At 41.8% G+C, this 144179-nt stretch overlaps 2 protein-coding genes across 2 annotated transcripts in view; both read left to right on the plus strand.

The window, feature by feature from the left end:
* The first annotated feature begins 29156 nt into the window (after window positions 1-29156).
* Window positions 29157-97015, plus strand: hmga2 (high mobility group AT-hook 2). The gene is made up of 5 exons (XM_083935157.1): window positions 29157-29286; window positions 32045-32131; window positions 46687-46737; window positions 82003-82035; window positions 96687-97015. The coding sequence occupies exons 1-5, from the start codon at window positions 29176-29178 to the stop codon at window positions 96738-96740; spliced, it is 336 nt and encodes a 111-aa protein (XP_083791283.1). The 5' UTR covers window positions 29157-29175; the 3' UTR covers window positions 96741-97015.
* A 38490-nt stretch (window positions 97016-135505) lies between these two features.
* The window catches only part of dera (deoxyribose-phosphate aldolase (putative)), a 14354-nt gene continuing 5680 nt past the window's right edge, over window positions 135506-144179 (plus strand). Inside the window, exons 1-6 of the mRNA XM_083935476.1 lie at window positions 135506-135625; window positions 137725-137822; window positions 138117-138264; window positions 141374-141469; window positions 141626-141760; window positions 143091-143219. Coding sequence (XP_083791602.1) covers window positions 135592-135625; window positions 137725-137822; window positions 138117-138264; window positions 141374-141469; window positions 141626-141760; window positions 143091-143219 — 640 coding nt within the window. The 5' untranslated portion in view covers window positions 135506-135591. The remainder of the gene's footprint in view (window positions 135626-137724; window positions 137823-138116; window positions 138265-141373; window positions 141470-141625; window positions 141761-143090; window positions 143220-144179) is intronic.

The raw sequence follows: 144179 nt of genomic DNA on the forward strand, positions 1-144179 counted from the left end.
CCAGAATGCCTTGACACAATTTCAATACCACAAAAGCCCAGGGGCCTCATGTATCAATGTTGCGTACGCACAAAAACGTGGCGTACGCCATTTTCCACGCCAACGTTCGGATGTATCAAAAGTGAAATGACCGTGGAAATGTGCGGTGCGCCACGCAAACTTCATGGCTGGCGTACGCACGTTTCTACAGCTATTGTTTCGTTGGCGACACTTAGAGGTGATGCTGGGAAACTGTTAGTTATGTGAAAACAATTCAACCTCAGTGTAATGTGCGCATCAGAGACACATTAATGGACAATTAACACACACGTGTTTGCAATCGTAAGGATATAAAATAAGGAGAAGGATATAAAAGCATGCGCAATTTAATAAAAAATGGAATTAACAATGGCAGCCTTGGCCTTGTTAGAAGACATCGCAAATTGTTATATCAGATGTGAGAGGGTGTTTAGAGAGCGGGGAGATCTGTTTGCAAATGACGACAACTGGCTCATGAGTCGTTTCGGGTTGCCGAGGCCAGTGTTACTGGAGCTGTGCGCGGAGCTGCGGCCAGACTTAGAACGACACACGCCCAGGAGCCAGGGGTTGTCCATTCCCACACAGGTGCTGACCACTCTGGGATTTCTGGCAACGCATGACTCGTTCAATCTAAACAATAGCATGGTAGGTAACAGGTTGGAGGCTGGCACGGTGCGCGATGGGTGGCTTCTCGGTGAGTAAATCATTTATCCGTTTAATGCGCCCCGAATTTAAACCAGCACAATGCCCGTTTGGACACGCGCATTCAAATATGTGTATTTGTTTTTTTCCCTGGTGAAAAAAGAATGTCTCCTTGTGTTCATTATTCGTCTCAATAAACGCGTGCGTAAAGTTGGAACCTCTGCAGTCATTAATATGTGTGATCAGTCTTGTCAATCCTTGTAATGCAGTTATTTTGTCCTGTTTGTTTTCCCGCGAACAGTAGTGTGATTTATATATATATATATATATATATATATATATATATATAGTTACCCCCTGAGAACGTGGCTGTTGACCCCTCTCACTAACCCCGGCACCGACCAAGAGAGGAGATACAACGACCGCCATTCCCGAACTCGGGCAGTGGTGGAGAGGGCAATTGACCTATTGAAGGGGCGCTGGCGCTGTCTAGACAGGTCGGGCGGGGTGCTGCTGTACACACCTGAGAAGGTGTGCCGCATCGTGCTGGCCTATGGTGTCCTGCACAACTTGGCACACCGCCATGGCATACCACTGCCAGAGCACCCCCCACCGGAGGAACCGGATGCCGGACCCGTCAACCTCGACCCACCCCGCAAAGCGATACGGGCCCGTCAGCGTCTGATTTCAATGATGTAAAGAGGCAAGGACACGATTTACTTTATACGTGCATTTATTGCATGATAAATATCTCCCAGTGCATTGACAATTTGATCTAGAAGATCACTGACGCCACGGATGGCTCTCAATATTTCCTCCTGTGATTCCAGCACAGCTTGTGAAAGGACACGGCCAGTCGGGCGGACGTCAGCTGGCGTGGAGTCGCCGGGGCGCGTGGTGCTGGAGGTGCCGGTGGAGACGCCAGGGCGCACGGTGCAGAGGGAGGAGCCCTCTCCTGTCTCATCGTCTATTGAGAAATAATAATAAAAAAATGAAGTAATTAAACATGAGTCAATGTGTTTATATCCTGGCAACTTAACGCACGAGCATGTGTAATGTGAGCAGCCTAGTATAATGACATTTCTGAGTTTAACACATTTACCTTGAGGATGATCTGTGTCGCCTTCATGGCCCCCCACAACTCCGCTTAGAGCTGTTCCCTCCACAATAGCCGCCACTCTCTGGTCAAAGGGGGTCAGTTCCTCCCCTCCTGTCACCCCGCCCGTTGCGGTGATACTTCGGCGGTGGGCCGAAATCCTCCGCTTCACGTCGGACCATTTTTTTTTTTATTTCAGTGGTTGTGCGCTGCTCCGACCCAACAGCGTTCACTGCCTCACACACACACTCCCCAGAAATGTCTTTTTCTTTGTGTTTATCCCTGAAAAGAGGCTACCAAATAAAACCGCTCTTCGGTCTCCACTTCATTTAATAAAATTTCGAGCTTAGACTCGTTGAAGTTGCGCTTCTTACCTTTACTCATCGTTTAAATCTGATAGTGCAGAGAGGGAATCCCCGGTGCAGGCCCTATTTACATTGATTTGCATATTTAAATGGGGGCGTGGACAGGGAGGAGTTCAGCACTTCTGCAAGTGCGCTCAATTCCACGTTGATTGGGATGTACAAAGGAAAAGTGCTTGGATCCATGCGTACGCACACATTGATACATCTGAATTTTTTTGTGCTTACGCCAGTTTCTGGATTCTAGCGTACGCCATGTTTTAGTAAGAAAGCCACGCAATTCTTAGTACATGAGGCCCCAGGGAGGCCACTTCATGTTTCCACTCATTCAAATGGGCCGCTACTGGATACTCACTGTCACTTACTTATAAACTTCTTTGATCAAAGAGCCAAAGGTGAACTTTTACACCTGATGAAGGTCGGAAACACCAAAACATATACAGACCCCAATAACAGCCTGACCTCAAAACTTATAACCAAACTGTTTTACACATTTAGTTTTTATTATTCTATTCAATTCAATTCAATTCAATTTTATTTATAGTGTCAAATCATAACAAAAGTTATCTCAGGACACTTTACAGAGTAGGTAAAGACCACACTCAATGACTTATTTATGATTTACATAGACCCAACAATTCCTCTGTAGAGTACAGTGGCAACGAAAACCTTCCCTATAACAGGCAGGAACGTCAGACAGACCCAGCTCTGTGGAGGACGGCCATCTGTCTTGACCGGTTGGGGAGGAAGAAAAGGAGAGAGAAAGAGAGAAAAGACACACAGATGGACAGAGAGAGACAGACAGACACACTTCCAGAGATGCAAGCAAAGCCTAACAGTAACTATAATATTTATAGTAATGTGAATATAACGTATATGTTAAGGCAGTTAATACAACAGAATAGTAGAAACAAGCACAGCTAAGGTGACAGAATATGAAAATGATAATAATTATGGTGGCAAACATGATCAATGATGAGTAGTGGCAATAGCAGCTACGATACAGCTACAAATTTTATAGTTTATTAAACTAGTGATAGTATATATGAGTAACAGTGACAATAGCAGCAGGAAGCGTCATGTAGGACCATGGCAGCAAGCACCACCACGATCAGCAGAGACCTGCGAGACGACAAAGCACAAACAGCTCCGGGGAAGAAGCTGAATCAGTAACATGCATTGATGGGACATGAATGATTCAGACAGAGAGGAGAGAAGCTCAGAGTATCAGGAAAAGTATTATCCCCCGGCAGACTAGGCCTATAGCAGCATAATTAAGCAGAATAAAGTCTCATCGTAAGCCCTAGCTGTAAGCTTTATCAAAAAGGAAAGTTTTAAGTTTACTCTTAAATATGGGGACAGTGTCTGCCTCCCGAATAACATTTGGGAGTTTGTTCCACAGGAGAGGAGCTTGGTAGCTGAAGGCTCTGCCTCCCATTCTACTTTTGGAGACTCTAGGAACGACGAGTAGCCCTGCATTCTCAGAGCGCAGAGATCTAGTTGGGTGATACGGTACTATGAGCTCTTTAAGATACGACGGAGCCTGACCAATAAGAGCTTTGTACGTAAGGAGAAGGATTTTAAATTCTATTCTAGATTTTACAGGTAGCCAGTGCAGAGAAGCTAATACAGGAGAAATATGTTCTCTTCTATTTGTTTTAGTTAGTACACGAGCTGCAGCATTTTGGACCAACTGGAGACTCTTAACAGACTTATTGGAGCAGCCTGATAATAAGGAATTGCAATAGTCCAGCCTAGAAGTAACAAATGCATGAACAAGTTTCTCTGCATCTTTCTGAGACACAATGTTCCTAATTTTTGTAATATTAAGCAGGTGAAAATATGCAGTCCTTGTTGTTAGTTTTATGTGAGAATCGAAGGACATATCCTGATCAAAAATAACACCCAGATTCCTTACTGTGGTGCTGGAGGACAACACAACATCATCCAGAGTAACAATGTCTTTAGCTATTGAATTTCGGAGGCCTTTGGGACCAAGTACAGTAGTTCTAATAAAATATCAATAAGTTAAAATGTAAATAAAAACAGAATATAATGATTTACAAATTCTTTTAAACCTTTATTCAATTGTATACACTACAAAGACAAGATATTTAATGTTCAAACTTATGAACTTTACTGTTTTTTTTTTTTTCAAATAATCACTAACTTTGAATTTGATGTCTGCAACACGTTCCAAAAAAGCTGGGACAGGAGCATGTTCACCACTGTGTTACATCTCCTTTCCTTTTAACAATACTCAATAAGAGTTTGGGAACTGAGGACACTAATTGCTAAATGGGAGACAGGTGTGGACTGCAGTAGTCCAGTCTACTTCCTGCACTCTTTTACTACGAAGCCACGCTGTTGGAACACGTGCAGAATGTTTCCTGTCATTGTCTTGCTGAAAAAAGCAGGGACGTCCCTGAAAAAGACATTGCTTGGATTGGCACATATGTTGCTCCCAAACCTGTATGAACCTTTCAGCATTAATGGTACCGTCACAGATGTGTAACCATGATGCCATGGGCACTAACACACCCCCATACCATCACAGATGCTGGCTTTGAACTTTGCGTTGATAACAATCTGGATGTTTGGACATGAAGTCCATGATTTCGAAAAAAAGGATTTGAAATATTGACTGTACCCTGGTAACATCCTTGACAGAGTGATTTTCAGTTTTTTATACAGTGCCCTCTGAGGGGTCAAAGGTCACAGTCATTCAGTGTTTTCAGCCTTATCACTTACAGAGATTTCTCCAGATTCTCTGAATCTTTTAATGATATTATGGACTGGAGATGATGAAATCCATCAATTCCTTGAGATTGTACGTTGAGAAACCTTGTTCTTAAACTGACTATTTGCTGACTATTTGCTCACACAGTTGTTCACAAAGTGGTGAACCTCGCCCCATCCTTTCTTTGCAAACCACTGAACTTTTGGGAGAAGCCACTTTTATACCCAATCATGACTCTCACCTGTTTTTAACCTGTGGAATGTTCCAAACAGGTGTTTTATGAGTTTCATTCCTCAACTTTCCCGGTCTTTTGTTGCCCCTGTTCCAGCTACTTTGGAACATGGTGCAGACATCAAATCCAAAATGAGGGAATTTTTGCAAAAAAACAAAACAAAAAACAAAGTTTATTAGTTTGAACATTAAATATTTTGTCTTTGTACTGTATTCAGTTGAATATAGGTTTAAAAGGATTTGCAAATCATTGTATTCTGTTTTTATTTACGTTTTACACAACATCCAAACTCTATGTGAATTGGGGTTTTCATTATTATTCAAGAGTGTTGTTATTGTTTTTGAGGCTTAAATAGACAAATCAATTTCTAAAAGTATTAATTTACTTCTAATAAACAATATTATAAACATTACACAATGTAATATATTCTGTGTAATTCTTCGGTTCATCAGTGAAGTGTTTGGATCTACTTCAGACCAGATTAATAGTGTGAAGCAGGCTTTCATTTGAATGGGTTAACTCATGTGTCACCCGCGTCCCATGTGTGTCTTGTGTCTTAAAGGTGTAAAGTCAGTGGATCTGACTTCACAGCATGGCTTAGTCTAATTTCAGCCACACAGAAACATATGCTGTTAAATGGGGCTGGAGCACTTTTCAACACTCAAAGAAGCATGGCCATTTAAAGCACCAGGTTGCAAGGTGGTGTTGGATGGTGTTACTGCGTTTTGTAGACAGTCCAGAGGCTGGCCAACACCCACAGCTCTGGGTCCTCCTCTCTAGAAGCAGAAACAGGAGACACAAAGGAGAGGTTTGTCTGTCAGAGGAAATGGTGCTACTGATGACAATTGGGGATGGGGCACAGAGTGGAAACAGATTTGGGGAAGGAGAAGTGAGAGGCGAGTTATCCTTAAAGCCAAGGATGTTTGGAATATGTTACCTACTCATGTTACTCTTGATTAATTAAGAGGCTTGGAGGGGCGGAAATGGGGGTTGGGGTGGGAATTGTGGGGCACTTAGCGGAAGAAGCAGCTCTGGGATCAATTATGAACCTGGGGGCTCTGGAGCCTCCTCTTTGTACCCACTGTTGACTTCTGAGAATCTGGGACTGAATGACAGTTAGTCTTTAGAAAGACATGGCAACGCTCTAACACTGACCAGGGCTACTGGGGCATCTGTACTCAAATCCAAACTCCCATCTGGAGTTAGAGACTAGATCAAGGCTGTGAGCCAGCCATCAGGAAGAAAGGAGATATGAGGCCACCCAAGAGTTATTTATAGAAATGGCAGTACAGCAGTCAGTCCTCAGACCACTGGGTTCTGCTCTCAGTCCTGAGGACTGTGGGAAACTAATGAAGTGTTGTAAATCAAAGGGTAGAGAGAGGACATGTTGTACAATATTTGGAAGTAACTTCACAGGTCCACAATGTGCACATCTCTGCTCATTAACAAAGATGTACATTAGCATTATTTTTGAAAAGTATAAACTCAGTAAAGGCTAATTTCTGCTCCCATTTCGTGCATAAACGTATCAACATTCTAATCGTCTCTGCCCTCACGCTTTCATGCGTCCTTTACGTTGGAATGGACGCTGAGCAAAACATCCTCTAGAGGGCGTCATTCAGATTAAAAAGTTACTCCGATAAAGTTTGAAAAAATAATTATGACAAAATGGCGGGCAGCGTTGTAAGCGGTGGTGGTCTGTGAGACACTAACGATATCCCAGAGAGTGGACAGAGAATTCATCACATTGGTTTGACAGATGAGAGAAACTCGATGAATGTCACTTTAGTATTTCAGAGTGTCTGTTGGGAGATTATTTTTGTCACCATGATGGCAATGCCCCTAACCGTCATCGGTTGGAAGAAAAGGAGAGAGAAAGAGACAAAAGATGAACAGATAGACAGAGAGAGACAAAGACAGACACAAAGACCGACAGATGGACAGACAGACACAAAGACAGACAGAGAGACAGAGAGAGACAAAGACAGACACAAAGACAGACAGGTGGACAGACAGACACAAAGACACACACAAAGACAGACAGATGGACAGAGAGAGACAAAGACAGACACAAAGACAGACAGATGGACAGACAGACACAAAGACAGACACAAAGACAGACAGATGGACAGACATACACAAAGACAGACACAAAGACAGACAGATGGACAGACAGACACAAAGACAGATGGACAGAGAGAGAGACAAAGACAGACACAAAGACAGATAGACAGATGAACAGGGAGAGACAAAGACAAAGAGAGACACACTTCTAGAGATGCAAGCAACCACAAAAGTAACAGTAACTATATTAATATCTATAGTAATGTGAACATGACTTATATGTTATGGCAGTTAATACAGCAGAACAGTAGAAACAAGCACAGCTAAGGTGACAGAATATGACAATGATAATAATTATGGTGGCAAACATGATCAATGATGAGTTGTGGAAATAACAGCTGTGATACAGTGAGACATGATGTTTATAGATTCAGTTTATGGAACTCATTTCAAATAGGACTTTACAAAGCACCTCACTATAAAGGGATAAAGACATATAAAATACTTGCTTGGAATTATAATTTGTGTTTAAATGATCTTGTTAAACATGACATCTGCTCCTTCTTCATCATAGAAAGGTCCAGTCTGGAAACTGGACCACAACTGCCTCTAAACTTGTGATGTCACAAAATATTGTTTGTACGTACATTCCCTAAAGAGGACCTATCATGCTTTTCTGACCTATAAATGTAGTTCTAATGTTTTATAGTCATGTTAAATAAAACCAAAGCGTCAATTAATGAAGTCCTTACATGTAGAGGTGAGCCCTGTCGCCGTCTGGGTTGACGAGAAGCAAAGACAGAGCCTGCCACACACAGGTGCTGCATGGGTGCTGCAGCAATGGACAATATGAGAAACAGAATGTGTTTTTTAAAGATCAAAGCATGTAAACCTATTGTAGCTGATCTGAAAAATACAAATATGACCCTAGAAACTGGCATAATAGGGCCTCTTTAAACTCAAATTTATTGAAGAGCACCTAAAAGTTCTCCCTTCAACAGACGAATGTGAAAACAGCCTCAAACATGTGTCTGCTGGTCTGAGGCGCATTCCACACATTCTTCTTTTGTAAATACCAGTTTACAGTACGTGTGGGAAAGGGTGTATGAAGGCTTTGGTTTTACACAGCCTCTCTACAGTAGGCCTCTGTCCCCAGGTTGAGTACTTCTTCACTTTGTGCAGACTTTACATGTGTCTGGCATTGTGAACATTCTCTTTCACAAGATTATTTCACACTCAACTACTATATTAGTCAGAAATAATCTTTATGTCAAGAAGACGTGGTTCTGCCCAACACAACAGTTGTCATCGATAGCTCAATACGCTGCTCTTTGTATTGCTCCTGTGTGTAACTGCAGCTTCCTCTTCTCCCCCTCTTTCCTACCACCCCTAAAAGAAGAAAAAACACCCTGATAACAGGCTGCTCTCCCTCGGACTCTGAGCAGCGTATTGATAATGTCAGATTGGTGAGTGTTGCTGCTGTTTGGGTAGTGACCTTGTTGACTCTGAGAAGTCTGCTCTCACATTCCTCAAATTCCCCACAGCCATCCTCACCCCCCTCATCCAGAGCCCCAGAAACCAGTCTACCCACTGCACAACCTTTCACCAAGTAAGAGGCTCAAGATTGGCTTCTACAAACAGTTCTCAGAGTTGGAGCCGCTCTGGACACACACACGGTCTTATCGGCTCAGTGGGTGGTGCTCTGCTTCATATTATGGAGCCTAGCTCACTACAAACTGTAAAAATGTAGTCTCTGCTTGCTACTTTGTTGAATGTTAAATAAAATAAAATATTTGGCTAAAAACTATTGTTTGACAATAATGTAAACGTAGTGGTGACCTTCAGGAGTTTAGCCGGCCCGTTCTTATTCCCAAATGTGGCCTTTTTGGTCACAGTCCTCTTAGTAGAGTTTGGTAGATGTCTGGTCTGATTTCATTAAAACTGGCTGAATCGGCATTTCTCATTTTGTACGTAAAGTGTCCTGAGATAACTTTTGTTATGATTTTGCACCATAAATAAAATTTAACTGAATTGTATCATTCTCGACACAACTGTTTCTGTCACCTTTCATGTGAACAATATGTTCAACGCTATAAATGCTGAAAATGAAAATCTGAGCACCATTATCCCCATATTTAAATGCTATGAGGAGTTGCTTTTCACTCTGACCTGCAGTGTGACCATTTGAAAAAAGAATTTGGATGTCCAACAATACGTCATACTTCTTTTCTAGTATATCCTGGCCTCTAACCGAGGAGTCCCCCCCCTAAACATACTCATACATACATTCAATATACCTTCGTAATGAGCCATTTTTTCTTGCAGCGCTCAACTGATTGTGGGCACGAGTGACTTAGGCGTCCTCTGGACTGCCTCTGACTTCTCTGGGACCTTGAAGCACTGAAACGCTTTGTGAAGGACTCTCCGACCCAAAGCTAGGATTGACAGGGGTCCTATGTTCCCTTTTTCCCCAAAAGGGTCCGATGGTCGCATAAGCCTCTGCCTTCGCGAATTTAATTTGGTGTTGTGTTAGGGTTAGGGTTTACGGTTAGGGTTAGGGTCAGGGTTAGGGGGCAGTGTTAGGGTCTATATAGGCCTATTCGCCGGGGAATTCAGCACTGATTGAGGAAAAAATAACAGACCGGGAAACATAGGACCCTTTCTGTGACTTAAAAAGACTCCTATGTTCCCCGGTCACATACAGAGCGGGGAACATAGGACCAGGGGAACATAGGTACGCTCCTGACTGACACACTGAGTTTATCCTAAGTCAGTTACTGAGGTGATACTAGCCTTAAGATGTTTGGTGGGCGCCTGGTCTTTCGAAGCTATGTTTTGGTTAGTGTGCCTAAAGAATAAATGTTTTCTAAAACTCTGAAAGATGCTGTCATTGTGTAAAGTAATCAGTGTAACAGGGTGAACAATGTAAGCAACACATTCAACAAACCGACACAAGAAAAATAGGAAATTTGTCATTTTGCCTTGGACAAATAAACTGTTTTTTTCCAGGAGGGTGTGCTTGAGTGGAGGTGTATTTTTCTCTGTCAGACTTAATTGAAGAACAGAGTAGTCTTCTCTGCAGGATAAACCAAGCCTCTATCTGACACAGAGAATGTTGCTCCGTGACCAACTGTGAGAGCTTGTGTGCGACACAGAGAGAGAGAACACTTGTCTGCAAGTATGAGCGGAACATCTCAGCCTTTCTGCAAATATTTCTTCTTGGAAAAACACTCACCTTCGAGGAAAAACTCACAAGCCTGTGGTTTATTGCCTGCTGCTGCTGTGGACCTTGCCAAAATAAGAGGGGTTCTCTACATTGCATACCTCAATTCCTTCACTGCCTTTACGTGTTATACAGGAATTAAATGGATTTGATACTGCTATCGAAATGATTGATTGGAGAAGTTCCACACAACAACTGTGAGAAAAGAAATTGTGTTCCTTTTGCTAATTTAGGTGTTTCTTGAAAACGAGACCTATTGGGAATCCAACAGCTGCTGTCTGAGCCCCTTGAGTTATCCCTATACATGTTATCCCTATAAAGCAAAGACCACAGAGGAAAAACCGGGAAATGTACTTCCAAAAAATGGAATTCTGCTGGCAGGGGGTTCTCAGTTCTTCCTGAAGACCTGGGACATTATTTTGGGCAGTCCTTATTTCTCCAAAAGACTATTTAAGAAATAATTTATAGAAATATTTATGAGTCAAGAGCAAATACACTGGATCCTACATTTTGCAAAATGCTATTTGAAAGAGTCGCCGGGTGCCAGTATGCTTTAAGTGAGGTCTTTCATGAATTATGGTGATTTGCCAGGTGTGTGAAGGTGTGAAAGTTGATGGAGTTGGAACTTTTGTTACTTTTTATGTAAACAGACTGTCCTCACCAAAAAAAAGAAAAACAGAAGTATAAGCGGCTGAAAGGTTCATACAGGTTTTGGAGCAACATATGCTGCCATCCAAGCAACGTCTTTTTCAGGGACGTCTCTGCTTATTTCAGCAGAAGACAATGCCAAGACACATTCTGCACGTGTTCCAACAGCGTGGCTTGGTGATAAAAGAGTGCAGGTAGTAGACCGGCCTGCTGCATTCCTGGGGCCATGTTCACAAAACATCTTAAGGCTAGGAGTAGGTCCTAGCGTGCTTTTAGAGGAGTTACTCTTAAAACTAAGGGACGTTTCACTCCTAATTTTAGGACTCCTAACTTTTTATCATAAGTGTAATTCACAAAGCATTTTAAATCTATAAAAACGGGGGAGTCCTCTCGTGGACTCCTAAGTCAATAAGGAAGGAGCTAACATGGCTGCTGCAATCAACATTTTGGAGAGATGAAATGATAGTGAGCTTTTAAAAAGGTATGACCTTAATGGAGATGGCATTATGAATATGGTAGAGTTGGTCAGGGATGAGATCACCACCCCAAAAAAACCCACCCAATATCACCGCAGATTAAAGTTGTTTGAGGAGGATTCTGCTCCAGATGATAAACGTCCTATCAAGACCACACAGAGTGCTGCAGTTCATTCACTTCCCCATTGAAGTGTTTCTATCATAAATTCACTCCTAGGGACTCATTCCCTCTCAGCCAATCACTGTGGACATAGAAGGGATGAACATGATGTCATCTATAACAACGAGGTCAACCCCGCCCTCTTGTCTAATCTTAGTCCCTCCCACTCCGTAGGAAAAGTTGTTCTCAGAGGCTTTGGGAATAGGTTTGAAGAAATGACTCTGAACTAAGAACTTTTAGTGCTCCTTAGGAGAACTCATAGTGCTGAGATCAAATGTTGCGTTTTGCCCCTGACCTGTCTCCTGTTGAAAATGTGTGGCGCATAATGAAGCACAACAGCAGAGACCCCAGACTGTTGAGCAACAGAAGTCGAACATCAAGAAACAATGTTAAAGAATTCTAGCTACAAAGCTTCAACAATTAGTGTCCTCAGTTCCCAAACACTTAGAGTGTTGTTAAAAGGAAAGGTGATGTAACACAGTGGTAAACCTGCCCCTGTCCCAGCTTTCTGAAATGTGTTGCAAGCATCAAATACAAAATCAGTGAAAACTTGCAAAAAACAATAAAGTCTATCAGTTTGAACATTAAATATATTGTCTGAACTGGGGTTGTACTTTTCTACTTACATAATAAAATACTTACATACATTTGTAACATTTCCGGGTTGAAACTGTGTGTCTTTCAAGCACTTTTTCAGAATTTATAATAATAATAACAACTAAATCCTCTGTGTTAAACAGTTTGGTTTTTAAGGCTCGAGGTTAGGCTTCTAGAGTTGATGGTCTGATGGATAGCATTATGGTTAGAGAAATTAATGTTGGTAGTGACTGTTCTCACGAGTATAGCTATACGTTTGTGTGTGTGTGTGTGTGTGTGTGTGTGTGTGTGTGTGTGTGTGTGTGTGTGTGTGTGTGTGTGTGTGTGTGTGTGTGTGTGTGTGTGTGTGCAGGAATGGAGGAGAAGTTGTTCCAAAGTGATACCATTGACCTGAACACTCTTAATGTGGATTAGTGAAAACTTAAACATCCGCTGGTTGAGACACGCCTGGAGCATGTGAAAAGAAAGACACCTAGCCTGTTGACTTTGAAGTGAATTTTGTTCAACCAACTCCACCAGCAGCTGCTGCTGTCACTTGTGCGTGTCTGCCCCATAGTATAAGCAACATTTCCTGCTTTAGCTATCCTCCCCCCTTTAAAAGTTTCCTTGAGAGCTTTCTGATTGTAAACATTTAAGAAAACAAATAATCACAGGACAAACATTAAGAGGAGATATACAGTATATATATATATATACACACACACAGGAACAAAATTAGAGAACAAAGTATTCATTCTTTATTATTTTTTAGTGTTCAGAATTTCATAGAATATGCGCTATAACACTGCTGTACTAACATGTTTAAAAAACTTCAGAATGAATCAAGCACTTCCTTCTGAAGTTATTTAAAGAACATGGACTGAGAGAAAGGAGAGAAACGCCATTCAAACGCACGCCCAAATGGCTACGGTTCTCCTTGAACGCTAACATCACTTTTATCTTTACTTAGCTGGAACGGCTAATGCTAACGCTAACGCTAACTAAATTCCTCTAATCCTTGTTTTTATGGTGTGATTTGCTGGAGGGGACGGGTTCAAACAGGCTTAAACAGACTCTGTTCTCCTTTAGCTACTGGGCCGGGTCTGACCAATCTGGCAACCCCTGACTAATGGAGTTATTTTTTGTTGTTGTGACTACGATCTTGAGACACTAGATGGTGGTGTTCTGCTTCTTCTCCATATTCAACCTATATATACGTATATACTGTATATATGTATATATATATAGTTGGTGAATATTATAGTGCAGTTGTTGTCATTATTTATAATTATTGTTTTGCTGTGTGTGGTCTAACTGGGAGCAGTGCTGGTTGTGCAGTCTGACAGCTGCAGGAAGGAAAGACCTGCGATACCGCTCTGTCACACACTATGGGTGACGCAGCCTGTCACTGAAGGAGCTATCCAGTGTTGTCAAAGTTTCCTGCAGGGGGTGGGGGTCAGTCACAACCATGGATGACAGCTTTGTCATCATCCTCCTCTCTCCCACCACCTCCACAGAGTCGAGGGGGCATCCCAGGACAGAGCTGGCCTTTCTGATCAGTCTGGTCACAGCATTTATTGAAATTTCGTATTTTGTAAGATATCATATGAATCTGTTTCATGGCATTTAATAGAAGTAAATATTTCATAAAATATCGTACACATTATTGTGTATAACTTTTTATGTTGTGTGAACTGGGGCGGCACAGTGGTGTGGTGGTTAGCACTCACAGCAGCCTCAAAGAAAGAGGGTTCCTGGTTCTGATCCCGGCTGGAGCCCTTCTGTGTTGAGTTTGCATGTTGTCCCCGTGTCTGTGTGGGTTCTCTCTGGGTTCTCCAGCATCCAAAGACATGCAGGTGTCAGGTTAATTGATGACTCTAAATTGCCCGTAGGTGTGAATGGTTGTCTGTCTCTGTTTGTCTCTATGTGCCCTGTGATAGACTGGCGTCCTGTCCAGGGTGGACCCCGCCTCAAACCCGATGTCAGCTGGGATCGACTACAGCCCCCCACGACCCCGAGCGGTTGAAGATGGATGGATGTTGTGTGAACTGGTCATGGTCCTGAACTGACCTGCATGTGCAGAAAAATGAGCCAGTGACTTAAAATTCATATGAATTATGATGTGACTATTCAGCCTGAGGTCTCATTGCAAACTCTGCATCTGATTTAGGACCACAAATCAGAATTGAAAAGATCAGATTACAAAAAAACAAAAACATTTGTTTAATGTGAATGTAGCCTGAGCTCTTTCCTTAAGTCCAAACTACTAACCAATGCAGTGTGAAATGTCCCAGTTTGATTTACACTGTACTCTTTAGTTTTTAGAAAGGCAAGGCAATTAGTTATATCACATATTTAATTACAAGTCATCAGTGTACTTTACATTAAAATGCACACATACCCAGTAACATGTACAGAGAAATATAAATAAAATAGACCTAGACTAATAAACAATATTGGTCGGCTGATATTTGCCTTTCACAGATGTATTCATTTTCAGCCTATATGTTTTCTGATAAACGCTGATATGAAAACCTTTTTTTACAGAATAAATAAAGCAGAAAATGATACTTGGGGTGATTTAGAAATGGCGTCATATAGATATTTTTTTTTAGATCAATTCTTTATTCAAGTTGTGATTTGTCACAGTTGAAGCAGACCCCAGCACAGGAGACAACAGGCTGAAGCCAAGAACTCGAAGAATTACTAATTCAACTTCTTCTCCGCAGGTGTTTGTGTTTTGTCGTCTCTCAGGTCTCTGCTGATCATGGTGGTGCCTGCTGCCGTGGTCCTGTGTGCAGGTCTCTGCTGATCATGGTGGTGCCTGCTGCCATGGTCCTGCATGATGCTTCCTGCTGCTATTATCACTATTACTCATATATACTATCATTAGTCTTATAAATTATAACATTTGTAGCCATAAAAACATCATCAGTAATATTTCCCATTGTATCACAGCTGTTATTACGTCTACTCATCATTGATCATATTTACCACCATAATTATTATCATTGTCATATTCTATTACCTTAGCTGTGCTTGTTTCTACTATTCTGCTGTATTAACTGCCATAACATATAAGTCATATTCACATTACTATAGATATTATTATACTTACTGTTACTTTAGTGGTTGTTTGCATCTCTGGGACTGTCTCTCTGTCTGTCTCTGTGTCTGTCTGTCTCTCTGTCCATCTGTCTGTCTTTTCTCTCTTTCTCTCTCCTTTTCTTCCTCCCCAACCGGTGCAGACAGACGTCCGTCCTCCATAGAGCTGGGTCTGTTCCACATTCCTGCCTGTTAAAGGGAAGGTTTTGTTGCCACCGTACTCAACGGGGGAATTGTTGGGTCTATGTCTGGTCTAATAGTAGGTGTGAATGTGAGTGTGAATGTTTGTCTGTCTCTGTTTGTCTCTATGTGCCCTGTGATAGACTGGCGTCCTGTCCAGGATGTACCCCACCTCACGCCCGATGTCAGCTGGGATCGGCTCCAGCCCCCCCGCGACCCCGCGACAAGCAGTTGAAGATAAATTAATGAATAATTAACAAAACAGACAGGAGGAACAAACCAGGCTTCAAACCAGGAAAACTGATGAAGAACTGACAAGGAACAACCAGGGTATAAAAAGACAAGGCTACTCACAGACAAGACACAGCTGGAGAGGGTAATCAACACAGGTGGGATTAATAAGGGCAGGGTAGACAATCACAGACAGGAAGTAAAACAAGACAGGGCACAAGAGGAGAGACCTGCCAAATAAACCAGGAAACAAACTAAGAACATAAACTAGGATCATGACAAACTCACTGATACCGAACATGATGTTTTTTTTAGCTATTTATTTTATTTATTCTTTATTTTCTCAGTGTTCATTTAGAATTGGTTGACAATGTAAGAATGTATAATATTCCTTAATAAAGTTATTAGTTTAGGAAAGCAGCCTTCTGAGAACCTTTGCAGAGTCTTATCAGAGTACGGTCCACATAGAAACGGTCTATTTTCATTCCAGCTCAGAAATTCACTATATCAGCAACATTATTGATAATTGATGAGATCAGTTGTAAAAATCCATATCAGTTGGGGTCTAATGAAAAAAAGAAAAGAAAATTCAACCAAAAATATATGCAGCATATTATGTTGCAGAGATGCATGGTTTGCAGAGAGTTTTGTCATGCACATGCTCATGGTGTGAAGCTTTGAGATGCTCTAGGGTCCTTGAGACCAGCAGGTGGAGCCTTCTCCCTACCAGCAGGGACACTGCTGCATAGACTGCATTATGAGAGATGGCTGACCTACTCGGTGTCTTTTTGAAATATTATGCAGATATCTCATCATGAAACAGGAGGTGATAATCATATTTGTACAGCACATCAGCATCACAGCAACATTATGTTACTAAATCTCACAGCAAATGTTTTAGAAAATGTCCGGTCAAAATATAAATACGATGAGATCTCTGCAAAAATGCATCTTTTAGCAGGAATCTTTAGGGTGCTGACAAGCAGCACCCTTGGGAGAGACTTCTATGTTGCAATGTGACCTCTGACTTCTGTGGGTGTGGTGGCTGGATTCCACTGCAAATCCAATGGAGTCAACTGTGCTGCTTTAAAGGTCACTGTTTTTTCTTTTCTTTTGCTATCAGCTTCCCCTCTATCCCCCACAGGAAGTAAACACACCACTTTGTGACAGAAAACACACTTTGTGTCCACACTGCTGTCTGAGCTTGGAAACCTTCTCATGTTGGTGTAGTCAGTTCCATCTTCCCCCACAAGACAGTTTAGTCAAACTGAGCATGCTGTTTCAGCTTCAATCAAAGCACTGACTTCATGCACTACCCAACCAAGGTCAGAATGTGAACAGTTCTGGTCAAAGGTCTTAGTGTAATTAAGAAGGGTCAGCTCTGTGCCACCAAACAGCAGCCTGGTTATATGAGGCCAAATTAGAATAATATGGAAGCAATGCAGGGACTTGAGTGCAAGACAGGCCAAGTAATGGATCCTAATTGGAGACAGCATGTAAATAGGACAAAAAGGCATCTTGAGTTTGAAGTTTGAAGGATCAGTGTGTCCATGGGATTGGGGGGTCACACCAGGTTATCCTTCTCCTGACAGACCTCCTTCAATTCTATTAAAATATATATCTTTAAAGTGGCTATAGATTACTTTTCTTTTTAACTTATCATTATAAAGTGAATGCTTATTGCACAATGTAATGGCTATAGAATAATAACACCAACAGCATTTTGATTGGTTCTCTGTAAGCCTCACTTTTCCCTATTTCACTTATTCTCCTGTCTGCCCCCAGGTACGAGCTCCTGTCTGCCCCCAGGTACAATCTCCTGTCTGCCCCCAGGTACGATCTTCTGTCTGCCCCCAGGTACGATCTCCTGTCTGCCATCAGGTACGATCTCCTGTCTGCCATCAGATACAATCTCCTGTCTGCCCCCAGGTACGATCTCCTGTCTGCCATCAGGTATGATCTCCTGTCTGCCCCCAGGTATGATCTCCTGTCTGCCATCAGGTACGATCTCCTGTCTGTCCCCAGGTACGGTCTCCTGTCTGCCACCGGGTGTGATTTCCTGTCTGCAACTAGGTACATTTCCCTGTCCGCCCCCAGGTATCATCTCTTGTCTGCCCCTAGGTACCATCTCCTGTCTGCCCCCAGGTATCTTCTCCTGTCTGCCCCCAGGTATCATCTCCTGTCTGCCCCCAGGTATCATCTCCTGTCTGCCCCCAGGTATCATCTCCTGTCTGCCCCCAGGTATCATCTTTTGTCTGCCACCGGGTACCATCACCCAGGAAAACGAAGGCTTGCTTTAGGACACAAAGGAAAAGGAACGCACTTGAGTTGCATCTGTAAATAAAGGTAATAGTTGAACCATACAGTCTATTAGTTGAATGAAGATGACAAATTCTTAATGCCTTCCACATTATCAACAGCGCAACTTCACAAGTTCATTCTTACCTAAGCCTGACACATACAGACTTTGGTGCCCAACACCGCATCGCTGCTTACCAGAGAGCATTTTTAATAAAGAGGCAACTCTACAAAATAACTAACAACTCAACAAAATAGCGACAGTGGCTTTTCCCAGGTAGTGTAAATGATGGATGGTAGAACAATTGGAGTAACTGTGAAAACTCTAAGCTAACCCGACAAAAAAAACAGTTCTGTGGCATGAGGAAAAAGGAGAGTGACCATTCTTCCTACTAAGCTCTAATCTCTCAAATCGGGTTTGTTTCCTGAGGAAAGTATACAGGAGAGGGCAGAGGAAAGAGCTTCCAAAAAACTTCAAAATGTGTGAAAACTGGCCTGAATTCACATTATAGACACTACCACTGATTATAAGTGTGATAATTTGGCCACAATTTAGCACACACACACTGATATCAGATCTGGTCTACCTGCTCCAGTCCTGGGCAGGACCACACAGTCTGATCATGGCCACTTTCTGCCGGGTGTTTGGGGACAAACAGAGGTCTGCATGGAGCCAGGCTGGTCAGGGCAGGTCAGCAGGATCCTGGGAATAAGACCTGCCTTCACTTGTCCCATGCTCCTCCTCTACATCAGAGTTGCTGCATTCTTGGTGGTATGAGAGGCACGGAGGAGGGGGTCTCGACCTGCATCTTATCTTTTCCTATTGCCCAAATTAAAACAATAGATATCAGATGCATCTGGGTCATGACTGTTGAACATCTCATATAACATGCAGTGGCACCTGGAAGACCCTACTGGTAGATTATTTCTGGATCTGAGGTAAAGGAAAGGTCATATGAGGATGTTAGGAGTACAGTCTCATCTCAGCAAGTCAGTTTACAGTGGGACTCACAGTGCGTTTACATACAGTTTAACCACCCAATTATATTCAGTATAAGGGAATACTCTCACTCCGTACCCCCTGTGAAATCTGAGTTTTCACACATACAGTGCATGCACATCAGTAACCCGAAAAGGGTTTTTCCCCGGTTAAGGGAATGATCGGATTATTTTTATATTATTATAAGTTCCCCACACATACATGAAAGGGGGTTGAATGTGAAAATGACGGAGTAACTCTTCCTCCAGTACAGTAGGTGGCGCTCCTCCACATACAACTGGTCTGAATTTAAAAAAAATCAGAAGCGGGGAGAAAATATCCGATTTTTGGACAGAATTATGACAGAAACGGTGCTGTCGGTTATAACTCCCCCTCCCCACTCCACTGCAGTGGCTTTGGATCTGGAAATAGAATAAACCACGGAGCAATGGTGCCAAAAACAACGTGAAAAAAAATAACAACAACACAAGCTTTACCTTTATACTGAGGGAGTACTTTGCCACGGTAGGTAACATCACTACCAAGAAGATCAGTTTCTGTCGTAATTCTGTGCAAAATTTGTGTCCCCGCTTGTGATTTTGACAAAGGTGAACCGAAAAAAAAGTCCAGCTGTATGTTGGAGAAGCTTCACCTACTGTACCTGAGGAAGAGTTACTCCGTCATTTTCCCATTCAACCCCCTTTCATGTATACATGGGGAACTTCAATAATCCGATCATTCCCTTAACCAGAGAAAGACCATTTTCGAGTTACTTGTGTGTGCATGTAAACACACTGAATGTATGACTGTAATATAAAATGTCAAAGACTATTAATAGACAATAGTACCCTCATACTCGCCCTTTGTATGTCTTTGTGCTTTAACTGTCCACTAGAGAGAAAGGAAGAAGACATCAGGCACGGATCATCATTTGTCTGGATAAGCACTGTCCATGCTTGTCACCTCTGACACACGCGTGCACACACACACACACACACACACACACACACACACACACACACACACACACACACACACACACACACACACACACACACACACACACACACACACACACACACACACACACACACACACACACACAAATACACACACACACACACACACACACACACACACTTTTGGTGTCAGCCAGCCTGACGTGGTGGCTTGTTCTATCTCCAGCTTCTATATTTAATTTGTTCATTTCCTCTCTGACAGTGGGGATGAGCACATGAGACAGCTCTCCTCTCACAGGACCTAAATGTCGTCCAGGAAAGAGTTAGCATCAGAACAATGAAACTGTGTCCGCTATATTTAATTGGTTTAAGGGTGCTGTTGTGGTGCGATTCCCAGAAAAATGTAATCTGAGAGAGTAGATAGAAATAGAAATCCTTAAAACAGTCTGAAGTGTTTGGCAGATTGCCTCTCAGCATTGAATGCATCACATAAATGCATCACATATGTGCTGCTGGTTTGACGGAGCCTGTGAGGAACATATCTGGAGAGGGAACAGTTAAAACTGACTTTGGGTGGCGAAGAGGCTGTGGTTAAACTAAGATATTTTAGTGTCCTGTTGACAATTCCTTTCCCTGCTTTGCCAAAAAAACAAAAACAAAACAAAACTGAGAAAAGGACAAAGAATATGTTCTTAAATGCAATTACCATTAGCTCTCAAAGGGGATTGTTACTGTATTTGAATTTATGTAAACATGATGTACAAGTCACCACAGTGTCCAAACTGTTGATCTTAAAGCAAAGCTGCATTAGACCATGTTAAAATGGGGCATTTGTGGGGACTTTTTCAGCGGTGGATTAATCCACATTCAGTGCTCTACTGAGTATTTGTGGCAGCAGGGTGGTGTCTGTGGGACTCGAAATACAGTCCACTGTGTGTGTTCATGGTAATGAAGCAATATGTCTGCCAGTTCAACAGTATGGCTCAATGATGTGTTTTATGGACGGATGATGATTTATCAGGCTGTGATTCACATACAATACTTTAGTAGATTGTTAATTTTAGTTTGAAATTTGAAAATAAAATACAACATTATTTATTATCAGACTTCAAACTCAAAGTCCAGCCTTAGCAGTAACTCCTGTTACTCTTAATCATAGACTGTATAAAAAATGTATGTAGCATACCCGTCGAGGTCCGTTCTGTCAACTTGATCCAGTCGTCCTCACCTACGGGAGTTGCCATCTTGTCAGACTTTGACTCCGCCTCATTTCCTCTTACCAAAAAGGGGCATGTATGTGACGTTGGGGGGAGGGGCATATGTCCATCTGGCTGACATTTACCTCCGAGGAGAAGTGAGGGCCAGCAGCTAGCTGGCACTCAAGAGGCCAAGCCCCTTATTATTCCTAAACTTTAACCCCTAATAAAATTAATACTAGCCTGGAACAAAAGAAATTCACCCCCCTCAGTGTTGTCATGGGGATATCACCTAAACATACAGACTAGAATGTTTTTTGTACAAGGCCTTAAATAGGTTTAATTATGCTGTGAAAACGGCCTGTTTAACATGGGGGTCAATGACAAACTGCTCTGTTATGAAACCTGAAGCAGTAGTGGACACTCAGAGAACTGCAGTTTTGGCACTTCCTGATTGGATCAACCAGGAAGTCGCTATGGTGGGGGCTTGGTCTTAATGAATAAATGACATGTTAAGATTCATATTTTTGCAGTATTAAAAGAGGAATGTGTGTCAGCATTTTAATAAGGTTGGTTATATACCCGGGGGTGCAAATTCTGGGGCAGGAAGCAGGGGATGCGTCCCCCTTCAATATTTAGGGGCTGTCCACACTGAGACACATTTTCCTGTAACTGCAACAGTTTTGTCATTTTGGCCGATCATCTAGACAGATGTGGCGTTATGCGAGCCTGAAAAGGTTGTTTTTGAAACTGGATCCCAGAGTGGAAAAATTTCAGAACGCCCCCTTTGTGTTGTCGTCTACAGCTAATCCACATACTTTGTGCCACACCCACTCAGTGTCTGTGCAGTGCTGCTGCTCAAGGGCCCATCCACACGAGACGTGTTTTCCTGTAACTGCACAACTTTTGCATGGTTTTGGCCGATCATCCACACACGCGAACCTGCATATACAAGCGATGCTGTCATCGCCCCACCTCGGACCTCTAACCCCCGCGCCGTCTTATAACAACAACAGTACTGCTGCGTGAGAGGAGAGAGACGGACCCATAGACTGTTTACTGAACTGGACTCTGAGCCACATGCATCGGAATGAATTAGGCGGACCACAGATTTCTCCCTTTTCCCTGATGCTCTGAATAAGTCGCTAACCTGCTCTCTAGTGTCTTTTTATGAATCAAGTTTCTAAGAAGGTGTGAAAAGTGAGAAAGTGGCGTCTGTGAGTGCTTTGGGACGGGTAAGGGGCTCCCAGCAGCACCCTCTGCTCGTTGAGGACAGTAACTGCAGAGTGATGGTGCATCAGAGTCCAAAACAGCACAAAAGTCTCCACTAACACCAGGAACAGCCGACAGATTTGTCCCTAGTCTCTTTTGAGAAAAATGTCACCAAGAAGATTTGGAAAGTCGCCAGATTTAGCAAGAAAGTCATCAAGTGGGACACACAGTTTGTAAACAGCGCGCAAGCTTTATGCGCTGTTCTTTCTCCTTTCTGTGGCAGAGTTACAGTGCCAAATATAGACCTGCCATGTGTACTACAACGTTTTGAACCGGTTTCACTAGTTTTGTGTGAACACAGATATTTCTTGAGTCGACGCTGTGTGGACGGAAAACTTTTTAAGAATGGGGGAAAAAAAGATTGTTTTGTACCCTTGGAGCATGTGGCCCTCCGTCTACATTGAACACACATTTTGACAGGGGCAAAAATACGTTTAGGAGATAAAATGTCTGGGAGCTGGTTGCTGTACATTTCAGTCTAAACGAGACAGCTGTTGGCCGGCTGCTGCTTTGAAAGCAGCTTTGCCAAGAAGCTCTTCCTGTCTCCCTCTGCTCTTTATGTCTGCCCTGCTGCCTTACACTCACTGTACAGATGGAAGAGCTGTCACTGTAAACAATGTGCAACACCCAGTGAATGTAGTAAAGTATGCAAGTTTAGGTAAACAGAGCCAATAATTAGCCTGTTACAGTGAGCTCCAAGATCTCTAGTGCAACATGGTGAAATCAGTAATAAACAGTTTGTGCAACAAAAATGTCCCTTAATTTTCATATACATTACATGGTAATACATAAACAATATGATCATACAGTTTCAGTCAAATATTCAAATAGTGTATACACAGGAAAGATTGGCAGCCAATATTTGGCCATTGGTTTCCATTTCCATTTGACATATGAATACTAAACAGCAAATATGCACCCCAAAATAAATTGCATTAATGATATTTAAATATTGCTGTTACAGCCAGATCCAAAGTGAATTTACTCGTGTCCACAGTTAGGCATCTGCTTTAGACACAATGGTAAAGAAATAAATCAGAGCAAAGGTGCAGAAAACTAAACTTTGAGAGAGTAATCAGTGACTTGCTGAATTCTGTTTTGAGGAATCTGTGAAAAACATGACATTTTTTTTTGTGGTATTTTGTGTAGAGGGAACTGAGGGTAAACTTGTTAACTGATAACACTTAAGATTCAAACTCTGTAAAGTATCAGATAATATCAAACAGATACATCAGTTGGCCGGTGGAGAAAGAGACAGACAGACAGACAGACAGACAGACAGACAGACAGACAGACACAAAGAGAGACAGTCCGAGGGATGCAAGCAACCACAAAATTAACATTAAGTATAATAATATCTATAGTAATGTGAATATGACTAAGAAGTTATGCCAGATAATATACCAGACTGATAAATAGTAGAAACAACCGCAGTTTAGGTGATGGAACATGATAATGATAATAATTAAGGTGGTAAATATGATCAATGACACAATTAGTAGAATAAACAGCTTTGGTACTAGAAGAAATAAAACTGATAATGTTTCAATGGCTGTGAATATTTAAATTTTTTAAAACTAGTGATAAAACTAGTGATAGATATATGAGTAATAGTGATAATAGCAGAAGGAAAAGTCATGCAGGACAACGGCAGCAGGCACCACCACGATCAGCAGAGACCTGAGAGACGACAAAACACAAACAACTCCGGAGAAGAAGTTGAATTAGTAACATGCATTAATGAGACATGAATGATACAGACGGAGAGGAGAGAAGCTCAGAGTATCAGGAACAGTATTATCCCCTGGCAGACTAGGCCTATAGCAGCATAATTAAGGGCTAGTCAGTCCTAACTAAAAACTTTATCAGAGAGGAAAGTTTTAAGTTTACTCTTAAATATGGGGACAGTGTCTGCCTCTCGAATAACACTTGGGAGTTGGTTCCACATTCATTCATTCACATTCTCCCATTCTACTTTTGCAGACTCTAGGAACGACAAGTAGCCCTGCATTCTCAGAGCGCAGAGATCTAGTCCGGTGATACGGTACTATGAGCTCTTTAAGATACAACGAAGCCTGACCAATAAGAGCTTTGTAGGTAAGGAGAAGGATTTTAAATTCTATTCTAGATTTTACAGGTAGCCAGTGCAAAGAAGATAATACAGGATAAATATGTTCTCTTCCAACTGAATTTTGAACCAACTGGAGACTCTTAACAGACTTATTGGAGCAGCCTGATAATAAGGAGTTGCAGTAGTCCAGCCTAGAAGTAACAAATGCATGGACTAGTTTTCCTGCATCTTTCTGAGACACAATGTTCCTAATTTTCGCAATATTACGCAGGTGAAAATATGCATTCCTTGTCGTAGGTTTTATGTGAGAATCTAAGGACATATCCTGATCAAAAATAACTCCCAGATTCCTTACTGTGGTGCTGGAGGACAACACAACATCATCCAGAGTAATAATATCTTTAGTTATTGAGTTTCGGAGGCCTTCGGGGCCAAGCACAATGACTTCAGTTTTATCTGAGTTTAACATCAGAAAATTGCAGGTCATCCAGCTTTTATTTCTTTAATACAAATTTGAAGTTTAGCTAACTGATCGTTTTCTTCTGGTTTGATCGATAAATGTAAATCTGTATCATCAGCATAACAATGAAAATTTATGGATTGCTTAATATTTCCTAAGGGAGGCATATATGAGGTGAATAGAATCGGTCCAAGGACAGAACCCTGTGGGACTCCGTGACTGAATTTAGTGTGTATGGAGGATTTGACGTTAACATGTACAAACTGAGATCTATCTGATAAATAAGACTTAAACCAGCTCAGTGCGGTTCCTTTAATGCTGATCAGATGCTCTAGTCTCTGTAGCAGGATGTGATGGTCAATAGTGTCGAATGCAGCACTAAGATCTGACAAACAAGCACAGAGACAAGTCCTTTGTCTGAAGCTATTAGAAGGTCGTTAGTAATTTTTACCAGTGCTGTCTCAGTGCTATGATTCATTCTAAATCCTGACTGGAAGTCCTCAAATATCTCATTATTATGTAAAAAGCTGATTGACGACTAATTTCTCGAGGATCTTAGAGAGAAAAGGAAGGTTAGATAAAGGTCTATAGTTGGCTAGTACCTCAGGATCAAGACTGGGCTTTTTAAGAAGAGGTTTAATTACAGCTACTTTAAAAGACTGTGGTACATAACCTGCTGATAATTGATTATCCATCAGTATAATATAGGTTTTCCATCATGAGAAGCTTTTTTACAGAACGTATAATGCATAAAAATGGGGTGATTTAGAAATGGTGACATATAACTATTTAATATACTTGTATTTAATCTTTATTTGAAATGGCAACAACTGGCTGATGTTGAACATGATGTTTATTTAGCTTCTTTTTAAAATCTTTTTTTCAGTGTTCATTTTTGGTTGAAATATCCAGGGTTTAAAGTTCTCAGCAGCATGTCTGATGTCAGGAATACAGAGCAGGCTCTCAAATCCTTTCTTGCTTTAACCCCTGAATGTGATACACTGTGTGTCTTATATTGTTAAATGTTCTTTAATAAAGTTATTTGTTTAGGAAAAAGACTTCTGAGTAACTTTACAGCCACGGCAAAATCTGTGAACAATCCACATAGAAAATATTTATTTGCATTCCAGCTCAATAATACACTATACCAGCCGCCCTATCGGTGTTCTGTGAATTTTTCTCTCTAAAATTGGTATCAGCCTCAAAAATCCCCTATCGGTCGGGTCTTAATACAACAAAGAAAGAAAAAGAGGCATCTCAGCCCCTTCCAACAATGAAGATGACAATATTACCACTTGTAGAAAAAGGGCTTAGTAAGAGTTCACACAAAAATAATAATAACAAAGATAAAAAAATACAAATAAAAAGGACAAAAGAAGGTGAAAGGTCAAATGGCTTAAACAGTATGACAGTCCTCTGTGTGCCAGCTGCTCAAATCAATACTCATTCTGCCAGACAGACATACACACACACACACACACACACACACACACACACACACACACACACACACACACACTCACACACACACTTAAAGCTTTCAGTTTTATTGCAATAACACATTTATTTCCTTGTTTCATTGTGCTCGAACAGAGCTGTGTGGCCAGCACAGGCGTGTGCATGAACCAGCCCTAGGTAATGGATCTGTGCAGCCATTGATTGTATTGGTTTGATGCTGACGCCGCTCTGTCTGAAGGGGAGGGGTCTGCAAAGAAACCCCTTCTTTGGGGGTCTAAGGGCTGTTTTCTTTTTTTTTTTTTTGAATTAAGTGAATTCCAGCTACGAATTAACCACACATTCTCTCAATGAAGCCCCTGCAGGAGGAAGTTATGCAGTTATGAAAATAAATGTTTTGTACAACAATGTGCATATTGATGATATTGCTGTTCAAAGCTCAGAATGTGGCTGATGTTCACTGAGCATGCGGTGGCCAGAGAGCATGGAGAGCAGGCTGCAGGACCGTGGGAAAGGTCCTCCACGTAAGGCACTTTATTCTTTGTGTCTGTTGTTCTTGTGTAATTGATCTCACTCCACGTCCACGGCGGAGGGCTTCAAAGCCGCACACTTTTTATGGCTGCACCATTCCATCAAGTGAAAGTGTTCTACACGTGCATACTGAGCATTGTTTTATACACATTTCCCAAACTTCAGCCGGACGTATCTGGTATCTTTGAAAACGTTGGGATCTCCACAAGAATGTAAAACACAGTTGTGTGGGTTTGAAAAATGCAAGATGAAGACAGAATAAGTCTCCATACTGTGCTGTGCAAGACATTTGAGGATGTTGTCTTGGGCTTTTAAACACTCATAAACTTTTTATGGACCAAACAAATGATGATTAATGGAGTAAATGATTGACAGATTCATTAACAATGAAAAGAATTGTTAGTTGCCCTAAAACTGATTTAAAATGGTTGTAGGAAAAGACAATTTCAACGATTTCTGTGTAACAAAAATGGACCTGAACATTTCAGCTACAGACTTTTTTTGGTTACTGTAATAAAGCTTTTATGCTTTTATGTAACATTTCCATTAATAAGCTGATTTATAACTGCATAGTATCTTACTTACTCAAAACATTAGGTGACTGAAAAACACACAATGAAAATGCACTTTTCACCTGGAGAGAAGTGTGAAAGACATGCAAAATGTCACATTTGCATTTTACTTGGTATTTGAAAATCGCTATATCCACATTTCAATCCTTCATTCAAGTGAAATCCGGCGCAAAATCATTCCATGTTCTTTTCCGACACTTACATACATCAAATAATCCATCAAGACAGTTTTTTTGTGTCACAACTATTAACGGAGAAATCTGGTAGAGTCGCTAACAGCTGGACGTGGCTAACACTGATTAGCTCGGGGCAGTATGGTGAAGGCATTAAAAGGTCTTTTTTTTAACCACTAATACTGCTCAAAATAACAGCAAACCTCTGCAGCAGCATGAGAAGAGTCCCAACAACGGAAAACAAAGCACCAACAACGTAGTTAGGGAACCCAGAGTTTATTTAAAGAGTGTTTTAAAGACTTACCAACTGGCCCCTGTACCAGCTCCTCTCATAGTAAAGTCCATTCAAGTGGATTACCAAAGTCAATCCCTAAGGAAGGAGCCCATTGGTGCTTTGTTTTCTGTGTAGGGACTCTTCTCATGCTGCCACAGAGGTTTGCTGTTATTTTCAGCAGTATTAGTGGTTAAAAAAGACATTTGAATGCCTTCATCGTACTGCCCCGAGCTAATCAGTGTTAGCCACGTCTGGCTGTTAGCGACTGTTAGCTAAATAGGTCATACATAAAAAAGAAATTATTTTACATCGGAATTACACTTAAAGGGATATGGGTTTTCAAATGTTTCTGTTAATCCAGATCCAAACGACAATGAAAAGTTCCTTGTTTTCACACCTACAACCATGGACTTTGACCGGGCTGTGCAAGTCAAAGTGCTGCAATGGTTAAATGTTAGAAAGTCCCTGCAGCTACAAGCCCCAGCTTGTGTCCCTTCTTATTGTAGCAGACAGCCTCTGCTGCTCCATATTCCACCGAGGTGAACTCTGAATGGCTGTTCAGTGTCCGGCAGCAGCGGATTCCATTGAAACGTGTGAAAATGTGAATTTAATTCATAAATGCGGCCTGCCACGGCTGGCCCGCAGCCAGGAGCCCGTCTCCGCTCTGTTTTCTCTGGCTCCCATCCAGACCCCCCTCCACTCCCCTCCCCCGCCCGTGTTATCCACCCACGGGAGAGGTGATTTCTTTCTCTTTTTTTCCTCTTCTTTTTTTTTTTTAACCCATCCTCACAGTGAATGGGGTTTCGGAGTGGGCTGTGGATGCGGTTTATTATGCCCACACTTCTTAGAGTAACCGTGCCGAGCTGTCACGCCTCGCTGCTGCGTGCTCCTGCCCGGTGCCGCGGTGTGTTGTAGCCGAGTTTGAGTCGGAGCCGCTCGGCGTCTCGGACTCCGCCGTCCCCCGGTTGTTGTGTTCTTCTCCTGCTCACTGAGCCAAACCTTCCAGCTGCTCACTGGCTTATTCTGAGCCACTCCACAGCCAGTCCTGCTGCCGGCGGGACACTTCACATTTGGACACCAGACCTGTTCAAGCGCCGTTTACTCTCCACATCGGCTATTTCTTTTTCTTCTCCTGTCTTTTCTGACCACCGGGAGAACGGCGGAGCCGCAGCACCGGGAAGCATGAGCGGACGCGGGGACGAGGCCGGGGAGAGCTCTGGCTCCCAGGAGCCCACGGGGGCCGCGGCGGAGCCCCAGAAGCGGAGGCCGGGGAGACCGAGGAAACCCAAAAAAGTAAGAGTTTGTGTGTCGGTGCCGTTGAGTGCGGACAGACAGGCGGATCTAATCCAGATAGTGTGTGCACAGTGTGACGGGGATGTGTGTGGTGCTTTCACACACTCTCCTCTGGTCGGAGAGTTGAGGTAAAACTTAGAGCCGCTCTGATTTAGCAGCCCATTAAAGTGCACACATGCATGTTGTGTTAAAGTGATGTGAATGTGTGATTGATTGTTCCATGTTGACGTTGCAGCAGGGTGTGCAATCCACCATAACTTCCTCCTTATGGCTGGTGTTCAGCAGCCTGTAATATTGTAGAGGGAAACACTGTTTTTTCCACATATACTGCTCTTCCTATAGCCTGCTGTGTGTGTGTGTGTGTGTGTGTGTGTGTGTGTGTTGCCTCCTGATGAGGAATGCGCCTGTTTCCAGTCTGGGCTCTGGCCGATGATCTTTATTGACAGCATGAGTAAAAAGAGAAGTAGGGGTCTGAGTGTAACTGTGCAGACGCCCGTGAGGTGCGCGGCAGAGCCAGTGAGGGCTGTGAGCGCGTTTCTGTGAGTGTGTTTACACTGTGGATGTGACTCACTGGTGAGTCACAGTCCCACCACACCAGAGTCGCGTCCAATGGACACCAGTGTTACTGTAGGTGAGAGAAACTGGACACTGGATACTGGACACACACACACACACACACACACACACACACACACACACACACACACACACACACACACACACACACACACACACACACACACACACACACATATACGGGGGACGAGGGGACTGGGGACCGGCCCCCCCACGATTTCTGAAAAACATGAATTGATGATTTACTAATATAACAGTTCAGTAAAATGATGATTTACTAATATAACAGTTCAGTAAAATGATGATTTACTAATATAACAGTTCAGTAAAATGATGATTTACTAATATAACAGTTCAGTAAATGATGATTTACTAATTTAACAGTTAAAATGATAATTTACTAATATAACAGTTCAGTAAATGATGATTTACTAATATAACAGTTCAGTTAAAATGTTGATTTACTAATATAACAGTTCAGTAAAATGATGATTTACTAATATAACAGTTAAATAAATGATGATTTACTAAAATAACAGTTAAAATGATGATTTACTAATATAACAGTTCAGTAAATGATGATTTACTAATATAACAGTTCAGTTAAAATGATGATTTACTAATATAACAGTTCAGTAAAATGATGATTTACTAATATAACAGCTAAATAAATGATGATTTACTAAAATAACAGTTAAAATGATGATTTACTAATATAACAGTTCAGTAAATGATGATTTACTAATATAACAGTTCAGTAAAATGATGATTTACTAATATAACAGTTAAAAAGATGATTTACTAATATAACAGTTCAGTAAAATTATGATTTACTAATATAACAGTTCAGTTAAAATGATGATTTACTAATATAACAGTTCTGTAAAATGATGATTTACTAATATAACATTTCAGTAAAATGATGATTTACTAATATAACAGTTAAAATGATGATTTACTAATATAACAGTTCAGTAAATGATGATTTACTAATATGACAGTTAAAATGATGATTTACTAATATAACAGTTAAAATGATGATTTACTAATATAAAAGTTCAGTTAATGATGATTTACTAATATAACAGTTCAGTAAATGATGATTTACTAATATAACAGTTTAAATGATGATTTACTAATATAACAGTTAAAATGATGATTTACTAATATAACAGTTCAGTAAATGATGATTTACTAATATAACAGTTCAGTAAATGATGATTTACTAATATAACAGTTAAAATGATGATTTACTAATATAACAGTTAAAATGATGATTTACTAATATAACAGTTCAGTAAATGATGATTTACTAATATAACAGTTAAAATGATGATTTACTAATATAACAGTTCAGTAAAATGATGATTTACTAATATAACAGTTAAAATGATGATTTACTAATATAACAGTTAAAATGATGATTTACTAATATAACAGTTCAGTAAAATGATGATTTACTAATATAACAGTTAAAATGATGATTTACTAATATAACAGTTCAGTAAACAGTGATACTCTGTTGACTGTTAAGGAGAAATAAACAAGAAAGGTAAGAACAGTAATGAGTACATGTGCAGTACTTTTTGAATGATATGGTGAGCCTCTATGAAGTTGTGATTTATGGTTGCATGGTATGAGTTGCACACCCCACCCCCCCTCCCCAATCCTGACTTTGGATCTGCACCCCTGCACACAGCAGCCTGCAGTATGTACACTAAAATACAATAGGCTACATCTTGATCCATTATGAAGTGCACTGCCTCCCCCACCCCCACCCCCCCCACACAACCACCACACACACACACACACACACACACACACACACACACACACACACACACACACACACACACACACACACACACACACACACACACAAACACACACACACACACACACACCCACACACACACAAACACACACACACAAACACACACACCCACACACACCCACACACACACACAAACACCCACCCACCCGCACACACCCACCCGCACACACACACACACACACACACACACACACACACACACACACACACACACACACACACACACAAAACCTTTGTCTCTCTTTTGGTCTTGACCCATAAAGCACTGACCAATTGGGTGGGGGTGGGGGGGTCAAAGCTTTGTTTCCTGTCCTGGACACCCATGTCATGTTCCCCCCTCCCTTTCAGGAGCCCTGTGGAGAGCCTCTCCCTAAGCGACCTAGGGGCCGCCCCAAAGGAAGTAAGAACAAGGGCCCCTCCAAGGCAGCGCAGAAGGTGAGCAGCCTCAGCACCCAATGACACACACGCTCGCTTTCACTTTTTCACTTTTTGGGACTATTACTGACACACGTGGCTTTTGTTTGTTTGTTTGGATCCCCTGTAGCCTCAGCGTAGCTAGAAGCTATTCTTCCAGGGGTCCTGCAGTTTTATGTTGATTTTGTGTCAATGATAACCACCAATAGTTCAGCCTCTTCTCCTTGTTCTACTTAAGTTTGATTTATACTAAGATCAAGTTTTGGTTTGGAACCAAACTAGTTGTTTTAGATACATTTAAAATAAGTTTGTTACTGCTGATCCTGCCTACGGACTGTAACTCTCTCTGTAATTTGGTATTTACATCACCAACATTTGTTTCTGCTAAATATATAGCGGAATCATCAGCGAACATTGAAATATTTGCTTTGTCTAGGACAGAGAGAAGATCCTTAGTAAAGATTGTGTAGAGGACAGGAACGTTTTGTAAAGCAGATCATTCAGGTTTCAATGTCTTATTATCCAGTGTTATATTATTATTATTGTTATTATTGTTATTGTCATCGGCATTATCATTATCAATACTTAAAAAAAAAGGTAAATAATGTTTGATGGTTCTTTCTAGAGTTGTTCCAATATAGATACCAGTATCAGAAATGGCCCTGATCCTAAAATTCTGGTATTAGCCCTTAAACAAACCTACTTTAAAGTAATTTAATTATGTTCTTTTTCATAATAAAATACATTTCTATGGCATTCATTCTCTGTATGTATAACCTGAGCCATGCCATTCAACAATGACAGCAATCATATCACACCCATACAGAGTTAGCAGTGTACAGCTGTTAATTAATTAGACTGAATATGCTTTTTGTTTTTTTAACACACTCATTTTGGATCAGTACTGTGTTTGTCTAATCATCACTCTGGTCATAATCTATTCTCTCTATCTTTGTCAGTGAGAGTAGTTTAAATTTGGAAAATGTCATCGCAGCATTTTGTTTATTTGAACAAAGGTGTTAGAATGACTTTGATGCTTTTTTTTGTATCGCACTGTGCTTGAGCTCGGGAGACTGATTCCCAATGAATGAAAGTTAGATTTGGATTCCTGACGAGCAGGTGGCACCGTGCGTGGCGGCCTCTGCCATCAGAGAATAAATGTGTGTGTGAATGGGTGACTGTGGAGCGCTTTGAGTGTTTGGAAGACTCTAAAGGCTCCATATAAATGCAAGTTTATTTACCAGTAACCAGATTGACGGTGACAACATACCGAGGTTATCGGGTGCTGATCAGGTGCGCGCCGAAAAACCTCACATCTTCAAATTTTAAAGTGATTCTCCAGTTTATTAGGATTGCTCAGAGTAACTCTTAACAGGAGTGACAGCTACTGAATCCCCTGGCATATTTCAGGATTTTATTGTAGTAAGCCAAAAATACTGAAAATGTTTAAAGCTAATGGAAAAGCAAATGTGTTCTCCTTCAAGATATGACAGGTTTTCAAAAGATTGGTAATAAAATGTGACACTATGGAAAACTGTCACGTACTAGAATGTGCCAGAATTGTAGTGATGTTTATGTATTCTTTGATTAGACTGAGACCTACTCCTGATCTTTAGACTGTTAAAGGGATAGTTCAGATTTTTTTCAAGTGGGGATGTATGAGTACTTATCCATAGTCAGTGTGTTACCAACAGTTAATGGCAGTTGGCATGCCCCAGTTTGGAGAAACAGGCACAGAAACTAAGCAATTTACTGTTGTGGATAGGGGCAAGAGTTTAAGAAACCTAAAAGATGCCAACCAAAACAATATATATATATCAGTTTAAGTGTATGTTACATTTAGAGTATTTGACAGCTTTTACTTGCCATCAAACCGCGTAAGTTCACGCAGCGGGGAACTGAAGCCGTTCTTTGCTCTTTTCAAAGCCCCCAAATCCACCGACAAAATCAGTAATTTTACCTTGCAGAAGACGGGAGTTGCTTGTCTACTGCTGCCTCGATTTCTTTCTTTTTTCTTTTTTTTTTGCTTAGGAACTAACAAAACTAAGAAACCAACCAACCAATCAAGGCAGCAGTAGACCAGCCACTGCCGTATTCTACGAGGTAAAATTACTATCTTTATCAATGGATTCTGGTGACTTTGATGAGAGCATAGATAACGGCTTCAGTTCCTTTAGTTTACTTTAGTTTATTTGTTTTCACAAAGGGACAAAGTGTATTGATGAACATTTAAAAAAAAAAAAGTAAATATACAGGATTATAGCCAAAGGCTGTTCAAGGTAGATGGTCCCTATAATTAATAAAAAAAAATAAAACATTATTATAAACATAATAGATAATAACATACTACAATAGATCAGCAGCGGACAAATGATCCCAACTAGTTAAAACAGGTTTGATTTTCCAGAAGCCATATTTTAAGATGATTGGAAAAAGAGGTAAAAGTTGATAGGTGGCTTATTGCACTAGGTATAGAGTTCCAGGTATTGGTTGATCTGTAGGAAACAATTGCTTGGACAAAAGCACTCCTGCTGCGTAAACTCAAACAGGACTGGTATATGGTAATCAAAAGCTGTGAAAATATTCTAAATATAGCATAAACCCGATCTGATACTGATATTTAAGGTGTATATGGCATAAAATACATTTGGCTGCTGCCCCCAACCACAACAATGCATTGGTTAGCTTCCGTGCCTGTCCTCCTGCTGGCTTCTCCAAACTGGGGGCAGGCTAAACGTCACCTACTGTGGGTCATACACTGACTACGGATAAGTACCTCATACAACCACACTTCAAACTATCAGAACTATCCCTTTAATGTTGCCTCACTGACTGATCAGTGTATAAATTGAATTATCCTCCTGCTCATGTTTGTGGATTCACGCAGAAAGGGCTGTTATGGGTAACAGACAAATATGTTCAGGTTCTGTACAAGTCCAAAAGAAACAGCCACATGGATATCTCCAGTTGACACGTGCACATTTGCTCAAGTGCAGCCCACAGAAGCGTGTTCCAGTCTTATAGAACAACATACCACAACAAGATCTTTCAGCAATACAAACCTATTTGCAACTGCAAACATGGACACATATAACTCCCCAGCACTCTCACACACTTTTGTACACAGAGAGGAGGCTGTGTGCATGAGAGAGAGAGGTGATGAATGAGAAAAGATTAAAGTTGCAAAGAAAGAATTTTATAGCAATATCTAAGCTAACTTTTGGGCTGTGATACTGTAGACCTGAGCGAGTCCAGGGCCAGTCCCCGTGTCTTCATTCATTAGTTAGATGAAGCTGTGTTAGGCTCACCATGACAGCAGCCTTAGTGCTCCCTTGCCACCATGAACCACTGTAAACATTCCCAGCACTTAGAAAAGTGAACCACTCTGCTCTCGCAATAATCCAGTCTCATCTCATCTGGTATTGTTATGATAAACACTAAAGATATCAATCTTTCCAGATGAAAGAGTCCTGGGTCAGCCCACACCTTTAACTTATACTCTTTAAAAGTTCACTTCCCCTCCCCACATCAATCACCTCTACAATCTCTGACAGATATCATGGCAGCTTGTAAGTAACAATTGTATTGCACACCTTGACTGGATTATCACTACAGAATATAGACCGTTCTGAAATTTTTTTACAAAAAACACCAGGTTTGGTGTTGAATGCAGGAAAGTGAGATCTTGTGATTTTTCTCCAAAATCTGAGACCATCCTCAGCAGAAAATCAACGCGACCAGTCGTTTGTTACTACAACAACCTTCTGACAAGGCTTTTTGAATAATGACAGTTTTGTCATTACTTCCATTAGGGTGTCGAGGTGGATGGATTGATGAGCAAAGTGTGTGAATGCTTAAGTATGCTTCAAACATGCAAGTGGTGTTGGCTCAAAGCCGGACCAAAAAGCCCGCGGTTATATAGCAGTTTCGACGTGATGAATTGTACAAATGGGAATAAGGGCTTACACTTTCAGACAGCCTCTCCTTGCAGGCATTCATGGTGTTGCACACAAGAAACGTTCACGTTAGCACGGAAATTGGAAATAAGAAGTTCAAACCCTGCCTACTTTCACACCTGCACACATGTGGCCACTCAGCCCCCAGAGTGTGCTGTCAGAAAGTGGGCTTTTTACCTTGTTAGAGGTAAAAATATACAGTGTTTTAATCAGACTGCAGCCTTGACTATAAAGGAGGTAGCGCGCCTGTGTAATCACTCTGACACCGACACATCCGGTCTGACGCAGTCTTTTCCCAATGCTTTTCCTAGGCGATTGCCACTGAGTGCAAGTAGAATTAATTTACACACTTCTTAGAATCTACAGTGAAATTACATTATGTACATTTCTTATTAGTATAGGAAAGTGAGTTTGGTAAGAGAAAGCAGTCAGAACTCGTTGGTGACACTCAGGTGTTGTAGAATTTGTCCAACTCCCCTTCCTGAATATCTATTTTTCTCTTCTTTTAAAAAGGACATAGCCTCTTTAATCCTTGTGTGTCTGAAGGAGCTATTGTGGATTTCCAGTATAGAAGGAGGTGGAGGTGGTGCCTAGCAATCAGGGAGGTAAAGTTATTCCTTCAAATTCTTTAGTAGAATATTGGGTATACTCTTTCGGAAGACCAAAAATGCCACTGTGTGGTGAAGTGTGAATAGTCCTTGAGAATACCTTAGATATGGTGTTGAAGGAAATTTGCCAAAGGTTGGTCAGAGCTGGAGAAAAACACACCTGGGGTCCGTTTCACAAAGCAGGTTCAAAAAACTCTGAGTCTAACCCTGAACTCGGAGTTGATCTACTCTGAGATAGGAAACTCTGAGTTTTCAGTTTCAGAACAGCATATTTGCAACTCAGAGTAGTTTGACCTGGAGTTAAGCACGCGCACCACAAGTAAAAAAAGACAGCATCAATGGAGCCCTGATTCGACGAGTTACCATGGCAACGGGGAAGCGAAGGGCTGCGCTACAACTGGAAATGGAAATATTAATGCTCATACGGTGAGTTTGAGCAGGTTTACACCGCTGCAGCAGCAAAAGAGAGGGAGACGGTGCGGGAGAACATTGCTGCTCGGGTCAGTGCATAAGTTTAAATGTAGTCCTGTTGCATCACAGTAATATCACAGGGGGAACTGCTTGAGTGGGAGCCTATTAGTTTATTTCATTTAAGTGCATTCCCACGGGGGAGAAGCGCACTTGGCAGCAGCTTAAGATGAAAAATAAAACATTGTTTAAACAGGTAAAACATCGACACAATATTATGGTGACGCCTCATTTTGAGCATGTTTTACATGGTAAAGTAAATATTACCGTAAGTGGCTGTTTTATATGTTGTATAAAAAACTCCCATTTGCAAAAAAACGCAGCGCAACACACAATATCTGCTGGGATATGAGAGCATGACTTTGGTTGTTAATGTAGGAAATGTAAGGACGGATGAGATGGACTGTGACGTGAAACGGTGTTGTGCGTATTCAGCACCCCTGCCGTGAAATGCACCCCTTCGCATTATAGGTGATATTCTGGATCAGAAGGCTGTTGTTTCCACCTATAGGAGTAGTTTATATACCGGTAAACCAATTAAAAGCACACACTTTTGAACCTATGAATTGCAAGAAAAGCTGGGATTATATTTAGGAAACGCTGAGTCAATTAAATTCAACTTGCTCAAAAGATCCATTTCATTCATTTTGTAATTATGGCTGCAGTATATTAAGGACGTCAATGCGCGGTCTGATAATCATCTCCCGACCAATATTTAATTCTCTGTGCAGTATTGCTGCACCTTCATCCACGGGATCGTTATCAAAAGGACATGCCATGGTAGTGAAATAGTTGTCACCTAATATAACTTCTAATGTCGCCTACTGACTGATGTTTGCAGTGATTTTCTGAAAAAACTGACGACAGAACTATACTATGCCAAAACTCGCCCGCTGACTGAATGAATGAGGAAATCAAACACTGTGTGTGGCTGAAAGAGGGCGGAGGCAGAGAGAAACTCAAGGTTTTCTGACCCGACCAGGTTAGTTTTCAGAGAGCTGTTGTTACCATGGTAACTGACCGAGAGGTTAAGTTACCTCTCTTTGTGAAACAGGCTAGAGTTACCCCTCTCTCTCTGGTTTGAGTTACCTCCCTTTGTGAAACGGAAAACTCAGAGTTTCCCTCATTTTGGGGTTAACAGACTCAGAGTTTTCACTAAACCTGCTTTGTGAAACAGGCCCCTGTATGTGTGAGATGGCAGGGTGAGCCTCCACACAGACATCTACCGTATTTGGGAAAATCTGCGCCAACCTTGTCTTCGAATAATGACACATCAAAAACCAATCAGAGTTCACGTTCTCTCTTGTGTTGAAGGTCAAATGATCACCATATGATTGAGTAGAACTGTACGACAAGAAGTGTTTACAGCGAGGAAATGGAATAGGGCCAAGGGTAGTGCAGGGTTATCATCGGCGCTAGCGTCCTTTTGCCGACCCTTGTAAACACAGAGCTAAAGTAAACGATTACAACCATATTTGGTTAGAAAGCTGAGAAGCTATTCTTTGGTTTTTCACCATTAGATTAACTGAAAATATTACACAAGCATTATTTGTAGGTAAACAGAGATTTCTTTAGCCAAAAACTGTTGGTGACACTATCACTATTCAGTAGATCTGAACAGTTGTGGATTAAGGTGGTCATGGGCCCCTAGGCTGCTGTTTGTTTTGGCCCCCCACATTATTATTAATGCTTTATCAGAAAAAAAACGCTTCCAATTTTACGCTTTTACGCAGCGCACACACACACACACACACACACACACACACACACACACACACACACACACACACACACACACACACACACACACACACACACACACACACACACACACACACACACACACACACACACACATAACACTCTGACAGAAAAAGTCCTTCACAGAACATCTGCTAATTGATAAGCGTTTTTAGATTTCTAAACCAAGCCAACATTGGAATATGCCTGCCACTGAGAAATAATTACAACGTGCTGACTGAAACACAAATCAGACCGCTGTGCAATATAATAACAACAAATAAAAATACAATAAACAGAGCAGCAGTAAAAGCACACAATCATATGTGTACCTTTTTTAGAAGTTTTATTTTTCATGCTTTGCGCAGAATGTCACGTTCAATGGACATCAGACACAGGTGATTCAGTCTGTTCTGGCCCATTGTGGATCTCAGTCTGTTTTTAACTAGTCCCAGTTTGGAAAAAGAATGCTCTCTGCTGATGTTGGTAACAGGCAAAGTCATGAATAGTTGAAGGGCAATATCAACATTTGGAAACACTGACTGTAGGTTCCTTCCCGATATGAACCATAGGTAGAGGGATTGGCGGCCTCTTGTGCACTCTCCGCAGCAACGGGCGGGGCTGTCACGGAGGAGACGGTGGGCGGGCTGGCTGGGGCATCATGGTTAATTCCTGGGGTGTTTGTGGGACAACACAACGGGTAGTTGAAGTCTCGGCCCCTCTGTCTCAGACTCCTTATCTGAGTGACATTGGGAGGCACTGTCGTGGTCAATTTGGCAGCTTTCTTTAACCTGGCCAAAGCTAGCTGTAGCTACAGCTTCAGTTGCGGTATCAACGGCGTCAACATTAACCTTAGCCTTTAGGCCGCTCTCATGAACAGAAGAAGAGTCTGAAACCTTGAAAAATCCTGTTTATTTATGAATTTTCTTCAGTAGATCTTGGTCCTGTTGTTCTTTCAGTCGTTGTGCTTTTCCTTTTTCATGCTCTGCTATCACATTTCCTTTCTGACATTTTGCCGCTGTACTGTCTAATAACAGTGAGTGACGTATCATTTGACAACAAAACTGACCTTATGAACCCCCCACATGATGGCAGCTGATTGGGTCAATGTGTCCCATATCTATCCAATCAGTGACTTCAGTTTTCTTTAATGTTTCTAAGGGCCCCAACAGGAGGCACGTTTTTTTTTCCTGTGTAGAAAATTTTAAAATATAAAAATAGTCTGGCCAATCCAGGGCCCCTGCACATATGGGCTGCAGCCTAGGTAAGCCTTTGTATTAATCCGCCTGTGGATCTGAAAACCCTCATATGACAAATACTGACTGTCATAGATCGGAAAATGCTCATGGGTCTTTTTGTTTGTTTGGAGGGCTCTCGGTCTCTCAGTCAGTGGTATTGTACAGATATTCATGGCCACTGTCACTGTTGAACCGCTGAATTCTCCGGCAAATATGCTTATGTAGGCCTTAACCCTGACCCTAACCCTAACCTCTAACTCTAACAAAATGCTGAATTAAATCAGCGAAGGCAGAGGCTTATGCGACCGGGGAACATAGGGATGACCCCAATATTCAGTACTTTGTTTAAGGACTGAATCATCTTATAACCAATAGCATCTCCCTCTTCCTCAGCTGTAGTTCCGGTTAACTGCAATTCAGCAAATGTTAGCATGCTAAAGAACAATTTTTTTCACATTCTGCTCAGAGCACAGCTTTGTAGCCTCAAAGATCATGGCTGTAGACTTTTGTTAGCATGTTTTCCTGTGCTGAGGAACTGAGCTGTACTGAAACAAAACTGTATTCTCCAAACATCCTTATTGCTGCATTGCCACTGCCATAGCTATGTCTCAGTCAAACCTTGGGACGCTTTCCTCCCCTGAATAACTGAGCATCCGTTGTTTGTTTACATGCAAACATATGACCTATGTTTGACTGACAAAGACCTTTGAATTCTAGCTTTGGTCTGTTTGGTGTTATTCATCCCAAAAACTTTGTAGAGAGGTGGTCAAGGTCAGCAACGTTTGGGTTCTTTAACCATGATCTTTCCCTTAAGTAGTCCACCACAACGACCAAAAGGGTTTTCTAACATTAACAAAGCATTTTTTTCAAACCCAACCACAATCCTCCCCTCACCGCGACCAAGACTCTGTTCTCACCTGGCAGTAACATGTAGTGTGAGTGATCCGATCCCAAGTGGACAGCTCTAACTACAGGTGAAAACACTCTTAGGACACGTTGAGATCAGATCTCAAAAACCACATTAGGAGGTGGTTCAGGGGTCCACATTCAGATGGTAGTGAGAACAGGTCTGTGACTCTCCACACTGAGAACCACCTACTCAACTGAGCCCTGTGTTTGACAGGAACTACGTCCTCATTCACAGACTGTGTCCACAACATCTGAGCCTGTAGCTCTGTGTGTTTTGGCTGTTTTTCTATTTTTGAACAATATTATTTTGAAAGTATTTCTCATGTCACAGAAACCAAAGAGAGTGACTTGTCTTATGTGGTCCATGGAATGGATTGCCATGACATCTATGGTGCTCACAGGTTGAACCAAAATGACAGATGTTATTATAAGACTGTTGGTGATGTGTCCGTTGTGAACTGGATAAACATATTTATTTCCTATAAATCCTTCACAATAAAAGCAGGTTAACATCATTAGTTATATGTTTATTAAATACACCCGGAATTCAGAACACAAACAAAAGTTTAGCAAAGACAAACTGTAGGAAATCGCTCTTTCATTAGTCCTCACGTTTCTGTAATAATGATAAATGTGAGAGTCACAACTGAAATTCATTCACAACACATTAACCAAAAGATTTTTCATTCAAATATAAAGGTTATCTATACCTAAACGGAAAGGATGTGTTTATTTACGCACAGAGAAGTGGAATCCGATCACACATGGTCACTGAAGGCACATGTGGAGACACATGCTACTGCTAGGTCTTAACACAGAGCTGAGAGCTGTCCACTTGTGATCGGATCACCCTGATCGGATGTCCCTACCAAATGGAAACTGGGCCGAAGTCATATTTGTGCCTGAACCCAGCCAAACATGACCCACAGCTGTGGCAGATCAGAAAGTGTCACATTAATCTTTTTGTAACAGTGATTTGTAATGGCTTTGGAAGGCTAACCTGCTGAAAGGGCCATCAGATCTCTGGGTATTTAGGGCTTGCTGCATCTCTCTGACCAGTCTTATAAAACACACTGATGATTAATTGAGCAGGGTGTTGTCTTTCAGACGATTAAGTCTCCACATAAAAAATGCAGCATCCCCAAACAGAGAACTGGGATTACAGTACACAGCTTGGTTAGCAGGCAATGTGATATGTCATGATAGACACCTCAGAGCATTAGAACATCTCATGAAAAAATATCATCATTGTGTGGTGATGATGATGGTGTATTAAATATATATAGAAATTATGCTTTCATATAACTGGTGAAATCAGTCAGAAACTGTACATTCAATTCAACACCAGCACTGTCTAATCGATTGATCCTCCACAATGAAAACAGAGTAACAGGAAAACACTTTTGTCCTCATAAAGTGTAATTCTGGCCTAAAATCATCCAATGTTCTTTTTCAACACCTGCACACATTAAATGAGCCATCAAGACAGTTTTTTTCCTGTATAAACTATACTTCAAATTGTAATCAAGCACTATTTAAGCGCTATTATCACAATGTCGGCTGTTTTGCTCATTTTCTGTAACAAATGCAGCATGAAAGTAGCTTGCTAACTCCGCCATGCCGCCACGCCACACTGGTCACAGAAAACGAGCCGGACAAAGTTGTCACTCATCTGGTTATAACTTGAGATGCATGATCCTGTTTTTTCCATTTTTTTACCAATTCAATCTGATACGATACCTTGGCTGAGCGTATCAGCCGATACCGATGAATGAACGCAGCGTATACCTTTCTATGTGAGTGAAGGCATCAGGCTTGAGAGAAACATTTAGCCTTGTTAAATAAGGTAACAAATTAACAGATATATAGATAAAGTAGCAAAGATAAATAGATAACACTTCCATGTAAAGTGCACTGCAAACAGATATCTTAAAATGTAATATAAAACCCTAACCGCTGTTGCAAAGAGAATTGAAGTGACTTGATCGCTGTAACTGTATTGCTGTGTATGATATTAATAATGAAGAAATGGCTGGATTGGAATGCTGGATCTGCCTCGTTCATCTGATATCTGATCCAGCTAATTGGTCAATATCTGAGCCGATATCCGATCCCGGTATCGGATCGGTGCATCTCTAGTTATAACAATTTGCCTTCCTGTAACTGTGGGCGGCTGTGGCTTGGTGGCAGGGTGGGTCGTCCTCTGATCGAGAGATTGGTGGTTCGATCCCCATCTCCCCCCGGTCCACATGTCGAAGTGTCCTTGAGCAAGACACTGAACCCCAAATTGCTCCCCGTGCTGCGCATGGGTGTGTGAATGTGGTCTGAATGGTTAGATCAGATTAGATGGTATGTAGATGTCCACTGCCATCAGCGTGAATGTCTGTGTGAATGGGTGAATGTGACAAACACTGTGAAGCGCCTTGAGTAGTCAGATGACTAGAAAGGCGCTATATAAGTACAAGTCCATTTACCATTTACCATTTGTAACTCCACTGCTTATTTGGCAGCTACAACACCTCACCTTGGTTCATTAGTTAGCAGCGGTACACATCAAAATTGCTGCTGCTCTGAACATTCTGCTGCGCGGATGTGAAGTGGGTTGTCCTTTTTATATCCATTTTATTTCAATGGCTGAAACAGTCCACCTGAAGCGTTGTGGTTTGTACTCTGGTGTTGTTTACTGAGCCAAGGAGCTCCAGAAAGCCACACACTTGCCACCAACACAGATACTTGCTTATCATTGTCTGCAATTAATCGCACTAAGATTTCAGCTGCTAACTAGCGCCAGGGAGCCTGGGTATATTCCATGAATTATTGACACAGGTCTGGTCTTGTTTATCGTGGGTAACTGCAGAGCTTGGCTTTTTTGGCTACTCGGGACAGTCTGCAGGGTTCAGTCGTCCCACAAACATCATGTCATTCTGCTCTCTTAGTAAGAAAGTCAAATCACTCCCCTGGAGCCAAACACACAGGGTCATTCCAGCCTAATGTGGATACATTAGAAAATATTTTTCCCTCAACTCACAAATATATTTTTTCATTTAAAAAAGGCTCAGTAACAGTAATCAGTTTTAACAAACATTACTGTAACAGGAGTAAATAGAGCATTTGTTATTTTCAGCAGTGTATTAATATACATTAAAGGTTGAATATGGAGAATGGCGCCATCTAGTGTCTCAAGATCGTAGTCGCAACAACATAAAATAATTCCAGCAGTTGGGTTGCCAGGTTTAGTGCCAAGTGTGTCACGATCAGCCTGCTCCAAGTATTGCAGAGGAGTTTGACTGACAGTTACTGTTAGCCGTTAGCATTAGCCGTTCCAGCTAGGTAAAGATGAAAGTGATGTTAGTGGTCAAGGAGAAACGTAGCCATCTGGGCGTGCGTTTGAATGGCGTTTCTCTCCTTTCTCTCAGTCCATGGAGTGAATGCTCGGCCTATATAGACTCTGGTTTTTGCCCGTCTCCGCTCACTCAGCTGCTGGGACAAATAACGCCCCCTTCACTGAGGCTCCGAAGCAGCTGCCGGATTGGAAAACTCCAACTTAGCCAAATTCTCAAGTGCGTCTTTACATACTTAGGTCGTACTCACACTGTCCGTCCGTACCGTGCCCCGGGCTTTGGGGTACTTGCCCCCCCCTCCCTCTCACCCCGCGGGCCAGGCCTGTTTGTACTCACACTGCCTGGGCCTCGCGCAAATGCGTCTTGCCTGTCCATACGTCATCACGCCGTAACACGTCACATGCATTGATGACGTCATCGCGATGCGTAGCTTTGTTTACCATAGACCTCAGACCTATGCGTCTTGTCCGGCTGTTTTTGAATATTTTCATCGACCAAATCCGTAGTAAACACTCCACCTCCGAGGCCTTAGGCCCCGCCGTAGGCCTCGTGCTCGTGCTTGTACACGTGTGCACGCTCGTGCTCATACATGTGTAAACGCACTTACAAAAGCCCACTTCTCCCAAATGCTCCGTGGCCGGCAAGCTAGCCACGGCTAGACACGATGCGGTTGCACTCACACTGGTCACGAACTAGGCTTTACCCATAAAACCTGTTTGGGCAGTGTGAGCGCGACTTTAAATGCTTATGCTTATTTCTATACCTGAAGGATCATTCTGGTTTATCCAAAGGTGGATCTTATTTGACGTAATTTCTATCAGCCATAAGAACATGTAGTCTACAAGTTAATACCTGAGATCTGGGAACACGTTGATATTATTAAAAAGAAGTCCGGCCAGTCAAGAAACACGAGCAGTCAGACGATCAGACCCATTTGCCCATTTTCAGTTTAACTCCAAATAAAGTGGTTTAGATGATCTGGATAAACTGTCGGCTTGTTTTAAACTTGTCTGATTGTCAGTTCTTGACCAGCTGGACTTGTAGTGATCTCACGGTGTTCCCATATTGAAGTCCGAACAGTCAAGAAACACCAGTCAAGAAACACGAGCGGTCAGATGATCACAAGTCCAGCCGCTCAAGAACTGACAATCAGACAAGTTTAAAACAAGCCATATAATGTTATCAAAACTGATAAAAACTGATTTTAACAGACAGGGTCACATCCCTCCAATTTTAGCCTCACTTCACTGGCTCCCTGTATGTTTTAGAATTGATTTTAAGATTTTACTGATCACTTTTAAGGCTCGTCTAGGTCAAGCCCCAGAATAGCTTTCAGACATGCTGACCCAATACAAGCCTGCTCGCAGCTATAGATCCGCAGGCGGGTCTCTCTTAACTGTTCCAAACCAGAGGGGACTGTGTGTGAATATCTCGGCGTTGGAAGGACCTGCCCGCAGAGAGAATGCTCAATCAGTGTCCTCTTTTCAATCACTTCTTGAAACTCATTTTATAGACTTTCCTTCCTGTGATGTCATCTTTTAGTTGTCTTTTATCGTCTTTTTTTATCTTTCTTTGCAAGCAGCTTAAGCTAATAATAATAATTTCCCTTGTCCACCAATGATGCCCCTTCTTTCTGTACAATGATGTGTAAATATGGTTATGTTGTTACCTAGTGGATATTGTTATTAATATTATCTGTTTTGTTTATACTGTATACATAAGTGTATTTTGATTAGCACTGTCAAAGCACTTTGTAAACTGCTGTTTTTAAAGGTGCTATAAAAATTAAGTTATTATTGTTATTATTATTATTATTATTATGATTATTTTTTTTTTTATTAATAACCAAATATGTAAAAAAATAAGACCAAAGTTGCAATAAACCAGAATTACCTGTCCACAGAAAACAGTGGCTATGTAGAAGGCATTGTAGGCTAAGACACAGTAGGACTTTTTGGCTTTTTTCATTGTTTTTGTAAATAATGTGTATACACATGGATTGGCTTTAGAATGATGAATACATTTTTCTGAGCGTCACAGACACCCTGAAGAGACTCTTTGTATAATCAGAATTCAATCCATTAGATCCAGTAAAGAATGAAAACATGGTCTAATCTAATCTAAAACGTAAAAAAAATAAAATAAAATAAACAGGCTATGCACTTTCACTAGAATGAATGGGGCATGTTTAACAGTGGAGTGGCCTCCTAATACCTTGAAATGTACTTTACAGAGTAAATGTCTTGGCTGATCAGGTGTTTTAAGTGATAGTAGGATAAGGACTGACTGTGTTGCTTCTAATCTATGTCTCTACAGAAAGCCGAGGCAACCGGGGAGAAAAGACCCAGGGGGCGACCCAGGAAATGGGTGAGTCACTTTCTTAAGGGCTGATCTTATGTCTGCTGCTGGCATACTGAATACACGACACTTAAGCAAGTTAATGAAATCTATTCGTGGCAGATAAATGTACATGGAAAGGTCTGTCGGAGAAGAGACACTTGTTTCTTTTAATTCAAAAGTGATCTCCCAGTGGGTGTATCGCCTTGTTTAATGCATATTTAAATGTGCAGTTTCACTATTTTGTGGTCATCTCTCTTTATTAACTTTCATTATGTTGACTGGATTCAGAGGTTCCTCTTTGGCCATTTTTGGTGCATATGTGTCCAGGGATAACTCCAAACTGTTTATATTATCAGTCAAAGAAAATGTTTACTCTCCACGCGGGCCGCAGGTATACTTAAATAATTCCACTGACAGCTTGAAGGCCTCAGTGTTTATCAGCTCCAAAGTAACAGGCCTGATTGATAGTGCAGAGGAAAATGGTCGGCAGTTCGAAGTGCCACCAGGAAGGGCGAGGAGAGATGCAGGGGACAGGAATTTTCTCCTGCATTTATCATGTCGGCATTTCTATGTGTCAAAGGGGAAAGAACAAGTAAAAACCTTCATTATAATGTTATAAAAAGTCACAAAGTGGGGATTTTTATATTTATTTTCCTTTCCCGGGAGGAACAATGTGTTTCAAGAATCAACTGTTTGCGTATTCTCCACTGAGTAACTTCTGCTGGCTGAGACTTATCAGCTCCACGCGGTGACTTCAAAAGCTACAGCAAGTAAATGAACTGCTCTGTTCACATGCATGTGCACTGAATCCTCAGCCTTTACGGCCTCCCTCAACAACAGGCCACAGCTGCCAGGGCGACATGTCAAGTCTAACGTCTTTGGACTAACTCACAGTTGCTCACAGTTGCACGCCATGAGCATGTTTGAGGCTTAAAGGACCAGGAAAACCAGGGGCCTGTTTCACAAAGCAGGTTCAAAAAACTCTGAGTCTAACCCGGAACTCTGAGTTGATCTACTCTGAGATAGGAAACTCTGAGTTTTCGGTTCCAGAACAGCAGATTTGCGTCAGGTTGATCAACTCAGAGTAGTTTGACCTGGAGTTAAGCGCGTGCACCACAAGTAAAAAAAGACAGCATCAATGGAGCCCTGATTCGACGAGTCACCATGGCAACGGGGAAGCGAAGGGCTACGCTACAACCGGAAATGGAAATATTAATGCGCTCATACGGTGAGTTTGAGCAGGTTTACACCGCTGCAGCAGCAAAAGAGAGGGAGACGGTGCGGGAGGACATTGCGGCTCGGGTCAGTGCATAAGTTTAAATGTAGTCCAGTTGCAATCACAGTAATATCACAGGGGAAACTGCATGAGTGGGAGCCTATTAATTTATTTCATTTAAAGTGCGACCCCGCGGGGTAGAAGCGCAGCTTAAGATGAAACATAAAAACATTTTTCAAACAGGTAAAACCTCAGCACAGTCTCATGGTGACGCCTAATTTTGAGCATGTTTTACATGGTAAAGTAAATATTACCGTAAGTGGCTGTTTTTTATACAACATATCAATGTTGTATAAAAAACTCCCATTTGCAAAAAAAAAGCAGCGCAACACACAATATCTGCTGTGATATGAAAGCATTACTGGTTGTTAATGTTGGAAATGTAAGGAGGGGTGAGATGGACTGTGACATGAAACGGTGTTGTGCCGTATTCAGCCCCCTCGCATTATAGGTGATATTCTGGATCAGAAGGCTATATAGGAGTAGTTAATATACCGGTAATAAACCTATGAATTGCAAGAAAAGCTGGAATTATATTTAGAAACGCTGAGTCAAATACATTCAACTTGCTCAAAAGATCCATTTCATTCATTTTGTAATTATGGCAGCAGAATATTAAGGACGTCTATGCGCGGTCTGATAATCATCTCCCGACCAATATTTAATTCTCTTTGCGAAATGCGTCACCTTCATTCACGGGATCGTTATCAAAATGACACGCCATGGTAGTGTAAATATTCACCACCTAATATAACTTCTAATGTAGGCCTACTGAATGACTTTTATACGTTGTATACAAAAACTCCCGTTTGCAAAAAAACGCAGCACAACACAGAATATCTGCTGTGACATGAAACGGTACCGCTCAAACAGAGAATTGCCTGGAAATGCAAGAACATCTATAATCAATAGTCTGATAATCATCTCCCGACGAATATATAATTATCTGCGCAGTAATGCTGCAGCTTCCTCCACGGGATTGTTATCAGAAGGACACGCCATGGTAGTGAAATAGTCGCCACCTAATATAACTTCTAATGACCAAAAACTCGCCCGCTAACTGAATGAATGAGGAAATGAAACACCGTGTGTGGCTGAAAGAGGGCGGAGACAGAGAGAAACTCAAGGTTTTCTGAGAAAAACCTGGTCCCGACCAGGTTAGTTTCAGAGAGCATGTTACCATGGTAACTGACCGAGAGGTTAAGTTACCTCCCTTTGTGAAACAGGCTAGAGTTACCCCTCTCTCTCTGGTTTGAGTTACCTCCCTTTGTGAAACGGAAAACTCAGAGTTTCCCTCATTTCAGGGTTAACAGACTCAGAGCTTTCACTAAACCTGCTTTGTGAAACAGGCCCCAGGTGAACCGCACTTCCAAAACAAATATGAATGATTTCATGTTTTGTGACTGGTGCACACAACAAACTCTTTAATTTAAACCGCCTTCCTCACTGTAGCCACACCAATCTAAGAGGAAAGAAATATGTATACTATGTTCAGATTGTTCTTATTCTCAGTAATCCACATATTTATTACTTTAGAAATAGCGTCCAGAGCAAAGAAGGGAATCAGGTCATGTCATAAGAGGAGGGTCAGGGTGGTGGATGGGTCCCAAAACACAGGACTATGACTCAGGAGACCAGAGTCCGTGACCCGCAAATACTAAGCCAAACTACAACCTTTTTTCCTAGTCCTTTTGTTGCCTAAACGTAACCTTTTGTTACCTAAACATAACTGTCACCTTTTGTTGTCTAAACTTAATCCCGACCTTTTGTTGTCTAAATTTACCATCACCTTCTGTTGTCTAAACTTAACCTTTTCTTGTCTAAACTTAATCGTGACCTTTTGTTGTCTAAACTTACCGTCACCTTCTGTTGTCTAAACTTAACCTTTGGATGTCTAAACTTAACCGTCACTTTTTCCTGCCTGAACTTAACCGTCACCCATTTTTAATCTAAACTTATCCTTTTGATGCCTAAATTTAACCGTCACCTTTTTTTTGTCTAAATTTATCCTTTTGATGCGTAAACTTAACCGTCACATTTTGTTGTCTAAACTTAATCGTGACCTTTTGTTGCCTAAATTTAACCGTCACATTTTGATGTTAAATCTTAAACGTCACCTTTTATTGTCTAATCTTAACCGTCACCTTTTGTTACCTAATCTTAACCGTCACCTTTTGTTGTCTAATCTTAATCTGACATACATTTAAAAAAAAAGAAAAGAAGCTAAATCACGATGTCAGCACAGGCACCAGAGTGGTGACAGTAGCCCATACATTCAAGTTCAACAACAAGTCACCATGTATGTAGATGCAAGGAAATACCAGTTACATCATTATAACATGCATTTCAGAAAGTTGGCTATTCATGGTGTCAATAATAATAATAATGTAAACGAAGATTTGTGATTGCAGTTATTTCCATGTCCCGTGTATGAAGCTAGAAAATTATTTCAGCAACAAATCCACTGCTTTCCAATTCAGTCATTATTCAAATATACAAGGTAAACAAGAAAATATATAGCAGCAATATAGCAGCTAAGTTTACAGCCGTGTCACTGCATTACCACCATCTCTCAGAGTTCCCTCGCTCCTACAGAGTGGTGTCCCATCTGTTAGGTAAAGATTTCAACCCATAGCTCTTGTGGCTCCCGTTATGAAGGGGAAGGGGAAAAAGTGAGGGGCACTCCAGAATGAGGTTTAGGGGTAAAAATGAAAAATGAGCATGGACCTTAGATTCCTGATGAGCAGGTAGCAGCATTCATCAGTGTGTGAATGTGGCATGTAGTGTAGAGCACTAGGAGTGGTCAGAGTATTACAAAGATGCTATATGACTAAGGGCTGAAACTTATGATTCATTTCATTTTCAACCATTTTTTCCATCAATTAGTTGTTCGATCTATTAAATGTCAGAAATCTGTGAAAAATGTGGAACAGTGTTTCCTAAAGCCCCAGGTGACGTCCTCAAATGTCTTGTTTTGTCCACAACTCAAGGATAATCAGTTTACTGTCACAGAGAAGGAAAGACAGCAGGAAATATTCACATTTAAGAAGCTGCAATCAGAGTGTTTGCAGATTTTTTTATTTAAATGACTCAAAACAACTAATCTAACAAAATATGGCAATTCATTTAATAGTTAACAATTAAGCAATGAATCCATTCATCAGTCGTTGCAGCTCCAGTGTCAATGCAAGACCATTTACAAAGGCTACGAACTAGAACAACATGTAACAAACAGATGTGTTAACTATGTCAACCCTACAGTGACTGCAGACTATAAACACACACTTAGAGCAAATACATTTTAAAACACACACCCACCATGTTGTTACTGTTTTGTTGATGTTCTCTTTTTCTCCTCTTTTAACATCAAGGTTAAAACATGGTAAGAACATGGTGATAATATGCAAAAACACTGCAGTTATCTTTTGTCTGGAATTTATCTTTGTGAATTTCAGTAATATTGAAAATGATTTCATCAACCAAGTAGTGTATTCTGTAGCAGCAACAGCAGCCGCTGAACCCTTGGACTGAACTGATAAAGCAGTTGAGGTTGACTGCAGCTCCTCCTTTCTCGTGCTGCCTGCCGGTGCCTGCATGTCCCAACTATATGCACCAACACCCACCCATGCCTCCACTGCTTTACGTCAACCCCTTTGGCAGAACTATAGACAGGCCGCAGTGCAAACTTGTCAGTTGTGTACTATAGATAGCGCACCTTACTGACTGCCGCAGGGCATGTGCTGACACTCATATGACTACCAAAGTCTCTGACTTACAGCTGCTTTCTTTTGTATCTGGAGTCTGTGGACAAGGGAATGTTTAACTAGCACAGCAACCTGTCAGCAGGATAATCAGTCTCTTTACCTGCCTTTCTGATTGTTTACTTTAACCACATCTCACCCTTAAAGCGTTCAGGAGCAATGCAGTAGCGCAATGCATTTGTGTGCCTAAATTTATATGTACTGTATATCAATATATATATATATATACATATATATGTGTATATGTATATATATATATATATATATATATACATGTATATATCTATATCTATATATATATATGTATATCTACATCTATATATCTATATCTATATCTATCTATCTATCTATCTATCTATCTATCTATATATATATATATATATATATATATATATATATATATATACATATATATATATATATATATATATATAAACATCTCTCTCTCTCTCTCTCTCTCTCTCTCTCTCTATATATATATATATATATATATATATATATATATATATATATATATATACTGTATATATATATATATATGTCTGTGTACATTGGAGACAATTAGAGGACAAAGTGTTAATTCTTGATTTATTCTGAAATACTGTTATTTGTTACCCTTCATAATTTGACAGAATGTCTTCTGTGGCTACACCACTGCTGTACTAGCATCTCATCTCATCTCATCTTCAACCGCTTATCCGGGGTGGGGTCGCGGGAGGAGCAGCTTTAGCAGGGGACCACAAACTTCCCTTTCCCGGGCCACATTAACCAGCTCTAACTGGGGGATCCCGAGGCGTTCCCAGGCCAGTGTGGAGATATAATCTCTCCAACTATTCCTGGGTCTTCCCCGAGGCCTCCTCCCAGCTGGACATGACTGGAACACCTCCCTAGGGAGGCGCCCAGGGGGCATCCTTACTAGATGCCCAAACCACCTCAACTGGCTCCTTTCAACGCAAAGGAGCAGCGGCTCTACTCCGAGTTCCTCACGGATGGCTGAACATTCACCCTATCTCTAAGGGATACTCCAGCCACCCTCCTGAGAAAACCCATTTTGGCCGCTTGTGCCCGCGATCTCATTCTGATCATGAGGTACTTGAACTCCTTCACTTGGGGTAAGGACTCATTTCTTACCTGGAGGAAGCAATCCACCGGTTTCCTGCTGAGAGCCATGGCCTCAGATTTAGAGGTGCTCATCCTCATCCCAGCCGTTTCACACTCGGCTACGAACCGATCCAGTGAGTGTCAATGACTGACGATGCAATCAGGACCACATCATCTGCAAAAAGCAGAGACGAGATCCTCAGCCCATCGAACTGCAACCCCTCCCCACCACGACTACGCCTCGATATCCTGTCCATGAAAATCACAAACAGGATTGGTGACAAAGTGCACCCCTGGTGGAGGCCAACCCCCACCGGGAACGAATCCGACTTACTGCCGAGGATCCGGACACAGCTCTCGCTTTGGGTGTACAGAGATTGGATGGCCCACAGAAGTGACCCCCTCACCCCATACTCCCGCAGCACGTCGCACAGCATCTCCCGAGGTACCCCGTCATATGCCTTCTCCAGATCCACAAAACACATGTAGACTGGATGGGCATACTCCCAGGCCCCCTCCAGGATCCTTGCAAGAGTGAAGAGCTGGTCCGTTGTTCCACGTCCAGGACGGAATCCGCATTGTTCCTCTTTAATCTGAGGTCCGACTATAGGACGAACCCTCCTTTCCAGCACCTTGGAGTAGACTTTACCAGGGAGGCTGAATAGTGTGATACCCCTGTAATTGGCACACACCCTCTGGTCCCCGTTTTTAAACAGAGGAACCACCACCCCAGTCTGCCACTCCCTTGGCACTGTCCCAGACTTCCAAGGCAATGTTGAAGAGACGTGTCAACCAAGACAGCCCCTCCAAACCCAAAGCTTTTAGCGTTTCTGGACGAATCTCATCAATCCCTGGGGCTTTGTCTCTGTGGAGTTGTTTGACTACCTCAGTGACTTCCGCCAGAGATATTAACAATGATTTCCCATCAGCCTTCAACTCCGCCTCTATAAAGGGGGCATGTTAGTCGGATTAAGGAGTTCCTCAAATTGCTCCTTCCACCGCCCGATTGCCTCATCAGCTGAGGTCACCAGCGTCCCCTCTTTACTGTTAACAGCTTGGACGGTTCCCCGTTTCCCCTCCTGATATGTCGAATGGTTTTCCAGAAGCACCTTGGTGCCGCCCAAAAGTCCTTCTCCATGACTTCTCCGAACTCCTCCCACACCCGCTGCTTTGCCTCTGACACAGCAGAGGCTGCAGCCCTTCTGGCCTGTCGGTAACTTGCAACTGCCTCCGGAGTCTTCTGGGATAACATATCCCGGATGGCCTCCTCCTTCAGTCGGACATCTTCCCTGACCACAGGTGTGCACCACGGTGTTCAAGGGTTACCGCCCCTTGAGGCACCTAAGACCTTGAGGCCACAGCTCACCGCTGCAGCTTCAGCAATGGAAGCTTTGAACATTGCCCACTCCGGTTCAATGCCCCCAACCTCCACAGGGATGCCAGAAAAGCTCCGCCCCATCCTCTGACCCAACTCATTACCAGATGGTGATCAGTTGACAGCTCTGCCCCTCTCTTAACTCGAGAGTCCAAAACATACGGCCTCAGATCAGATGACACGATCACAAAATCGATCATCGACCTTTGACCTTTGGTGCTCTGGTACCACGTACACTTATGAGCATCCTTATGTTCGAACATGGTGTTAGTTATAGACCGTGACTAGCACAGAAGTCTAATAACTGACGACCACTCGGGTTTCGATCAGGGAGGCCTTTCCTCCCAATCACGCCTCTCCAGGTGTCTCCATCATTGCCCACGTCGGCTAGCATGTTTTTTTAAATCACCAAGGCACTTCAACAAAAAATGCAAAAATGAGCAGGAAGTGCAGAGGCCACTGCTTTGAATGACTTCAGCACATCTGCACCCACAGGACAACACTAGTTTCTCACACTGCTCTGGTTTGATCTTGGTCCATTCTAACTCAGTCTCTAACACAGTTCACTAACTGTAGTGGGTTTCTTAGACATTACTTTGTCGCCAAGGATTTTCCAGAGACTCTCTATGGGGTTTAGATCTGGACTCTGGCCATTTCATTGTTTCAATATTCTTAGCTTCAGTGAACTGCTTCACCTGTTTTTCAGTGTAACAGGGGGCATTGTCTTCATGAAAACTTCAGCTGATTGGGAGTCAGTTACAGTGAAGGTGTTGCATGTTGCTGAAGTAGGTTCACATAAACATTTGCATTCACCCTACCATGTGGCTGTACAAGAGGCCAAACTCCTGCTGCAGAAAACATCCCCCAAACCATGACACTTCCTCCTCCAGATGTAACTGACTTCTTTACACACTTTGGGTTCAGTCTCTCCCCAGTCCCACGCCCAACATAATGTTTCCATCAGACCACAATAAACTGAAAGTCCTCTCATCACTGAAGTCACTCTGGACCAGTTCTCCTCTGTTCAGACAACATGCTCCTCAGCAAAGGCAAGTCTAGCCTTTTTATTCTTTCTGCTGATGAGAGGTTTGGTCACTGCAGAGTGGGCTTTCAGTCCAAAAAGTCTTAAATGACGAGACATATCCTTGTCCTGTTCAGCACTGAACTGGAGACCAGCTCCAGCTGCAGTGTCGAACTGATTCCCCATTGAGAGTCTTCTCATAATCCTGTCCTCTCGTGCACTTGTTTTACGTGGATGACCAGCCTTTTTGAGGGACTTAAAATTAATCCTTGTAAAGTTTCAATATTCTTGAAATCACAGACTGTGAACGCCCAACCTCTCTCTGATGGCTGAGAGGGTCATCCCTTTGGCCTTCATCTGGACAACCTGCTGTCTCAGGGTTTCAGTCTCCTTAGAGCAGCTTGGTATCTTGTAAATTAAAATATAGATAAATTGGTTGTGTCCAACAATGAAGTCAATTGTCACCAGGTGCGGATTAACACCACTAACTGGGAGGGATCTGAAAGTGTTCTCTAATTTTGCTCACTGTTTTTTTTTTCACAAAATAAAGGTTTTTGTTGAAGTGCTTTGGTTATTTAAAAAATATGCTAGTACAGCAGGGGTATAGCCACAGTTGATATTCTATCAAATTATGAACAATAAAAAAATAACAGTATTTCAGAATAAATCAAGTATTAATAACATATTTGGATCTCCGGTATATATATGTCAATTACCTATATACTATATACAATGTAATGAATACTTGACCATTTTTGATACCTAATACAGTATATTGTATAATTGAGTTGCCTAACACAGTACATTTGTTTTTATACTGCGATATTGAGATATCTCTTTGCAATTGTAAGGTGGGATAGGCTCCAACCCCCTGCTCTTGATGGAATAAATGAGTCCATCGCCCTGTTTCCACCAAGTAGTCCATTTTATTTCACTTGTTTTTTTGCATTGCATTCTCAAAAGTTGTAGATGGTACGAATAGAACTGCTTCATTCAGTCGTGTTTTCCATTAGCCCTCTGTTGAGGTACCATGCAAGCTGATGTGATATTAAAAGTAGGAGCAGAAACATTGACCATTGATCGGTGCAGACGTTCCTCTGCATCCTCAGTGAAGAGGAAATACAGTAAGAGCTGGATGAAGCAGTGAGGAATGGAAAGGTTTATCAGCTCGTTTCTGAACGCATTCTTAACACCAGTCCTATTCAGCTGAAAGAACACAAAACAGTAAAAAAGAAAGATATCTGAAAGTACTAACAGAGAAACTCAACTTCAGAACACAGACACTTTTAAAAACGTCTTTCTCTTTATTGTCCTGCTACACAGACATGAGTGGAGTCACAGCAGAGGGGGGAAAGGGGGGTCGTCCCGGGCTGCTGCTGTCACTCAGCGTCCCAGGAGCTGCTGCTGACAGACGGGCAGAGTCGGTGTGGATTAAAGATAGAATGTTAGGGAGCTGCTCACGTCTGGTGAGGATTACCTGTTAACTTACGGGTGGCTAACGTGACCTTAACTAACGCTAACCTTACATCACTCACGTGCAGTGAAGCTTCTGCTGCCTGTAATGTCCGTTTTGGAGGACCAGAGGACCAGAGGACTGTTTTGTCATTGGGTCCGGTTGATACCGTTCATTTAGGGACTGGCACTGAGTTTCGGTACCCAACCCTACTAAAGTGAAATTCTGGCGTAAAATCATCCCAGGGTCTTTTTCGGCAAATACACTCATCAAATAAGCCATCGGGACAAGTTTTTCTGTATGTTAACTATTAACGGAGATATTCTGGAAAGACATTAACAGTCGCTAACAGCCTGACGTGGCTAACACTGATAGACCCTGATATAATTTTACGCCGGAATTTCACTTTAATGGATAGTAATGAAAAATGTCAAATATATAACAGCAATAGATTATTTATAACCTTTGAGTCAGCTGGAGGAGTTTGTCTGTGGCAGGTTTGTCCCTTTTGGATGACCACCACTTCACAGCTGGCAGAAGCTGCGAGGGTAAGCTGATCCAGGGTCAGTCCCTTCATCAGTATGTCTTCTTGCTCCTCCACTGCATGGCTGCAGGTCCTGTGCTCTGTGTGCAGGTGCTGAGATGGATAGGCAGACCTCTGCCAAGATGACCAGCTTCCTTTGCTCGTAAAAGCTTAAAGGGGGAGTCTCTGCTCTCTAATAGATTGCATTCATCAGTTGTGCCCAGTAGTTTCTGCTGCCAAATAGCAACTGTCCATTAGATTTTATGTGTTGGTTCCTCTACATACAATCTGAACTCCTTGTCCCTGTTTTAAGGCTTATTGCAGTTAAGCTTTAGCATCCTTAACAATTGAACAGCCTTCTTGTTGTCATGGCAATAACAGTGCCATCTTATTGAAGTTACTAGTAAAGAAATACTACAGCAGTGGCTTATTGATAGGGACACTACCTGAAGACTTGGTAATTGAGGTCAGTTGGTTGTTAAAGTGTAATTTCAGCATAAAAAAATCATCCCATGGTCTTTTTTGGCACTTACATACATAAAATAAGCCATCGAGACAGTTTTTTTTCCGTGTATGAACTATTAACGGAACAATCTGTCAGTTGCTGAAAAAAAAAGGGATTAGCTCGGGGCAGTACGGTGAAGGCATTAACACATCTTTTTAACCACTAATACTGCTCAAAATAACACCTACACAGAAAACAAAGCTAATCAGTGTTAGTCACATTCAGCTGTTAGCGACTCTCTGGGATTTCTCTGTTAATAGTTCATACACGAAAAACAATTGTCTTAATGGCTTATTTGATGAGTGCAAGTTTCGTAAAACATCATGATTTTACCCCAGAATTTAACTTTAATGGTTGTGAACAGCCTGCTCTAGTTAAAGTTGAAGTCGGGAACTTTTTTATAAAAAACATGTTGTTTTCATATCTGCCGAATCTGTCACTGCATCCTGACACTACAATGAGACAGATGATATGTGTAAAAGTATTGTTTAGCTGTAAATTGAGAACGTTTTTGACCAACTTTAGCCAAAAACCAAGTCCTGCCCACCAGCCGGAAAAATATTCTCATTATACAGCTAAACAGTAGCTAAAATATCTTTCAGGAAACACTTTTTTGAGAAATATCCAATACAGTAACAGATTATTAATTCATAGTTGATCAGCTCTGCCTAGTTTCATCATTGACTCTGCGTCAGAGACTCCTCGGCTCTGATTGGCTATCGGTCAGGTGCAGTGGAATCTAGCAGATGGCATTAGGAGCACACAGAGAAAAGTAGAAACTTTTTCACAGATCTCATTGTGCTATCAGGATACTTTGACAGTTTCAGCAAATATGAAAAAAACACATTTTTCATCAAAGGTACTGGTTTCAACTTTAAAGTCCCAGTGAAATGAAAAATACCTTTCCCCAGTTTTAATCTGGTGTCCATGTGTAACCAACTTTACACTGTTCTGTCTCTTCTCTTGTAAAAAAGTTTCACTTTGATGATTCATCCTGAACTCAGGATCGTTTGCAAAACTTAATCCAATCAAAACAAGACCTTTGGTGACTAGCTCGCCACAGCGGCCAAAAAACCCCACAATAGATAGTATGTGAGTTGGCTGGTGGTCGAAGGAGACAACAGAGAAGATATGGAGATAGAGGTTAAGAGAAGTGTGTTTGAATATCAGTGGACAAAAACACTTAAAGGTTGAATAAAAATTCCAGCAGTCGGGTTGTCAGGTTCGTTGCCCAGTAGTCTACAGGAGACCAGAGTCTATTTGAGCCTGTTTGAACCCATCCCCTCCAGCAAATCACACCATAAAAACAAGGATTAGAGGAGTTTGACAGTTAGCGTTACCCGTTAGCATTAGCCGTTCCAGCTAAGTAAAGATGAAAGTGCTCAAGGAGAAACGTAGCCATGTGGGTGTGCGTTTTAATGGCGTTTCTCTCCTTTCTCTCAGTCCATGGAGTGAATGCTTGGCCTATATTGACTCTGGGTTTTGCCCGTCTCCGCTCACTCAGCTTCTGGGACAAATAACCTCCATCACTGAAGCTCCAAAGCAGCTGCAGGATTGGCAAACTCCATTTCACCCAGTGCCAGCCTACAGTAGCTGCACCCAACAACAGACACTCCTGGCAACCTGCAACGGCCAACGCTATTGGCTGCTACCATGGAAACAGAACGGGACAGAAAGTCAATGTCAAACCCGTCAAAAAGATTTAAATATTAATTCAGAATAAATATATTTTTTATGGAAAAGGAATACTTTCATTCTATACCCCTCAAAACGCCCTGTGGGTGTATTATTAAATATATATATATATATATATATATATATATATATAGCTTTTAATAAAGATTCTACATATTCCACCTTTAATCAGATTTAAACAGACTGTACTTGTTTTTACATGTAGTTTATTTATGTATGCTGGCTGCATAGCTGCGCATAGAGAGTAAAAAACGGATGAGTCGTGTAAAAATAGAGAACGTTATGCACTGTATCGCCCTCTGTACCACCACCCACACAGGTGCACATGGTTTCCATGGTCCATGTACAGGTCTAGTTGTCCTGTAGCAGTTTTAGTTTAATACAGTAATATAGCATAAATAAGGCTTCATACTAGGGAAACAAAAACGATTAGTCTTGCAATGTTCCAACAATACCAAGCGTGAATGGCATTGTTGGATTTATTTGTATAGAAAGGACAGGAAAGAGGAGAAAAAGTTATTCTGCATCACCCTTCTTTATTTGTGCTTTGCTTCCCTTTCCACTGGTCAGCCAGTTCCTCTCTGCCAGGGTTTGGAAGCCAAACTATTCTGCTGCCCTTGGGCTGTCCTGCTGCCTTCCATACAGCTGCCTCTTTGTGTTTGATTCTCTGCAGTCACATCCTAAGTAACTCACACCCAGGACACATACCCATCTCCCCTTTCCGTGCCCAGGCAAGCCCTTATTGGTGTTAAATGGAGTCTACTGTGAGACTAATGCCCTCTGCATTAAATTTGCGGAAGTGACTAAGTGAATGGGCAAGGGAGCACAAGTGCTATTGCATGAGTGTCTGTTAGGGGAGTTGATATAGTGTGAATGGGAAAGGTCTACTCCCATCTCACACAAGGCTTTGCTGCTCTTGGCTTTGGGTCAGACGCTGAAGGCAGGTGCCAAACGCTGGAATTAGAGCTCAGGGGAGAAGAAAAGTAAGAAAGTGTGGCAGAGGTGATGAGCAGCACGATTAGGAGTTTGTCCAGCAGCTTTGAGAAGGCCTGGAAAGTCCTCAGATACTAGCAGCATGTGAAAACTTCTTTCCTTTGAATGTCTGCCTGTGTAAGGCAGGTGTAATTGTGTTATTGAGATCAGCGTCAGACATTAAAGTGCTTTGTATAGACTTGAAATGCTTCAGAGAAAATATGGAGCTTGGCCTCCAGGGTTTCTTGGCAAGAGATGGTCTCCATAATGAGTCAGGGGCTGACAAGAGTCTGAATTAATAGTACAATATAGAGCATGGAAACACTCATTCTTGATCTGAACTCACTTGTTTTGAACAGAATCTCATAATTTCTATCAACAAATGGGGTTTACTCTGTTTCGATGGAGATGGTTCAGTTGTCCAAAGTTCTATATTTACGTCATGTGATAGCACATGGTCCACTGTTATCTCCTGGACGATGACCTTTGACCTCTTTCCAGTGGGTGCTATGAGTAGTTGTGGTCAGGTGTTCACAGACAAAGAAATTCTCGCTCTGGTTATGGTTAGGGGACAACACTTGGTTAGGTTTATGAAAAGATTTTGATTTAGGTTAAAATAAGTACATCTGTTACCTAATTTACCTACTGTATGTGTATTAGTTAAGTACCTTTAGTGCACAACTTAATTACGCAGGTTAGGTTTAAAACAAGTCAACGTGGTTGAAAGTTCCATTTTTGTGGTAGATGCTCGTTAATACCAGCTAGATGTCACCACTACTACCACTGCGCAGGCGTCGATACACACCATTCAACAGCTGCCTGCCTTCCAGAGTGTAGTGACATTTTTTACCATGAGAAAATGCAATAAATATAATATTTAAACAAAAACTACACAATTGAACCTTTTCTGGCTGAACTCAGCCACAATCACATATTACTACATTATGTACATACACTGCTACATGTAGCTAGCTACATGCTATAATGTCAGGGAAAGCTGCTTCTTGGTTGCCGATGTTGTTGCTTGTCCCCATTTTCAAAACATTTCTGCTGGTTATGCTGCCTTCACTTGTAATCAGAAATTGGGCACTTGCAACTTCTGAGTCAGGCTTGTAGTAACGGCAGAAGTGTAATAGGAACATGTGAGTGTGTGTGGATGTAAGAGGGGAACATGTAGCGGGACATATATGGGATCTTGAACTACCACTGGCAATATGAGACACACACACACACACACACACACACACACACACACACACACACACACACACACACACACACACACACACACACACACACACACATACACACACACACACACATACACAGGGAGAACAATCATAAAGCTGAGACATGAGCATGACTTTGACGTTCATTCATGAATACAGAACTCACTTCTGTTTAAACTGTCAAACAAAACATGCATTTGTGCTTAAGTAGTGAGTAATAGAAATATATTATTTCCATTCATATAGGAAGCAAGGTGTGTGTGTGTGTGTGTGTGTGTGTGTGTGTGTGTGTGTGTGTGTGTGTGTGTGAGAGAGAGAGAGAGAGAGAAAGAGAAAGAGAGTGGGAGAAAGAAAAAAGAAAGAAAGAGTGAATTGATGGCCCTTGCTGTAATAATAGTTAATAGGCTCGTTGGAGATCAGCCAGGCCTGCACAGAACCTTTCACCGTCGATCGCAGAACAATACATGTCATCTAAATTTGTGTCTGGCATGATCGTGTTTAATGTTTGGACCCAGGTGCTGCAGCCGCTCTCCACATACTGTGGGACCCAGGGCATTAGCTCAACAATATGAGCTTTTATAGGAACTTTCATGTCAGATTTTGATTTCTGTGATTTGAAGGGTCATTCTGTTAACAGACCACACGTTGTGTCAGAGAGACTCTTTTTTGACTATTGTATATGAACATCAGCAGTAGATAACATTTTAATTTGCTTCTCTGTCATGATCAAACAGTTGGAGACTGCATACTAACATTTTAATGACTCAGTACCAGATCTTACAGGAAGTAAGTGTTTCTGTGACTTCCTGTCCAGAATGAAGGCTGTCAGCGGCCCCTGCTGCTGCCTGCTCTCGACCACTTCACAGGGGAGGCACAGCTCATCTCAAACCAGATTACTTTACGGAAACATTGAAATGAAAACAATATATTATATTTTCATTTATTTAACTATGAAATTTTTCATTTCGGGCTTGAAAGAACAATCTTTAGTGACCACTGTCCGACTCTGACCATGTTTTAACTTAACACCTGCTTTTCCCCTGCTCTGACTGTAAAATATAGCATTTATTGATCATTTTATATGCTGTTTTATGTGTTTAAATTACAGTTATCTCATTTACTTTACTATGCAATTCAACTGCCACAGTGTATGACGATACCTTATTCACACATGAAGGACCCATTATGGTGGGGAGTTAGACATTAATTATATGATGGAAAAATAGTGTTTTACTGTTTAAAACGTCTTTTACCGTGGAAACCTTCAATCATGCTAGGCCAGCTAAATGGTGATTAGACAGAGATCATAGCACATATATATTAATATATTCACGCTGGTCTAATATCTCCTTCTGTAACTCCATATTATAGGACTCTTGGTGTCCTCTTCAACCCCAGCCTCAGCTTAGATAAATCCTGTTTTCTGCATCTGAGAAACATGTCAAGGATGAGACTTTTTCTCTACATCCAAAACAATGAAACTATTATTTATGCCTTCATCACATCCATGCTTGCCAACCTTGAGACTTCCAAAATAGGGAGGATGTTAAAACCAAAGGGGGAGTGGGAGGTTAGGTATCTGAGAGTCCTCCACAAAAATGTGAGTTTCAGGGACTTTGTTTCTTGCACTGTTAAAGAACAATAATAAGTAGCAGGTCGGCTACACCGCAACAGCATTTTTATGTTAAATACATTTAAATGTACTGTTAATTCTCGCCCCTCTGGCGTAAACTGCATGACCACTACTTGGCATAACTAATATTAGTACATTAGTTTACTTAATTTTTTTTCTAAGCAGCGATTTATAAAGAAATGGGCGCAAGCAGCTCTTTTCCTCTTTACAGGCATGCAAGAAAACAACAACAATTCAGTGTGGCTGTATTGTTGTCCAGGTGGAAATTGTAGAGTAATCGCATGTAAACATCGACCGCGAGAATCAGGAGTAGCGCGAGTAATGTGAGTAAACATGCCCAAATAAAGTGAGGCGAATATTCGCTTTGCGTTTTCGTTAATGCATTGAATTAAAAGTCCTCCCGGCGCCATTCTGTACCCCCCATTTTGGGGTTTGCAAAATGCATTTGAACATAATCTGCAGGAGATAAAGTTGTGGCTTTGACTGTTTATGAAAACTATCCGGCTCCTTCTCTGTCAGTATTAAACAAACTGATAATGTCAAACACATCGTTTTCTGTTCACAGACACATTCTATGGGATGCTTAGAAGAGCACATATGAAAACATTAATATATACGCCACATGTTTAGTCACTATTGTGTTGTCACTTTGGTTATTATCACATGAACAATGTGTTTCCCCTCTTCCCTGCGGCCCAGCACAGCCTGCCCTCACATTACTTCAAATGATCCGTGTTGCAGCACGATTGCTTTTTGCTTATACGTCATCACCACTCTGAGTATTTGTTTTGTCCAAATGTTTTTGAATATTTTCATCTGACCAAATCAGCAGTAAACACTCTTCAGACCACCGCAAACCCTTCGGCTGCATCGTCGAACAGCCGCATATAAATTGTCTTCAGGACAGTCGTTAATGCTCGTGCTCGTGCTCGTGCTCGTGCTCATGCTCGTGCTCGTGCTCGTGCTCGTGCTCGTGCTCGTGCTTGTGCTCGTGCTCGTGAGCGTAAATGTGCAGTTGCACTCACACTGGTCAAACAAACTAGGCTTTAGCTGTGAATCATGCTTGGGCACGGGATGAATGGCAAGTGTGAGTAGACCCTTAGTTCATTTAAAAGGCTCATTCTTCTTCATACTGCCAAGAATTATTACTTACACGACCATTCAGTTGTTCTTGTATGAAGAGAACAAGAGTTTTTGTATTAAGGTCCCAGTTAATTACACTCGTAGTGACTGGATGAGGTGCATTTAGTTATTTTTTAACTTGGTTTTACTGTATCACACTTATTCCCCAGGCTATTTGTAAGAGCGAGAGAAAGAGAGACCTCAAAGACCACAGAGAGAGAAACTGAAAGAAGTTGGGGGTGGGCAGCAGCTTTGCCTCATTCCCCACATTCTCAACCCCCCACCGCCCTCTAGCCTCGGCTGCAGCCGGCCTGAAGGGCTGAAATCCAGCCACTAGAGGCCTTTGTTCAGATAGGGACTCTACAAATACCAGGAGTTCTCTGGGACCTCAGCGGATTTCCACGGGTCACCTATGTCTCCCTCTCCCATAACTTTTTTTCCTTCTGCAGCCTCTGAAGAGTTAAATCCTTTCAGACAACATCATGACAGCGAGCTGCTACACAGATTAGGATGCAAAGGCAGTGGAGTTTAAGAATGCTGCAGAGATAACATTTAGGTCAACATGGGACTACTCATGTATTTTATGATGCCATATGACTTAACATTTTAGTACAGGTCTCTTTTACTTCGATTCATTTATTGCCTCAACAAATTGTGATCATGTTTAGGAATAAACAAAAGACACCCTGGGGAGGTACCACAGTGACAGACCTGGCGAATCCAAATTGGATTCCTAGGGAGAGGATTGACATGCACGCATAATGTTAGTCGGTAACTTTCTGTGAAAAAATAGTGTTTGTGCCTGACCTGAAAATTTATCCAGCTGGTGGGTGGGGTTTGGTTTGGCTCGACTTGATCACAAACTTTCTCATTTTTCAGCTAAACAGTGCACTAAAACATGTTCCTGAAAAGACTTCATACAAGAAATATGCAACACAATAAGAGAATATTGATTCATCCTTAACAGTTTGATCAGAGTTCAGAGCAGTTATTAACGCTGCTTCAGAGACTCCTCTGCTCTGATTGGTTGTTGTAGGTTGGGCGCGGTGGAAACTAGAAGATACCATTAGGAGCAGACAGAGAGGGCTCCTGCAGCAGACAGGGACAAGTGGAGGTAGACATACATGACTTTTACACAGATCATCTGTCTGATTGTGCTGGCAGGATAAAGAGACAATTTCAGCAAATTGAAATATATACATATTTTTCATAGAAAGTTGCCGACTTCAGCTCTATTGCTATAAAATAGCTTTTTAGAGATGGGAATTGGTAAGGTTTTATGGATACCAGTGCTGGTATGGATTCTGCTTATCAGTCCGATTCTTTATCGATTCCCTTATTGATTCATGATCAGTTTTCTGTGTGGAAAAAAAAGTCTCCCTCCACATGTTTTCAGCACCAACACAAATGAGAGATAAAACGAGAGAATATATATTTGTACAGCTTCCTTGTTTAAAGAAATATTCTACGTGGTGCTAATGTTATCATAACACCACTCTTGGACCGCTTCTTCCTCTACGTCATGACTCCTCTTTGTTGCAAGTTTCCAGCAGAGTAGACACATGAGTTTTGTTTCTGTCACTGTCAGAAAAACGTGCTGGCATTAATAAAACGAATTGATAAGTTCAGAAGCATTCGATTCAGGTTTCAATCCGTACATTAGTCGGTTCTTGATTCTCATCCCTAAATACAATCAATGAATAAATTGTCTGGTTGACCTGCTTAAGGGCTCCTTCAGGAACTCTCCCTTGTGGGAACTTTAGAACATCACTATTGTCAGTTTCACACACGTATGCCAGACACTATCTGGACTGGCAGTTTCAGAATTTATTTATTCAGGATAGATCGTTGAGATGAATCATCTCATTTTCAAGGGGGTCCTTCCATATAATGATACACATAATACAAAGTCAAAAAAAGAAATACAGTGAAACACATTACAGGACACACACACACACACACACACACACACACACACACACACACACACACACACACACACACACACACACACACACACACACACACAGACAAGACTCCCCTAACCCCAGCTAATCCCGGACAACCAAAACTGTAAACAAATTAAAACAATGATGTGAATAAGAAAATGAATGAGAAATTAGAATGAAATGAAAAGAATAAAAATAAAAAAATAAAAAAAATAAAATAAAAACAAGAGAAAAAAAACGAGAACAAGGAGTTTGCAAATAAATTAGTAGTAATGCTTTGAAACCATGGAGAGAAGTAGTAGACCTAAGCTGGCATGGAAGCTTGTTCTAATCTGATGGAGCTTGTTTGTCAGTAAGTGTTAACTGATTTAGGGTCCGAGACTTTTTTCCTGTAACTGCACGACTTTATGGTGTTGTAGTCTGGACGGTGAAATCTCATACTTTGTTAAAGGATGTCGTCATCTCCCCACCTCCGACCTCTGGCGTGGCGTCACATAACAACAACAGTGCTGCTGAATGAGAGGAGAGAGACGGACCCATAGACTGTTTACTGAACTGGACTCTGAGCGACATGCATGGGAATGAATGAGGCCGACCACAGATTTCTCCCTTATCCCTGATGCTCTGAATAAGGAGCTAAACTGCTCTCTAGTCTCTGTTTCTAAAGTGTGCTTTGGGACGAGGAAGGGGCTCCCAGCAGTACCCTCTGCTCGTTGAGGACCCAAATGCAGAGTGATCGGTGCATCAGATGCCAAAACAGCACAAAAGTCTCCACTAACACCAGAAACAGGGACACATTTCTCTCTAGGGTGGAGGAGGATTTCATTTGATTTGAAGTCTCCAGATTTGGAGAGAAACTCTCTGGTGTTTTTTTCTCCACAGCGTCTCCCCGTCTCTTCTTCTCTGTTGTTGGTGTATTTCTGTGGCAGTTACAGTGCCACACCCAGGCCTGGCATGTGTACTACAGCGGTTTTAGCCGGTTTCAATGGTTTCCTGTGGACGCAGATATTTCTTGAGCCAAGGCCTTGTGGACTGAAAACTTTTTAAGAATGACAGAGGAATAAAATATTATTCCTGGTCGTGTGTACGTACCCTTAGTCCAAAATAGAAGAATATCTCTAAAAGCAACTAAACTAATTACAGGCTTAGCAGGTACATTGTAATGATATAAGCAGCCATGCTCATAGAATCTTAAGATGCATGTCTGTAGTGCAGTCAGAGAAGGAGAGCATTAACTTAGAGTACCCCACATTCACTTCACTGTTTGTTTTACACAGGAAGTTACATGGCTGTCCTGTGGTGTCCTGGCTGTTTGTGCAGCGATGGCTTGGATTTTTTCCCTCTTCCTTTCACAATGCAGCTCTTTCAAATTCCTTAAATAGATATGGACATTTATGTCATTAAAGTATTTCTGCTACCACTATTATGAGGCAGGAAGTGAGCTGTTCCAGGCCCGACAGGTTAATTCATAACATGTGCAACGCTCTGTTAAAACAAGGCAGAGCTGAGTGCCATGCATAGAGTCCTTCCTGTTTCAAAGCAGCCACGCATGCACACTGGGAAACAGCCACATGCACTCGCTTCAAATACTTCCAAGACACTAAAGACTGCTGAACATAATATATTCTGAACCAAAAAAAAAAAACATGTTTGTTACTTATTCTATTCTGTCAATGCAAAATCCATTACACCACACGAGAAAGAAGTACATTCTATGCAGACGTATTGCATTTCTTTTTTTTTCCCTCTGTTCTTTTGAGATACTCTGGGAACAGATTTCACTTCAAACAGCAGAGGCTCCTAAATGGAGCCGATCCAATTTGTCTGCGCCTTTCTTTCCTTTCAGAGCACCCCCCAAAACCCTACCAACAAAAGCCTGCTTGTCTGCTAGGAATTTTCCACATTCCTTGCAACGACAGACATTTTTCTCCTGTACAAAGGGCCCTTCGGCAAATTCCCCCTAATCGCCGGGTTTAGTTGGACCCTGATAGGTGCAATTCATAACTCTGGAGGGGCATTGGCTGTGGGTGGGGGGTGGGAGGAGGGTGCCAATACTACTTGCCCGTAGCTGTATGATCCCTGGTTTATTTCCATTATTTCATCATAACTCATGGCTTTTATCCAGGATAAGGATGGCTGTTCCTGAGGAAAGCTACTACTGGGGTCTAGGTGTAATTTGCACTGGTCCTTGGTTTGTTCTTTCATCTTGGATTGGTAAGTGATGCAGTGCGTTTACATGCACATGAGTAACCCAAAAATGGTCTTTCCCCTGTTAAGGGAAAAATCAGCAATTGAAGTTCCCCACATATCCGACTGTCGTGATGTAACCCCCTTTCAAAATATGTTTTCCGGGTCCAGTCCGTTCTGAGCCTCGTATTTCTCCAACATAGCAGCTCCTTGTTCCCCGTTGTTTGAACAGATCTGAATTAAAAAAAAAAAAAACGTAATTGTCATTTTACCTCTGTCTTATTGATAAAAAAGAGTCTAACTGACTAAAGAGGTGATCATACTTGTTCACATGTTCGCCCGTTGTGTCTGTTAAGTTTCAATGGAGTGTTTGGACCCGGAAATCGTATTTTGAAAGGGTGTTAGGTCACACACACACACACACACACACACACACACACACACACACACACACACACACACACACACACACACACACACACACATAAATGAATGTTAATGTCAGCTGAGAGCAAAACAAAAATAAATAAGTAATTGAATAATAAAATCTTTAAGGGAAAATTCTAAGACAAAGTCAAATGACAGGACAGGATAAATGAGTAACACTAAAAGAGTTAAGGAGGACTAATTTAAAAGCTAAATTAAAAAGGTGAGTCTTTAGCCTGTGTAAAAGCATCAACAGACTCAGTGGCCCTGAGGCCCTCCTTCAGGCCGTTCCACAGGCGAGGGCCGTAATGAAAAAATCAGGCCTCACCAAAGGTTTTGGTTCTCACATCGGGATCAGATAAAAGACCAGTACCGGAGGACCTCAGGGTCCGAGAGGGCTGATACGGTATAGCAGGTCAGACAGATAAGATGGCCCAAGGCCGTTAAGAGACTTTAAACAGTACCTCACAAAACACGGGACCCTCTGGTCCACCACTGCCTCGATGATTAGTTAAATTGTGTTATTGGGGGACTTTGGTGATTTAAAGGCTTAGGAACAAACAAACTAACCAATCAAGGCAGCAGTAGACCAGTGACTCCTGTGTACTGTCAGGTAAAAATACTGTTCATATTAATGAAGTTTGGTGTTTCACGAGAGATGGATATATAGACTTTGGGACAGAATTAACACAGAAACTGGTCTTCTTGGTAGAGATGTTTCTTGCTGTAGTCCTCCCTCGTCTTAAAGGTAACGCTCTATTGTTGTTTTTTTCACGTTGTTTTCAGCGCTGTTGCTTCCTGGTTTATTTTATTTCCGGTTCAGAATCCACTGCCGCGGAGTAGGGAGGGGGAGTTATAACTGATGGAGCATGTGTAGACACGAAACCCGATAACCGGGGAAGGCTGTTTACATGCAGGAATAATCGGGTACTGAAGGGAGTTCTCTAGGTCTGTTAACCCGGGTATAAGAACTCTGATTTTACCCAGGGTGCAGTGTTCACATGGGGTCGGAGAAACAGGAGAATGCCCTTAACCCGAACATAATCAGGTTTTTAAACTGCATTTAAACGCATTGTGTGTGGATGTATTTACAAAAGGTAATGGCAATCAATCCAATAATTGTTTATATATTTTAGTTCGGACCAAATTGTTGTGGATGCAAATGAAAACAATTACCACTTTATTTTGGGTGGTAACATGTTATTTGACATAGTAAAGATCACAGTTACTTTTGTAATGCAAGCCCTGGCTCTGAATAGCGTCCTTTAAATGTACAATGAATTAACACTTTGTGGTTTGGTTTTTATAAATGTCAATCATCAATTTAAAAAAAAAAAACATTAATTCAGACTAAATATATCTTTTATGGAAAAACTTTAGCTTTTAATAAAGATTCTACAAATTCAACCTTTAACTAATCATAATGAACACTTCCCAGTCTGTAATTCTTCTTGTGGCACACTGTAGCTTCCATAAGAAATTGACTCATAGCCCTAAAGTTTTCCAGGCAGACACTTCACTTCACGTCTGTGAATTCCCAAGTGTTTTACAAACCTGCCAAATAAGTCAAATGTTTACCTCCCTAAGTGCTCTATTAGGCAAAGTTATAGTTTAACAATTTAAATGGTGAGCATTCCAGGGTTTAACAGCCTTGTACTCTACACAGCATTTCATCCAAAGTCTATCTCATGACAGACTTTTTATCCATGCAGACTTGTGTTTGTAGAGGGGACGTTGGTCAAATTATCCATCTGGCTTCAAAGAAGGTCCAAAGGTTACCAGGCCCTGTAACGGTTAACCAGAGCAAACAGCAGCAGCACCATATGGGATAATTAACATACAGGCTGCAGGGACAGCATACAGTTTACACACACACACACACACACACACACGCACAGTACAAACAGGTGCACTTAGGGCGCGCTCACACTATCCTCCCGGACCGAGACCCGGACTTTAGGGTACTTGTCCCCCCTCCCTCTCCCCCCGCGCCCCAGCCCCGTTTGTACTCACACTACCTGGGCCTCGGCCAATGCTTCTTGCTGTCCATACGCCTTCAAGCCGTAACACGTCACACGCATTGATCGCGTGTGTGGCTTTGTTTACAAATCTTTCCATAGACCTCGGAGTTTTTGTGCGTCTTGTCGACTGTTTTTGAATATTTTCATCCGACCAAATCTGCAGTAAACACTCCACCTCCACATCACACCAACATGGACCTTTCACCACCATTGTTGTTGTTGTTAAATGTTCGCGCATGGTCCGTCCTTCTATTTACATGTCCGAACAGGCGGACATAACGCTACTGCCGTAGGGCTCGTGCGCGTGCGCGTGCACGTGCGCACGCTCGTGATCGTACATGTGCAAACGGCTCCGCTAAAGCCCACCTCTTTCAAGCGGGCCGTGGCGGCCCAGCTGGCCCCAGTTGAGCGCGGAGCGGGTGTGCTCACACTACTTAAAGGTACTAGACTTTAGCTGAAAAACCGGTTTTGGCCGCGGCCAAAAGGATAGTGTGATCACGCTCTTATATGCACAAATACAGATGTGTCAGACTCATTTGTTAACATGTACTAATACTATACATGCAATCACATGTTAAAACAGTAGGCACAATAACGTACACTTTTGAAAAAAGGGACTCCAACGCTCTCGTAAATGTGAAGGTATAAGCGGTTAGAGCCCAACACACACACACACTGTATGGAAAACGAAAAAAAACAAGTGTGATACATGAGCCACTACACAACCTTAGACTTTGCTTCTTCCTCTTTCAGAAATATATAGGGAGAGGTTCTACTGAGCAGTGCTGTAGTACTTGAGTCTGGTCTTGTGTCCACTTTTTTGAAGCCTTGCACTTGTCTTGATCTCATATTGTCTTGGACTCGGCTATTGAGAACTGATCAAGTTGTTCCTGGCTTTTAGGGATCAGTTGTACAGAACATTGTTTGATATTAGAACATACTGTAGATCAGTCTTCTTTATAGATCTATTCTAACTTTTTAATTACTATATTAGCATTAGAAAGACCAAATCGCCTATTATGGTCTTGAACAGGACTCAGTTTTTTTTGGACTCGGTCTTGACTTGGTCTCAACTGCCTTTGGACTTGACTTAGACTTAGACTATCTATCTATGTTTTCTCTTAACACATAGGAAGTGGTGACACCACTGCAGCATTTCTATGAGCCTATTTTCACGTGGTATTAACATCCGTCACAAGTGGACAGCTCTCAGGCCCTGTTTAGACGAGGACGATCTAGAAAGGAAACGCCTTTAAATGTAGTGTGCACGTCAGGTGTGTAGTTGGAGCTGTGAAGCACTGCCACTCAACAGCACCCAGAGCATGCGTAGAAACGTCCTTCTCCTTTTCTCCCTAACAGCAGAGAAGCAGGGAGCTGTACAGTGTGACAGGGATCTGCAGCACGGTCTGCAGCCTCCCACCGCCTCGGCTCCACCCAGGACACTTGAATGTTTCACTAATGGAAACAGTCCCACATGTTTGTTGTTGTTTACCTGAACTCTGCACACGGATGTTACGGAAACACGTACGCGGCGTGAGCCAGCGTGAGCAGGGGTCCGTTTCACAAAGCAGGTTTAGTGAATACTCTGAGTCTGTTAACCCTGAAATGAGGGAAACTCTGAGTTTTCTGTTTCACAAAGGGAGAAAACTCAAACCAGAGACCGAGGGGTAACTCTAGCCTGTTTCACAAAGAGAGGTAACTTAACCTCTTGGTCAGTTACCATGTTAACATGCTCTCTGAAACTAACCTGGTCGGGACCAGGTTTTTCTCAGAAAACCTTGAGTTTCTCTCTGTCTCCGCCCTCTTTCAGCCACACACGGTGTTTGATTTCCCCATTCATTCAGTCAGCGGGCGAGTTTTGGCGTAGTATAGTTCCGTCTGTTTTTTCAGAAAATCACTGCAAACATCATTCAGTAGGCGACATTAGAAGTTATATTAGGTGGCGACTATTTCACTACCATTGCATGTCCTTTTGATAACGATCCCGTGGATGAAGGTGCAGCATTACTGCGCAGAGAATTAAATATTCATTGGGAGAAGATTATCAGACGCATAGACGTTCTTGTATTTCCAGCCGTACCGTAGTTGTTGTGCCGTATTCAGCACCCCTGCCGTGAATTGCACCCCCTCGCATTATATGTGATATTCTGGATCAGAAGGCTGTTGTTTCGACCTATATGAGTAGTTTATATATATATATATATATATATATATATATATATATATATATATATATATATATATATCCTGGTAACCCACAACGGCCAGAACACTGGTTACTTACAGTCTTTAAACTATTTTAAAGAGTTTAAAATCACAAACTCTGATAATAGCAAACACAAAACAACACCTTTTTGTATGTTCTGTGGAAATAAACTGCAGCCATAATTAAAAAATGAATGAAATGGATCTTTTGATCAAGTTGAATGTATTTGACTCAGCGTTTCCTAAATATAATCCCAGCTTTTCTTGCAATTCATAGGTTCAAAAGTATGTGCTTTTAATTGGGTTAGCGGTATATAAACTACTCCTATATAGCCTACTGATTCAGAATATCACCTATAATGCGAGGGGGTGCATTTCACGGCAGGGGTGCTGAATACGCACAACACCGTTTCACATCACAGTCCATCTCATCCGTCCTTACATTTCCAACATTAACAACCAAAGTCATGCTCTCATATCCCAGCAGATATTGTGTGTTGCGCTGCGTTTTTTGCAAATGGGAGTTTTTTATACAACATCTAAAACAGCCACTACAATGTGAAACATGCTCAAAATGTGGCGTCACCATGAGATTGTGCCGATGTTCTACCTGTTTGAACAATGTTTTTATTTTTTCATCTTAAGCTGCTGCCAAGTGTGCTTCTCCCCCGTGGGAATGCACCAAAATTATATAAATTAATAGGCTACCACTCAAGCAGTTCCCCCTGTGATATTATTGTGATTGCAACAGGACTACATTTAAACTTACGCACTGACCCGAGCAGCAATGTTCTCCCATGCTGTCTCCCTCTCTTTTGCTGCTGCAGCGGTGTTACACATTCGGCGAAAAACATGCTCAAACTCTCCGCATGAGCGCATTAATATTTACAGTTCCAGTTGTAGCGTAGCCCTCCCCTTCCCCGTTGCTATGGTGACTCGTTGAATCAGGGATCCATTGATGCTGTCTTTTTTATTTGTGGTGCACGCGCTTAACTCCAGGTCAAACTACTCTGAGTTGATCAACCTAAAGCAAATCAGCTGTTCTGGAACCGAAAACTCAGAGTTTCCTATCTCAGAGTAGATCAACTCAGAGTTCAGGGTTAGACTCAGAGTTTGTTGAACCTGCTTTGTGAAACGGACCCCAGATCAGAGCACACTTAAGTGTTTTTACCCCTTTACACGCAAACACAACGCTGAAGCCTTTTGAACATTTCCACTCTGGAGGGGAGTTTACCTTTTTTGCGGTTTTAAGCCCCAAAAACACCGTCACCGTCGGTGACCTTTTGCTGTTTTCACCTGAGTCTGTCTGTTCCCACATGGAAGATCGTATTCCACTTTCCCGCTCTGTGTGTAAATAAAAACATCCTTTCCGTTTAGGTAAAGATAGCCTTTATATTTGAATGAAAAATCTTTTGGTTAATGTTGTGTTGTGTGTGAATTTCAGTTGTGACTCTTATCTCACATTTATCATTATTACAGAAACGTGAGGACTAATGAAAGAGCGATTTCCTACAGTTTGTCTTTGCTAAACTTTTGTTTGTGTTGTGAATTCCGGGTGAATTTAATAAACATATAACTAATAATGTTAACCTGCTTTTATTGTGAAGGATTTATAGGAAATAAATATGTTTATCCAGTTCACAACGGACACATCACCAACATCTGTCATTTTGGTTCAATCTGTGAGCACCATAGATGTCATGGCAATCCATTCCATGGACCACATAAGACAAGTCACTCTCTGTGGTTTCTGTGACATGAGAAATACTTTCAAAATAATATTGTTCAAAAATAGAAAAACAGCCAAAACACACAGAGCTACAGGCTCAGATGTGGTGGACACAGTCTGTGAATGAGGACGTAGTTCCTGTCAAACACAGGGCTCAGTTGAGTAGGTGGTCGTTTCAAATGATAAGCTTTTTGGGCTGTGCTCAGGTTGTGAGCAGCGACCCAGCGAATCAGTGTTGCAGGCAACTGCAGCGCCGGTTGTCACCTGCAACAAAGTAGAGAAAAACGAGAAAAAGAGCGTATCTGACATTAGTTTGTGATAACAGGCATTGAATCTGTTTTTTTTTCACAATGTCTTTAAGTTCGTCTGACAAGAAGTCTCTTGCGCTCGCTGTTCTTGTTAGACAGTGCCGAAAAAAGAAGCAAAAAAGAGTTTGGGTGCATGGTACATTGTTGCATCGGTCGGAAAAAGTTCAACCTTATTAGAGAGCTACGAGTTCATGAAGACAGCTACGAGTTCATGAAGACAGGTTTCAGTCCTACTTTAGGTCCCACCTCTCCTTATAGGTGTTTTTTTTGTGAATGGTGACCTGTACAAGGTGTTGGGCAGCTCTCTTTGATCAGAGGAAGACTTCTGGAAAGAGGCTTTTGGGTGGTTGTAGAGCTGAGAGCCTGGAGCGCAGCATTCTTGGAGCAGCGGAGGGATTGGGTTTCAGCTGAGGTGGAGTCCCCACCGTAGGCCTTCTACTTTTAGTCATACTTGCCTAGCATATGTTGAAGTGGGTGAAGCTACTCACACTGCCCTCATGCTTTACCTTAAGCTGCCCCCGAATCACTTGTAGGGCAGAGCAGCTGGGACTACAAGTGATTCATAGTGATGGGCCCAGCCAACATCAAAGAGCTGCCAGAGCCAGTGAAAGACAATGCTGCCATTTCTCTTTTGTGGTATACATAGAGGGGGGTGGGGCTGGTCTGGGGCACTGTGGCATTGGGGGGGAGAGGCTCTTCTAGCAGGGGTGGCTTCTGTACTTAAAGGGATTTGGTTTCACTGATGGTTATTTTGGAATACTTGGTCCCAGAGGCACTGCAGTTGTAGTTGTAGATTTACTATCAGACTGTAAACATATGGTCAGTTGTTACTTTATTGCTTTGGAAGTTTTCACTTAGGCTACATCCACACAACTTCCTTTTATTGTTAAAACTCATATCTTTTGCTACGTTTAGGCGAGAGTCCACACTACTTCGGTGTCTCCGAGCTTCTATAAGAGAGAGGTTTTGGAAACACTGCTGATCCAGTTTTTGTTTGAAAACTCTTGGTTGTGTTTTAGTGTGGACGGGCAGAAACAGAGATGTTTGTAAAGGATGACGCAGACTCCCACGTCAGTCACTCTTATCAGTTAGGTAGGCTGACAGACCTGACTGTGATTTCATCCTTTCTCATCACTTCCTCCACTGATGGATAATGCTCCCTGTCCCTGTGACCACCTCATGCTAATGAGTTACTTTCACTGACACTTCCACCAGAGTCAACAGTCCAAGAGAAGAAATCTCTGCTCTGACTCGTCACGCTGTTGTATTTTCTTTTCAACCACAGAGTAACATTAGACAATCTTTTAATTTTCTTTATATGCAGGGACTCTTCTCATGCTACTGCAGAGGTTTGCTGTTATTTTGAGCAGTATTAGTGGTTATAAAAGACGTTTTAATGCCTTCACTGTAATGCCCCGAGCTAATCAGTGTTAGCCACATCCGGCTGTTAGCGACTCTACCAGATTTCTCCGTTAATAGTTTATACACAAATGAAAAAAATGTCTTGATGGATTATTTGAACAATGCAAGTGTAGAAAAAGACCATGGGATGATTTTACGCTGGAATCACACTTTTTATCAAAAACCCAACATGTGATTTGAAAGACTGTATGAACATTAAGTACAGAAGCCGAATATCTTCTGCCAGAGTTCTCAGGAGAAGTGGTTGAGCCGCCACCTGCCCAACAGGAGAAGAGGGGAGCGGAGAGTTTTTCAGAGGTCTGGCAGTGTTCACAGGGTCTGCAACCTCCTCTTTGTGTGCACTAGTGTCCAAATTCTTCCTTCCATGCTGCCTGCATTCCTAATTCAGGACCCATCCGGTGTTGACATGGACTCCATTTCTGCGTTTGAGCCTGCTGACATTCCAGCCAGAGCTGGCACAGAAAACACCAGCTGTTTGAACTGATCTCTGGTGGGTGTGAGGTTTAAGGACATGGTACTCTCTTCTTAGAGCCAGCAGCTGGACTGGCTTACGAGCACCAGCGACTCTAGGTTTTCATTTTACATTCTCAGAGTGCTCAGCTTCTAATGGGAGTGCTCAGCTGTTCAGATCAGGTCCGGAGCTCCTTCCTGTTTAGGACCTCCATCCCACATTGTGTGTGCTGTATAAGACCAAAATGAAACCTCAGTCCAATGCAAAGCCGGTTGTATCTACATCTATCATGGTGTTTTGGTATCTTTTGAAGGGCTTACAAATATTATAACCCTGTATTGTCCTCACTAAGAAAAAAGCACTTAAATATAAAAAATATAAGCCGCTACCAAATGGTTGAGATGTCCATTCTTGGTATGTCTAAAAAAAAAACTAAAAAAAATACAAACCATGTACTGTTATAACGCCGTAATATTTTACCAATAATTTGTTACCATGGAATTAGTAATATTACTTGTACAGAAATGGTGAGAAATCATGCTGATATAACTTTTTCATCAAATATATCATGAACAGTGAATATTTGTACGTTTTTAAAATTTTAACAAATAGTCGATGTTAGTGACATTTGCTTAGATTCACTGACCTGGTGAGACCATCCTGATCTCTGAGCTCCACTGTATTTTACTCTCAGATCAATCTGGTAGCGTGTGGCAGAGAAATGCGAACCGAACCAATCAGCGTTGGTTTTGAGGCAGATTTAAGTGTCTGTTCAGTGAAACCTTTGAAACTACAATATTTTAAAAAAATATGCCTATCTTGAAAATGGCAACACACAGCCCTAATGTTTGGAGTGACTTTTGTGTTCCTAGCTTCCTGAAGAAGGCGAACTGAAAACTATTTAAAGACACAGCGACATCTAGTGGATTTCAGTATGACCTAGTTACTTAAAATGTGCTCTACTAAACAGCTGAGCAGAACGCTCAAGGGTTGTTAAGCCATTTATCTTCACATTTACATCCATAAAAAATTACCCCATACATTAAATTTAAGATTTTTTACTTAAACATGCAGAACATTTGTTTGAGTATATTCACTGAAGCGAACACTCTCCTCCGATAGAACAACTACAAGTGGTTTTAGAAAAAAACCTCCCCTCTACGTGCACCTAGAGCCTGTTGTTTGATTTGCAAAAATCCACTGTGCGCGTTTCATCCTGTCCCTCAGCACAGTTCACAGTTCATGCACACACCACAGATCCCCCCTCTTACAATATCACAGGAACACACCTCAAGCTAGGCATACGCTAAATGACGTTAGCAGTTGCTATCTATGAGTATGTTAGCCCGTCTACCTCCTTGTAGCGTGTATGCCATGCTGTTTATTAATGAGAGAAGACACGGGTGCATTCACAGGAATCTGGTGTATGTGCGCTGACGAGCACTCGCTGTGAGGGAGGAAGGAGCCCGATGGTAGAGGAGGAGGGGCGTGAGTTGTTGTGAGTTGTAAACATTCCAAATTTGACTGAGTCAACTCGACCTGCCAGACTTGCCGACTTTAGCTTTAACACACATAAACGCACACACATGGTGGAGAAGCCTCTGGAACATCAGGGGTGACTGCAAATTCTTATTCCACGTTGGTATGTCGTGGGTGTTTTTTCACCTGTTTCATTTGTAATTTGGTGATTCACCACTATGCCAAAGTGGGAGGAGAGCTGTAGTAGAGGCTGTGTCTCGTACGCTTGCTTAGATCAAGTCAGAAGTGCATCTCAGTTGACTGTGCTATGTTTATATCAAGAGATGCATGCACAAACAAGTCCCCTTCATAAGAGTTTTTACAGAGGCTTTGGTGAAAACGACTGTCATCCAAATAAGACATCCACAGAGTCACAATGTAGTATAATTTTTAGTGTGAGAGGCAGCTGCTTCCTCTAGTTAGCCAGCATGACTCTCTTGACGCCAAAATGCTCTTGCATCTGTTTGGCCCTTTGCCGGCAATCATTAAACTGTTTAATGACTCTGTTACTGACCAGGCTCAGGGCAGGTTTAGATCTGTCTCTCATATGAACTCCGGACAATGTCCATTCTATCAGAAGCGAGCATTGTCCATAGATTCCTTTTCACACATGCAGCATTAGGGGTGGGCGATACGACGATATTAAGTGAAGGATTAGAACGTGTTGACGATCTGCAAAAGCAGAGAGATCCACCACTACAGATGTTAATAACGTTCTAATCGTCACTGCCCCCATGCTTTCTACGTTGGAATGGACGTTGAGTAAAACATCCTCTAGAAGGCGTCATTCAGATTCAAAAGTTACTCCAATAAAGTTTGAAAAGCAGCGTTGTAGACGGTGGTGGTCTGTGAGACACTAAAGATGTCCCAGAGAGTGAACGGAGAATTCCACACATTGGTTTAACAGATGAGAGAAACTGATGACCAACGTCTCTTTCAGTATTTCAGGATGTCCGTCTGGACTTTTGATGACTCGCTCGCTCCTGATATTCACGGCACTTTTTGTGTACAGTGGTGGTACTGAAACATTTGGTCCGTATCTGTACGCATCCACAAGCTTGCAGGATACATGCAGAAATACGGACGAAATGTACACAGAGTACGGACAGAAGGCTCCGTCCGTATCATTATGCGTATCTAATATAGAGCATAAATGATCCATAAAGAGACAGGATCCTAAATAGTAAGCTGAGAGTGAAACAGCAAGCAGACCAGCCTAAATTCTTTTATTTACATGCTTTCTTTTAGGGTTATGTTTTTACATAGGGGATTGCAGTGCTTTGGTTGCAATGTTCAGTAATTTGCAAAACAGTAAAATAAATCAATGTAATAAACCGTGATAAAATCGAGATTGGGATTTCACTGTAATGTAAAATTTGTGATATGATATTTCTGAAGCGTGCAACAGAAGATTGTCTGTGTCAGGCACATTCCTACTCACTGGAAACACAGTTTGGTTTAGGTGAGAGGGTGCACCTGAGTAGAGCATCCAGGAAGGAGTTAAAATACAGTTAGCTGCTCTATTCACCCATGAGCTTAATCGGAAATTACATAAATTTTGTACTAGGGAACTGGGAGGCTAAACTCTGATTTCCAATCTAATTTGGACATCTGCATTCTCACATACTGAATTTAGGTTTTGCAGTGCCTATGTGACCTCAACTCTCTTGACTACCAATGGAAGTAATTATATCAAATCAAAAATTGTCAAAAGTCGAGGATCAGCATTCTGTTATTTACCTGTTCTTTGATAATCCATTTCCTGATTGAGATAGTTATTTAATTTAATACAGTATTGTGTTGCAAAGTTGACAAGCAATTGTAGAAGGGCTTTATAAGACGAAACAGTACAACAAATTTGAATTAATTCAATGACCCGCTGGGGCCTTTCAGTGTAGAGTCTGTATGTTCTTTGTATGTGTGTGTGTGTGTGTGTGTGTGTGTGTGTGTGTGTGTGTGTGTGTGTGTGTTTGTCCCAAGCAGTGGTGTGCAGCCAGGAGGAGGCTATAGTTGTGTTTCCATTCACATGTTCATGCACATTTTGAACTATCACGTTAGAAAAGCTGAATGAAAACAACAAAATTTGCTAAAACTTCCTCGACTTCACAAAAATGCTTTTCGACTTGCTTGAGGTAGTTTTTGCCTTTGTTGAAAAGAGTTCCTGCCCTAAATGGGATATGACAATACGTTTGCTAAATAAACTCTGATGTAGCAAACATTTAACTCACGAGAGATCAACTGTTTCTGCTCTCCCATAATATGAATATTCCCATAACGTGTCTTCGTCTCCAGACAGCATGAAACCTGACCAATAGATAGCTATTTACTGTCCCGTGGGGTAAATTTGTTTTCACAGTCTGGTACATGCACATGGGCGATATACACGGACAAATACATCAACAGATACATACAGACTGGTATATAGACACATGGAACCAGTACATCAACGATAACGACAAAAGATCTATACAAGGTCAGGGTAGTTTGTCCAGCATTGCTGTGGCAGAAGGGACAAAACTTCTGCCAAAGCGATCCAAATCCTTCTACACCTCAGAGTCCTGTATTTGCGGCCAGTGTGAAGTGTGTATTTAGAGGATAATTGGTGTCATTGACAATGGTGAGGGCAAGGCGTATGATAATTCCTTCCTTGAAGTGTAATTCCATCTTAAAATCATCCCATGGTCTTTCTCCGCACTTATATACTGTACATCAAATAAGCCAGAGACAGGTTTTTTCATGTATAAACTATTATCAGGGATATCCCGGAGAGTCGCTAACAGACGCTAACTGACGGAGATTAGCTCGGGGCAGTACGGAAGCGACTCTGCGAGACAGTTTATACATGAAAAAAACTGTCTCGATGGCTTATTTGATATGTGCAAGTGCCAAAAAAGACCATGGGATGATTTTATGCCGGAATTACACTTTAAAGTCTGAGATGTTGGGTGTGGGGGAGTGGATACATTTTAGAGGCAACGTGTGTGATCATGGTGAGTTTGTCTTTGTTAGAAATGGTGAGCATGTTGTAGAAACAGGTGGGAATGTACAGTAGAATGGGTTGGATTATGCTTTTGTAAAATAACAGGAGGTTAGGGCAACAGAAAGGGCTCTGAATTAACAAATGACATGTAAAGATTTTTTAAATGGACATGAAAGAACAATTAAATCTTTCCCAATTGAAACATATTCCTGATGACGTTGGATACCAATGTTAGATGAGGATAGATGACCAGGGCCAGGAAACTAGTCCATATTATGAACCCTGTTTAAATCTGTTTTGTCACTTTAATTTCTAGCTGAATCCCAGTCAGACTTTAATTTCTGCCTAGCTACCATTACAGCTAAGCACTTCTTGTGAATATAAACAAGTGAAAGAACACAACTAACCTCTTCCTTCTGCTCTCTTGCAGCCACAGCAAGTCGTCCAGAAAAAGCTTGCTCAGGTAAGATAATAAGAATTGTGCACCCACACACACTCACACACACACACACACACACACACACACACACACACACACACACACACACACACACACACACACACACACACACACACACACACACACACACACACACACACACACACATACACACACACACACACACACACACACACACACACACACACACACACACACACATACACACACACACACACACACACACACACACACACCTGCAGGACAAATAACTTTGTAGTCCTCATTACACTTTGTGTTATTTTGTATTTCATTTTAGGCTACATACACAAGTATTACTGTAAATTGCTCGTTTGTTTTCTAGTTTTCTAGGTAAATTGAGCTTAAATTAAATGACATACGTTGCTGTGGCCTAACCATTTGTTAGGGAGGAATTGTTTGAAGCCAGAAAAAAAGACAAAGTACCAGACTCCTGTATATCTTATACTGAATGAGTTTATTTATACTTTATAGAACAGAATACTCGTCAACACTAAGTAGTGCGTGAAGCCACCTCAACTCTAAGGCTTAAACAGCACAATTCAGATTCTTATACTAGGAAGGTGGACTGAGACAGCAAGAGGAGATGTGCTAACATTCAGTTGGCTATAATGCATAAACATGGCATTAAGGATTCACACCAGCTAGGAAATTCAAAGTGTTACCCAGTGACGGTGAGCGTTATCGCAGTTATTTAAGCCTGCAGCTGTATCTGCAGGCTGCAGAGAGTGAGATTGAAGCTGCCAAAAGAAAATATGGCCTTGGCGTGTAGAAAAGATAACTGCCCACAGACGTAATATAACAGAAAGTCCTGCTATTATAGCTCTCTACTATAATAACGAGAGATTGATTCATTAACTACACAAACTGTCTAAGGAAAATGAAATATTCCCTGACAACCATAAGAGTTATGTTTTAGTGTCTTGCCCAAGGTCACATTACGTATGGACTGAAGGAGACGGGGATCGATCCACCAACCCTTTGAGTAGTGGACAACTTGCTTTGTCTCCATAGCCACAGCCTCACCAAAATATACAAATGCCCTAAACTAACAATGATCAAAACTATGGCTATATGACCTATGCTGTCCTTACCTGACTTATACGATGGTTTGTTACACAGAACCATCTGAGAAGGTGTCATTAGAAACTGATTGGAAAAGGACAAACTCTTTCAAAACATACCTGGCAGTTAATTGGATGAACCATCTGTCAATCAAACTCTTGCTGAAGTCGTTTAGAAGAAGAGAGAAAAAATCTTTCCCATCGAGAAAAACCTTCAGTGTCGTTCTCTTCTTTCACTTTCTCTTTCTTCCCAGTTCTGATCAAACTGATGCTATTGCAACATCTAAGCTAACCTCTTTAAGAGCCGCCATTGTTATTTTGAATGAGTGATCGCCTCTCCTGGCATCGTCACCCGCCGCTGTCCCCTCCCCCCTCAACTGCCAGTAGCTCCTCACAGGATGCTGATTGGCCAGATGACTTCTAGCCAACACACAAACACAGAGAACCAAATTTTGAACCGTTAACTTGGTTAGTAACCTGAAAAGTTGGTTCTGAGCTGGAACTTGAAAATAGCTGTTTTTGTCAGTGCAAACTGGTTCAACTATGATGACATGAGCAACGCCTTCCTTTGCTCACGCATCCTTGTTTATCTTGATTCTTTGCAAACTGGTGGAAACGCGGGCTGGTTTCTTAGTTAGCACCACGGTTCAAGTAATTCTGAACAGAACCAGTTCCCTGTCAGTCGAAAAGGTTGTGTACCATGGTATTGGGCTGAAGGAATAACATGTCTGTTTAATCTGATCATGTTGCCCTTCTTTAACCATAAGTCTACCTGTAACTAAAGCTCGCACTAGTGCTTACATCTATGGAGAACTGTGGTAAAAGTCACATTTGTAAATGAGTTAGTCTCTTAGAGAGAAAGTTTACAGTAGTTCCTCCATGTCTGACTGTTCATATGTAGCAGATAATTTGATGTTGCTTTGTGTTGCTGATGTGAGCACCTACATTAGAGGGAGAATGAAAGCAGAATAGTAATACGTGAGAGCGACATGACACACGACCCCCACCCCCAGCATTCCCTCACACTCCAGGAATCCACCAGCCTCCCTCTGTTCACTGGTGCGGGCCACTTCTTGGTGTGAATGCATAACTCGGCTCTGATTTGTGGCTGTGTGGGAACAGGGCTGAGGCAGTTGGGAGGCACTGTGAGGCCCTGCGAGCTGCAAGCCATAAAAATGTCATTGAGCTCTCCCACTTTGATAGGCTGCTTTATCTCAGCCCCACCACCACTAGTCTGTACAAAACCTCAAACCCCTTTCATTCCGGTACTCGGGTTGGGGTGGGGTGGATACATGACCCAACAGAAAGCTACAACTTTACACACAGCACAGTTTTTACATTGAAGTTTTAACTACTGCTACAAACCAGGTCTCCTATTTTTCCATGCTTCCATGTTCTTCTTTTGCTTAAATACCTCCTCTCTTTGGTGGCTCAGCCAAACAGACACATACGCTTATTATGGCTACTCTTTAAATGCTCAATCAATCGGTCAATCTATCAATCTAACAATCGATCAATCAATCAATCAATCAATCAATCAATCAATCAATCAATCAATCAATCAATCAATCAATCAATCAATCGCATAATCCCCTGGTGCTGTCAGTCTAATCCTCAGCCTTTTTTCTTCTGCATCATTACACACAGAGCAAGGCAGTAACAGTATTGGCTTCACAATTTGAATCTGACAAATAAAACATGAGACTTGACATGTTGGCTGCTGCAGGAGTTTAATCTGGGGTGGCTGCTCTGCAGGTGCACTGGACTGTAGTATAAGTGGGCAAAGGACATGAATAATACTCTATTTCTCTTAATTCTGAACAAGGTTTATTCATCAGTTATAATGTTAAGTATGTAAAAACATACAAAAATAAGGAAAGCATAAGCACTTAACAATATTTGAAGCATTCAGAGTTGACCTGGAAAATTCTGATTCAGCTACAACCTTACTTGAGTTCAGCCTAATTGTGAATAATACCAGGTATGCATAACAGACTACAATCAGATGTAAAGAGGTGCTTAATTGTTTTTCCTAAAATATTTACAGTGCATTGTATAGTGCTCATTAAAAGATTGAGCGATTGTAGCATGCTGTTGCCTGGGTCTGGCTGACTGACTCATCTGGTATAGTTAGAGAGCTGGTTGAAAATTGTCTAAGATACACTTCAAAACCACGGCTAAACTAGTTTGCTGTTATGGCTACACATAAGTGTCAATGTAGAATGAAAACATTTTAAGCATTCTTCAATACAGCATCATGTCCGTTTAGTTATGGTCCCATTTTGAGTAAAATAATAAAGCAGGGTATGCTTTAGGGCAGGTCTACACAGTGACCTGTCAATCAGGATAGAGGCTTAGCGATACATATCCCCGGCACTGTGTTCTTTAAAATAGCTTTGAACTTTTTTGGGTGTTGTCAGTGTTATTGTTTTAGAACCCTCTCATAGTGTGTTGTCACTTCATCAGAGTTGATTGTATTGTTTTGGTTGCCTAAAATGTCTTGATCAACATTCAGTGTTTGCATCCTGTTAACCAAGCTAGCTAGCTCTATCATTAACTGGTAGCTTAAAGAAAAGTGCCAATTTTCGAACAGGAGGATTAGTAAAAGTTTCTCTCTTTAGGGTTTAGCTAAACTGTCACTTCCAGCCTCGAAAAATATCAAGATGGTTACGGTCAAATACCAATCTCCTGGCTTTAAAACAGTGGTCCACAAACCAATGGGTGACTACATCCATTGTTTTTTTACAGTCTACGTCTACAACACAGGGTTGCACAATGAAATGCAAGTTGTAGTCGCTTTATGCTACACAAGAAAAAAAGCAGAGCTGATTTTTATGGTGGAGTATGGGGGATGAGTTAGGGAGTCTCACAGCCAGAGGAAAGAAGTTGCTTTCTGTTGATCCTTTGTAAATGTTGACAAGAAACTTAGCATGAGACTTTTAAATCTTAAGTTTCCTTAACATATACACTCTCAAGTGTGGCTGCTGGAACAGCTAGAAGAACTTTTGTCTTGAGACATGGTCAGACTCATCGCACAAACCAGTCTGAACGGCCTGAAACTTAACTAATATTTTTCTCAAGCTGATCATCAATTGTTTGGGAATGCACTGACAAACAAATCAGTCCTGCAAAGTTAAAAAGCGCTTGATGATGCTTTGATGGATCAGTTTGATAGTAAACACCGTCACTAGGTTGAATAAATTGCAGGCGGGTACCTTCTTCCTTGTAGAATGAGTGTGTGAAATGGTGTGTGTGGTTGGGTTTCTTTTTGTCCACCACCCATACTACCACCACCTTCTCTCATTTGCCCCTGTCACACATGGTAGCATTTAGCGGGCCTTTTAAGATTGAAGTGTGTGAGCACTAATGAATGGAGTTGGAGCTGCATTGCCACGGCCTGGGAAAGGAAGAGGGTTATAAATTGTGTCAGTTAGCCTCCCTGAATAAAATGAAGCCATGTGGAAAATGAAATCCATTTCATCTGAGGAGGGAGTGGGAACGTGTTCTTTCTCCAATCACCTCCCCAGTTATCACAGTGGTCACAGTGGTCGACGTGCACTTTGAAAAACCAAGCGGCACTGGTTCAGGGAAAATAGGGAACTCTAGGCTTTAGAAGCAGTCATTAACACTGCTGCAATTAAACCATTTACAGACACAATTTTTTGGCCACATTTTTTGCACAAAGAAATCTTAAAAAGCCACCAAGTACAAAACATGGCTAGAATCACAAGTTTTTATGCTTGAAGCAATTTGCATCAAATTGATAATAATTTAATAAAAATGTAACATGCATTGAGAGCATATCTAATGCTGATTTTACACTTTGAATGCATTTGATAGATTGCTGATCGAAAACCCAAACAGCTTCTTCTACTTATTTCCGTTCAAACACTACACACACTTAATTTCCCAGTGGTCTCGGCTGTACGTTTGGTCCATAAATACAATATAAGTATACATATATTATTGAGAATAGCATTTTCTGAGTATTCTAAAATACTAATATAACATGCCAAACTAAGGTGTAGCGAATGGTTCTGCCTCAGCGGTGGCTCTGTTTCATCATGCACATGAGCATTTCCTGTCAGAGATTAACCATTCACTTTGTGACCATGTTGGATTTAGCTGCTTCATTAACCCCATGAACAACTGACTGAAGCTCTGGTTGTGGTCATCCTCATCTTTAAGTGAGACTCTGGTATTAAATAAGATAAGGTAACATAGAACTGTATTCATCCCATGGGAAATTATTGTGCAGCAGTTGCAGTATAAAGTTGTCAAGAGTGAAAACATATATAGAAAATTGCAGTGTGCTTCAGAACAGAACTGGAGTAAATGTATCTGTTTACTTATAATGTAAACTGATATGAAGTGTAACTCCAAGTTCAAAGTACTTTTACCTCCAAACTGTACTCACTTGAAGTACTTCTCTACCAAGCCCCCACCACAGCCTGGACCAGGAAGCGGCAAAACCTGCAGTTCTCTGAGTGTCCACTAGGGGCAGGTTTCATAATAGAGCAGTTTCACATTGACCCCCATGTTAAACAGGCCGTTTTCACAGCATCATTAAACTTGTTTAAGGCCAGGTACAAAAAACCTTCAAGTCTGTGTGTTTAGGTCATATCTCCATGACAACACTGAGGGGGGTGAACCAGGCTAGTTTTTATTTTATTGGAGGTTAAAGTTTATGAATAATTAGGGGTGTGGTCTCTTGAGTGACAGCTAGCCGCTGGCCCTCACTTCTCCTCGGAGGTATACGTCAGCCAGATGGACGTATCTCCCTCCCCCCAACGCCACATACATGCCCTTTTTTGGGAAGAGAAAATGAGGTGAAGTCAAAGTCTGACAAGATGGAGACTCCCATAGGCGAGGACAATTGGATCAAGTTGAGAGAACGGACCTGGGCGGAGAGGCTACGTCTATTTTTTATAGAGTCTATGTTCACTACATGTATTTACTCTAAATTGGTTGTGTTGTTTAGATTCAAGATTCAAGATTCAAGAAGCTTTATTTATCCCGAGGGAAATTATTGTGCAACAGTTTCAATACAAAGATGGGAAAGGATCAGAGTGACAATAAGCTAACATAATCAAATAAAATAAAGCTAGCATAAAATAAATCAAACAATAACTAAGTGTGACAGAGTGCAACAGACACTGTGGTTAAGCGTAGGTATATACAATATGCAACAATACGCACTGTGCAGTTTAGCAGCATAGTGAAATACAATAAGTACAAACTAAATAAGTGATAAGGAGCGAAGTAAGTTACAGTAAAGTACAGTGAAGTGTAGCAGCCTTCCTTACTGAAGTAAGTTAGTTACAGTAAACCACAGTAAAGTGTAGCAGCATTCTGACTGAAGTTAGTTACAATACAACTAAATAAAGTGATGCAGCGGTGTTATAAAGTGACAAATTGACATTTTCTCAGGATACAGTGTCTCCGCTGTTCATTACCTGACCGGGGGGAGATGAATTATAAAGTTTGATGGCCACTGGAAGAAAGGACTTCCTCCGGCGTTCAGTGTTACACCGGGGGAGAATTAGGCTGTGGCTGAAGGTGCTTCTGCTGGAGGTCAGCAGCTGGTGGAGAGGGCGAGAGTTGATGTCCGGGATGCTGTGCAGTTTAGACAGCATCCTCCTCTCAGACACCGCCACCAAAGAGTCCAGTTTGACCCCCAGGACGGAGCCAGCCTTCCTGATGATCTTACTGATTCTCTTGGCTTCTGCTGCCCTTAGTCTGCTGCCCCAGCACACAACAGCAAAGAAGATGGCACTGGCTACCACTGACTGGTAGAACATCCTCAGCATGGTGTTACATACATTGAATGAACGGAGCCTCCTCAGGAAATAGAGACAACTCTGGCCCTTCTTGTAAACAGCCTCAGTGTTCTTGGACCAGTCCAGTTTGTTATCCAGGTATACTCCAAGGTAATTGTAATCCTGGCCAACATCCACAGTCACGCTGTTGATGGAGATGGGTGTGGGGGCAGATTTACTCCTGCGGAAATCCACCACTAGCTCCTTAGTCTTGGTGGCGTTTAGAATCAGGTGATTAGCCGCCAGTCCACAACGCCCCTGTACTCCTCCTCCTTCCCCTCATTGACACAGCCAACAATTGCAGAATCGTCAGCAAACTTCTGCAGGTGGCAGGACTCAGAGAGGAGCTGAAAGTCTGAGGTGTACAGGGTGAACAGAAAGGGGGAAAGAACAGTTCCCTGTGGAGCTCCAGTGCTGCTGACCACAGTGTCAGACACTCCGTCCTGCAGTCTGACATACTGTGGTCGACCCGTAATCCAGGAAACCAGGGGAGGGTCCACCTGCATCGCCGTCAGCTTACGTCCCAGCAGAGCAGGCCGGATGGTGATTCTCACTGTGGTTCCCGGTCTGTCCAGGTGGGCGCAGGCACGGTGAAGCAGGAAGCTGATAGCGTCCTCCACACCTAGTCTCGGCTGGTTGGCAAACTGTAGGTCCAGTGATTAGCTGACCAGGGGCCGAAGAAGTGACCAGCCTCTCCACGGACTTCATCAGGTGCAACGTCAGCGCCACTGGTCTGTAGTCTTCGGAGGTGCTGGGACGCACCTTCATCTGTACTGGTACCAGGCAGGATGTCTTTCACAGCACAGGGACCTTCTCAAGACTCAGGCTGAGGTTGAAGATGTGCTGCAGGACTCCACACAGCTGGGTTGCACATGCTTTGAGGACCCTCGGGCTGACACCGTCGGGACCTGCTGCCTTGCCTGGGCGGAGTCTGCACAGCTCCTTCCTCACCTGCTCTGCAGTGAAGGTCTGTCTGCTGTGTGCGTTGGTGGGGTCGGAGAAAGGTGATGGCGGGGGGAAGGGGACAGGTAGGGCAAAGTCAGGAAGGAATTGAGGGGGAGGGGGGGGGTGTCAACAGGGCTGGAGGTTTGGAGGTGGATGGTTGTGGAGGAGCCGTCAGGGGATGGTCCAGAGCCCTTTCATCAAATCTGTTGAAGAACAGATTCAGCTCATTGGCACGTTCAGTACCACCTCCTACTGTCTGGCTACCAGATGGTTTGTAGCCAGTGATGCTCCTCATGCCGCTCCACACGTCCTTTAAATTGTTCTGCTGGAGTTTGTGCTCCAGCTTCCTCCTGTAGGTGTCTTTGCCCTGTTGAATCCTCTCCTTCAGCTCCCTCTGGACTTGCCTCATCCGCTCTCTGTCCCCATCTCTGAAGGCCCTCTTCTTCTCATTCAGCAGGACCTTGATGTCTCTGGTGACCCACGGCTTGTTATTTGGGAAACAGCATACAGTCACTGTAGGCACAACGCTGTCCACACAGAAATTGATGTACCCTGTTATGCAGTCCGTGAGATCATCAAGGTTCTCTCCATGTGAATCACAGTCTCCTCACAGTCCTAGTGGTCACAGGAAACCGCTGGACTTGGGGCTTATACAGGGGCTGCAGGTGGATGAGGTTGTGGTCTGATCTTCCAAGAGGAGGAAGGGCAGTGGAGCTGTAAGCCTCCTTAACATTAGCATACAGCAGGTCCAGAGTCTTGTTTTCCTTGGTGGGACAGTCCACAAACTGCTTGAAAGTGGGCAGTGTTGCAGCCAGAGTGATGTGGTTGAAGTCCCCAGATATTGCAATGAATGCGTCTGGGTGCCGTGTCTGAAGGCCCGCGACGACGGTGTGGATGACGTCACTCGCGCGCGCCGCGTTTGCAGTCGGAGGAATGTAAACAACCAGGACGATCACGTGTGAAAACTCCCTCGGCAGATAGTATGGCCGCAGACTCACGGCAAGCAGCTCAATGTCCGGGCTGCACACACGCTCCATTACAGTAACGTGCCCAGGATGACACCACTTGTTGTTAATAAGAATAGCAAGTCCCCCACCTTTTCTCTTGCCACTCTCACGGTAACTCCTGTCCACCCATACAGTCTGAAAGCCGTTCACAGTTACGTTAGTGTCCGGGATGTCCTCGTGGAGCGATGTCTCCGTGAAACACAGCACACTGCTCCCAAATACATCCACTGAGTCTTCACCAGGCCCGCCATCTCGTCCATCTTATTAGCCAGCGACCTCACGTTCCCCATGGTGATGGAAGGGAGAGATGGTTTATATCTCCTCTTCTTTTCCCGGTGTTAACGTCCAGCCTTACATCCCCTGTACTTTCTCCTCAGTTCTGTGGGGATTTCAGGCCTCTCCCGCATTAGCGCTGTTGGTGTTAGCGACAACAGCTGTTCACAGGTGTAAACAATGAAGCCGCCACATTGTTGCTTCCAGACGGAGATACGGTCGGCAAAAATAGTCCCAAGAATGAGACAAACGGACAAAAAACATGTAAGAAAGTTAACGAACATAGTTGGCTAAGGTTAGCACGACAACTTACAGGAAAAAAGCACTAATAAAAAGACAGTAAATAAGATAAAATCAAATAAAATAGCTGAAAATAATGCTTCATTTTCCTCTGGACAGAAACTCTCAGTACCGTATGTTAAGTTGCGTTAGCCGTATTAGCACAAAGATCTAGGAAAAAATATCTAGAACCAAATCAACTAAATCTGATTGGGCAGACAAACGCTCCTCGGTCCCAGTGTGGTATAAAGCCGTATGGAGGACAGAGCAAATCTGGACGCAGGCAGAATGTAGCACAGTATCATGGGTTTTGCTAAAGCGACCCCTGCCATGTCATCACATCCAAATCTTACAGTCTCCTTTCTACAGGCTGACCATGAGAAAACTGATACACAACTGATTGTGCACTGCATCCATGCTCAGATGAAAACAATAGTTCAGCATGAGACACAGATGGGCTTCTTCTACTTCTGGTGCACTATCACAGAATGGGATGGACACATCCAGGCGCGTCGTTAGATAATAGCCCCTGACCTCTGTGCCGTCTAATGAAAAAAAAAAACATAATGATGATGAAAATATCCCACTACAGTAGACTTTTATGTGGTTGCATTACCAGCAGCCACATATGCAGCATTGTAGCAGTGAAAACCGGCCTCAAGAGGAGCAGGATCTCTGAGCTCCATTGTATATGGAAATTCACGTTACACAAACGGTAAATATCCTTTACCGACAAGTTGTTTACTTTGCCTCGACGCTCTGTTAGTACGTCATACACTTCGTTGATTTCATTGGTTGATTTGGCCTGTCTATTACAAACATAGGTGGTGATAGACAGATGGTTTATCCAATCAGCAACCAGTATTCCTGCCTCTTCCCAAAAGATCCCCAACCGAGAGTTCCCAGATGGATATGCAGAGCAAATGTGATTTATGCTAATCAATCCATCTGGCGGAGTCAGGTTACTAATCTCCTAAAAAAGTGTATTTTTTTCAAAGTGGTGAATAAAATTCTACACACACATGTTTACACAAGCAGGTTTCAAAGACAAATAGATTCCTTTCCTTCTCAAACTACATCACAATTGCATTTTCATCAGCCCAATTTCAAAAAACCCCAAACCCCCGTCTGAAAAGGACTCTGACTTCTGGGCTACAGCCCCGGATGTTCACACTAGCTAGTGACGTGCCTGGGACATCAGAGGCTCCAAGGTATTTTCCAATGCATGGAATTTGCAAGTTTCCATCCCCTGCTCAACTGGACACACTGCTTGCCTTCCATGCTGTGACTGGCTGTGATAGTGTGTCTCAGATCAGTGGCCACAGTAAGAAAACAGCCTGGCAGGTGTTCCTTAAATATCCCACTGATCTCCTTGGCTTTGGCAAGGGCCCTCTAACAGAAGACATAGTGAGGTCACCTGAGACGTTCATCTGTAAGATGTATGGTGTGCCAGAGGTTGCAACAAAGCGAGAGTCAAGTTGTTTTGTATAGGCCGTGCTCAAGAGACTCCGCCACCATCATCAGATGCAGCAACATTTCACATCATGTGTGCTCACCATCAAGCCAGTATCTGGAACCAAGTTCACTGCCACATTCTGATCTCCCATCAGTGACTGAAATGGGATGGATGTGCTTGGATGATCAGTTAGCGCCACAGCTACTCTCTCTACCACCTTTTCCAAAAGCTTACATGGAGATCACCTCCTGTGGTTGTATAAAGGGGGGCCTCAGCCTGCGCTGCAACTACAATTAACTTGGCAACACCTACCGGAACACTGACGAGCGTCCTGATGATTGGGGATATGTGGGCATATCTGCCTGTGCACACTATGGCTTGTATATAGAAAATTGATAGAAAACATATGAGTAAATACACAGCCTTTCTTTAAAACATATTTTAAGCAAATTCTTCACATTAACATGAACCTGGTTCTGGATCCTGTTTTGTTCATGACTTATTCATAATTAAACTAACTACTAACTACTACTAACTAATTGAACTATGTATTGGAGTTTCATGTAGTTTATTCACATTAAATCACTTTTAAACATTGGACATTAAAGAAAACTACAGAGAAATCAAAATATTATAGTAGTAATTGACAATTTATTAATCTAAAAGAAAGTGTATATGAGTTTCAAGCTGTTTTTTCACATTTGATCTGAATATGGCATTGGATTCCCCATATTCATTCAGGTTTTGACCTTGTTTAGTCAAAAAGATAAATTATTAATTAGATTCTGGCCTGATGGCAGTGGCCATATTGGATTTCCCAATTTTGAGGCATTATGGGTCATTTTTTAGCTAAAAATTATGTATGCCAAATAGTAACATGATTTGGGACTTTAAATTAGCACAATTTCTGCCCAGCCTATCCGTATAGAAACAGCTTTTAGGTTCACAGCCAAATACTGCGAAGGACTCTACTAGCTTAACTGCCAATGTCAACACAAATTTGTTCGTACTATGTAACATTAGCATTATCAGGGGAAAAATAGGATGCTTCCCCCAGAGATGTTTTATTGAGTTTACTGCGTTCTTTTGGAAAAGAAAACTCTCCGTAGTGGAGTGCTGTCAATGCCTTCAGCTGTGTTCTCATTGAATCAAAGCATTGCATGCAGAGCCTGCGTCTGTTGCTAACTTTGGTTGATGCTGCACAGTATTAACCGTCAGCTTTTGAGAGGGCCAATCAATCACGGTATTTAAGATGATTCAAATTTGAAATGGTAATAATAAAGGCTCATTTATGCTCTACATTAGATACGCATACGCATACGGACGGAGCCTTCTGTCCGTACTCTGCGTACATTTTGTCCGTATTTCTGCACGTATCCTGCAAGCTTGCGAATGCGTACCGATGCTGACCAAATGTTGCAGTACCACCAGAGATCATGGGGGCAGTGTCGGGCACGTGCCGCGAATATCAGGAGCGAGTGAGTCACCAAAAGTCCCGACGGACATCCTGAAATACTGAAAGTGACGTTTGTCGTCAATTTCTCTCATCTATAAAAACCAATGTCTGGAATTCTCTGTCCACTCTCTGTGATGTCTTTAGTGTCTCACAGGCCACCACCGTCTCCAACGCTGCCCGCCATTTTACCTCCTTCTCAACAGACACAGGATGGTTATCTCCTCCATCGTCAATATGTTTGTTGTTGTCATAAACTTTTTTTTTTCAAACTTTATGGAGTAACTTTTGAATCTGAGTGACGCCCTCTAGAGGAGGCTTTGCTCAATGTCCATTCCAACATAAAGGATGCATAAAAGCATGAGGCAAGAGACGATTAGAATGTTGATAACGTACGTCTCTATTTACTCACAAAATGGGAGCAAAAATGAACTTTAACTGTTATACACATGCTCAGCTGTCCTCTGACCTGGTCTGTGGTGATGTGAGGTGGGGATTGTGTTGAGGTGGAGGAGGAGGGGGGTGTTGTTGTGGTGTTGGGGGGAGGTGTGTAGAGAGAAGAAGGAGAGATGGCTGCAGTGAGGGTGGGGGTGGGGGGAAAGAGGCCTGTTGAAGAAGTCATTTAGCTTGTTGGCCCTCGCCATTGTCCCCCCTGTAGCTCTGGTCTTTGTGTTGTGACCTGTGATGGTCCTCACACCTTCCCAGACCTCCCTCATGTTGTTCTCCCTCAGCGTCTGCTCCACCTTTCTCCTGTAGCTGTCCTTAGCTTCCCTCACACAGTGTTTCACCTCCTGCTGTGCTGCCTTCATGGCCTCCCTGTCCCTGCTCCTGAAGGCAGCCTTCTTCTTGTTAAGGACAGCCTTGACTTCCCGCGTTACCCATGGCTTGTTATTAGGGTAACAGCGGACAGTCTTGACAGGGGAGACCACATCTGCACAGAAGTTCAGGTACTCCGTCAGACAATTTGTCATCCCCTCTTTGTCCTCACCGTGCGGGTTGATCAGCACATCCCAGACTGTGGTATTGTAACAGTCTCTCAGGGCACTTTCCATCTCAGGGGACCACCTCCTGATGGTGCGAGTTGTCACCGGCTCTTTTTGGACCAGGGGGATATAGAGTGGCTTTAGGTGAACCAGGTTGTGATCAGACTTCCCCGCTCTGTATGCATCTGTATGCATCCCTCACATTAACATGCAGTAGATCAATCGTCCTGTTTCTTGTCTGTGAAAAACAGCCAAAGTAGAGTCCAATGTTGAATGATTAAAGTCCCCTCGCTCTCGGATGGATGTAAACAATGACGATGATCACGTGACTGAACTCCCTCGGCAGATAATATGGCGGCAGGCTAACAGCTAGCAGCTTGAGAATTTCTTTACGGAGATGTTTCCTGGGTTACACCAGTGGTTGTTCACATACATGATGAGTCCCCACCTTTGCTTTTTCCGCTAGCTTCTGTGTCTCTGTCAGCTCTCATGGCAGTTAATCCCGGCAGGTCCACGTTAGCATCCGGTACGAGGTGGTTTAGCCATGTCTCCGTAAAAATGAACAATTTGCTCTCACGGTAGATCCACTGGTTGTTCAGCATGGACAACTCGGCGATCTTGTTCGGCAGTGAGTTCACATACCCATGATTACGGAGGGAATCGATGGCTTGTAGCGCCTCCGATTCACTGCTTGCTCGGCCTTTAGCTTTGCCCCAGCCTGGCAGCCCCTGGGTCTCCTCCTTAGCTCTGCCGGAACGGGGTTTTGTATCCCTGCTCGCCCCTCGAGCTAGCAGTTCCTCTCTTGAGTAAACTGGCTCTTGGTTGCATTTTAAAGTTAGAAATATTCATAGGTTATACTGTATATAAAACACACAATCTCTTCACAAGAAGAGTGAAAAAGTAGAAAGAAAGAGGTCAAAATAGGGTAAGAGCTAAAACCCGGAGAGCTACTGGAGAGGCAGCCATCTCCTACAGCGGCAGAGTACCTTACACCTTACAGTATGTAGTTTGTAGTTTGTCGGCAGCTCTCGAGCCAAGTGTCAACAGAAATTTACTAAACCAAATATATTATACTTTACCTTCATGAGTACCGTGGCTACACCGCAGCTAACACAAGTACTATGCAAAGACACCTGCAGCACCACAGCTCTCTGCTAAAATCAACCCTCCTGTAAAGAAAATACTGTCTTTTTAAAATGGTGTCAAAATCTCATTGCGTATCGTTCTCGCAGACTCAATATCATGTATCTTCTAATCCCTTATTCTGAATGTATGGTATATTTTTTAATATTGTACTGTCATGACAGCAATAGTGCTATTGGTTTACCTTCTTTTACCATCTTGTTTTTATTTACAGGAAGAAGAGGAAGAAGAAGAAGAAGAGGCTGGAGAGTCCCCAGAGGAGGACTAAGCTACCACACCATGAAATCTCTACCTCATTCAGCTGTCAGGTCTTTCTAAAACAGAAAAGGAAAAGACTGCCTTGACCACTTATTTTTGACTTTTTTCACATGCTCTTTTAATTGGTTTAATTTGAGTTAGAGAATTTCCATTTTTGCTCTGTCACTGAACTGGCAGAAATGATCAGTATGTATCTGCGTCTTTAAATTCCCTCGATACATTTTAGCGTAGACCACACAGAACGCAGCAAAAGGAAACTTTTAGTGATTTTACTGCTGCTAGCTCTTATTGGCCCAACAGATACAAACAAGCAAAAAAAGTTCAGACATTCTGCCTGTCGAAACAAATAAATCAGGCAAGAAACAGACATTCAGCCCTTTACAACACACCTACACTAGAATCAACTCGAGACAGACAGACACGAGTAAGTAAATGTTTGGGGGTTTTGATTCCTCAGAGCATCATCTTCTTCACACGAATGAGAGCAGTTGTAGGGGTGCATCATTCTACAAGACTACACTGTTTTACTGAGGTGCAAATCAAATGTACTCATACTGCTGCATCTCTCTCTCATGGACAGACACACATACGTATACACTCTTTCACACACCCTGGCATTGCTGACTGTAAAACAACTTTCTGCTGTTCCAGTATGTATCAGTGCTGGTTCTAAAACAAACTGACCACCCTTCACCCGAGCTGGCGTTAGGCCACCAAACACAGGGAGAGACAGAGATCAATAAAATACCTGTATTTGCTAAACTCCCAGGCTAACAAAATATTCTTATCAAATATTTTATTTCAGAACGTTAGCATTACTGGCTGCAGATTACTGTATATCAGCTGTAGCGTATTTACATTCATCCTGTAGGTAACAGGCCAGTGTCTGTACTACTGTATGTGTGCCAAAGATCGTTCATAAGAGACTATAATCTGGAGTGGATGGTGTCTCCTGTAGTGAAATGATCGTTCATATATTCAAATTTAGATCAATAATAACTCCATTTTCAGATCATAGGTGCGGGCTGTGCAAATAAATATAAAGATTCTATACTGAATGATGAATAGTACAAATAGTTTTAGTTTCAAAAGCTGAACCTACATAGATTCAATAAGGGATCTGAAATGATCCAGGTTCATTAAAAGATTTGATAATGGATTCAGATTATATATAGTGCTGTCAAATATTTAAATTGCGGCTGACACAGAGCATTCTTGTTCCCAGGGCATCAGATACTGCCGTTTTGTCGCAGCCATCGAGGTTTGGCACTGGCGCACCAGGATGCCTTGTGTGTCCTTGCCAAATGCGCCGGACTTTCAACTGTAAACCTGTCTGTGGTGATACTAGACGCTCAGAGCAAGTGCTCCAGGATTAAGACGGCCAAATAACCACCGGACTTTCACCCAGGAGCCTAGGATTCATGTCCTGTTCATGGTCCATTCATGTCCCGTGCATCATGGTAGTTATAAAAGAGCTTATTTAACTCCACCCACAATCTTTTCTTAAATCTAACCAAGTGATTTTGTTTCCTAAACCAAACCACATAATTTAATTTGAGTTCACAATGTAAACAATGTGTTCCCGATTTTAAAACAGCGACGAGGAGCATCACGCATTAGACGCACAAGGCTACCCGGTGCAGCGACTGGGAGCGTCATGCGTTTTACACGCTAGGCTACCCAGGGCATTGACAAGTGACGCCAAAGAGTCCTGGCAAAACGGCAGTATGTCACGAGTTGGGATGAGAACGGGTTGGCTGTAGCCCAAGAATGGCTCATCTAGACTGGTTAATCAAATCCGCCTAGTCAGTGATCTAAATCATTTCATTTCCCGTAAAGGAGGGGGACAGCATTAAAATTAAATTGATCATTGTGATCGTTAACCTTGATTGACTTGAAAGTGAAGGACAGATTATTGATCATTATTAAATGTGCACATCTATCCTCAGTCTGCTCATTTGAAAGATAAGCAGTTATTTGAAAACTAGACCCACACTTTGATGTGTGGGAGGAATTCAAGAGGCAATCATGCCAACAATAGTTTAATTTGCAGTAGTTCATTGTAGGGATCAACCGATATGGATTTTTCAGGGCAGATGCTGATACTGAATTTTATTTTCATCAGCTTTAGCCGATGACCTTAGCGATAAAAAAACCACAAATATCGGCCGATGTATCAGTCTATCATTAGTTCATTGTCAGAACATAAAAAAACCAGATGAACATAGATAGTCTGCTCCAGCTTTAAGCTTTAAGCTTTAACTGCAATTTGAGGGTGGTGTCAGTGTGGCTTGATAGGCCAGAACGTCAGAGTGTTACAGGATCTCTGCTTTTTTCTCCCTGTTGTTGGTGGACCGACCTAGAAAACTATAGAACCTCTTCACATTCTGTCGGTACTCCACTACCAAATACCTTGAAATTGCATCAGACTACTGTATAACATCTGTTCAGATTTACATTAAGCTTGTGAACGTAGCTTCATACAGTTTTTTCTTTGCGCCACATAGCTTTAAAACCTTGACTCCATCGTTGATGTCAGAAGAAATCCACAGACTTGCAAAAAAAACCTCAAGAACAAAAACCACAAGAACAAACCACACATTACCTCATGACACACTTGATACCTGGATTTAGTGGCAGACTGACATTGGACGACTCATCAGGCATTCATCAAGGAGACCTGATGGTATGCCAGCACTTTCTGCTAACTGATACGCAATATCCTCTCATGATTTCAAACTACCTCTGACTCAGCACAACCAGCTGATTAACGCTGTTGCTCAGTACACGCAAACTAATAGCCAGGAAGGCAGTGTGCGTTCAGATATTTGTTTTGTAACTTTATACTGTACATTAAAGCGAGGTCATGCCGGTTGTTTGTTGTCTTGTCATGGGGGAACGACAATTTGTCTGCATCTGTTTTGTTTGATTCAGTCAGGTAAACACTACGTGATCCATAGAGAAGCACAAGTCAAATATGACAGAGCCAAGTGTGCAACATTAAAGGACATTTCAGCTGTTTTCCTACAGTAGCCTTATTATTTTCACTTGTGACCATCTTTCCTGTTGGTTATGACGGGCCAGACAAGTCTTTACATAAGGAGTGCACAGAAATTAAGATGTGTTTATTAAAAATCATCCATACAGACAACATAACATTACAAGATGAAACCTAAAATAGATTTCACCTTTAACCACATTATCTTAAAACAAAACCTGAAATATCATTTTTCAACTACCCAATGTATTATTAAACAGTTGGGATTTTTTACATTAGTTCTCCACCCTGTAGGTTCTGTAACATTTGTCTGATCCAATGGTTAAACTAAGGATGTGTTTACTTGATCACTTGTTTCCAACTCTGTTGTAAAGAGTTGCCAGATCTTAGCAAATTTCTTCATAATCTTCAGGCACGATGGTCAAAACTTTGAAAATGTATATTTTTTTCCTTTAATGGGAAACTGACTCTCAAGCCTGCAGTCCAATATTTGCAGTTTCTATATCTGTTATCCATAATTTAAGGCCATGCTTCAAATTCCTGTCACACTGAAGGTATTTTTTTCATAGTGTCAGTCTCAGCTTTGGTTGTTTCCAAACAAACTATCTTAGAATTGCAATTAGAATGCAGAATAATAGAAATTGCAAAGATGCAGTCTTTAGAGTTTGTCTCCATCACCACTTGGCGCTGACTGGCCTGATGATTTCTTCTTTAGAGATTCCTGGAAAAAGCCTTGATTCAGTGGTCTGATTTTTATATGTTAAACACAAAAGCAGCTAACATATTAAGTACTGTTTTTCTTATTTACCTTAATGTTAATTTGTATCTAAACATTGTAATGAAACATATTTAGCATTATCTGCAAACTGGGACTTTCTGTTAACTTGAATTTATTTTGTTCTGTTTTACACAGTGGCTTAAGGATCAAGTGTCTGTACGACACTACATATATACTACAAATGGGTTTTCAAATTGTTTTCATTTTTTTGGCTTTGAATAGTTAGAGTTGTTTTCCTGAGTTATGTACTACCTATATACAGTATGTACAGTACCTCAAACAGACCGTTAAAAATGGACTAATCAACTGACAAATACCTACCTCCAGTCTCTTTACTTTCAGTATGAGTGAAATTGATATATGATATGATCTATATAAGGACTGCAGAAGCTCCTTACTTTAAGTATTGTATTAGATCAAGCTTCCAATCTCAGTACATTTGGATTCTCACCTTCAAAGTGACTTTCAGGTTTTGAAACAGATATCTTTGGATTTTGTATATTGTACTTATGAATATGTTTTCTTGTTTTTAATTAGTAGATATAGATATACTTGATTAGCTGTTTTGTGTACTTCACACAAATGTGATTTTCTTTTCTTGTTATATGGTTAAACCAGATGTAAATGGAATTGCGTTTTACTTAGTGATGGAATATACCATTTTTCACCTGTCACCATGGCAACCTTTGAAAAGTTAACATGGTTTTTTAAACTGGGCCTGAGGTAGAGCCTCAGAGGAGCTACATTGATCCTATCACCTGCCTTCATCAGCAGCACCAGTACGGAACAGTGGTACCTTAACGGACTCTCGCAAACCAACAGTCTGCACAGTGTTCTGGACTAGAAAGCTGCCTTCAAACTGCAAAGCAAATTCTCACCTTGCTTTATTCAAATTTGACCCTGTTACTGTTTGTGCAATCTATGTTTATTTATAAAATATGTGCGTAGTCTGCGTGACATCACCCATAGGTTTGTTCAATGTGGGAGGCTCCAGCTGTTGCCACAGTGGCTGTTGCGGTGCCTGATGCCGCCTAACTCCCAGCTAAGGGCCGTCCACATGGAGACACGTTTTCCTGTAACTGCACAACTTTAGTCTGGTTTCGGCCGACCATCCAATGCAGCTGGTGTTATCAGAGCCTGAAAACAGTATCTTTTAAAACTGGGTCAGAGAATGGGAAGATTTGAAAACACCCCCCTGTGGCGTTGTCGTCCTTACGTTGAAACCGCATACTTTGTTAAACCATGCAGTCATCTCCCCACCTCCGACCTCTAACCCAACAACAACAGTGCTGCTGCGTGAGAGGAAAGAGACGGACCCATAGACTGTTTACTGAACTGGACTCTGAGCCACATGCATGGGAATGAATTAGGCCGACCACAGATTTCTCCCTTTTCCCTGATGCTCTGAATAAGGAGCTCAATTGGTCGTTAGTCTCTTTTTATAAATCAAGTTTCTAAGAAGGTGTGAAAACTCTCTAAATCTAGTGAGAAAGTGGCGTCTGTGAGTGCTTTGGGATGGGGAAGGGGCTCCCAGCAGCACCCTCTGCTAGTTGAGGACACTAACTGCAGAGTGATCGGTACATCAGAGTCCAAAACAGCACAAAAGTCTCCACTAACACCAGAAACAGGGACACGTTTCTCTCTGGGATGGAGGAGGATTTGGAGTGAAACTCTCCGGTGTTTGTATTCTCCACAGCGTCTCCCCTTCTCTTCTTCTCTATTGTTGGTTTATTGTGTAGCTTTTAATAAAAATTCTACATATTCAACCTTTAACAACTGTACAGTAGCTGTAGCTGTTAACTGGCAACGTACACAACAACTGTAAGTACTTAACATATGACAAAGCAAGGACATCGGCTGCCAGTCATTGTGCTAGGCATAAACTGGATTAAACCATCAAACCTATCATTTTACTGGACAAATAGAGCTAAAACAGATGTCATCTCACATCAGAAAAGTGTATTTAAGTGTTAACAAGGCCAAAATATGGTTTGAAAAACTGAACTTCAGTCAAAAATCTGGAGAGACTAGACCAGTAATGACAATTTAGTAAAAATATTCCTAGTGCCTTCAACAACTGACATATCCAGACACTGTGCAGGTATGCTATTTCTCTTAATCCAACCAATCCAAACAGAGAGGACCACAAGCTGCTGTTTGATAAGAAATACTGTGTGCAACTGTTGATGCAGGCTGATCAGTGGCTTTCAACAAATGTCTTTGAAACAGACGGCTTGATCATTTAACACCAGACCATCTATCAGCCAGACAGACCCCATGTAGACCTGGTATTAACATGTGATATGTATCTGTCAGATAAATACATTAATATACACATGATAATACCAGGTGTAAATGGGGTCTCAGTGACACCACTGAGGTCAACAAGCTCCAGGTTTTGATTTCCTTCAGAGATACAGAGTTGAGTTCAGTAGAATCCAGAAGACCTTGGGATGTTCTCTGGAGGCAATGTTACCTCGCTGTTGGGCAGAATGGTTGTAGAGGGTGTTGACAAGCTTTCAGCTCTGGGAGTCTTAATGAAGTTGATATTTTCTCTTCATGATATCATGTTCTAGTACAATCGAATACACATTACTACCTCCAGAAAGGCCTACTTTTACCTCATTTTCAAACTTAAATACTGTTTAAAATTCAGGTGTCCGAGAGCATATGGAGAACATTTAAAAATTTTATATATATAGTTTATTTTTGTGGGGGATGAATTTTGTAAAACTGTTTTTCTCTGCCTCTCAGTCACCATTAGGTAAGACTGGACATGTAACCTTTACCTTATGCAATGTTTGGTAGTTAGCTGCTCCTTCTGTATCATTTCAAATGTCTTCTACAGTATCTAACTTTGATTGCTTTCTCTATCCACATAATTTTACTGTCTTTTTTCACTACAAATTTTGCTTGCTTGCTAAACGACGTCTTTATAGATATTCACTGCGTTTTATCCAGCACAATAAAAAAAGTATGGCATCCATAACATAGATGTTTGTGAGGTTTTTTTTTCTCATTTCTTTACTATGTACACGAACCCTGTGTTCATTTGTTGAAAAGGTGGGTTCAAACCTGTGTCATCTGTAACAAAATCACATTGTCTCTTAAACTCCCTTTGCTGTGTCCTCAGAAGCTGCAGTTCTCTGACTATCCCTTCACTTCGTTAAATAATCCATATGTGAAATGACCCTCCTGTGGTCTGCGTACATAGATACACCAGTTCCCCGTGCAGAGGACCTGGGATTAAACACCTAACTGTTCATGTGGATCCTTCAGCGGCATCTTTTTAAATATCCATCACGGGGAACAGTTGTATATAAATAGTCCTTAGGACCGCCGTCAATGCTCATGGTCGTACACGTGCAATCCTGCTCTCTCGCGGTACAGTTGCACTCAAACTGGTCAAGCTAACTGGACTTTAGCTGTGAATCGTGCTTGGGCACGGTGCAAATGGTAAGTGTGAGTAGACCCTTAAAGTGTCTTTGATGGGTTTGAGATTCAAGAGTCCGACCTTCAGTGATTTGCAGTTTTGCGAAGTTGGCCATGGCATAAATCAAAAACATGGTTTCTAGAATTGTTTTAATGCAAATATATAACAGACCATATTTGAGACCTCTGGAAAGCTGTAATGTGAGCTTCATGCACTCAATCAATGCCACCAGAACTAGAATTCCACTTGGTCTTCTCACAAAAAATGAACCTCAGTCATGAGTTTATATTAAAAGGATAAGGCGGGTATCATTCTATATCTTTATTATTGTCGACAATTGCCATGTAAACATCAAAACCAGTGATGTGTTAGTCTGTTCCTCAATACTTTTTCTCTCCCCCACCCTGTCTGTTGCCCTTTGGTTCCTAACACTGTGTCCTAACAGCGTGCGAGTGTCTGACTATCGCGCCGTATTGATGCTCTCTGTCGACTTATTCATAGAACGTTTGGAACAAGCTGCCCTGACAAAGTGCATTTCCTATGCACCAGTGAACTCCCAATGTGTTGTGTGGAGCCAACGGCGTCACTTCACGGAGGCTTCAGTCTCCCCAAAGCTGCCACACATACACCTACAATCACACATACACATGCACATTTTCTCAGACAATCCTCTAGGGTTTTTTAGTCAAATAAGGAGGTCTATAGATAACTCCTTATGTCAACTTCATGATGCAGCTGTTTTTGAGCATTGCAGCGATTAGAACGCACTCTACAGGATTGAATAGAAATGGGGCGTCTGACAAAAGTTAATCTCAAAATGGTGCACTGCATTGTGCTGCGTAAGCATCGCACGCAGCCAGTTAGGACATTCAAATAGAAAACAATGTAATCAAACCGACCCTCGCTCACTAAGGCGTAAATCTTTACAAACATCTCACAAATTTACATTTGTTACATTTGAAAAATAAAAAATGCTAAAGCTTAGTGATTTTCTTAATAAAGATTACTTCTGCAGTTTTATTTAGTAAACCTGACTAAGACAGGGAAAAAAATGACATTTCTTGGGTTTCTATTTTCAGCAGCATTATGCCGCCCATTTAGCATTTAACTAGGCTATTTCTACTAAAAATCTTTCCTAAAAAATGAAAGAAAGCATTAAATCTCAAAATATCATCAAATTGTCCGCAAATATACTGTACATGTATCCAGCTCCTGTGTGTGTGTGTGTGTGTGTGTGTGTGTGTGTGTGTGTGTGTGTGTGTGTGTGTGTGTTTATGTGTGTGTGTGTGTGTGTGTGTGTGTGTGTGTGTTTCAGACTGGAAAATACAGTATGTCACCATACAGGCGTATTCACACAGGAACAATTTGTTGGTCTGCACAATGTCTTTACTGAACATAGGTTTTGATAGGATTAAATGGACTTTTAAAGATTTGGGCCCACACACCACTGCAGCCTCTCCATCCTTTCAGAACCACTCCTCCTCTCCATAACATCTCTCTCCTTCCCTTCTTGGAGAATGTGACCACCATGGAGACCTCTGACTTTGATGGGATATCTGCGAAAAAGGGGGCTCCCTCCTGCACATCAAAGCTGGCCGACTCGCCGTTCCCTGACAGGGTCCGTCATTCAGCGGCCACCCCACCTTCACCCCATCTCCTGTTGTTACTGCCAGCGCCCCTCAGAAAGCCTTGTGCTAATTCCTCCCGATTGACCCATGAAGAGTGTGTGTGTGTGTGTGTGTGTGTGTGTGTGTGTGTGTGTGTGTGTGTGTGTGTGTGTGTGTGTGTGTGTGTGTGTGTGTACTGCAATGTGAAACAGCTTAATACTCCTTCCTTGCCCTTCTCTTAAGTTAGATAAAAACATGATAATTGAAAAAAGCTTAACTTACACATGCATGATAGTGGCTCATTTAGACCACAGTGAAGTGAATCAGATTCAAGTCTAAATACACATAATAAAAAGTAAATTCAATTCAATTCAATTCAATTTTATTTATAGTGCCAAATCATAACAGTGCTGTTGCTGCACAAAAGTAGTAATAGTTGCAAGTCTGATACGGTATGTCAGCGCTGTTTCCAAATAACCAATGGTTTTTGTATGAAAACTCTGGTGGGACTGATGCAATCCTAATACGAATGACAGAGGGGGGACTGTGATTGCTGCGACCAATACATTGCCAATACCAGAGATGAGAAAATGCCCTCTGAATTATGGCGTCTAAAATCACACAAACAATGAACACCATCTCTCCATTAATTGCAAGTATATAGGTCCTGTCTGTGCCTGTGTGTGTGTAACATGAATAACAATAATAGAGTGAAAAAATCGAATTTTCCCGTTGCGGGACTAATAAAGGAATTCTTCTTCTTCTTCTTCTTCTTCTTCTTCTTCTTCTTCTTCTTCTTCTTCTTCTTCTTCTTCTTCTTCTTCTTCTTCTTCTTCTTCTTCATCTGACTACATATCTTTCCATACAAACATTAGGACCACCAAAGAGCTCCAAATATTGAAACAACACCAACATGAGGGCAATACAAATGCAAGCTAATAAACGTTGAACAGTTGCCTTTGCCAACGCAGAAAAGAGAGGAGACGTTGGAGCAGATGGTGTGTACTAGGCAGGACGGTGATGCTTGTCCAGCAGCAGAGAGATGACCGCATCAGTGTTTTTGGAAATCCCTTTTCATGAATTTGCTTCCATCTGGTTGTCTTGATAATGTAGTGAAGAAGTGTCATACAAATGCACATATTTACAGATTTTGTGATTTGGTCCATGTTTATCCATGCAATGCTCCCATGTGGACCAATCACAGTTGTTACAGCTTGTGTTGCCGCAACATAAATGGTAAATTGACTTGTACTTTAAAGATGATCCGTGCCGTGCTTTAGCTCGATTCTCCCACCGCCCTCTTCCCTTGTGGCCCAGGCACACATAACTTAAAATAATCCGAGCCTCTTCTCTATTGCTTCTTGCTTATACGTCATCACCCTTCAGAGATTGTGATTTGTCCAACTGCTTTTGAATATTTTCATCTGACCAAATCTGCAGTAAACGCTCCTCCTCCGCATCAGAACACTGCGATCCATTCAGCGGCATCTTTTTAAATGTCTGTTGCGAGGAACAGTCGTATATAAATAGACCTCAGGACCGAGATCCAAGGGTCAATGACCAAAGGCCTAAGTACTGTATCTCTTCGTACTCTCACAGAGACTTTTTTTGCAATCCTTGTTCTAAGAAGCATGTAATAAAGGGGCACATTGCTGGAAAATGTGCAGTGGGTCCCTTTGCACAAAGCTTTTTAAATACCTCAATGCCAGAGAGAGGGACAAGGGTTCCTCAGAACCTTCCTTCTCTGGAGTTGGTTTCAGGATTAGCTTTCTCTCAAACTCTTCTTTCACCAAATATCCTCAGGACACTTCTCTCAGCATCCACTTGGTACTATTTTTTGTTATTTCTCAAATGTGCAGAGCAGAAAATAGCATTAGTAGAGTATCGATGTACTCTAACACATTATTTTAAAAGGCAACTGCAGCAGAATCTGCAGGTGGTGTTTATGCTCCACATGTGCAGGTTACAGCAGCATCTTGAGGCCATCTGGATTCTTGAGGACAGGGACAATGTCCAAAAGAGAAAAGTCTCTTCAGACTCTGAGCCATGTCGAAGTATGACTTTCTGTTTCTAACTGGCGAGCAGAACGCTGAGAAGGCTCCCCACAATAAACAAACTTGTAAAAGTAGGATATACCACACCCCCACTCCATCCACCACCCCTAACATGCACCATATACAAACTCAGACAGGCACTTCCCCGGACCTCTTGAGTAAATAACCTAAATATCCCACTTCTTGTGTCAGGAAGTGCTACTTCCGGACATCTCCAGAGAAAAGGCAGGGAGACAATCACTCCTCTGGCTTCTCTCTTCCTCTCGTTCCACAATCTATTGACTGAATTTTTACTTCAGTCATAGACGGTATATTTCAAATTACCTTCAAAATCCTAAAAAATACTTTTTTCCCATATCCTCATATTAGTTCTTCTGCCTTTTGACTTTGCTCAAGGGCAGACCTTTGATTATTATTTTTTTTATTTTTATATTGCATCCAATGAAATTCTTTCAAAACAAACAAAGTAAAATTACATCATTGTTAACTAGCCCACTTTAAGATGTTTGTACTGTATAGTAAATAACAGCAGACTAATCCTTAATTATTTAAATTGATAATAACGTATTGGCTGGGTTAATTGTGATGTAACTGTGTCTCTCATGGTAATCCATGTCTGTTGGGTACACAACACAGTTAAGCCTGTCTTTATTTGCCTGCATAAAGACAAAGAGGATTAACTTTTTTCTACTTTAGATGTTCAATAAGCTGTCCAGGGGCCTGTTTCACAAAGCAGGTTAAAAAAACTGAGATTAACGCTGAACTCTGAGTTGATCTACTCTGAGATAGGAAACTCTGAGTTTTCGGTTTCAGAACAGCAGATTTGCTTTAGGTTGATCAACTCAGAGTAGTTTGACCTGGAGTTAAGCGCGTGCACCACAAGTAAAAAAAGACAGCATCAATGGAGCCCTGATTCGACGAGTCACCATGGCAACGGGGAAGCGAAGGGCTACGCTCCAACTGGAATTGGAAATATTAAATCGCTCATACGGAGAGTTTGAGCAGGTTTACACCGCTGCTGCAGCAAAAGAGAGGGAGACGGTGCGGGAGAACATTGCTGCTCGGGTCAGTGCATAAGTTTAAATGTAGTCCTGTTGCAATCACAGTAATATCACAGGGGGAACGTCTTGGGTGGGAGCCTATTAGTTTATTTCATTTAGGTGCATTCCCACGGGGGAGAAGCGCACTTGGCAGCAGCTTAAGATGAAAAATAAAAACATTGTTCAAACAGGTAAAACCTCAGCACAATCTCATGGTGACGCCTCATTTTGAGCATGTTTTACATTGTAAAGTAAATATTACCGTAAGTGGCTGTTTTATATGTTGTATAAAAAACTCCCATTTGCAAAAAAACGCAGCGCAACACACAATATCTGCTGGGTTATGAAACAGTACCGCTCAAAAAGAGAATTGCCTGGAAATGCAAGCAAATCTATAATCAATTGTTTGATAATCATCTCCCGACGAATATTTAATTCTCTACGCAGTAATGCTGCTCCTTCATCCACGGGATATTCAAAAGGACACGCCATGGTAGTGAAATAGTCGCCACCTAATATAACTTCTAATGTCTGATTTTTGCAATGATTTTCTGAAAAAACTAACGGAACTATACTACACCAAAACTCGCCCGCTGACTGAATGAGTGAGGAAATCAAACACCGTGTGTGGCTGAAGGAGGGCGGAGACAGAGAGAAACTCAAGGTTTTCTGAGAAAAACCTGATCCCAACCAGGTAAGTTTCAGAGAGCATGTTACCATGGTAACAGACCGAGAGGTTAAGTTACCTCTCTTTGTGAAACAGGCTAGAGTTACCCCTCTGTCTCTGGTTTGAGTTACCTCCCTTTGTGAAACGAAAAACTCAGAGTTTCCCTCATTTCAGGGTTAACAGACAGAACAGTTTTCACTAAACCTGCTTTGTGAAACAGGCCCCTGCTGTCATCGGTCAGGTCAAATTGTCAACTTTGAAAACAAACAAATATCAAAAACTCAAAAACAGATTAACATAAAACGTAGAACATGGTAGAACGTTAACGACTATGGGGACTCTTTGGCCTTTTATCTAGTCATTATTTGCTCCTTGTAAAAAAAAAACTGTAAAAAAAACAATCGAAAGAGATCAAAAAGCCATCTTTGCTTAAAATGTCTTGATCATCTAAGCCATTATATTTAGGCCCTGAGGAATAACATTGTCTGAAATCAGCGACCACTCATCCACAGCTGTTATTTGGCTGTGAAGTTAAATGAGCTCAGCTCGATTCAGGGCACTCTTGCAAAAACAAGGGGCGTTCAGCAAAATGTTTCACTCTCATTGAAACAATTACAAAAAAGACGATTCAGGCTGCTGAATCACACTTTTAATGAGCAGGGAAAAAATATGTTTTAAAAAAGCAACTAAGGCTTGGCTTGTGTTCCTAGTTTGGAATTTACATGTTTTTTTAATGGAATATCATCATATCTACATGTTCAGGCAGATTTACTGTCTTGCGGAATATTGTTACATTCCCACTGATAATGTTTTTGTACTTTTACCTTAATGCAATTTTCTATTAAAAAGGTGCACATCAACGCAAAAGCAGCAAGCAAAATGCTTCACTCTCATTGAAATAATTACAAAAAGATGATTCAGTCTGCTTAACCACTGTGTGATTTTGGCCTTAATGTACAGGAAAATATATGTTTTATATTGTATTGCAAACATATCTGTTGTTCACTGCCAAAATAGCAGTAAAGGTTAGAGAGAGGTCATGGTCTTGGTTAAATATAAAATAAACGCAGCAATTGTGATTTCTCCAAAACTGATTTGGCAAAGCATATGAGTAGGATGGGATATACACTTTGTGTAGGACTCAGGTTATCACCCAGTTGTTGCCACTAGCATCACACTCTGGACACACATTTATCATCTCTCTCCTACTGCTAATGCAAGAAGCTGCTCTTCTGAAAGCCTTTCTCATCTCTGAGGATTCTGTGCATTGAGGATGGATGTTTTTCTTTCTTTTTTTAAATATATTTTAGGCCCTTTAATGCCTTAATTAGATGAAAGATGAAAGCAGGTAAAGCAAGGAATGACACACAGCAAAGAGCTGCAGGTCGGAGTCGAACCTGGGCTGCTGGAAATGAGTCAGCCCATATGGGGCGCATGCTCTACCAAAGAAGTTTTTTTCTTTCTCGGAGACAGTCCAACAACAATGAATATAACATTTTTAAACAGATTTTTCATATATGTCATTATGACATGTTCAAGACAGAACTGTTGGAATATATTCTGAACTACTTCAAGTTCACATCTTTTCAAAGTGTAAGTGTTTGCTGGGCACTGATTAGTTTCCTATCACTGTGAGAGGATATAACTGCTTCCTTCTTCATCTCCTGTCATCAGTCACAGATTGCCCATCTATGCATTCTTACTTCCTGGAGGAAGTACCAATGGGGGAAAAAGGATGTCTGAAAGCAAAAAGAAAGAAATGTAATGGATTGTTTCCAATGATTTTCCAGTGACCAATCCTATTATAATTTTGGTAGTCTCCCATTATATTCTACCAGCAAGGGGCACTTAAAGCTGCAGTCGGCAAGTCTGGCAGTTGACTCAGTCAAATTTTGAATGTTTACAACTCTCACGCCCCTCCTCATCTACCATGGGCTCCTCGGCTCCCTCCCATCGAGTGCTCGTCAGTGCACGTGCACCAGATTCCTGTGAATGAGCCTGTGTCTTCTCTCACTGATAAACAGCATGGAGTACATGCTACATGGAGGTAGCCAACCCTGCTCCTGGAAAGCTACTCTCCTGCAAGGTTTAGGTTTCTCCCTGCTACAACACACCTGATTCTAATGATTATCAATCCTTTGGCAAGCTTCTCCTGCTTAAAAAGGAGCAGATCATTAGACTCAGGTGTGTTGGAGCAGGGAGAAACCTAAACATGCAGGGCAGTAGCTCTCCAGGAGCAGGGTTGGCTACCCCTGTGCTATATAGAGGTATGCCTAGCTTGAAGCGTGTGCCTTTGATATTGTAATATGTGCGAGGGGGGAGGGGGGATCTGTGGCGTGGGCACGAACTGTGAACTGTGCTGAGTCGACAGGATAATACAGTGTAGTGGATTTTTGCAACAAACAACAGGCCCTAGGTGCAGGCAGAGGCGCATTTGTTTTCTAAAACCGGATGAGGTATGTTGTTCGGAGCAACAGTATATTTCTCATGTCAGTGTTTCCGCTATGATTTTTTTATCTGCACCGGGGGGAAAGGGTTTTGTTGTAGCACCACAACACACAGTTCACACATGCTGTGCCTCTGCTACACACACTCTGCAGTGGCCAGCAGCCCGCAGACCGTCAGGCAGAGTAAACCCCATCACCGGGGGTCTGATCGCTGATTGCCCCGACTCCCACTCCCATATCAGCAAACTCGTTGCTGCCGTTACAGGACAGCTGCCGACTGTGGGTCCATCTCCAGGTCGCCGCTGCAGAATGTATAACAGACTAGCAGCATGTGTGTACTCTGCCGGCTCATTTATTGACGTAAACATACTCAATTAAGCTATCACTGTAGGGGAGCTGAAGAGAGGTGATGGAGTCAAGAGCAAAAGGTCACATCCTTTGGAGTTTCCCAGAAAATCCGTCCTGAAACCTTTACATAGAAGTCAATCCACAGGCTGTTATAGACACTTACTTAATTACTTGGTGATGGTTTCAATCTTTATTTTGCGTAATGACTTGCTCACCCATTGGCAATAAAAAACTAAAATTACGTGTGTGTTACACACTTTACATGTATTTTTAGTTTTTTAAAGTAAAGTGTCCTGAGATAACTTTTGTTATGATTTGGCACGATAAATAAAATTGAATTTAATTGAATTTAATTGAAATATGTGACGGTAGGGAAGGGCCACCAAAACATCTGTCGCCCCAGGGCCTAAAGTCATGTTAAGGAGCATCTAGTCATTCAGTCCATACTGTTATTTTCAGCTGTTTGTCATTGATAGTTCTTTGTGTTTGTAGTGCTCTTATTTTGCTCTGACTGGCCGTGGTCAGATAGAGTTCTTCAGTCCCAGACGGCAGTCGTGGTGGAGTGGGATGTTGTAGCCCGACCCTGCAGGTAGGTGAGGTGTGGTCATTCATTTATTTTTCTGATGTTTTTAGGTCACCTGGGATTTCCTTAGGAATTCTGGTAAAAACAAAGTTGTCTCTCAAGCGCCATGCTTTTAAGTCCAGAATAGTATCTGTCATGGCTTTGTTCGTGGTGCTAACAGCAGTGGGCTGCCTGGTAAGAGTGTGAACACAATTTTGTAATGATTTGTTTTCCCTGAGTGTGTTTATGTGTTCCTGACTGAATTTTTCCTGGATTTGGAACACTGCCTGGAATTCTCTGTGCAGCACTTCAATGAGTGGGATTCTGGCTTCAAGTCCAGTACCTTGATTTTTCAATGGAAATGAGGATGTTGCTGACCAATGTGCAGCATGGTGGTTTCAGAGATGTGGAAGGTATTGTACTCAGACTAGAGAGTCTTTTGGGGTTTGGAATGCTTTTTCCTAGCTACGACAGCCCCGTACTTTGTGTGTGTGTGTGTGTGTGTGTGTGTGTGTGTGTGTGTGTGTGTGTGTGTGTGTGTGTGTGTGTGTGTGTGTGTGTGTGTGTGTGTGTGTGTGTGTGTGTGTGTGTGTGTGTGTGTGTGTGTGTGTGTGTGTGTGTGTGTGTGTGTGTGTGTGTGTGTGTGTGTGTGTGTGTGTGTGTGTGTGTGTGTGTGTGTGTGTCATCATGGCAAAATGTGGTCCTGGAAAACTGTAGTCGGAACTAACACAGAGAAGGTTATTTTTAAGGAGTATTTTATATGGTTTATATGTTTATGTGTCTGTCTGTCAGTGGACAGATTTTGTCCCCACAACAGCATCTCAATCGTGCAAGATACAGTCACGAAATGTTGCGTCTGTGTAGTTGAGATCGAAATGAAGAGTACGAAACTGGGTGTGATCTGAACATGGGGTGTGTGAGGATACACTGAATTCATAATACGATATATGATTCATGACACTGGGTACACATTTTATTTTAACTAAATAAGAATGTAGACAAATTATGAGTGAAAAATATCCCTTTATTTACTATCTACAAAGTGTATGTTCTCTTAATCTTTTCTTTTCTGAATGAAAGAATGACAATTTTTAAAGGTATAAACTGCAAAGCAGTGCAGATTTCCTGTTCTTTGTAAAATTGAAACTGAACATATATTTTTTTCTTAACAACAAAAGCAATAATTATTTAAACAAACTAAGGCTTGGCTTGAATTTCGATTTATAATTTATTTGCAGAGTATCGTTACATTCCCACTGATGTTTTTGTACTACAATTTTCAATGAAGGAATTTTACTTGTAATAAAGTATCTTGACATGGTTTTACTGGTACATTTACTGAAGTAAAGGATCGGAAAACTTCTACACCTGCTTTCACCTGGCAGAAAGAGTTAGTATTATTTCATATGCATCTCCTGCTTCTCTACAGAGCACGATTAAGAATCGGTAAGTTTATTTTTATTTGGAAAGGGTAATTGTGATATGACGTGCTGGGAGCGCCCTGCTTCCATTATGTACCACATCCCTTGCTGGTAAACATATCGTTTTCACAACATCTAACATCACTTTCTTGCAGGGCTTTTCTCCTGTTAATGAGCTCCCTCCAAGTTCCATATTTCCAGTTCCTCCCAAGTGTTCAGAGCATTCACTTGACCTCACTGTCAACACTTTTCATTTGAAGTACTTTCTACAAAAGATATCCGCTCAATGAATGCTGCAGTGAAGCTTGAGCATTAAAGTGAAATTCCGTCGTAAAATCATCCTATTGTCTTTTTCGGCAAATACAATCATCAAATAATCCATTGAGACAATTTGTTTTGTGTAACAACTATTAACGAAGAAATCCCGGTGAGTCGCTATCGTACTGCCCAGAGCTAATCAGTGTTAGACAAGTTTGGCTGTTAGCGACTCTCCGGGATTTCTCCGTTTATAGTTGTTACACAAAACAAAAACTGTCTTGATGGCTTATTTGATGAGTGTATTTGCCGAAAAAAGCCCTGGGGAAGATTTAACACTGGAATTTCACTTTAATACAGAGAACAACATTTTTTTAAATGGACATAGACCGAAACAGCAGCACGACAAAAGTTCCTTAGTAGAGCATAAAAGTATCTGTGAATGAGTAAGATGCCGTGCCTTCTGCCAGTATACCATTGTCCGCTGCAGTAACTGGATCCAGTGTGACGGCCGGGAGTAGCTGTTCAGAGGTATGAGTCAGGTGACATGAAAGAGTCTCCTGCCTGTTTCCTTCCTACACACCCTGAAACTGGGTGGATGTCCTCATCTCTGGTTTCCACAACTGACCATAGCAACCTTTCTCCACTCAGTGTGGGTGGATGCAAGGTGTGTGTGTGTGTGTGTGTGTGTGTGTGTGTGTGTGTGTGTGTGTGTGTGTGTGTGTGTGTGTGTGTGTGTGTGTGTGTGTGTGTGTGTGTGTGTGTGTGTGTGTGTGTGTGTGTGTGTGTGTGTGTGTGTGTGTGTGTGTGTGTGTGTGTGTGTGTGTGTGTGTGTGTGTGTGTGTGTGTGTGTGTGTGTGTGTGTGTGAGCACTGAGGCTACACTGGTGGGAGGATATGTGGTGTCTGAAGAATGTGCTGGTTTGAGCTTATAACGTCTTTCCAGAGATCTATGTATGAGAGTGAGTAGAGGGCCAGAGACAGGCACAGTTGTGTTTTAGTTCACTGGGTGTGTATTTTAGGTTATCTAATGGACTTGAAATATGGAGGATTGAAACGGCCAAAATTAAAAATATATACTTGAATAAATAAATTATTCGATAAGTCAATCATGCCATTAAATGTGCCAAAAATATAATTAAAAGTATATTTAGGAATAACTTATTTAATTGATTGGCAACATGTGACATAAATTGATATTTTGCTTCTTGATGTATTTACCTTTATATTAATCCATCTCTATTTATTAATGTATTTATTTCAAATATAATTCTAAATGTATTTTTCGCATTTTAAAGTCATTTTTGTATTTTTTTCTTTATAGAACTCTTTTTACATTTCTTCCATATTTTGCAAATCAGAAGGCTGTACTGAACAGCCAATAGAGCCAATGACATACCTTGAATGACCGGCCCCTCATTTGCATAATGAAGAAGAAATGCATGATAATAAATGCAAAATAATACAGAAATTAATTAAAAAATAATAAATACATTTAAATAAAATTATTATCTGTATTTTAAAATAATTTAAAAACATAAAAATACACATAAAGTGCAAAAATAAATAAAAGGGGAAATTAAATCGTAAAGTATATACTGTAGATGACCCGAAAAATACAAATATGATCCTGAAAACTAGCATAATAAGGCATCTTTAAGAACTAGACAACATTCTAGAAAGAGTATCCCAGTTACGTTGGATTATCCACAGAGCACACTGTGAACACATCTGCTTCTATTTCTGAAGCTGTCCATCAGTCCAATGCTAAACTCACTAAAGAGGATAAAATATTTTGTACTCATATTCATTCATTTTTCCGTTAGTTTTTTTCAGTTTTCAATATGCCACAACAACAACAACAACTATTGCACTGACACACTGCAGTTTCCACTCCATTACAACTCTGCTGCAAAATCCTTCTGACAGTTACTTATAGTTCTCTTGATTGTTCTACTGGCAGCCCGCTGGTCACCATTTTAGGTTATTTTCAGTACAATGCACATCAACATCTGTGATCTCATTTATCACCTTAACCAGCAGGGCCGGATGCAGCCTGTCTGGCCTAGGGGTTCAGTAGAAAATGTCAGGGGACATATTGTTACAGCCAACACACACTATCGTTGTGTCCTTTTGGTTTTCAGTGAGTGCAGACCCCCCCTTGTTTGTGTGCCATTGCCAATAGGAGAAACACTGTGTTGTCAGCGTGAGTCTATGTATTTCAGTACATATATGTAGATTTATCTAAATGCAATGTCAAGAACTTCAACATGCTTGAACAAAATAGTACAGCTTGAGTTTATTTTATCACCTCACTTCCTTGAAAAGGATTGGCAAGCTCAGCACTCTGGGTTTGACTACTACACTGTATACACTGGACTTCCTCTCAGACCTACCCCATACACAGATTGTTGGTCACACCTCCTTCACTCTAGTGTTGAACATGGAGCCCCCCAGGGCGGTGTGCTCAGCAACCTCCTGGGGGGCAGGAAACAGGGATGTAGTGCTATTTGTTGTAGTTCTGGAGAGCATGCCCTTGCATGTGTGCATGCAAGTTGTGGCCTGTCTCGAAAAGTTATGTAAACACTGATGTGATACTGATGCCATGCCTGATGCCAGTGTTTTTGCCAAGCCCCCATCACAGCGACTTCCTGGTTGATCCAATATTGAAGTGCGAAACACAAGAGTTCTCTGAGTGTGAGTAGTTTTCACAATAGAGTAGTTTTTCATAGACCCCTTTGTTAAACAGGCCGTTTTCACAGCATAATAAAACCTATTTAAGGCCTGGTTAAAAAAAACATTCTAGTCTAATGAACTATAAAATTTGTAGCCATAAAAACACCATCAGTGGTATGTCTCGCTGTATCATAGCTGCTTTTGCCTCTACTCATCATTGACCATGTTTGCCACCATAATTATTATCATTGTCATATTATATCACCTTAGCTGTGCTTGTTTCTACTATTCTGCTGTATTAACTGCCATAACATATAAGTCATATTCACATTACTGTAGATATTATTATAGTTACTGTGACTTTAGTGGTTGTTTGCATCTCTGGAAGTGTGTCTCTGTCTGTCTTTGTGTCTGTCTTTCTCTCTCTGTCCATCTGTCTGTCTTTTTTCTCTTTCTCTCTCCTTTTCTTCCTCCCCAACCTGTGCAGACAGATGTCTGTCCTCCACAGAGCTGGGTCTGTCTGACGTTCCTGTCTGTTATAGGGCAGGTTTTCGTTGCCACCGTACTCTACGGGGGAATTGTTGGGTCTATGTAAATCATAAATAAGTCATAGAGTGTGGTCTTTACCTACTCTGTAAAGTGTCCTGAGATAACTTTTGTTATGATTTGGCACTATAAATAAAATTGAATTGGATTGAATTGAAATTGAATTATATGTTTAGGTCATATGACATATGGTCATATGGTCCATGACAACACTGAGCGGGGTGAATCTTTTTGTACCAGGCTAGTTTTTATTTTATTGGAGGTTAAAGTTTATGAATAATTAGGGGCGTGGCCTCTTGAGTGACAGCTAGCCTCTGGCCCTCACTTCTCCTCTGAGGTATACGTCAGCCAGATGGACGTATCTCCCTCCCCCCAACATCACATACATGCCCTTTTTTGGTAGGATAAAGTAACAAGATGGAGACTCCCGTTGGTGAGTACGATTCAATTCAATTCAATTCAATTTTATTTATAGTGTCGAATCATAACAAAAGTTATCTCAGGACACTTTACAGAGTAGGTGAAGACCACACTCAATGACTTATTTATGATTTACATTGACCCAACAATTCCTCTGTAGAGTACAGTGGCAACGAAAACCTTCCCTATAACAGGCAGGAACGTCAGACAGACCCAGCTCTGTGGAGGACGGCCATCTGTCTTGACCGGTTGGGGAGGAAGAAAAGGAGAGAGAAAAGAACAAAGAGAAAAGACACACAGATGGACAGAGAGAGACAGACAGACACACTTCCAGAGATGCAAGCAAAGCCTAACAGTAACTATAATATTTATAGTAATGTGAATATAACGTATATGTTAAGGCAGTTAATACAACAGAATAGTAGAAACAAGCACAGCTAAGGTGACAGAATATGAAAATGATAATAATTATGGTGGCAAACATGATCAATGATGAGTAGTGGCAATAGCAGCTACGATACAGCTACAAATTGTATAGTTTATTAAACTAGTGATAGTATATATGAGTAACAGTGACAATAGCAGCAGGAAGCGTCATGTAGGACCACGGCAGCAAGCACCACCACGATCAGCAGAGACCTGCGAGACGACAAAGCACAAACAGCTCCGGGGAAGAAGTTGAATTAGTAACATGCATTGATGGGACATGAATGATTCAGACAGAGAGGAGAGAAGCTCAGAGTATCAGGAAAAGTATTATCCCCCGGCAGACTAGGCCTATAGCAGCATAATTAAGCAGAATAAAGTCTCATCGTAAGCCCTAGCTGTAAGCTTTATCAAAAAGGAAAGTTTTAAGTTTACTTTTAAATAAGGGGACAGTGTCTGCCTCCCGAATAACATTTGGGAGTTTGTTCCACAGGAGAGGAGCTTGGTAGCTGAAGGCTCTGCCTCCCATTCTACTTTTGGAGACTCTAGGAACGACGAGTAGCCCTGCATTCTCAGAGCGCAGAGATCTAGTTGGGTGATACGGTACTATGAGCTCTTTAAGATACGACGGAGCCTGACCAATAAGAGCTTTGTACGTAAGGAGAAGGATTTTAAATTCTATTCTAGATTTTACAGGTAGCCAGTGCAGAGAAGCTAATACAGGAGAAATATGTTCTCTTCTATTTGTTTTAGTTAGTACACGAGCTGCAGCATTTTGGACCAACTGGAGACTCTTAACAGACTTATTGGAGCAGCCTGATAATAAGGAATTGCAATCCAGCCTAGAAGTAACAAATGCATGAACAAGTTTCTCTGCATCTTTCCGAGACACAATGTTCCTAATTTTTGCAATATTAAGCAGGTGAAAATATGCAGTCCTTGTTGTTAGTTTTATGTGAGAATCGAAGGACATATCCTGATCAAAAATAAAACCCAGATTCCTTACTGTGGTGCTGGAGGACAACACAACATCATCCAGAGTAACAATGTCTTTAGCTATTGAGTTTCGGAGGCCTTTGGGGCCAAGCACAATAACTTCAGTTTTGTCTGAGTTTAACATCAGGAAATTGCAGGTCATCCAGCTTTTTATTTCCTTAATGCACATTTGAAGTTTATCTAACTGATGGGTTTCTTCTGGTTTGATCGACAAATATAATTGTGTATCATCAGCATAACAATGAAAATTTATGGAGTGCTTCCTTATAATATTTCCTAAGGGAAGCATATATAAGGTGAAAAGAATCGGTCCAAGGACAGAACCCTGTGGGACTCCGTGACTAACTTTAGTGTGCATGGAGGATTTGTCATTAACATGTACAAACTGAGATCTATCTGATAAATATGACTTAAACCAGCTCAGTGCGGTTCCTTTAATGCCAATTAGATGCTCCAGTCTCTGTAGCAGGATGTGATGGTCAATAGTGTCGAAGGCAGCACTAAGATCTAGTAAGACAAGTACAGAGACAAGTCCTTTGTCTGAAGCTATTAGAAGGTCGTTAGTAATTTTCACCAGTGCTGTCTCAGTGCTATGATTTGCTCTAAATCCTGACTGGAAATCCTCAAATAACTCATTATTATGTAAAAAGTCACACAACTGATTGGCAACTAGTTTCTCGAGGATTTTAGAGAGAAAAGGTTAGATATAGGTCTATAGTTGGCTAGTACCTCAGGATCAAGACTGGGCTTTTTAAGAAGAGGTTTAATTACAGCTACTTTAAAAGACTGTGGTACATAACCTGCTGATAAAGACATGTTAATCATATCTAATACAGGAGTGCTAATTAAAGGTAACACTTCTTTAAGTAACCTAGTTGGAATAGAGTCTAGGAGACAAGAAGAAGGTTTTGATGCTGAAATAGTAGATGTTAATTTGTTAAGGTCGACTGTAGAAAAGCAGTCCAAGAATACTTTTATTATCCCACAAGTGGGACATTTGTCTTGGCAACTTCACCCATGCTGCAGCCATGAAAAACAACATATACAATACAGCAAATATTACAATGACCCTAATGGTGTGTAACACATAACATGTTGCCACACAGTGCGATCTCAACACAGTGGCAGCAGAGAGTGGACCAGCAATTCTACACTAATTACCCACCTGCCAACCACTCAAATGAATTATCTTCACTCTCCCCCTCTACCAGTCCCTGTAGGCTAAATTCAGTATTATATTGATGTAGAGTATGAGTGTTGTCTTTTATGTATGTATGTAATTTATTGTAATGATCAGAAGATGCTTTCAGTGATTGTGAACATTTCCATGTGCACAGCAATGTCACTGTAGCAAATATCATGGAACATTTAAGCAGCAAAACCAGCAACTGTAGTTATAAACTTGACAGAAGAAACAGAACTAAACATCTGGCTTATGCACTAATCAATGAGGCTGCACTGATGTTCCTCCTGTGTGAATGTGACACACAGATCTGTTAAATGTCCACATACTGTAATGTTGTTGCAATAGCACAAAGCTTACAGGAGATATGACATGTTTTTAATATTAGCGTTGCATGCAGCATTTGAGCAAACTTTGAGGGCCTGCTGTAGCAAGGCTATATGGAACATCAAAAATCTGAAAGTAACTTTTTACAGTAATCATGCCCATCACAAACCAGCTGAAACCGGCTGTTTTTTCAACAGGGATGGCTCAGATACATAACCGTACTCCTCCAGATGGATTGATTCTCATTTTCTCAGCATATCCATCTGGTAACTCTGGTTTGGAGATCTTTGGGAAGGGGCGAAAATACTGGATGCTGATTGGATAAACCATATGTCTATCACCAACATACGGGTCAAATCAACCAATCAGATCAATGTATGACGTAAGCGTAGAGGCAAAGCTCAGAAAGTAAACAACGTGTGGGTAAAGGATATTTTTTTGGTTTGTGTAAAGTGAATTTACGGATCAAAGGCCCAATTTCAGGAGCCCAGTCCATATTCAACAGAAGGATCCAGAGAAAAAAGAGTTAGTGAGCGGCTTGCTCTGTAGCTGCTCATCTCATCCGTGGAAGCCTCCATGTTTACACTGAACAGTCGCTTTTCGTTGCCTCACACTTAAATCCGCCTCAAAACCAACGCTGATTAGTTCAGTCGCTTGGCAAACTTCTCTCCACTGCACGTTACCAGACTGATCTGAGAGTAAAATACAATGGAGCTTGCGAGCTCAGGATGGTCTCACGAGGCTATCCAATACAGTACGTTCTCAGAATGTACTTTTAGTAAACCTGGAGTAACAGGGATAAAGTACAGGGATCACAGCTATAATGTGCCTGTGCCTCCACAGAGACACTGACACTTCTGTAGTTATCACATGGGGTGAGTAACTGTTATTTACAGTAGTAGGGTGACTGTCTTCAGTCTTGCAGCAGTGAAAGCACTCTGTAAATTACACAACAATGGCAGCTCAGAGACAGGACCCACTGACTCACTTCCAGTCGGTTCAGTCCTTCAGTGAGTCAGTGCCCTGTCACTTTGACCAGAGCCCAGTCACCAATGAACAATTTACCCCATATACTTCTTACTCTTTCTGTGATTCATTTGGGCCTCAGTTTGCCCCCTGTTTCACTTCTTATAGTGGCCCTCCCTCCCTCTCCTCCTCCTCAGCTACGAGCATGATCTCAGTTTAATGAAGCACAGACTTTGAAAGGCTGAGCGAACCGCAACAGCAAGGAGCCTCCCTTTTCACTTGCTGCTCAAAACCACTCCTAAGTGGCATAACTGTGAACCATTCACATTTCCGCAAGGATCAAAGACACATGCTGCTATTCAGGGATGCATCTGCAAATTCTTTGGCAGCTGAACAGTAAGATGAGTCAACAAGACTTGACTAGAGGGAAAACACATCCTTTGTGGATTCATGAGAAATGAGATTGCTATGCACCTCCAAGACCAAGATGTTAAAAGGTGGCAGAGAGAGATTTATGTTGGCACTGTTGTAACCTGAATCGGGTTTTAGGGGAATTCCACCTCATGTGTCTCATGACAAAACACACAGGACACCATAGTTTGAGAACGCAGCTCGCCCAGGAGCCAGGCATACGGAGGTGTTTACCGTTTGGCACAGGGTGATCACTCTGTCTGCCTGCACTGCAAAACTATTTATGTACAAGCCATAAGCACTTTGGAAACTTATTTCTGATCAAATGCCAATTTGATTAACTCATTCCCCATGTTTGTTGCAAGACTTTCTAGGAATTCTCAGTTCCCTGGGACATATATCAAAGTACAGCTCTGCAGAAGAAGGTGATTTGTAATCAAAACACACACATGAATTCACTTAGTTTGACCATATATTCTTCGCCTTTCCTTTCAATTTCCCCTTAAGGTAATTTTAATTTACAGTGACAGTGTCTCCTGCTACATTTTTTTCTTTTCCTAAGACTCAGCCTGCCATACTATATACTTGGACATGTAATGATGTCCACTAGAATTTAAAATATGGTTTTGAGGGTTTGAACAAAGTTTGGCTGCACGATTTGAATATATAAAGACCAAAATAGGATTTCGGGTCTCCTCTGCTGGAGTTCAAATTACATTGAAAGGTGCAGTTTTTGCAATAATACAGTACTGCACTGACATCTAGTGGAAGCTCAGGAACATCATGAATTCATCCTCAGCTTCTAGGTTGCCTCAGTGCAGAAGAAAGAGAATGATTATGAAGTCACCATCATGTGGAACATCAGTAAGCAGTGGAACTAAAGCAATTAAAACAACTAACCTCTGTCACATTGAGTCCGACTGTATTATAAAAGAGATGTCTGCAGAGCCTCATGTGTCTTTAAATGCAGCTCATGAAGCGCTGTAGAATATGTGTATTTTGAGATGGGGGGTTATTTTACTTACATTGATTAGCGAAATGTACATTTAGGTGTTTATTTATTTGTCTGTAGATTCATCCTAAATTCTCCAAATGTTAGAATTAGATACTGCCTCATTTGCATATCTAATTTGATTAAATTAAATTTTATTTACAGTGCTAATTCATAACAAATGTTATCTCAGGACACTTTACAGAGTAGGTAAAGACCACACTCTATGTGGTCCCTTTAACAGGCAGGAACGTGGAATAGACCCAGCTCTATGGAGGACGGACATCTGTCTGCACCGGTTGGGGAGGAAGAAAAGGAGGGAGAAAGAGAGAAAAGACAGACACAAAGTCAGACAGGTGGACAGACAGACAGACAGTCCCAGAGATGCAAGCAACCACAAAAGTAACAGTAACTATAATAATATCTATAGTAATGTGAATATGACTTATATGTTATGGCAGTTAATATAGCAGAACAATAGAAACAAGCACAGCTAAAGTGATAGAATATGACAATGATAATAATTATGGTGGTAAATATGATCAATAATGAGAAGTGGTAATAACAGCTGTGATACAGATAGAGATATATTACTGATGATGTTTTTATGACTACAAATGTTCTAATTTATAAGACTAATGATAGTATATATGAGTAATAGTAATAATAGCAGCAGGCAGCGTCATGCAGGACCACGGCAGCAGGCACCACCACGATCAGCGGAGACCTGAGAGACGACAAAACACAAACAACTCCGAGGAAGAAATGAATTAGTAACATGCATTGATGAGACATGACTGCTACAGACAGCGAGGAGAGAAGCTCAGAGGATCAGGAACAGGATTATCCCCCGGCAGACCAGGCCCATAGCAGCAGAATTAAGCAGAACAAAATCACCTTAAACAAAACTTGTAATGCAGTAATCAATCAGCAATCAACTGTGGAACTGTGGAAGTTTCATGATGATATTTATTAGGTAAAAATGTTCCCCTATTCACCTGGAGTGTCTCCCCTTAACTTTAAGACTACTCCTCATTGCATTGAGGTTTTTTTTTTCACATGACTACATAACAATACCAGGCCGCACTAACATATGTCTCCATAATATTATGCAGCAGCTCCATGGTAACCAGGCAGGGTTTGGCTCCGGCCTGGGCTCTCCCAGCCACAGATCCTATGTGCCTCTGCATAAGTCTAGTATGCAACAATTACTCAAGCATGTAAAACTTGCTAACTGCTTGCAGTGCAATAGCCTGTTTCTACATACTGAGCCTTTAACTCGAATATGAGGCCTCTCTTCACGCTATTGGTCCTTGGAAATATATATAATATAATATATAGACCGAAAAAGAGTGAATATGATTCAGAATGAAAGTGAAACAATCATTTAGCTGTGGTTTCCTTGACATTGATGATAGCTATGGCTTTTAATGAACGGAAAAAGAGCACAGTGTTTAGTTTGACAATAAACCTAAATCTCTGTCTGATTATTATCAGCTTATATCTTTATCCATCCAGATGTTGCCCGTTGCCTCTGAGTAAAAGGACCTAACAATGTTTCTGGGTGGGTTATGGAAAAGTCTACTGTACACTTCTGTGTGTGGTAGTCTGTGGTTTTGGCCAAAGCCACAATTCAGACATGAATCACACTAACTGAAACATGCTTATGCAGGCCAAAGCATTCAGGGACTAACCAGTATTTTTGCATGTTTCAGCTCATTTATTATTATAAAACAACTCCTGACAAAAGCACATCATGTTAATAACTTACTGATCGAATGTTTCAATTGTAGAAATATGTGTATAAAACAACTCAGACAAAGAAGACTCATAACCTGATTTCATGGTCAATATTAACTTTTCTCAGCAATATGAGCTCAACGTGGACATATAATGTGTCCAGACAATGTAATAAAATTGATTCAAATAATACCCTGATGTCTTTGATATTCATCCAGACTGGAGTGTTTTTTTATGTAGAAATGTGTTTGTTGTTAGAAGTGACATGTTGGCTCCCTGTAGTTGTGAAAGTAGACTAGCTCAAAATGGACATGCTATCTCTAATTCTATTCTCTCTACACATGCTCCCTCTTGGTGATGTCATCCGTTGTCATGGAATTTCCTTTCACTGTTACGCCGATGACACTCAGCTCTATCTTCCTGTTAAGCCTTCAGAGCCCAGCGTGCTGTGCTCTCTCCATAAATTCCTGAATAACATAACAAACTGGATGTCAATTAACGTCAAATAAACACATAAACTCCAATAAGACTGATATCCTTGCCATTGGACCCCAGCAAATTACTAAACAAATAAGCCTGTGAATGTTCTCATTCTTCCAGGTCATCGTTATCCGCAAAGCAATTTCAGTCAAAAACAACTGGACTGGTTGTTTGTCTAGGAAGACGTTTCACCTCTCATCCAAGAGGCTTCATCAGTTCATGTACGCATCTGACCAGGCTGGGACTGGTCCAACTAACTGGTGTGGAGATCCAGGTATTTAACCTCTCACAAGACCCCAACGACTGTCGTTCAGACTCAATAGAGCACTAACGAAGTCGAAACTAACTGCCCACCAACGACTGTCACTCTAACGACGGGCGTGGGCACTTGGAGCACAAAGGGTGTCAGTGACATCATCGGCCTTGTGAGAGGTTAAATACCTGGATCTCCACACCAGTTAGTTGGACCAGTCCCAGCCTGGTCAGATGCGTACATGAACTGATGAAGCCTCTTGGATGAGAGGTGAAACGTCTTCCTAGACAAACAACCAGTCCAGTTGTTTTTGCCTGAAATTGCTTTGCGGATACTAAACAAATACTGCCATCTATTGGTCATCTGTCACAACATGTCAAGCCTGTTGCAAGAAACCTTGGTGTCTTGTTTGACAGCCATCTTTGCTTTGAACAACATATTACCAAGACTGTACAGTCATGCCTTTCCCAACTCAGAAACATCGCAAAATAAGATCGGGTTTAAACTTCAGAGATGCGGAAACTGTTGTACATGCTTTTATCTCCGCCCGTCTAGATTATTGTAACAGCCTTTTCTCCTGCCCTAATCAAAAAACTCTAAGACGACTCCAGATGGTACAGAACTCTGCTGCTGGACTCTAACAAGAACTAAGAAGGCAGATCATATCACACCAGTTCTAGTCTCACTGCACTGGCTCCCAGTCAGTTTTAGATTTAGATTAAGAGTGAATCAATTACTTTTAAGGCTCTTTGTGACCTGGCCCCAGACTATATTTTAGGCCTTTTAACCCCCTACGAGCCTGAGCGTAATCTTAGATCCTTAGGCAGAGGACTCCTGTCTGTTCCCGAGTCCAGGCTGAAACCTAAGGGTGATAGAGGCTTTGCCATCAGGGCCCTGAGGCTCTGGAACAACCTGCCTGAGGATATAAGGATGTCGGACTCTGTGTCAGTTTTTAAGTCTCACCTAAAGACCTATTTTTATCAGATGGCTTACCCTGACCTTTCCTAAGTTGTCTTATACTGATTATTGAATCATTTGTATTGTTTTATTTGTATGTTTTATGTGCTCTTGTAACGTTTGTCCTATTTTGTTTTGTTTTATTGTAAAGCACTCAGTAACCATGTTTTGAAAAGGTGTTATATAAATTAAGTTATTATTATTATTATTATTATTATTATTATTATTATTGAACATTGAAATATTGAAACACAAATAAAACCATGCTGCCCTTCATATCTGGGGCAGCTGTGCTCAGAGGTAGGACGTCCTTGGGCAAGGAACCGTAAACTGCTCCCTGATGCTGCACATGGGTGTGTGAATGTGGTTTGAATGATTAGATTAGATAATGGGAAGCTAGTCTCTGCCATCATTATGAATGTCTGTTTGAGTGGGTGGATGTGACAAGTAGTGTGGGTGTAAAGTCCATTTACCATATTTATGCTTTATTTAATGAAAAAATGTATTTCTAAGGGCGTCAGGAAAGAACTGACTTTAATACTTTAATCAGTGTTAGGGGAATTAAAGCTGCCAGTATCTGTCACAGGCAGTGGTTTTGTGGTATGTATGGCCTGAGGAAGGTTGGGGTGGTGGATGACTTCCAAAACATAGGACTTTCACCTGGGTGAGCTGGATTCATGTCCCAGTGCCGTTCATGTCCCAGATGTACTAAACCAATCCACAGCCTTTTTATAATCCTAACCAAGTGGTTTTCATGTCTAACCCTAACCGACCCCTTTTGTCAGGTTTTTGACCTGGTGGGTCTCTGGATCTAGACTAAAAACCAAGGGTGACCGGGCCTTTGCTATCAGGGCTACTGTGGAATGACTTCATTGTCCTCTTTTAAATCTCTTCTATCTTATCTCACACTAAAAAGGCACTAAATATAAAAAGTTAATTCTATTGTTTATGCATTACTTGTCTTATGTACTTTTTTATTGTGTTTTTATTGTTATTTTATTGGATTTCATTTTTACTATGTGTTACGACCCGGCTCATGGGGAAAAGGGAAGCAACCTAAACCAGAATGTTTTTGGTAAAATAACAAGTTATTTATTTGCAGGATTCAAAAAAAGAACAGGAAAATGGGCATGTTCAATTCAATTCAATTCAATTTTATTTATAGTGTCAAATCATAACAAAAGTTATCTCAGGACACTTTACAGAGTAGGTAAAGACCACACTCAATGACTTATTTATGATTTACATAGACCCAACAATTCCTCTGTAGAGTACAGTGGCAACGAAAACCTTCCCTATAACAGGCAGGAACGTCAGACAGACCCAGCTCTGTGGAGGACGGCCATCTGTCTTGACCGGTTGGGGAGGAAGAAAAGGAGAGAGAAAGAGAGAAAAGACACACAGATGGACAGAGAGAGACAGACAGACACACTTCCAGAGATGCAAGCAAAGCCTAACAGTAACTATAATATTTATAGTAATGTGAATATAACGTATATGTTAAGGCAGTTAATACAACAGAATAGTAGAAACAATAAGTAAATGCAGATGGAATCGCTTCCTTAAATTTAGTTATAGCACTATCAGATAAACATCTGGGGCCTCATGTACTAAGAATTGCGTGGCTTTCTTACTAAAACATGGCGTACGCTAGAATCCAGAAACTGGCGTAAGCACAAAAAAATTCAGATGTATCAATGTGTGCGTACGCATGGATCCAAGCACTTTTCCTTTGTACATCCCAATCAACGTGGAATTGAGCGCACTTGCAGAAGTGCTGAACTCCTCCCTGTCCACGCCCCCATTTAAATATGCAAATCAATGTAAATAGGGCCTGCACCGGGGATTCCCTCTCTGCACTATCAGATTTAAACGATGAGTAAAGGTAAGAAGCGCAACTTCAACGAGTCTAAGCTCGAAATTTTATTAAATGAAGTGGAGACCGAAGAGCGGTTTTATTTGGTAGCCTCTTTTCAGGGATAAACACAAAGAAAAAGACATTTCTGGGGAGTGTGTGTGTGAGGCAGTGAACGCTGTTGGGTCGGAGCAGCGCACAACCACTGAAATAAAAAAAAAAATGGTCCGACGTGAAGCGGAGGATTTCGGCCCACCGCCGAAGTATCACCGCAACGGGCGGGGTGACAGGAGGGGAGGAACTGACCCCCTTTGACCAGAGAGTGGCGGCTATTGTGGAGGGAACAGCTCTAAGCGGAGTTGTGGGGGGCCATGAAGGCGACACAGATCATCCTCAAGGTAAATGTGTTAAACTCAGAAATGTCATTATACTAGGCTGCTCACATTACACATGCTCGTGCGTTAAGTTGCCAGGATATAAACACATTGACTCATGTTTAATTACTTCATTTTTTTATTATTATTTCTCAATAGACGATGAGACAGGAGAGGGCTCCTCCCTCTGCACCGTGCGCCCTGGCGTCTCCACCGGCACCTCCAGCACCACGCGCCCCGGCGACTCCACGCCAGCTGACGTCCGCCCGACTGGCCGTGTCCTTTCACAAGCTGTGCTGGAATCACAGGAGGAAATATTGAGAGCCATCCGTGGCGTCAGTGATCTTCTAGATCAAATTGTCAATGCACTGGGAGATATTTATCATGCAATAAATGCACGTATAAAGTAAATCGTGTCCTTGCCTCTTTACATCATTGAAATCAGACGCTGACGGGCCCGTATCGCTTTGCGGGGTGGGTCGAGGTTGACGGGTCCGGCATCCGGTTCCTCCGGTGGGGGGTGCTCTGGCAGTGGTATGCCATGGCGGTGTGCCAAGTTGTGCAGGACACCATAGGCCAGCACGATGCGGCACACCTTCTCAGGTGTGTACAGCAGCACCCCGCCCGACCTGTCTAGACAGCGCCAGCGCCCCTTCAATAGGTCAATTGCCCTCTCCACCACTGCCCGAGTTCGGGAATGGCGGTCGTTGTATCTCCTCTCTTGGTCGGTGCCGGGGTTAGTGAGAGGGGTCAACAGCCACGTTCTCAGGGGGTAACTATATATATATATATATATATATATATATATATATAAATCACACTACTGTTCGCGGGAAAACAAACAGGACAAAATAACTGCATTACAAGGATTGACAAGACTGATCACACATATTAATGACTGCAGAGGTTCCAACTTTACGCACGCGTTTATTGAGACGAATAATGAACACAAGGAGACATTCTTTTTTCACCAGGGAAAAAAACAAATACACATATTTGAATGCGCGTGTCCAAACGGGCATTGTGCTGGTTTAAATTCGGGGCGCATTAAACGGATAAATGATTTACTCACCGAGAAGCCACCCATCGCGCACCGTGCCAGCCTCCAACCTGTTACCTACCATGCTATTGTTTAGATTGAACGAGTCATGCGTTGCCAGAAATCCCAGAGTGGTCAGCACCTGTGTGGGAATGGACAACCCCTGGCTCCTGGGCGTGTGTCGTTCTAAGTCTGGCCGCAGCTCCGCGCACAGCTCCAGTAACACTGGCCTCGGCAACCCGAAACGACTCATGAGCCAGTTGTCGTCATTTGCAAACAGATCTCCCCGCTCTCTAAACACCCTCTCACATCTGATATAACAATTTGCGATGTCTTCTAACAAGGCCAAGGCTGCCATTGTTAATTCCATTTTTTATTAAATTGCGCATGCTTTTATATCCTTCTCCTTATTTTATATCCTTACGATTGCAAACACGTGTGTGTTAATTGTCCATTAATGTGTCTCTGATGCGCACATTACACTGAGGTTGAATTGTTTTCACATAACTAACAGTTTCCCAGCATCACCTCTAAGTGTCGCCAACGAAACAATAGCTGTAGAAACGTGCGTACGCCAGCCATGAAGTTTGCGTGGCGCACCGCACATTTCCACGGTCATTTCACTTTTGATACATCCGAACGTTGGCGTGGAAAATGGCGTACGCCACGTTTTTGTGCGTACGCAACATTGATACATGAGGCCCCTGGTGTAGACACTTTTACCCAGTGGTGAGTAGTCCTGTAATATGAATTCAAAAGTTATTAAATAATGGTCTGATAAAATAGGATTCTGTGGAAAGACTATTAAGTCATCAATTTCCACACCATAAACCAAAACAAGGTCGAGGGTGTGATTAAAACAGTGAGTAGGTTTATGTACACTCTGACTAAAACCGAATCTAATAGAGAGATAAACGCGATACTGAGACTATTATTATCGCTGTCCACATGAATATTAAAATCTCCTACAATTATTACTTTGTCGGATTTAAGGACTAAATTTGACAGAAACTCTGAGAATTCGGACAGAAATTCAGAGTACGGACCAGGAGCACGGTACACTATAACAAATATAATTGGCTGCACAGTTTTCCAGGTTGATTGTGAAAGACTAAGAACAAGACTTTCAAATGAATTATAATTTAGTTTAGGTTTAGGGTTTATTAATAGGCCTGAATTATAAATAGCTGCAACGCCTCCTCCTCGACCACTGCCTCGAGAAATATGAGTATTAATATGACTGGGAGGAGTGGATTCATTTAGGCTAACATATTCTTCGGGACGCAGCCAGGTTTCGGTCAGACAGAGTAAATCAATATGGTTGTCTGATATCAGATCGTTTACTAATACAGCTTTAGATGACAGAGATCTAATGTTTAAAAGTCCACATTTTATTTTCTGATATTGTTGCATTGTCGCAGATTTTGCGTTGATTTGTATCAATTTTTTCTTTGTAGCTCCTCTTCTGTTCATTTTTGATCTGTTTAATTTAAATGATCGTGGGGCAGACAGTGTTTGTATACTAAACTGAGCTGGAAAATGCTCCACAGGGAGCGCAGAGAGGTGTGTAAGACTGCCACTCTGCTTGTTGGATGCTGCTCAACTCAAAGAAATAAATATAACTTAAAGAGGTCTCTCCAAAATGAGAGATAACTACTAGCTACTTCCAAAAATAATTACTCAATGTCAACAATAATCAGAAAATACAAAATAAGCAGCAACCTCTCAAACCTAGTGTCTCTAACATCCAGATACTACAGGTGTCAGGTTGGTATCTGTAAACCCCCAATAAAAACCTTGCCCAATTTCCTTACCGCAATTTCAGAGATAACACAAAGGACACACACACACACACACACACACACACACACACACACACACACACACACACACACACACACACACACACACGGCAACTATTTAAGCAGAGGGACGGTCTGGAAGGTGGTAGGTGGTTAGAGGAGATTGCCAGACGCCGCACCAATCAAATCACCGACAGAACCAGGAAGTAGTTGGAGGAGATTGCCAGACGCCGCACCAATCAAATAACCGGCAGAACCAGGAAGTAGGCAAGTCTCGTGCCAGCCAATCCTCGGCAAGGGATCCCACATCCTGCTTAGCCTGACATAGATGCACAACACAGATACACATAGATACTGGAGGAGGCCGTAACACCCCTCGCCTTAAGATGCAAACAATAAGTTTGCAACAAATCACCACTTTACAATGAACACTATTTCTATACTCCTGAAAGAGCATCAGCTAACACATTCTCATATCCTTTCTTATGAGGTACATCCAGGTTGTAATCTTGCACGACCAAGGCCCACACACTTATGGAGCAACACAATACCCATTCTTAGCTTCTCAATTAAGCAAATAACACATTTCATCTACACATTTAACCCCATGTCCCTCTGCTCCAGGTTGAACAGTGCGGCCCACCCAGCAAACCCCGAGACTCAACAAAGGACAACAAACATGGCGACAAACATTCAATTCATGTGCTAAAATGTATTGTGCAAATCTCCAATAAAGTGCTGTTGCTCTTCTTAAAGTGTCTGTGCAATTATTAAAATGCATCTGTAATCAAACTCAGTCTGAAGTGCGTGGTGCCATGTGTGCAAAACTGGCTATTTACTTTCTGAAAGTCAGTTATGAACCTGGGAGAGCCATCGGAGAACTCCAGGGACTTTAGCTGGGAACAGCCAAGCCATTCTGTAGGAGATACTCCGTTTCTCCCTTCATCTGATTAACGCGATAAGGATGCTGCTTAAGAGGCCACGGATTAGTAACTACGATGTTAAGCTGAAGGACATTGGTCTGTGTCGGAACATCATTGAAAAGACAGCGGAATCGACTAACAAGATCAACAACATCCTGTTGCTGTTCAGCGGTAAGATGCTGTAGCTCAGATGGTAACGCTTGCAATGCCTGGGAGTTCCGAAGACGCAAGCCCTGGTGCACAGAGGGGCACAGCCCCAAATTGTCACTGACAGATCAGGCTGATCGGTTACGATCAGTGCAGAGACGCCTGAAGTATTCCCCGGTAGAGTTGTCTGGAACGGCAGGGAATCAACTGGACTAGTTTTGGTCTCCCTTGCATGATACAACTTCAGCATATTAATTCAATTCAATTCAATTTTATTTATAGTGTCGAATCATAACAAAAGTTATCTCAGGACACTTTACAGAGTAGGTAAAGACCACACTCAATGACTTATACATGATTTACATAGAACCAACAATTCCTCTGTAGAGTACGGTGGCAACGAAAACCTTCCCTTTAACAGGCAGGAACGTCAGACAGACCCAGCTCTGTGGAGGACGGACATCTGTCTGCACCGGTTGGGGAGGAAGAAAAGGAGAGAGAAGGAGAAAAAAGACACACAGATGGACAGAGAGAGACCGACAGACACACTTCCAGAGATGCAAGCAAGCAAAGCCTAACAGTAACTATAATAATATTTATAGTAATGTGAATATGACGTATATGTTAAGACAGTTAACACAATAGAATAGTAGAAACAAGCACAGCTAAGGTGACAGAATATGAAAATGATAATAATTATGGTGGCAAACAATCAATGATGAGTAGTGGCAATAGCAACTACGATACAACTACAAATTTTATAGTTTATTAAACTAGTGATAGTATATATGAGTAACACTGATAATAGCAGCAGGAAGCATCATGTAGGACCACGGCAGCAGGCACCACCACGATCAGCAGAGACCTGCGAGACGACAAAGCACAAACAACTCCGGGGAAGAAGCTGAATTAGTAACATGCATTGATGAGACATGAATGGTACAGACAGAGAGGAGAGAAGCTCAGAGTATCAGGAAAAGTATTATCATTAACATGACAAACTCTGTTTTCAGCCTTCTTTCAGGGGTGACGATTACATAATCTGTATCACTAAGGCACTTCTGAACATCATAAGTACCAGAGAACTTTGCAGAAAGAGCAGAGCCGACAACTGGCAGCAAAGCCAAAACTTTGTCTCCTATCTGGGAACAGCAGAGCGGTCATACTGACGCTTCATCACAGATGGGCATCTAACAGAGCCTCTTTAGCGAGTGCATTAGCCCGGTGCAAAAGCTCCCGGAACTGAGTGACATAATGTAACACATTGATGCTAGGTGAGGCGTGAAGTGACAAAAATTGGTCATGTAGGGATGTAAGTGGACTGCGAGGAGTATGACCGAACACAAGTTCTGCGGGGCTAAAACCTAAAGACTCCTGAACAGCCTCACGGGCAGAAAACAACACAAACAGGATCCCCTTATCCCACTCTCTCTCATTTTCTACACAGTATTTGCGCAGTATCGACTTTAACGTCTGGTGCCATCTCTCTAATCGACCTTGGGATTGAGGGTGGTATGCCGAAGAAACTGCATGTTGCACATCCAGTGTTTTAAGAACCCGCTTAAATAGTCTAGACTGGAAGTTGGAGCCTTGGTCGGTTTGAATCACCTTGGAAGACTAAAAGTGGAAAAGAACTTGGTCAATGCTTTCACGATAGCCCCAGCTGTGATTTTACGTAGTGGGATGGCTTCGGGAAAGCGAGTGGCAGCGCACATGACTGTAAGTAAATATTGATTTCCGCTTTTAGTTCTAGGCAAGGGTCCGACACAGTCTACTATTACACGTTCAAAAAGTTCCCAATCACAGGTATCGGATGCATGGGAGGAATAGGAATAATATTAAATATTATTCAAAACAGAGGTTTTGATCATGCATTGTGACCGCAATTACGCACGGTGGAGCTGTCGGGACGGTTGAAACACTTGTTTGACTTTTAAACTTCAAAACTCTGACACTGCACACTTTAGGACATGTTTAAGTACTAATTGATCTGTTGTATGTTCACATTATTATGGCATGAAACAAAAAACACAACTGTTTATCACAAAAAGAAACACTGCACAAAAGATTTTACTTTACTTTACTGAACTTTACAGGTTCAAGGGGATACCTTTTGAACGGTATGACGCCATAACATGATAATTCACAGGGTTGGTCAGTCTTGCGTGCTGAACGTACTGACCAAATTTATAATGTCAGCCTTGCGTGATTTTCCAGGAAATCGCTGTGTTTCATTCGTCCGGAGTTTCACTCTCCCCTACTCCATTACAAATAAAAGTAATGCATTGAAATCATTTGTAAAATGTAGCCTACTTAAAATACCCCCATTTGAGTGTTATACTATTTTAACTTATATTATTGGGTTATTATTGGCACACCGGTGCATTAATTTGGAGGCAGCATTTTCCGGTGGTTGGAGCTTCAGTGCACCCACCTGCCATTACTACACTACTGGCCTCACATTATTATGACTTTATAAGACTGTGAGGAAAGAACCAGTTCCTAATATATATTGGGCTGCAATGTGTGTTCTTATTTAGTGCAACACAAGCCACACCGGAAGTCGTAAGTATTCTTCATGTAAAAGTGAACCGGAAACTTGAGTAGTGTTCTGGTTGTGTTTTACTGCGGAGGGATTCTTCTTCCTGAACACCACAGCAGGAAGTGTTTTGACAGCTCCCTTTGGCTAACGGGGCTACTGCTGCAATATCGGCACGTTCATAAATCCTATCTGTCCTCCATGATGTCGGCCAGGAACCCAGGGACGAAGCTTGGTAAGTAGGCTATAAGCTAAAGGCTAACACTAAGTTCTGCTCCCGTCAAACTCTAACGGAAAGTGCTACTGTATAACGTTAACGTCAGACACTTAAAAACACATGTGGGCACGTTACGTGCTGAGTCAAGATTTACCACAACTTTTCATTTTACCAGCTTTATGCAACGTTTCCTTTAATAATTTCTAAAACAAAAAACGCCCTGCCCCGTTGTATGTGCTTTATTAAAAACAACAGTCAAGAAAGATAGCTAAGATAACTTGTGACAGTTTAATAAGTAACATTTGAGAGGTCAGTGACCTGCTGAACATGGTTGTTACTGTTTAACACACTGTAACACACTGTAACATACTGTAACACAGGTATATCGACATTAAATAACTCATTAAAGGAACACTGTCAGTCTGAAACCTGTATATTTCACTTGCTAACTTAATTTTTACTGTAACACACTATAACATACTGTAACATACTGTAAAACACTAACATACTGTAACACAGGTATATCGTCATTAAATAACTCATTAAAGGAACACTGTCAGTGTTCCTTTACTGTATACTGTATATTACTGTATACTGTATATTTCCCTTGCTAACTTCACTTTTACTGTAAGACACATTCAGTCAACACACTGTTCTAATATAATATGAGATAGGGCTCTTGTGACTCAGTGTAATTGAGAACTCATGACAGTGCGGCTCCTCCTGCTCAGCTGACCAGTTAAACCTTCTGGACCTCGGTAAAACCACCTGACATGATGAAAACCAGAAATGGTTTCCACGTCAGCAGCTATCTGGACTTCTTTACTCTGATTTAACTTCAGTCTGACATGTTATTATACTGTATGTCTGTAAGTGAAGGGAAACTACTTAGCGTTATCAAAAAGTGTTTCAGTTCCATCATTTTCTTTACCAGCTTTGCATGTCTTTCCGTTCTACATGCAGTCTTGTTTGTAGTTTACACACAGGTAGATGCTAAATGTGAACCATTTATATCAGTCCTTCTATGCGATACGCACGATGGCAGCTGCCAAAACATTCTCCTAATCCTAGATCTCAATTTTTTTAAGCACACATCGTTTGTTAATGTTTCAGTAGAACTTACTTAAATGCCTAATGCTTTATATAAATCTGTGTCAGCCTTTGGGGAATCATCTTGTTTTCCTTTGACGTCCTCAGATTCAGAAAAAGAGAGAAAATCTGTAGTGTTAGTACCTTCTGTAGAATAATAGCTTTTTAGCTCAGCTTAGAACAAAGACTGGAACATAAGGCTTAAAAGAAAATAATGAAACTTTTGACAACTCTTTAGCTCTCTTATTTACACTTTGTAAATTGTGTATGTGTGCTAAGCTAGGCTAAACACTGTTGGGGTCCGTCTATACCATAGAAATAGAATAAGAGTAGAACAGACATTGGACTGTTTGCTGTGGTCACTTGACTCAAGAGAAAACAGCGATTGTTGTTAGTTGTTATGGTGATAACACAAGTGTGTTGTGCTCCCTATTTGAGAGCTATCATTTAAAGAATAACATTTGATGACTTAGCAGTAGAAAGGGGGGGGGGGGGCTGAATAGATGAGCAGTATGAAAGAAATAGGGTTTTTTGAAAATTGAAGCACGTATCCATGTTCTAGCAGAAACACAAAATACATGTATGAACGTGAAAAAGAGTATAAGACCAGTTTAAACTTTTTTTTCCCCTTTATTTTCACATGATGACTATTTGAAAATCATCGCCCATCTCTACTCCATGCTTTGTAATACTCTGAAGTGAATATGTATGAAAGCGAATGCAGAAGTTAAGCCGCTACTATGGTCACAGTTTTTTGCAATGGCAACAGTACATATAATTCTATTTCAGGTCTTTTGGAGGCACTAAGTCACTTTTCTTAGCTGACAACAATTCCCATAATGTTGGAGTGCTCCTGTCAAAAGCTGCTCACTCATAAAATTCTTGGTTGTTTAATGCTGACAAGGACAATTGAGGCAAATACTGAAAAAAGAGGGCAAATATTTTTACCATGGCAATTTTAATTTTATTCATTTTTATTTTTTAAATGATTGTTATTTGCTTCCCCATTCCCTGTTTATGGGCGTCAGACCTGGAGTGGATATCCAAAGTGAGAGTGAATACACATGCCGTCCTGAAGAGAGCTCAGCACATCCAAGGACAGAAGATCCCCAAGAAACAGTGGCAGGTAGAGCTCTGCTTTAACACATGACAAAACAAAAGCACATATTACTTTAAAATGTCTTTTCCTCTATTTACATGTTTATTTGTTTTTCATTTCTCTCTATTTTGTAATTGATCATTTTATATTGTCTCTATATCGCCTAACCTTAAAGATAGAAAGAAATCATATGTGTCACTAATGCCCACAATGTTTGTTTGACAAAGCATCTGACAGCAGTGGGATTGAGCTCTGAAGATGGAGGAATGTCAAACTATTTGCTCTGATGTTGGGTGCCATTTCTGTGTATTTGTCCTGCAGGCTGCCTGGCTGCTGAAGGCTGTCACATGTATCGACCTGACAACTCTTGCTGGAGATGATACACCCTCCAACGTCCATCGGCTGTGTCTGAAAGCCATTCAGCCGGTCCGATACGACCTACTCAAAAACATGGATATGCACAACAAAGGTGGGCTGCAAGATACCCCACATATAGACCAGGGTTCAGTCACCGCAGCTGGACTCTACTGTTAACTGTGACGGTTACTATGAGGGCTGATAAGGTTGTTACTGAGAATTGCTTACTCCAGGTAGGGAATGAGTCCTTACCCCAAGTGATGGAGTTCAAGGAGCTCGGGATCTTGTTCACGAGTGAGGGGACAATGGAGCGCGAGTTTGGCCGGAGAATCGGAGCAGCCGGTCGGTGTTGCAGTCGCTCTACCGCACCGTTGTGACGAAAAGAGAGCTGAGGAAGGCAAAGCTCTGGATCTACCGGTCAATCTTCGTTCCTACCCTCACCTATGGCCATGAAAGCTGGGTCATGACCCAAAGAACGAGGTCGCGGGTACAAGCGGCCGAAATGAGTTTTCTCGGGAGGGAGGCTGGAGTCTTCCTTAGAGAGAGGGGTAGAAGTTCAGCCATCCATGAGGAACTCGGAGTAGAGCCGCTGCTCCTTTGCGTTGAAAGGAGCCAGTTGAGGTGGTTCAGCATCTGGTAAGCATGCCCCCTGGGCGCCTCCCTAGGGAGGTGTTCCAGGCACGTCCAGCTGGGAGGAGGCCTCGGGAAGACCCAGGACCAGGTGGAGAGATTATATTTCCACACTGGCCTGGGAACGCCTCAGGATCCCCCAGTTAGAGCTGGTTAATGTGGCCCGGGAAAGGGAAGTTTGGGGTCCCCTGCTAGAGCTGCTACCCCTGTGACAAGCAAACCGATTAGACAGGTTGTGGTGATAGGGGTTATTCAGTGAAAGGGTGGGCCATATCGTATCGTTCACAATAATCAAAATGAATATCGCAATATTATGAGTCAGAGGCGTAATGAAGTCACACTGTTATGCTGTGGCTGTGAGTCTGTGCAGCATAACCAAACAGACATGGTGGAGGGAAACAGCAGCTTGACTGTGCCGCTGGAGTTAATACCTAAAATGGGAGCCACTTCGACTGTGTGAAAATTATTTTGGTTTTAAAAGAGCAGATGTGGCTCAAACTCCAGTCATGTAAGACTTGCTACCAGCCTGTGACAACCAAAGGTGGAAATATGTTGAAATTATTCAGCCTCCTGAAGAATAAACCCATTGCTCTATACGAAGAGAGCGAAAATATCAGAGTGGATAGCTCAGCAGTGCGCGAGCGACAGACTATCGCATCACATTGACGCTCTCTGTCCACACTTATTCATAGAATGTGTGAAACAAGCTGTAAAATATGCCCCTTAAAAACTGTCAAATGTCCCGTACACTAGCGAACTACTAATGTGTTTAGTAGCGCAGTAACTTCACAGAGGCTGCTGTCTCCCCAAAGCTTCTACAAAAACAGTCTCACACACACATACACACACATGCAGTGACACTATGCCTTATCTGGCCTGTTGAGCTACAACAAAACATTTATTTTGGTTTCATAGTGAAATAAGGAGGTCTCGTTTAGATAAGTCATCATTTCAACTTCATGAATCAGCTGTTCTTCATCCATCATGGCATCGCAACAGAGCTGTAATATTTGATACAGAATGTTTTACTGGATATGTTGCTGGCCTATTCAGCCAGTATGTTCTTGAATTTTTTTTTTAAAAACAAGAAAAATAATCAGTATTTTTTGATATCGATCAATAATATCATCAGCGTAAAAACTCCCAGAATTATTGTGATATCGCTTTTGGGCCATAACGCCCATCCCTATAATGAGGGTCCTCAAAGCAATTTCAGTCAAAAACAACTGGACTGGTTGTTTGTCTAGGAAGACGTTTCACCTCTCATCCAAGAGGCTTCATCGGTTCATGTACGCATCTGACCAGGCTGGGACTGGTCCAACTAACTGGTGTGGAGATCCAGGTATTTAACCTCTCACAAGGCCGATGATGTCACTGACACCCTTTGTGCTCCAAGTGCCCACGTCCGTCGTTAGAGTGACAGTTGTTGGTGGGCAGTTGGTTTCGACTTCGTTAGTGCTCTATTGAGTCTGAACGACAGTCGTTGGGGTCACCCGGGCCATGTGTGAACAGTTGTCCTTTGAGGTTAGATTGTTGAATCTCCTGGGAAGGGATGAAAGGGCGGCATTGTAAATTGGAGATAAGTGGTGTCTCAGACCCCCTCCTCTGTTTAGCGATGGTTTCTCCACTTTTACATAGATGGCTTCTTTTACTCCTCTTTCAAACCATCTGTCCTCTCTGTCCAAGATTTGGACATTGCTGTCATCAAAGGAGTGGGCTTTCTCCTTGAGGTGTAAGTGGACAGCCGAGTCCAGGCCTGAGGAGTTAGCTCTCCTGTGTTGGGCCATGCGTTTATGCAGTGGTTGTTTTGTTTCTCCAATGTAAAGATCTTTGCATTCCTCGTTGCATTGGACAGCATAAACCAGGTTGCTTTTGTGGTGGTGTGGTGTTCTGTCCTTCGGATGTACTAGTCTCTGTCTGAGTGTGTTACCGGGTTTGAAATACACAGGGATGCAGTGTTTGTTGAAAATCCTCCTGAGTTTCTCCGATACCCCAGCCACATATGGGATGACTATGTTGTTTCTCCTGTTATCTTTTTCTTTCTCAACCACTTTGGTTTTCTTTCTGGAGGCAGCTGCCGTTTTAACAAAGGTCCAGCTGGGGTAGCCACAAGTTGTGAGGGCGCCTCTCAGGTGCTTGCGTTCTTCCCCTTGAGCCTGTGAGCTAGTGGGTACGTTATCAGCTCTGTGCTGCAGTGTTCTGATAACGCCAAGCTTGTGTTCCAAAGGGTGGTGAGAGTCGAAAAGTAGATATTGATCCGTGTGAGTGGGTTTTCTGTATACCCCTATGTGGAGGCTCCTGTCATTCTCCATATGGACATCACAGTCCAAGAAGGGCAAGCTGTTGTCCTTAACTTCCTCTCTGGTGAACTTGATGTTTCTGTCCACTGAGTTGATATGTTCAGTAAAAGTTTGCACCTCTTTGGATTTGATCTTAACCCATGTGTCGTCCACATATCTGAACCAATGGCTTGGGGTTACTCCTTTAAAGGAGGGTGAACAAGAAACTTTCCCTTTCAGCCTGCAGAGGGGGACACAGACCAGCTTTTCACCATGTCACAGCTTTGCTCCCTGTGTTGTGTTATGTGTCAGGATTGACTACAGCAGCAGTGTGTGTGTATCCATCTCGTGTGGCTGATGCCGTCAAATCACTAAAAGCAGCCAACTCCAGCCTTCCTGTTGCCTCAGGTAAGTCACCTGAAACTGAGTCAGCCTTTGTAACCATTAGCTGCAAGAATGACCTGAATGGCGAGCTGAAATGTGTGACTGTGTTTGAAGAGTACCTTTGGAAAAGGAAACTTGTATTTGAGTTTCACTGACAGTGTGCTCTCCCTCGTCTCCCAGTGGCCACCGGCTTCCCAGCAGGCCAGACACCACTGGAGACCCGCCTGCAGGAAGTTCGCTTGGCGGTGGCTGACGGTGCCACCGAGATCGACATCGTCATCAACAGGACACTCGCCCTCACAGGACAGTGGGAAGGTATGCTGAAACCACATGATAGGAAAGGAATTTTATCACAGGTCATTGTGACTCTGTCCTGTAGCTCCACAAGAACACATCTGCTTCGAGAAAAACTGGTGCAAGGACATTTTTATACTTTGGATATTGTTATTTTATGTTAATGACCCATCATTACAGAGGAAAACAATAATTCAAGTAAGCCACCGAGACAATGGAGAAATCCTGGAGAGCCGCTAACAGCTGGACGTGGCTAACACTGATTAGCTCGGGGCAGTACGGTGAAGGCATTAAAACGTCTTTTTTAACCATTAATACTGCTGAAAATAACAGCAAACCTCTGCAGCAGCATGAGAAGAGTCCCTACACAAAAAACAAAGCAGCAACAATGTAGTTAGTGGACCCAGAGTTTATTAAAAGAGTGTTTTAAAGACTTACCTACTGGCCCCTGTAACAGCTCCTCTCACAGTAAAGTCCATTCAAGTGGATTACCAAAGTCAATCCCAAAGGAAGGCCCATTGGTCCTTTGTTTTCTGTGTAGAGACTCTTCTGATGCTGCTGCAGAGGTTTGCTGTTATTTTGAACAGTATTAGTGGTTAAAAAAGACGTTTGAATGCCTTCACCGTTCTGCCCCGCTCAACCACATCCGGCTGCTAGCGACTCTACAGGATTTCTCTGTTAAAAGTTAGTATACGAAAAAAACTGTTGATGGCTCATTTGACGTATATAAGTGCCAAAAAAGACTATGGGATGGTTTGGTGCCGGAATTACACTTCACTCCATTCACCCCCCCCCCCCCCCCCCCCCGCGCTTTTGACTCTAACACAGTCTTCATCAGCAGCTGTATGTCCAGCAGGTGGACAGTGCTGAGTTTCGACTGTTTCTCATAAAATATGTTTCTGAAAGCACTTTACGTGATAAATAGGGCAATATAGTAACAGAACATTGATTCATATTTGATCAGCACTGCCTAGTTTCACAGTTTGATCAGAGTTCACAAACAGTCAGAGAAACAACAAACAACAAGCCCCACAGAAAACATGAAAACAATGCCTGCTACTAAAAAGCGAAAATAAATGTCTTATGTGTTTAATGACCAAATATTGAGGCGTCCAAATTGTTATTTTATCCTCACAGTGTAGCTGCAGGTGACACTAAATAACAGACACTAATCAGATCTCAAAAGTGTGTATTCTCAAATTATTGTTTTTATTTTTACTTTTGGTCTGCGCATTGAAATACTCGTCATTTTAGGAATTATAGAAGGTTCAATCCTGTGTTGTGCTGATGTGGTGACCTTTTGTCTTGATCATGTATAAAGTATGTTTTTTTTTTCTTTCTCCCCCTGCAGCCATGTATGATGAGATCTTTCAGTTTCGGGAGGCCTGTGGTGACGCCCACATGAAGACCATCCTGGCTATTGGAGAGCTGGGCACCTTCACAAATGTCTACAAGGCCAGCCTGGTCGCTATGATGGCTGGTAAGTCTTACCACAACTCAACAACTTGCTGTGACATGTTTCACTGTGTTTGTGGTAATCACAGGTTGGGTCTACTCTACACAAAAATGATAATCAGAATGTAGACCATAGCTTTAAAGGAAAAGTCTATTAATTTCAATAAATATGTAGTTAACATTTTTTGCAAATCTGCTTATTCTCTTTCTCTTGAGATGAGAAGATTAAATATGACTATTTTTTGCTGCGTTGAATATGGAAGTTTTTTTGCTGCAACATTAAATAATACTGTCATATGTCTTGGAAACACACAGGGCACATGACACAAAAATCCAAACATTTTTCCACAATGTACTGTAATATAGCACATCGCACATGGGTCTGGTATGTGTGACTATGAGCTGTCTTATGATGACACCCTGCAAATGTGTGAGTGGCACCTGAATGGGTGTGTTTATTGTAGGTCTGAGTCTGGAGAGCAGAGAGAGGCTGGAGAACTCCTTTTGTGACCGTACCTCTGTGTAAAAGCAGGGTGTTTGCGACTCCTGGACAAGTCTTGAAATGTTTCCATTATTCTTATGTAAGTTCAACCATTAATGTCAAATGTTGCCCAATAGTTCAATTGAAAAAAAAGTCTGGAAGAAAAGCGGGGTTTCCTGAACTCCTAGAACTGTGTGGGCTGCTGAAAATCCTCTAGTTTCACAGCAGTAAACTGGCAGTATTGACCTATACATCTGCGGCAGTTTGTGTGCTCCACACTGCTGAGCTGGGTGTGTACTGTATGAATATTCCACCTGTTTAACTTTAACAAGTGGCAAATTCTCCTGTCAGATTGTTGATTAATAGAACACATCTTCTGCTGCCTTCATGAAATATGTTATCATATCATTTTTCATGTTTTGGCTTGTTATGTCGCACACAATAAGAATTGGTTAAATGTGCTATTCAGAGAATTCTTTAGTTATCTGTCTCAAATGTGTCTAA

Source organism: Echiichthys vipera (genome assembly GCF_963691815.1).
Source record: "Echiichthys vipera genome assembly, chromosome: 20".
Classification (NCBI taxonomy): domain Eukaryota; kingdom Metazoa; phylum Chordata; class Actinopteri; order Perciformes; family Trachinidae; genus Echiichthys; species Echiichthys vipera.

Bases quoted from the DNA above. Each gene is read 5' to 3' on its own strand.
- hmga2 (XM_083935157.1), top strand. From the start codon at position 29,176: ATGAGCGGACGCGGGGACGAGGCCGGGGAGAGCTCTGGCTCCCAGGAG. The intron at 32,132-46,686 runs GTGAGCAGCCTC...ATGTCTCTACAG, and splicing joins CCTCCAAGGCAGCGCAGAAG to AAAGCCGAGGCAACCGGGGA. The intron at 82,036-96,686 runs GTAAGATAATAA...TTTTATTTACAG, and splicing joins TCCAGAAAAAGCTTGCTCAG to GAAGAAGAGGAAGAAGAAGA.